At 53.6% G+C, this 138,879-nt stretch overlaps 6 protein-coding genes and 1 long non-coding RNA gene across 13 annotated transcripts in view; 3 read left to right on the top strand and 4 right to left on the bottom strand.

Moving 5' to 3' along the window:
- Nucleotides 1–26,840: 26,840 nt before the first annotated feature.
- SOX10 (SRY-box transcription factor 10) lies at nt 26,841–37,243 on the top strand. Its single transcript, XM_047867746.1, has 4 exons — nt 26,841–27,020; nt 27,523–28,067; nt 32,741–33,009; nt 35,296–37,243. Exons 2-4 carry the CDS (start codon nt 27,601–27,603, stop codon nt 35,997–35,999), a joined length of 1,440 nt encoding a protein of 479 aa, XP_047723702.1. The 5' UTR covers nt 26,841–27,020; nt 27,523–27,600; the 3' UTR covers nt 36,000–37,243.
- A 3,503-nt stretch (nt 37,244–40,746) lies between these two features.
- Nucleotides 40,747–50,611, bottom strand: POLR2F (RNA polymerase II, I and III subunit F). Its single transcript, XM_047867747.1, has 5 exons — nt 50,487–50,611; nt 48,812–48,881; nt 45,509–45,639; nt 41,418–41,489; nt 40,747–40,925 (listed from the first exon to the last, which is right to left on the bottom strand). Exons 1-5 carry the CDS (start codon nt 50,504–50,506, stop codon nt 40,835–40,837), a joined length of 384 nt encoding a protein of 127 aa, XP_047723703.1. The 5' UTR covers nt 50,507–50,611; the 3' UTR covers nt 40,747–40,834.
- Nucleotides 50,612–50,710: 99 nt separating this feature from the next.
- CB4H22orf23 (chromosome B4 C22orf23 homolog) lies at nt 50,711–58,176 on the top strand. 2 transcript variants are annotated; one of them, XM_047865143.1, is made up of 7 exons: nt 50,711–50,854; nt 51,188–51,299; nt 52,373–52,435; nt 56,269–56,451; nt 57,080–57,211; nt 57,428–57,528; nt 57,671–58,176. In XM_047865143.1, the coding sequence occupies exons 2-7, from the start codon at nt 51,197–51,199 to the stop codon at nt 57,740–57,742; spliced, it is 654 nt and encodes a 217-aa protein (XP_047721099.1). In that variant the 5' UTR covers nt 50,711–50,854; nt 51,188–51,196; the 3' UTR covers nt 57,743–58,176. The 2 variants fall into 2 exon arrangements, with proteins under 2 accessions (XP_047721099.1, XP_047721100.1); XM_047865144.1 differs by having other exon boundaries at nt 50,711–50,982.
- Nucleotides 58,177–59,328: 1,152 nt separating this feature from the next.
- On the bottom strand, nt 59,329–86,821 carry MICALL1 (MICAL like 1). 4 transcript variants are annotated; one of them, XM_047865138.1, is made up of 17 exons: nt 85,483–85,769; nt 81,309–81,357; nt 80,685–80,826; nt 76,439–76,527; nt 74,711–74,853; nt 72,693–73,138; nt 72,007–72,064; nt 70,717–71,105; nt 68,876–69,291; nt 66,683–66,817; nt 65,934–66,060; nt 65,704–65,794; nt 65,459–65,532; nt 62,463–62,577; nt 62,213–62,259; nt 61,204–61,262; nt 59,329–60,063 (listed from the first exon to the last, which is right to left on the bottom strand). In XM_047865138.1, the coding sequence occupies exons 1-17, from the start codon at nt 85,626–85,628 to the stop codon at nt 60,058–60,060; spliced, it is 2,532 nt and encodes an 843-aa protein (XP_047721094.1). In that variant the 5' UTR covers nt 85,629–85,769; the 3' UTR covers nt 59,329–60,057. The 4 variants fall into 4 exon arrangements, with proteins under 4 accessions (XP_047721094.1, XP_047721096.1, XP_047721092.1 ...); XM_047865140.1 differs by lacking the exon at nt 85,483–85,769 and adding an exon at nt 86,697–86,821 and having other exon boundaries at nt 59,329–61,262; XM_047865136.1 differs by having other exon boundaries at nt 59,329–61,262.
- Nucleotides 86,822–99,406: 12,585 nt separating this feature from the next.
- EIF3L (eukaryotic translation initiation factor 3 subunit L) lies at nt 99,407–127,642 on the bottom strand. Of its 2 annotated transcripts, XM_047865141.1 has the most exons (13): nt 127,540–127,642; nt 126,940–126,988; nt 125,824–126,034; nt 121,802–121,881; nt 117,418–117,479; nt 113,703–113,772; nt 113,417–113,490; nt 110,222–110,393; nt 107,946–108,100; nt 107,024–107,194; nt 105,745–106,242; nt 100,792–100,872; nt 99,407–99,619 (listed from the first exon to the last, which is right to left on the bottom strand). In XM_047865141.1, the coding sequence occupies exons 1-13, from the start codon at nt 127,570–127,572 to the stop codon at nt 99,581–99,583; spliced, it is 1,695 nt and encodes a 564-aa protein (XP_047721097.1). In that variant the 5' UTR covers nt 127,573–127,642; the 3' UTR covers nt 99,407–99,580. The 2 variants fall into 2 exon arrangements, with proteins under 2 accessions (XP_047721097.1, XP_047721098.1); XM_047865142.1 differs by lacking the exons at nt 121,802–121,881; nt 126,940–126,988; nt 127,540–127,642 and having other exon boundaries at nt 125,824–125,902.
- An 8,237-nt stretch (nt 127,643–135,879) lies between these two features.
- Nucleotides 135,880–138,879, top strand: part of ANKRD54 (ankyrin repeat domain 54) — a 12,093-nt gene continuing 9,093 nt past the window's right edge. The window contains exons 1-2 of one of the 2 annotated variants that reach the window (XM_047867992.1): nt 135,880–136,301; nt 137,256–137,303. In XM_047867992.1, the coding sequence (XP_047723948.1) occupies nt 135,977–136,301; nt 137,256–137,303 (373 nt within the window). In that variant the 5' untranslated portion in view covers nt 135,880–135,976. The remainder of the gene's footprint in view (nt 136,302–137,255; nt 137,304–138,879) is intronic. The other variant, XM_047867993.1, reaches the window with a different exon arrangement.
- The window catches only part of LOC125170980 (uncharacterized), a 4,599-nt gene continuing 3,949 nt past the window's right edge, over nt 138,230–138,879 (bottom strand). The window contains exon 4 of the long non-coding RNA XR_007154149.1: nt 138,230–138,366. This is a non-coding gene — a long non-coding RNA (uncharacterized LOC125170980). The remainder of the gene's footprint in view (nt 138,367–138,879) is intronic.

Raw genomic sequence — 138,879 nt, 5'->3', positions numbered from 1 at the left:
AGGGATTTGTTGCACTTAGAATGGTGGGAACAATGTCAACGTCGCGCGCAGCTGCTTCTAAGCCCCCACCCCACCAAGTCCTGCCAAGCAGCCCCCTCGCCCCCAGCCCCTCTGATTTATGAAAGGTCAGAGGGCATCATGGCTAAAGGGCCCCTTCCTCGCATCCCTCATCCCTTGTTAACCCTTGGGACACAATGGTCCCTTCTCTGGGAGGTGGCGGTGGGGGCGGGTGTCATGCGCAGCACTTCCTGGAGCATCCTGGGGCCGGCTGGTGGTGGTGCAGAGGGAGGAGCCGGCTCCAAGATGCCTTGGGGCCTGGGGCTTCGTCCAGAGTGAAGGCCCCATGGCAGGAGGCCGTCTTAGTGACCCCCAAGGGTGTGGCCAGAGCCCACAATTAAGTCTACAATCTGGCAACACAGGCTGCTGCCCGAGCTGTGTGTTCAGGGCCAGAGATCCGCTGATGCCCTTGCCGAGTCTGAGTCCCTCGCTAGAGGCTGGGTTGTGGGGATGAGTGAGACACGATCCCTGATTGGGGGGAGCACAGGGGATGGGTGAGTGGGAGCCCAGGCTGTGGGCCTGATGTTGCTGGTGCTGGGCAAGTGGACGGAAGGATGATGGGGACAGTTCTGGGGGGGGAGGTGATGCTCCAGCGAAGGGGGCAGCACCAGCAGAGGCAGGATAGATGGTTCCCGCAGAAGTGGGAATCCGACCCCCCCTCTGCCCCTTCACCACCAATTCCTCCTTACTAAAATGAGGATAATAGTAATTTCTACGTCACAGGTACTTGGGAAGATCAAACGCTGCACGTAAGATACGTAGCACAGAGCCTGGCACATGGTTGGGGTCAATAGCATGGCCCCTATTATTACTGTGGTGGTGGTCGTGGTCATGGTGGATGTTCACAACCACGCTGAGGCCCACCTGGGGCAGGGTCTCCTCTCTGGTCACACAGCTGGCATTTACAGAGGCAGGATTCCAACCCAGCCTCCATACTCCCAATCCAGGAATCTTTCTTGCCTACTCAACTGCCCTGGGATGGACACACCCAATACTAGGAATCTGGGATTGAGCGACAGAGGAATGCTAACCCACCTATTTGGGAGCTGATCCCCAAATTGGCTTTAGCCTGTCTTCCCTCCTTAAAAAAAAAAAAAAAAAATCACATGAAATCCTTCACATTGAAGCCCAAACTGGAAGAAGGAGGACACGGAGGAAAACCTCCCGTCACCCACCTCTCACCTCTGCTGAGCAGGGGCCTCCTGACAACAGTCTGACTCTCACCCCCTGCAAACCACCCCCACCATCCCTGCTGAGGCCCCAGGCATCCTGTGTGGGCACCAGCGCTCTCTCCAACAGGGGAAAGTCAGTGTTCATACTAACCACTAAACTCCAATCCTTTAGAAAATCCTGTTAGATTTATTTTCAAAACGCATCCAGGATGCCCAATCTTACTTGTTTCTACACTGTACTGGAAATCCTAGCCAGTGCGATAAGGCAAGAAAATGAAATAAAAGGCATACAGATCGGAAAGGAAGAAGCAACGCGTTGGGCATGGAACCTAGTCACAGATAAGTCATGGGGACAGGCTAGAATAGACACTGGGGAGCTAGAAATGGAACTTCATTGCCCTCTCCTTGACTGTGAGCCGGCCTCCGTGACTCACTTCCAACAGAGTATGAGAAGGGAATATGGTGTCTTTCCGGTGGAGGAATCTGGCAAACACCATCTTCACCAAGTTGAGGTTGATGTCACCGTGAAGGTGTACCCGTGTCCTGTGTACCCCCTAATATGATGCAGCGAGAAGGGCACATCCTCCACGCCCACATGGTGTTCTCCCCCCAGATCCATCCTTTCAGTCGAATGATGAGAAAACACTAGAAAAGCTCAAATTGAGGGGCATTCTAAAAAAATGCCTGACCAGTAAGTACTGTTCAAAAATGTCAAGGTCATGAAACACAAGGAAAGATGACTAAAGAACTGTCACAGATGGGAGGAGACTAAGGATGACAAATTAATGCAATGTGGGAGCCTGGCTTGGCTCCTGGGACAAAAACAGAACATTGGAGGAAGCTGGGTGAAGGGTATACAGGGACTCTTTGTACTGTCTTTACAACTCTTCTGTCAGTCTAAAATTATGTCAAACTAAAAAGTTAAAAAAAAAAAAGCCTATCACTTAATATAGCATAAAAATACAAATGCTTAGGGATAAACTGGACAAAAGATGAAACCCATAAAACATTTTGCTGAGAGAAATGAAGGAAGGCATCAATCAATGGAGAGATGAAGCCCGTTCATTGATGGAAAGACTCAATGTTGTTAAGATATCAGTCCCCCCCCCCCCCCACCAAATTGTTTTATAGATTGCATCGTATCCCAGTAGGAATTCCAGCAAGCTATTTTGGAAAAACTGACAGCTGATTTTATTTCTTTTCTTTTCAATACTTATTTTTTTGATAAGCACAAGTGGAGGAGGGGCGGAGAGAGGGGGACAGAGGATCTGAAGCGGGCTCTGCACTGACAGGCTGACAAGCAGCAAGCTGACGTGGGGCTCGAACTCGTGAACCGTGAGATCGTGACCTGAGCCGAAGTCAGACGCTCAACTGACTGAGCCACCCAGGCGCCCCTGACAAGCTGATTTTAAAACTGACATGGATGGTGAGTGAGCACTGAATAAAGCATGGAATTATATCACGTTGGCCACCTAAGACTAATAGAACATTGTATGTCAACTATGCTTCCATAATAAATTTAAAAATAAAAATGAATAGGGGCGCCTGGGTGGCTCAGTCAGTTAAGCATCTGCCGTCAGCTCAGGTCATGATCTCGTGGTTCATGAGTTCAAGACCCATACTGGGCTCTGTGCCGACAGGGCGCTTCGCATCCTCTGTCCCCCTCGCTCTGCCCCTCCCCTGCACGGGCACAGGGGTGCACTCTCTCTCTCAAAAATAAGAAACGAACATTTAAAAAAATTAAAAATTAATAAAAATCACAGGGAAATGCAAAGGAGCAAGACTAGTCAAAGTCAGAAGAACTATACGACCTGATCTCAAGACTTACTCTAGGGGCGTCTGGGTGGCTCAGTCGGTTAAGCTGCCGACTTCGGCTCAGGTCACGATCTCGCGGTCCGTGAGTTTGAGCCCCGCGTCGGGCTCTGGGCTGATGGCTCAGAGCCTGGAGCCTGTTTCCGATTCTGTGTCTCCCTCTCTCTCTGCCCTTCCCCCATTCATGCTCTGTCTCTCTGTCTCAAAAATAAATAAACGTTAAAAAAAGACTTACTCTAAAGCTATAATAATCAAGACAGTGTGGTATTAGCATACAGACAGACATATAGATCAATGGAAAAATAGAGAGTTCAAGAAGTGACCCACACAGGGGTGTCTGGGTGGCCCAGTCAGTTGAGCGTCCAACTTCAGCTCAAGCCATGATCTTGCGGTTCGTGGGTTCGAGCCCCGCGTCGGGCTCTGTGCCGATGACTCAGAGCCTGGAGCCCGCTTCAGATTCTGTGTCTCCCTCTCTCTGCCCCTCCCCCGCTCATGCTCTGTCTCTGTCTCTGTCTCTGTCTCTCTCAAAAATAAACATTAAAAAATAAAAAACAAAAAATAAGAATACACCACACATGTGATCGACTGATTTTCCACAAAGGTACAAAAGACAAGTCAACGGGGAAAGGAGAGTCTTTTCAACAAATGGGCCTCAAATAACTGAATGGCCACTTGCAAACGAAAACTAAACCAAAACAAAACAAAATGCAGTGTGACCTTTATCTCATGTAATATACCAAAAAAAAAAAAAAAAACCCTCAAAACAGATCACAGACCTAAATGTAAAACCTAAAACTATAAAAGCTCCAGGGGACCCCGGCTGGCTCGATCAGAAGAGCATACAAGTCTCCATCTGGGGTCGTGAGTTCGAGCCTCACGTTGGGTGTAGAGATTACTTAAATAAAACTTAAAAAAATGAAATAAAATAAATCAACAATTTAAAAAATGCATAAACCTCTAGAAGTAAATAGAGGAGAAAATCTTGGGGACCCTAGTTAGGCAAGGATTCTCTAGATACAATTTTTAAAAAATTTTTTTAATGTTTATTCATTTTTGAGAGATTGATCAGGAGCGGGGGAGGGGCAGAGAGAGAAGGAGACACAGAATCTGAAGCAGGCTCCAGGCTCTGAGCCGTCAGCACGGAGCCTGACGTGGGGTTAAGCCATGAACCTTGAGATCACGACCTGAGCAGAAGTCGGACGTTTAACCGACTGAGCCACCCAGGCACCCCTCCCTAAATAGAATATTAGAGGCACAACCCATAAAAGAACAGATTGATAAGTAGGACTTCCTGAGAATTGCAAAAATCTGCACTTCAAAAGACCCAGGTAGTCGGAATACCTGAAGTCTCCATACTCAGCAAGAAAACAATCCAGTTTTTTAAATGGGCAACACATTTGAAGAGGCACTTCGCCAAAGAAGATACGCAGGTGGCTAAGAAGGCCGTGAAAGGATACTCATGGTGGCCGGTCATCAGGGAAATGTCAACTGACCCTACCAAGGGCTGTCCGGTCTCAGGCTGCTGCTGGTGGGAATGCCAAATGGCACAACCCCTTCGGAGAAGAGCCGGATGGTCCCTGGAAAAGTGAAACACACGCCTACCGCGCAGCACAGCCGTTTCGCACCTTAAGCATCGACCTGCTCAAATGAAAGCACCCGTCCACACAACGACAGGCACACAAATGCTCACGGCCACGTTGTGTAGAATCGTCAAAGTCCGGAAAGAGCCCTCCTGTCCATCAACAGGTGAACGGATAAGCAAATCGTGGTCGATCCGTCCCACGGAATATTCTTTGGTAGGAAGAAGGGTACACTGTCGATAACACACGTGAACATGGATGAATCTCAAAACAACTATTGTGAACGAAAGAAGACAAACCAAAAAAGACTCTCTACTGTATGATTCCATCTAGCGACAATTCTAGAAAATGTGACTGAATCTATGGTGACTGAAGGCAGATCCATGGCGGTCTGGGGAAGGCGGCGGGAGCGGGGGGGGCGGGGCACAGGGAGAGACGACCAAGGGGCAGGAGGGATGTTTTGGGGTGACTGCTCCTGTCCCAACTTAGGGCCTATGCCGTGGCTGCTCCCTCTGTCTGGAATGTTCTTTCCCAGGTACCCACACGCTTAATTACCTGAGCAACCTTCACCCCATGCCGCCTTCTCAGTGAGGCCTGCCTTAATCACCGCGCTTGAAACTGCGAGCCATGGGGCGCCTGGGTGGCTCAGTCGGTTAGGCATCTGATGCTTGATTTCGGCTCAGGTTGTGATCTCGAGGTTCGTGAGTTCGAGCCCCGCCTCGGGCTCTGTTCTGACAGCATGGAGCCTGGAGCCTGCTCCAGATTCTGTGCCCCCCTCTCTCTCTGCCCTTACCCACTCACCCTCTGTCTCTCTCAAAAATAAGTAAACATTAAAAAAAAATGTAAAAACAAAACCAAAAAACCCCGTGAGCCATGCTTCTCTCTACTCTAGACACCCTCTTCCCTGCTCAACCTCCTTCCCACCCCATATCATACCATATAAAATTAACTGACTTCGGGTTTGGTTTGTTTCCCTCAACCGGAATTTGTATTTTTGTTATATAAGTCAGTGTTGTAGTCTAGGGGCCCCAGGTAGGTGTTCATAAATGTTTGTTAAAGGAATGGTTTTTTTTTTTTTACTTGTTTTATTTTTTATTTTTTTGGATTTACATCCAAATTAGTTAGCATCTAGGGCAACAATGATTTCAGGAGCAGATTCCTTAGTGCCCCTTCCCCATGGAGCCCCTCCCCCCTCCCACGACCCCTCCAGGAACCCTCAGTTTGTTCTCCGTATTTAGGAGTCTCTTCTGTTTCGTCTCCCCTGTTTTTATATTATTTTTGCTTCCCTTCCCTTATGTTCATCTGTTTTGTCTCTTAAAGTCCTCATAGGAGTGAAGTCATAGGATTTTTGTCTTTCTCTGACTAATTTCACTTCGCATAATACCCTCCCGTTCCATCCACGTAGTTGCAAACAGCAAGATTTCATTCTTTTTGATTGCTAATACTCCATTGTGTGTGTGTGTGTGTGTGTGTGTGTGTGTGTATACACCACATCTTCTTTATCCATTCATCCATCGATGGACATTTGGGCTCTTTCCATACTTTGGCTATTGTCGATAGTGCTGCTAGAAACATGGGGGTGCATGTGTCCCTTCGAAACAGCCCCCCTCTATCCCGTGGATAAATGCCTAGTAGTGCTTTTGCTGGGTCGCAGGGTAGTTCTATTTTTAGTTGTTTGGGGAACCTCCATACTCTTTTCCACAGTGGCTGCACCAGCTTGCATTCCCATGTTAAAGGAATGTTTAATGCGGGGCACCTGGGTGGCTCAGCTGGTTAAACGTCCGACTTCGGCTCAGGTCACGATCTCGTGGTTTGTGAGTTCAAGCCCTGTGTCGGGCCCTTGTGCTGACAGCTCAGAGCCTGGAGCCTGCCTCGGATTCTGTGTCTCCTTCTCTCTCTGCCCCTCCCCGACGTGTGCTCTGTCCCTCCCTGTCTCTCAAAAATAAAGAAATGTAAAAAAAAAAACTAAAAAAAGAAAAAAAAGGAATGTTTAACGCATACCAGGCACTGTTCTGAGTGCTTTTCATAGGTCACAATCATCCCCAGAAGTGGTGCTATAATTCTGCCCATTTTCCAGATGGGGAAACTGAGATGTGGAGAGACTTAAGCACGCTCAAGGTTATTCCAGACCCTGTGCTTTTTTTTTTTTTTTTTTAATTTTTTCTAACGTTTATTTATTTTTGAGACAGAGAGAGACCGAGCATGAACGGGGAGGGTCAGAGAGAGGGAGACACAGAATCTGAAACAGGCTCCAGGCTCTGAGCTGTCAGCACAGAGCCCAACGCGGGGCTCGAACTCACGGACCGCGAGATCATGACCTGAGCCGAAGTCGGCAGCTTAACCGACTGAGCCACCCAGGCGCCCCCCAGACCCTGTGCTTTTAACCAGCATGCTCTGCCGTCTCCCCAGGGCTGGGGTCACCGGATCGGAGGTCCTGATCACCCCTGGCATCTATAACCAGATTTCTCCTGCCAGGCCCCCTCTCCCAATTCCAGAGGTGGAACCGCATCTTACAACGGCAACAGGAATAATAACCCTCCCTAGTTTCCCCTGGGTGTTCTCTCTGCCTTGGCCCAAGAGGGGCGTGAGGAAGAGAAGGTACGTAAAATACAAATGGCTTCATTGAAAAGGGGCAGAGGAGTTACAGGTGGGAAGACGACGGGGAAAGGTGGGCAGGGTCCCAAAGGGCAGCGGGGAATACACAGACCACGCTCCGTGTGGAATTCAAATCCTGCTGGCCCTTTGGGATGGAAATCGGCCGCGGCTAAACTGCTTTTAATTCCCTTCCTCCTTCACGTAGACATTCATTTATTCACTATCCATTACTCAGCATTGTCGCGAGCGGCCCACGCCAGGCACCGCAAGGACAGAGGCCTGCCAGCCTCTCTCCCTTGTCACTGAGATTGCTCCCTTCCCCCACCCACTGCCCTCTCAGGAGGTGCCCCCCTCACAGCCGCCGTCCTGCTGTCAGGAGACCCGCTGAGGAAGGGGCTGAGGGTGCCAGAGACATGGTCCCCACCGTCTGAGTGCTCCCACAGCTCCTCGAGGGCTCCCGGGTGCCCCGCACTGTATGCGCGACCTCAAGTCAGGAATTAGGGTCAAGTTCCACTCTTGGACTTGACCCTGGTCTGGTGACCTCAGACGCACCCCTTGCCCTCTTTGGACCTCTTGCTCTTATTCACTGAGAAACAGAGCACTTATAACTAGTAAAACCCAGTCCTCTCCAGGGGCACCTGGCTGGCTCAGTCAGTAGGGCAGGCACCTCTTGATCTCAGGGTTGTAAGTCCACACCCCATCCTGGGTGTAGAGATTACTTAAAAATAAAATCTTTTTTTTTTTAACGTTTATTTATTTTTGAGAAAGCGCAGGTAGGGGAGGGGAAGAGGGAGAGGGAGAGAATCCCAAGCAGGCTCCACACCGTCAGTGCGGAGCCCGATGTGGGGCTCGAGCCCCCCGAAACCTTGAGATCGTGACCTGAGCCGAAACTAAGAGTCGGACACTCAACCAACTGAGCCACTCAGGCGCCCCCCCAAAAGTACAATGGGGCGTTTGGCTGCCTCCGTCAGAAGAACGTGCCACTCTTGGTCTTGGGGTCGTACGTCCGAGCCCCGTGTCGGGCGAAGAGATTACTTTAAGCCAACTCTAAAAATAAAAAAAAGAGGGGCGCCTGGGTGGCGCAGTCGGTTAAGCGTCCGACTTCAGCCAGGTCACGATCTCGAGGTCCCGGAGTTCGAGCCCCGCGTCAGGCTCTGGGCTGATGGCTCAGAGCCTGGAGCCTGTTTCCGATTCTGTGTCTCCCTCTCTCTCTGCCCCTCCCCCGTTCATGCTCTGTCTCTCTCTGTCCCAAAAATAAATAAACATTGAAAAAAAAAATTTTTTTAAATAAAAAAAAGAAAAGAAAATCTTAAAAAAAAAAAAAGATCCAGGTCCTTCCAGATTGTTGTGAGCCTGCAGCTTCCCAGAACACCTAGAAGACAGGAGAGGCTGCCCCCAAGGAATCCCGACAGCGATCCCAAGTCAGCCTGCTGCCCCCTCCCCTGAGTTGAGAGCTGAGTTGACCCCCCCCCCCATTTAGGACCGGAGAAAGAAGGTATCAGCTCCAACTGGACAAGGACAGATCTGGCTCCCTCTCCTCCGTATTAAAATGTGCTCTGGCACCTGTCCTGTGTTGTACAAATAAATGGCTGTTGAATGAATGACCAAAGAAGTATGGCTGGAAGAAGACGGACCTCACTACGGCATAGGCAGCTGTGGTCAGCTACGGCCGATGACACTGACCCTCTGACCCTGCAAATAATCCCAAGGTCCCTTGGGCGTATGCACAGCCACCCCCACCCCCCCGCTCCCTGCCTTCTCTGACCGGCTCACTACCCTCCCTGGACACCAGCTGCCCATTTGGACCACACGTCTCCAGCTCACTGGAGGGAAGGACAAACTTTTTTTTTTTTTTTTTTCGAAACCCAATGCTTTGTGGACCAATACTTTCATCGATTACAATAAAAATGAATTACTGGGGCGCCTGGGTGGCTCAGTGGATTGGGCGTCTGACTTCAGCGCAGGTCAGGATCTCACGGTTCGTGAGTTCGAGCCCTGCCTCCAGCTCCCTGCTGTCAGCGCAGGGCCTGGATCCTCTGTCCCCCTTCTCTCTCTGCCCCTCGCATGCTTGCTCTCTCTCTCTTTCCCTCGAAAGATAAAAATAAACATTAAAAAAAGTAGGTTTAAAAAAATGAATTCCTAAAATGTCATCCCTCCCTCCCCCACCCCGAAATCATACCTATGTCAGATTGTTCCAGAAATTTCTAAGGTACCAGTCTGTAGACCTCACTTGCAGGGGCGCTACTCTTGGATTCGCTCATTTCGGTGACAGAGTCACCCCTCCCATCCCCACTTTGCCTGACAACCCCTCACCCTGCCACCTACACAGACCCATGGATCACCAACTTGTTTCCATCCTGATGTCTCATTGGCGGGACCCTTCATCCCTGGCACCCCAGCCAGAACCCCGCTTTCCCATCTTTGGCCTTGGCCCCCAACCCCGTCCAGGGTGAGCCCGGCAATGCTCTGAAGTGTGTCCCACAGCCCCCGAACTGAAATCCCTCGTGGTTCCCCTTTAGGGCTTGGGCTCTTGGACCTAACGTTCCTTCCGGAAGCCAGACCTGCAGACTCCCCAGCCCCGTCTCTTCCTCACTCTCCCCACAAACCCGGCATCCACGCGGACCACCGCAGCCACAGGTCTGCACACGCTCTTCACATCAGGACTGCCTCCTGCCGGAAATACTGTGGCCCCAGCTCCTCTCCAGCCAGCCCTGTCCTCCCCACGCTCTCGGTCCCAGGTTCTCCGCACCCCCGCCCCGCTCCCTTCCTGGAAGACCGCTGGGCTTCCTGCCTCTGTCCTCCGAGCTCCAGAAGCCCCCGTCCCGGCCACTTATGAAGAAGTGGATGCCCCAACGGGCACAGTTATCATTTCTGCACATGAACGTGGTCTCCCCCAACAAACCCACTAAGGGACTGCTGAGAAGGCCTCGTCTTCCCCTGCGGACGTGGGCGCCCACTCAGAGCCATCCTTCGTTCGTCACGCAACACTCTCTCTCTCTCAGTCACCAACAACTCTGTCAAGTGGTTATCAGCCTCTTCACCCACAGTGGAGATTCGAAACATTAAGGGACTTGCCCAAGGCCTCACACCCAGCGAGTGCCAGAATCCGGATTCTAGCTCCGTTCTGTTGGCCTCTGGAGTTAAGCATCTACACGGTAGGGGCTCCTGGCTGACTCAGTCGGTAGAACGTATGACTCTTCATCTTGGGGTTGTAAGTTTGAGCCCCACATTGGGCATGGATCCTACTACTGCTAATAATAATAATAATAATAATAATAATAATAATACTATCTACACTGTATATTTGTTTGCTGATGGTAAAGAGACACCAAGCAAACACAGTCAGGGCTTGCAACCCTATGATACAACAAGGTTAAAGTTAGGCCAAGGGCATTAAAAGTGATGGGAATATGGACTTTATAAGGCTAAACACTATAAAGATATTTTTTAATGTCTATTTATTTTTGAGAGAGAGAGAATGAGCAGAGGAGGGGCAGAGAGAGAGGGGGACAGAGCATCTAAAGCAGGCTCCATGGCCCGGACCCTGACGTGGGGCTGGAACCCACGAACCATGAGATCTTGACCTGAGCCGAAGTCGGACATTCAGCCCCCTGGGCCACCCAGGTGCCGTTATAAAGATATTTTTAAATATAAATATTGATGCACCAAATAATAGCATCAACATCCACAAAGCAGAAACCATAAGAGATTCGAGGAGAATCGAAGTACTTTGGGAAGAGGAGACTTGGACCGTCTCTCGCAGCTCCTGATAGATTGAATGAGCAAAAGCGACAATCTAGAACGGTTGGCTGACCGCAGAGTCGATGAAACCCAACATCCAGGCATGCATGTACTCAGACTCACCCCAAACATCTACCCGGTTCTCCGCCTAGAGCCATGCACTTCCCTGCTCAGACACACACATTCGATGCACATGCTTAGAGATAAAAGCCTGGAAAAAGGGATTAGGAGGCTTACTTCCTTGACTTTGTGTCCCTGTATTTTCTAATTTGTCTACAATGGAAGTATATCATTTATATGTTTTCCCACATTGGTTTTAAGTGCAGGGCGTAGAGGGTTCTGGTTAGTTGAAGGTTCAAGGGACGCAGACTTCAGTTCGGCGAAGCCTGCCTCCCGTCTCTGTCTGCATGAGGGAGATGACGAAGGTTCATCCAGAAGATACGTCACAGAACGTCTGGGGCCCGCAGTGAGCACCCAGGGAACTGCGCTGGGTTGGACATTCCCAGCCGCCTTCCGGTCTTTCACTCCAGCCACTGCCTGACTGGTTCTCAAATCTCTCCTCCTCTCTCCCCTCTGACCCTGTCCCAGGCCAGGTCCCACCATCTTTCACCAGGATTCACATCTCAGCCTCCTAACTGGCCTCCCTGTGTCCGGTCTCTTCCAGCACCTCCCTCTTTCCTAGCCCAGCAAGCATCTTCCATCATGCTTTGAGAATGAACTTCAAGAAAAAAAAAAAAAAAGAGAAGTCTAACCAAAAAAGAAAAGTCTAACACTTCCTCCTTCTTAAAGCTTCTCCGTGATTCATTGTCCTCGGGATCGAGCCCCTGCCAACCTTTCTAGGGTCACTCTGGCCCCTCCCCTGTTCTCCATACCCTAAGTCCAAAATATCTTGCATTCATTCCAAATATCTTACACTTCTCCCCAATTCTCCCTATGCTTTCCTCTCCCTGAACTTTTATTCATATATCTCTTTTTTCTTCAGTTACCACTAGGCCACCTTTTCCTCTGTTCAGACCTTACTGTTTAAGGTTTGACCCAAATATCCCCTCCACTGGGAAGCCCTCCTTGATTGCCCCAGCACAGCTCCCTTTGCCGAGCAACCTCAGTCCCTGGTGCACAGGATCATTTCCTAAGAGCCTTGTAGGTGCCAGACTGACCCCACATCACATCAACATATTAAAAAGTACCCCCAAGGGGCAGCTGGGTGGCTCAGTCAGTTAAAACGTCTGACTACAGCTCAGGTCATGATCTCGTGGTTTGTGAGTTCGAGCCCCACATCAGGCTCCGGGCTGTGGAGCCTGCTTCGGATTCTGTGTCTCCCTCTCTCTCTCTGCCCCTTCCCTGCTCTCTCTCTCTCTCTCTCTCTCTCTCTCTTTCTCTCTCTCAGAAAATGAATAAAACATTAAACAACTTAAAAAATAAATAAAATAAAATAAAATGTACCCCCAAGGGGCACCTGGGTGGCTCAGTTGGTTAAGCATCTGACTTCGGCTCAGGTCACGATCTCACAGTTTGTGAGTTCAAGCCCCGCCTCGGGCTCTGTGCTGACACCTTGGAGCCTGGAGCCTGCTTCAGATTCTGTGTCTCCCTCTCTCTTCCTCCCCTGCTTGCACTCTGTCTCTCTCTTTCAAAAATAAACATTAAAAATAAAGTAAATACATAAATAAGCATTTAAAACAAAAAAAATTTTTAGGACCCACATCACATACTAAGAACAATTGTTTGGGTATAAATAAGTTTCAAGAGATTTTTATGATTTTTCGTGTGACATTTTCATTAATTTCTACTGTGCTGTTTTCTTTGTTTATTTTGAAGCCGGTACTTTTTGGCGTTCGTTCTCAAACATTTTTGTGGGGTGATCAAAAGCCTCCGGGCCCTGGGCCCTGAACTCCCCCTGCCAAAGGTTAAGAAGAATGCACCCAGAGCTGGCCACTGTTGGAGCAAGGTAGGTGTTTATCGACCTAGCTCCTCTGGCGGACCAAGGGGCCACAGGAACCAGTTGCCTGACCCCTCTCTGTGTCCCTGGGGGCCAACAGCCAGCCAGCACAGGGCGGTGCTCAGGCACCGTCCATAGGATGAATAAATTCAGGAATTTCCCCTAAAAATCTTTCCTCGTTATGAATCTAACATAATGCAACTTGTATTTATTTCCGTATCTGTCAATTGTGTCCCTATGAAATATTTCTACAATTTATGTCCATCGTCTCCAAAGATCTCTGTTCGCACACACCGTTTTTTGTTTTTTAATGTTGATGTATTTTTCGAGAGAGAGAGAGAGAGAGAGGGACAGCCAGAGAGGGCAAGCATGAGCCGGGGAGGGGCACAGAGAGAGGGAGACCCAGAATCCGAGGCTCCAGGGTCCAGGCTCCGAGCGGTCAGCACAGAGCCCGACGCGGGGCTCGAACCCATGAACCGCGAGATCGTGACCTGAGCCGAAGTCGGATGCTTCACCGACTGAGCCACCCGGGCGCCCCTCATCACACCGTTTAAGTGCTCAATGTGTATGCGGTCAAGAGCCTCCTATGCGCCCATGCGCCACCTCTCCTGAGGCTCAGGACGACTTCGGGAGGTAGATCCTATTGTCGATGTTTCACAGGTCATAAAACTGAGGCGCAGGGCAGGAAACGAGCTGGCAAGTAAGAGGTTGCTGGAGTGAGGAAATGATGAACGATAGCCTGTGTGGTTCCCCATGCTCCTGCCTCCCTCAACATCCCTCCCCTGCCGCTCGCAGATCCCACTGCCAGCCATCACTCCTGGCCTGCTCCCCATCCGTCCCTCTGCTTCCAGGCAAGATGCAGACCCCTCCCCTGCACCAAATGCATCATCGTGCCAGCCGTGGGGCTGCCTGAGCGCTCCGCCCCCTCCCACCAACGCTTCCTGAGCACCTACGACGTGCCAAGCACTGTGCAGAGAACCCGCGCTAAAGTAAAGAATGCCAAGGTCACCTGGCTATGAGCTCCTGAAGGGCAGAGGCTGAGCCCAGAGCAGAGGGACGGCGGGCCCTCACTAGCCCACCCTCTGCTTCGAGGATGTTGGAGGATGTCACTTGCAAACACCGGCCACCTCTCAAGCCAGGCAGGGAGCCCCTGGGCCGCCCCGTCTCTCACCCCTATTGAGTGTGGGTGGGGCAGCCTCTGTGCCGGGGGCACCGGCCACCCTCGACCCCTACACGGCATTTGTCGAAGGACACAGAGACGGGCCTGGTCCACCCGCCACCCTCTTCCTGGAGTCTCTAGGCCAGGGGGGTCCCAAATTGACCCTCCTGAAAAGTCCCCAAATATAGAGCACTTTTCAGTTGGCAGGAGGCGTTACCTCCTTTCTTTCAGCCGATGGGATGTTCCCATCCCAGGTGTGGGTGAGGAATCATTCAGGTCCCCTTGGCTCCTAGAGGCAGAGTTCAGGCCGGGACCCAGGAGTCCCGCAGCATCTCAGAAAGGCCCCTCTCTCTCCGAAAACTCAGCTCCCTGTATGTGCTCTAAGGGGGGTGGACCGGACAACCTCTAAGCCCCCTTCAGGCTTCAACATGGCCCAAAGCCTGCCTGGTGAGGGAGGCTGGCCATGTTACAGAGGAGGAAACTAAGGCCCAGATCTTTCCAGGCCCCCGACGGCACGCTGGTGGTTTTCAGTGCCTGCACCCTGTCCCGGCACCGCTCCGTCGGGGAGAAAGACAGCACAGCCCTCCGGGAAGGGCAGGGCGAGTCACCAGGTGTGGAAGCGAGACCGGCACCAGCGATGGGATTCCTCAAACCCACCCAAGGGGGCACGGGCTGCCAGGCACAGATTCAGACAGCGACACAGCACACACAGGGTGCCTTTCGGCCCGAGGTCAGTGGCAATGCCCACACCTCCAGTAGTAAGGATCAACACAATAAAAACGGCAACATGCTCAGCGGCTTGGCCTTTCAGCTCAGCGGCCTGGAAGGGCCTCGGGGGGCCAGAGTCAGGGCACAGGGCCGAGAGGTGACCCAGAGGGACGCAGGTGCCTGCCAGGGGCCTCAGCCGGCTCGTGTGTAAAACCAGGAATGTGACCGAGAGCTTCACCAAGGCCCTTCCTTAGGCCGTGACATTCAAGATGTCTCCAGAGGCCGGCCGGCCTCGCCCCCAGGCCACTGCTGAGGCTGCCGAGGTGGGGGGCTGTGCCCCTGTGGCTGCTGACATGCCCTAGGGCCTCCCACGTGCAGGCAGCTGAAGGTGCCTGCGGCCCCTTGGCAGGAATGCGTCTGAGCTGAACCTGGAGCCACGCCACGGACCCTGGGACACAGGGTACAGCTCAGGAGTCCAAGCTGGCACTCCACAGGGCCAGCCGCAGGGCTGTTCCTACAGGGAACAGTAAGGACCCCTAGGCAAAGATGGGGACAGACGAGGGGCACCCGGGAGAGCAGGCCTGTCACCCGCCCTGACAGGCCCACAGCCTGGGCTGAGCACCAGGCCTCAGGGGAGACAGTCACATGGGGGCGGAGGGTGTAGCCATCCCGGGAAAGCGGGAAGGCAGAAGGAGACCCTTGGTGAGGGAATGACAGGAGGGGTCCCCATCCCAAGTGGGAACAGGGCTCCATCTGTGATGAAAAGCAGAACTCCTATCTTAGGGCCGCGGGCCCACCCGCCAGGGCGGACCCTGATGTCCTTCCTTTGACATCTCTGCCTCAGGCCTCTCCCCGCACCACCCCCACCAGCAACTCTCTCTCTCTCTCTCTCTCTCTCTCTCTCTCTCTCTCTTGCATTCCTCTGGGAGCTGATCAGGGCTTGAATGACACCCCAGATGACTCTTTGCTATTAATTCCCACACACAGAATGGGCTCCTTGTTCTCCTCTCCCGGAGGAATAGCCGTGGCCAAAGCCATCCCAAGAGTTCCTGACTTAACCCTTCTCCCGGCTGCTCCCCCGCGTGTCCCCACACCCAGGGCCACGGGGCCGGCGGGAGGCGGGATGCAGAGAGGGAGTCTGGGAAAAACAGGGACCCCTCCGGCCCAGAGGTCCTGGAATGAAATCCCCAGAACAGGCCAGCAGGACCACCCAACCTCCCCAGGGATCCTGACCCTAACTCCTCGCCTGAGGCTCTCAGCCAGGCCCTGGTGGCCAGAAGGCCTCACGACCCAAGTGTGGGAGGCCCAGCGCCTTTGGCCTCGTCAGGGCCGGCCTGATGCCTCTGGACCCCAGGGAGGCCCCTTCACGGGGCAGCTGGCAGGCTCAGCCCTCGGCCCTGCCTTGGCCCTGAGGGGGTTAACAGGACTGGAGGCAGGACGCCACCGACCAGGCAGGTCACTGACAGAGACAAGAGGTGCGTGGCCTTTTGAGCCTTTTGAGTCTGGAGACGGAGGAGGAGCTGGTCTGTTGAGTCAAAGTACACCGTCTTCTTCGCCTGTCCCCACCCCTCCAGCGCGGACAATGGGAGCCAGAAGAGCCTCAGAGGTGATCGAGGCCAGTCACTCCCTGCTCAGATGGGGAAACTGAGGCCCAGACCGCGTGGCCTCCGTCCCTCCACAAGGTAGTGGCACTCAAGTCAGGACTCAAGTCCCTAGCTTCTAAATCGAGACCCTTTCTCCTTCTCTATCCCCTCCATTCCCACTTTCCCCCCTCTCCCTGCCACTGACCCCCTTCTGCACGCCTGCTGTGTGACCTCGAGCGCCATCACCTTGGCTCTCTGGGGGGTGGAAAGCTCGTGCGTGACGGGGGCATAAACACCTGCTCTACAGTCAGGTCAGTGCCTCTTGCCCCAGGACAAGGTACAAATCCCTGTCTGCAGCTCAGTGAGGACCACCCCAGAAAGACGTGAACCCATCCGGCCACCTCTGCCTCCTCCCGTCCCCCCCCAGACAGGGCTGCGCGAGGGTGGGGAGGCAGGGAATAGGAAGAGGGGGTCGGGGTGCTGGGCACAGGCCCCAGGGAGCAGCAGGGTGGCCAGTGCATGGAGGTGGCCAGGGCCAGGCGGCCTGGGGAGCGGCAAGCGGAAACGTGGCCTGGAGCCAGGCCGGCAGGACCTAGAAGGTCAGGGCGGGCGGCCCGGGGCCCTGAGACCCAAGGGCCGCCCTGCACTTGTGTGCACACATCTTGGTCCCTCTAAGTTGTCACCTCTGACATCTCCCTCGTTTTCCTGGGGCCCTCCGCCCCCTGGCAGCCTCCCCAGATTTCCAGGTAGATGGGGCCAGGGCAGGTGAAGGATGGCCAGGGGAGTGGGGGGAGGGGGGGGCAGAAAAGAGGAGGAAGAGAAAGCAATGGAGACAGAGGAGGAAATCAAGGCCGAGAATAAGACTAGAGGCAGAGACAGGCGTGGAAAAAAGAGAGCAAGCAAAGTCTGGAGGAAGACGAGGAGAAGGGAGGAGGAAGGGGGCCCTCCCAGGTTCCTCTGAAGCTCCGGCAGGTCTCCGCAACCCCCCCCCCCCCAGCCCCTGCTCCCTGCGAACACCGCGCTCAGCGGAAGGACCACGGGGCTCGGCGCACAGCAGGGAGCAGGGCACCACAGAAGCCCAGAGGGACAGCCTGGCCGGGGGGGTGGGCGTTGTGAGACTGGGGAGGGGGGACCCAGAGACCATCTATTCCCCTAGTTCCCCCACCAGCTGTACCACAATCACATGGGGCTTTTAAACAGAGATTCCCCAGGGTGCCCGGGGGGCTCCATCGGTTAAGCGTCCCACTCTTGGTTTCAGCTCAGGTCATGATCTCACGGTGTCTGTGAGTTCAAGCCCCACGTCGGGCTCTGCGCTGGCAGCTCGAAACCTGCTTGGGATTCTCTCTCTCTCTCTCTCTCTCTCTCTCTCTCTCTCCTCGTCCCCTCCCCCACCTGTGCTGTCTCTGTCGCTCTCTAAATAAACAAATGAACTTAAAAATAAAAACAGAGTCCCACCTAAGACTATGACTTGGAATGGGACCTGGGAATCTGTATTTACAACAAGCTCTCCCATGAGCTGGCAGCGACATGTGGCCCAGATGTGGGCCATGCGGACAGATGAGGGGGACGCTGATGGCCACACAACAATCCCCTACACGGCCAAGCCTCGCGGTGAGGCCCCCCGGGCTGCAGGGTGTGGGTCCCGCAAGGTGCCAGGCACGCGGGAAGGGCTTAAGGGGACAGTGCCCCCTTCCTTTCCCTCTGTCCCTCTAGCCTCAAGGCCAGGGCCCAGCTTTTCAGGGGCTGCCAGGTCAGTCGCCATCCTGAGGCCCAGAAAATGAACGGGGAGGAGGAAGGCGTTGGGCCAGAATAGGATTTCTGTCCCCCCTTCCCCCCCCCGCCCCCTCCCCCGCCCCCGTCCCCCTAGTGCCAAGGCCTGGGGCTGCGAGCTCTAGCCAGAGATGGGGGCGGAGGGCGGGGCAGGAGGGAGGAGGGGAAGACCCCCTTGCTTCCTGCCCCCCCCCCCCCACCTCTTTCCCTTGGCCTCCTCGGACTCAGGGCTGGGTCCCCTGGGGCGATGGTGTCTGAAGCTGACAGATCTGCCCCTGTCCTTCCTGCCTGCTGGGGGAAGGGGTGGAGCTGGCTGAGGAGCTGGCTGAGATCCCCCTTCCCTAGGTCCTCAGGGGCTTGGCGACTCACTGAACCCAGCCCGTCCCTCCAGCGGCCCCAGTTGCCGGAGAAGGAAGAACCCGGCCTGGGAATCAGGCCACCTGCCTCTCCTGCCTCCATCCCGTGAGAGACCTTGGACCAGTCTCCTCCCTCTAACCCTCAGACCCAGCCTCCTTCCTTGCTCTCTTCACCTCTCCAGGCCTCCCACCCCTTCCTCTACCGGTCCTATCCCTTCATTCATTCATTCATTCATTCATTCGCCCATTCGTTCATCGGGCACTCAGCCGATCGCCAGGGATTCCCAGAGGTGACATACTTGTGGGAAGACCATGAATAACTAATCTCACAATAAACACAACATCGTAAATTGCAGGGAGTGCTATAAAGGAAAAGGCCGGACTGTCTGGGAATAACCGACGCTGGAGAATCAGGAGGTGTCTCTAGACCCGGCCTTTAGGCTGAGCCCCCAGGAGGAGCCCAGCGGGGCGACGGTGGACGCGTGTCCACTGGAGGGAGGACATTTGCGGGCGCTCGGCAGCCGCTCTGGCTAGAGTTTCGGGACGAGCGTGGGGCGAGGACACGAGGGCCAGGCTGAAGGTCTGGGATTTGGATCCTAAGAACCGTGAGCAGGAAATACTTACCTGATCCGTCTGTGATCGGAAGTATTACTTCCCTACGTGCACGGGTGTCTGCCCCATCTGTGTGCTTTAGGCCAAATAAGCAAACAGCTGACTGTGGCGTGAACTTGTGGGGCTGATGGGGATGGTGTGACCAGGCCTGGGGAGAGGAGAAGTAGCACAGGGCGTCCGGCGGGTTCTCTGCCTGGTCAGGGGGGGTTCAACAAGCGCTGATGGGGTGCCGGCTGTACGCTCACACGTCCAGGCCCTGAGCAGCTGCCCCCGGGGAGACAAAACCAGATGGGGGCCTTTTCGTATTATAGAACGCCCAACCTCCTGCTAGGAAATCTGAAAGAGCCCCCAGGGATCTGAGGCCAGCTCTCTCACTGGGCAGAGGGAGGGACACGCAGGCCCAGAGAGGGCCGCCGATTGCCCCCAGGTCACACAGCAAGAGTCTGGACCCTCGGCAGGGCTGGGAGCAGCAACTCCCACTGCACCTGCCAAAGCGGAGATTGTTCCACTCCGGGTTCTAGCCCCAAACGGGAGACGTTCAAACTCTCTGACTTCTCAACCTGCCACCCGGTAGGGAGGCAAGACAGACAAAATCCCCACGTCTGGCAGCCTCGCGGATACATTATACTTTCTGCTTGAACCGGAGCTCCTGGACACGTGAGCACACCCCCAGGGTTGTGCCTGAGCCCCTTGCTTTCCTCGCGGTTAAGTACGTCTCCTCCCCCTAGAAAGGGAAGAGGTTTTCCTGAGCGTATTATCTCCAAGGCATTATCATACCCAACACGGTAGCCATCTGACCTGAAAAACGCTGGACACCAACCAGCTGATGAAAGAAGGTCATGACCGTGTCTGCCTTTTGTCTCAGGCACCGTGCAAGGTCTTTGCTATTTCTCATTGGTTTTTTTGTTTGTTTGTTTGTTTTCATCTTTGCGACATTCCCAGGAAGCGAGAATTGGTATCCTCCCCTGACGGAGGAAGACATCGGTTACAGAGATGTGTACGCGGCCCAATCCCACAGCAGATTAGTGGGGCACGACTAGATTTGAACCCTGGCCTCTCCGGCTCCAGATCTCAAGTTCATCACTCAGTTCCCTTGTCATTGTAAAGTGACATCCGCGGGGCGCCTGGGGGGGCTCAGTCGGCTGAGCGTCCGACTTCGGCTCAGGTCATGATCTCGCGGTTCGTGAGTTCGAGCCCCGCGTCGGCTCTGTGCTGACAGCTCAGAGCCTGGAACCTGCTTCGGATTCTGTGTCTCCTTTTCTCTCTGGCCCTCCCCTGCTCGCACACTCTCTCTCTCAAAAATAAACACTGAAATAAGTAAATAAAGTGACAACCTCAAGGGGTAAAGTAACCTTGTGGAGAGGCCCCTTTGGGCTCATGCAAACACTGAAATCCCCCTGGATCACCCTGTTTTCACTTTCAGAGGACAGAGGGGAACTTTGCAAGAGCAGAGACGCGTTCACAATACCAAGCTCAAATGGGTGACCGTGCCTTCCTTCACGCCCAGCCCGGTCCCCTGTCCCTCGGTATCCATAGCCCCGGTCCCTGGTAATGCCCTGGATGACGGAGCGAAACGACAGGGGAGCGGGCGTGGGCAGACAGTCGCCTCCGAAACTGGGCACTCTGGACAAGCCGCTGCCCAAGTGACGGAAGCTCAAAGACCCTCGTTAGCCCACGTGGCCCACCCCGCTCTGACCGTAGCAGCCCCCTCCGGGTCAATCCCAGGGTCCCCGCTGCAAAAAAAGCCACACTCGGCCCTCCCCCACCCTTCCTTTCTTTCCTCCACCTTCCCCACTCCGCTCCCGTCATCCTCACTCGTGTCCGCGCCTTGTTGCCCTAATACGTGCGTGGGAAAGTATGGATGGGTGACCCAACTCCCTGCTCATTGACAAGCTCCCCGATGACAAGCTGAGCATTCACAGACAGCAGAGCCTGGCCTAGGGGGTGGGTGGTCGGGAAACCCCGGGGCACAAAGTCATGGCAGAGAGGTCATGTTCCAAGAGCAAACGGCCACGTGGCCTCAGCCAGTCCCAGCCAGTCCCTTCCTTTTCTGCTCTTGTTCATTGGGATGATGATCCTCCCCGTGTTGCCTCCCGTGGCCAGGGGCTGACGGGAGAATGTCCAGGAACAGCAACAGCACTTGGATGGGAAAAGAAGCAATGACGCCTATCAAACCCAAGGTCAACGGACAGCCACCCTCCCAGGGCGGGTCCCTGGATGCTGATAACAATACCTGCCATTTACCGAGCCCTGTAACGTGCCAGGCACTACCCTAGACGCTTACATACATCATCCGGTTTAGCCCCTCCCCACACCACCGAGACCCAGAGATGTTAACGTCGTCATTTGCCACAGACCACATAGCTAATCAGCGGGGGTGCGGGGATTCAAACCCGGAGCCCGTCTGACTCGAGAGCACCACGTGTGGCTGCCGGGGTTAAGTTCAGCTACCGGGAGTCGTTCATTCATTTGTATCACTGTGCGCCTTCCACGTGCCAGGCATCATGGTCCACACCCCAGCAGGGACAAGTGTCCTGCTGGAAAGGTGAGAGAGGCCGGGGCCAGGCCAACAGGCAAGGTATCCGGAGCAAAGGCTTGGCCTGCTGGGGCCTGGGCCAGGGAGCGGGGGGTGGGGAGAGTGCACACGGCAGAGGGGTCGGGGATAAGTATTTTAAGCAAAGACCCACTTCTTAACTGCAGAACTTAGAGCTCTTGACCCCCCTACTGGGCCCTGCGTCTCTAAAAAGAGGACGTGGAAACCAGTGTTTCCTTAATTTGTTTGCCCACCAAACAGTCCTTTCAAGAAATGCCGATCCGGGTCTGAGGCACACCAAGTCGTGGAAACATTGGGTCACGGGTTGGCCTCTTGTTTTGAAATACAATTCATGGGCTATCAAATCTGGAAACGCCCTCCGCGAAAACCTAGTCTGCCCCTCATTTTATGGATGGGGAAACTGAGGCCAGGAGAGGGCAGAGGTGGCCGAAGCAACAAAGGGCCTCCATAGCCCAACTGGGACTTGAGCCCAGCCCTTGGGGGTCCTCGTCGCCCGCACAGCCGTGGAGGCTCTCGGCTGTGCCAAGGAGCCAGGTTTGCGTGTAGGCCTCTCCCATCAAACTCTGAGCTCCCGTGCCCCCTACAGAGAGTACATTCCCGAAAGTTCACCTTAGCCTGAGAGATTCAGGGCAGACACCAGGAAGGGCTTTCTAGCAGCTAGCTGGGTCTGGAGGACAGGAACAAGCAGTCCCTTTCTTGGAAGGCTACTGAGAAGAGGGCAGAAGCCAGTCGGTCCCCTCCAGCCTATCCTTTCCTCCTCGGAACCCTGACAGCAACTCAACTCAAGAAAGACTCCCTGAGGTCATGCTGGGCCTTGGGGAAGGGGGCGGGCTGCGAGCAGGAGCAGTGACAGGGAGTGCAGAGAAAGTGCGAAGGCCCCTTGGGGCCGGAGGGGGTGGGTGGGAGGAGGCCGGGGAGGCCACAACTGGCCTGTGGCCACACCTGGGGCCTAGTGGCAGGAAGGCAGAGTGGTCAGAGGCCGGGCTCAGGAGGCAAACCGCAGGTGCCAGCATATTCCCTCCCATCACTGGCTGGGTGAGGTCGGGCCTGTCAATGAACCTCCCGTGCCTCAGTTTCCTTCCCCCAAGGAGAATACCAAAAGCGTCTACTCCCCGGGTTGCTGAGACAACAGAAGCGCTCAGAGCTGGCCTGGCCCCAGGGAGGCCCGGGCAGGGTGGGCACAGGGTAGGGGAGGCCCACCCCCCACCCACCCACCCCCACCCCCCGGGGAGCTTACCACGCACCCCCCTGGTCTGACGCTGGGGTTCAAAGGGCAGATTATAAACTCCTAAAGGCAAGTAAGTCCACAGGGGCAGCTCAGCGAACACCCGTGCACTTGAACTGACGCGAGCACGGCTCCCTCCTGCCAGCACCTAAATCGCTACGGCACATCAAACACAAACACTGAGCTAGGCACGCGCGTGCACGTATGTATCGGTATTCAATTCTCCCATCCTCTTGGGGACGCAGTGACGTAGAATACCAGCATTTTGCACAGGCGAAGACCGGGGCCTGAGAAGTCAACTGGCATAAATTGCCCAAGGCCACGTGGATGCCGATGGCAGGACTTCCTGACTCCAAGTCCGGTGTTCCTTCCACGCCACTCCAAACCGAGAACAACACCACCTGTCCAGAGGTGGTGGGTGGGAGCATAAGAAATGCTCGAGGGAGCTTCCATACTCCTCATGCACTCACCCAGACAGAATAAGCTTCTGAACCGATTCGCGGCCATACCCTTGACCCCTGACCTGTGACCCCTGAGCCCTCCCTCTCCCCAGTGCGTAGCTCCTCCCCTGCCACATCCCCCAACTCCCCACCCAGCCCAGTGGGACTGCACTTCTGGCCTCTAGCTCCGGGGTCCAGAGCCCTGGCTCCCTCCCCTCTCCCTGGAGATTTCAGGCTCTGCAGGGGGTCACGTCAGCCTTAGGGTCCCAGAGACCCAGTGAAGGACAGCAAGGGTCAGGGAGTTCGCAAAGCAAACACGCCTGGATTCCCCACCCCTGATTCGGAATTAGCCAGTCTGGGGTGAGATCCAGACTTCTGTATTATTATAATTTTTTTTTTAATTTTTTTTAACGTTTATTTATTTTTGAGACAGAGAGAGACAGAGCATGAAGGGGGGAGGGGCAGAGAGAGAAGGAGACACAGAATCGGAAGCAGGCTCCAGGCTCTGAGCCATCAGCCCAGAGCCTGACGCGGGGGTCGAACTCACGGACCGCGAGATCGTGACCTGAGCTGAAGTCGGACGCTTAACCGACTGCGCCACCCAGGCGCCCCTATTTTTTTTTTTTTTTTTTAATTTCACACATGATTCTAAAGTTCAGCGAGAATTAGGACCAATTCTCTAGACAACTGCCTGGGAGCTGGTCAGAAAGGCAGAGTCTCCGGTCCCATCCCAGACCTGAAGGATGGGAGCCTCCGGACCAAGCAGGTGCCTAAAGGTGGTAAAGTGCTTTCCCCAGTGTCCCCTCTTCTGGTCCTCAGTCAGGAAGGGTCTCATGCCCACCCGGGGAAACTGAGGCTGGAGCAGAGCCTCGACCTGACTGGCACCACCCCTCGCCCCTGCACAGCCCCTGCCCCACCAAAGGGCAGATCTCGCCTGAATCTCCACCATTACACTCGCAGGGCGGGCCCCTCTCTGTTGGGGACAGAGCGCAGGTCACAGAGCCCACCGGCCACCACACCTCAGTGAGGACGAGGACGGGAGGGCTCGATGGGGGTGTGGCTGTTCCGCCAGGGGCAGAGGCCAGGGGTCTTCATCCAGGATCCCTACCCCCTCTCCAAACTCCCTCCTCTCCAGGGATGGCTACGGGGCCTTTGCCCTCTGCTGGGAAAGCTGGGCCCCTGGGGCCTGGGATGGGATGGAGGGGGTCCCAGTTGCCAGCACAGGGGTCGTCACAGCAGGGGGGGGGGTCCCCCCAGGCCCACAGCTCTGGGCACCCTTCCCTGCACCCCTGTAGGCCCACCTGCCTCACCCAGCACCTCTCGGCAGAAAGCCTGAGCACAGCACTCAGGAAACAGGAGGAGAGGGGGAGAGAGACAGAGAGACAGAGAGACAGAGGGAGACAGAGGGAGGGGGAGAGAGAGGCCCCCTCTGTCCAGTGTGGCTCCTCGGTAGACCCAGAGCGCCCACTGCTACCCCACCCCCATCCTGGCACAGATGGGCCACGGAGAGTGAGGGAGGAGGCGGGGAGCCGGAGAGGGGCGCTGTGGGACCCCACACCCGGCTTTCTACCCTGGGCCCTCTCCCGCCACAGCCGCCCCTCCCGCCCCAGGGGGTCTCAGGCCAAATGGCAGACGCGGGAAGCAGGGAAGTCCTTCCCTCTTAGAGGAGGAACCGAGGACGGAAGGATGAGTGGGGACCCACCGGGATCGAGAGATGCCGGGCAGGCGGGCAGCGGGCAGCCAGCAGCGAGTGTCGGAGACTGCTGCGGGCAGCTGGACGCGACCGGCTGGATGAGCGTCCCTCCGTCCCTCTGTCCATCCAGGGCGGCTCCTCTCTGGGCGGTTCTGAGGCCGGGCGGGCGCTGTTAAAAAGCTTTTTATGTGTGTGTGTGTTAATCACATGATTGCCGTTCACCTGTATTTCGAACAAAGACAGCTCACTGTTTCAAGGCCCCGAACAAGAGTCTGGGCACAGGGAAGAGAAGGGAGGCGGGGGGAGGAGGGTTGGCAGCGCTGGGGGTGGCGTCGAGGAAAACTGGGGGGAGATTGTCCAAGGCCGGCAAGCGAGAGAAAGAGAAAACCCTTATCAAACTCCTAATTCACTGGGCTCCGAGGCCCCAGACACACTGGCCCGATTGTCTGGCTGGTTGTGTGTGCGAGCATGTGTGTGTGTGCGTGTGTGTGTGTGTGTGTGCGTGTGTGTGTTCCAATGTCCGCTCCCCCCACCCCCAACATGCCTTTGCCTCGTGTGACTACCTCATTGTGTCCCATTACCCACCCCCCCCCACCCCCTTGGCCTTTCCCAAGCACGAGGCCTTGCCTAGACCCCCTTTGCAGCCCCACTCCAGACAAGACTCCCTTGGGGTGGGCCTCGGGCCTGGCCCAGCCACTGAGCTCAGAACTGCACGTGGCCGCCAGCATGGCCCGGGCTCTATCTGCCGCTCCCTCGACACCCACCCTCTGAGAAGAGAGAGGGGCTGTGGCCTTCGGGGGAGGGACCTAGGAAAGAGGAGAGGAACAGGAGCCTTGGGTGGTGGCCCGGGGAAGTAAAAGGAGAAAGGTCACCCCACTGGGGAGGTGGCTGAGGACAGAAGTGGGCAGAGAGGCGGGAGAGGGAGGCAGGGCACCTCCCCACCCTTCGGGCGTGGGGTTGGAGGGGTGGGAGACTAACGGGGGCCGAGACACCCCCCCCCAAACACACACCAAGAGAGCATGAACTCCAGCGTGGAGGGAGTTGGGGCCCAGGAAGTGGGGCCCCAGACGCCTTTCAGACCTACTTGGAGTGGACCCCCAGCCCAGCCCCCTGGCCAGCCTGCTGGGAACTTGAGTCCTGCCTCTGTACCTGAGCCAGCCCAGCCCTTACATGTGCTGGGTGTCTGGTGAGAAGGGCCCAGGGGTGGAGCAGGGGCCTCTGCACTGGGCAGGGGGTGGGGGTGGGGGGCCCAGCTGCCCTACCTCACCAGGTATGGGCCTGCATGCTCTCTCTCTTGCCATACGAGCTGAGGCAGAGGGCAGCCTGGCGGGGGCGGGAGGCAGGTGAGGCAGGCTGAGAAGCCGCGTCTGGCCACCGTAGGCACTCTGCGTAAGATGTCTTAAAGGAAGCGACACAGGCCAGCCGAGTTCACACGTCGACAGAAAGCTCACCCGCGTTCTCACGCAGCCCCCATCCTTTGCCACCTGCCCATCCCACTGCCTGAGGTGGAGGCTGGGGGTCCCGGTTGGCGGAGGGTAAGGGGTCCTGCAAGCAACCGGTTCTGACCCTGCCCACCTACATCCCTTGGCTTTCCTGGCCTGACCACCCCCGTTCCTCTATCTCCCTAAGTCCAGGCCCCAAGACGGGCCTGGGACAGCAGCGCCTGGAGCTGGGGTGGGGGGGCCTGGCGGAGGAGCCCTGAGTGTTGGGGATGAAGGACAGCGCTGGAGGCTCCACCTTCTGCCCTTCCCTCCCTCCCCTCCCCCTCCCCCTCTCCCCCTCCTTCCTTCCCAGCCCTCCGCAGCAGCTCAGTGCTCAGTCAGTCTCAGGCTGTCCGGCCAGGGTGGTTGGTGGTGAGGATTCAGGCTCCGTCCTGACGAGGCCGCGGCCTGAGGCTCAGGGCCCCCCAGCCCCTCCCTCCCAGCCCACCAGCGTCACCCCCCAGCCCCGAGCTGGACCGCACACCTTGGGACACGGTTTTCCACTTCCTAAGGACGAGCCCCAGACTGGAGGAGAGGTCCGAGGAGGTGAGTGAGTGCACAGCCCGCTCCTCCGCTCCTGCCTTCCTGGGCCCGGGCCTGGGCCCCTGCGGGGCCGGGCTGGGTGGGGAGTGACTGACACCCGTATCTGCCCCCCACCCGGCTCCTCTAGACTCCATCGGGGGGCAGGCAGAAGGGAAGCCGGAAAGGTGAGAGAAAAGGTGGGAAATTCCAGGAGCCAGGATTAGAACAGAATAAAGAGTCCGTTTTTCTTCCTTTCCATCAACAAACCTCCACCCAAAAGGAGGTTTAAAAAAACCCAAACCCACCCACACCAAGAGACGGTTGGGACCAGGTGGTGGGAAGGCGAGGAGGGCGGGCGCTAGGAGGCCGAGCCCGGGGCTGGCATGTGCGCGGGCCCCAGGGGCTCCAGCGGGTGCAGGGGGAGCAGGGCGGGCGCCACCTCGGGGCTGTGCCCGCGTCGCGTCTCGGGGGGCCGCCGTCGGGGCTGCGCGTCCCGCCGCTCCATCGCTCCCTCCTTCCCGTCCAGGTGGGCGTTGGACTCTTCGCCAGGACCCCGGCGGCGGGCCCCGGGGAGGCGGCCGAGGCGGCGGCGGCCGGGGGCGACATGGCGGAGGAGCAGGACCTGTCCGAGGTGGAGCTGAGCCCCGTGGGCTCCGAGGAGCCCCGCTGCCTGTCCCCAGGGAGCGCGCCCTCGCTGGGGCCCGACGGCGGCGGCGGCGGCGGCGGCGGCGGCGGCGGCGGCGGCGGTGGCGGCGGCGGATCGGGCCTGCGAGCCAGCCCGGGGCCCGGCGAGCTGGGCAAGGTCAAGAAGGAGCAGCAGGACGGCGAGGCGGACGATGACAAGTTCCCCGTGTGCATCCGCGAGGCGGTCAGCCAGGTGCTGAGCGGCTACGACTGGACGCTGGTGCCCATGCCCGTGCGCGTCAACGGCGCCAGCAAGAGCAAACCGCACGTCAAGCGGCCCATGAACGCCTTCATGGTGTGGGCGCAGGCGGCGCGCAGGAAGCTGGCCGACCAGTACCCGCACCTGCACAACGCGGAGCTCAGCAAGACGCTGGGCAAGCTGTGGAGGTGAGCGCCCTCGACTCGCCTCCGGGGAGCTCCCGCGGGCCCCCTGGCTGCGGGTGCATTCAGGCTGGACGGGCACTGCCCGGGCCCCGCTCCCGGGGTTGGGGGTGGGGGTGTCGGGGGGGGGGGGCGGGTAGCCACCGCTTTGATGGGCCTGGAAGACCAGGTGTGGGCTTCGGGCCCGCCCTTCCCCCACGAGTACCCCCTTGGGGTGGCGCTGGCTTAGAACTCTTGCGGCCTAGGCACGGCTCCCCACCTGGGGCAGCGGGCTAGAGGGCGCCCCCTCGTGGCTGGAATTCTGTCGGGTGGCGGGCGAAGCGTCTGCGCTTCTTCCTGGGGGAGCGAAGGCCAGGGGGAGGGAAGGATCCCGAGCGGCCCACACCAAAGGCCTTCACTCATGGCTTTCCCGCAGGCACAGCACACTCAGCGGTGCCACGGCCACCAGTCCCAGTGGTCAGGGGGATGCCCGAGGAGTGCTTGGGGAAAGAGCTGAAGGCCTGGCTGGAGAGGCAGGGAAACTGAGGCAGCAGGCTGGAGCATGAGGGGGCAGCTCAAGAAAGCGAGGAATTCGGACAGGAGTCTTTGAAAGAGTGAGGGACGAAGAACCGCCAAGGATCTGTCACTGCAGGATCTCCTCCCGTCCCAGCTACCTTCACGGTGCCTTCCTCATCCTCTCCTCCTTCAGGCTGGGGAGGGGAGGAAGGGAGGGGGCTCTTCATTCCCTAGGAAAGGGGACACACGGAAAGAAGTCTCCCCTCCCACCTTGTCCCAGAGCTGCCAGGCCTGCCTCTCCCTCCCTCCCTCCCCCCTCCCTCTCCCAGTCCAGCCGCCATTTTCTTCTCCAGGGCCCCACCCAGCATTGAGTAACCTCCTACCCCTTCAGCCCCAGAGCTGGCGCTGAGAGCCCTACCCAGGAGGAAACCCTGGCCCCTTCCTACCCAGGGTCCCTCAGAGTCCCAGGTTCCCTGGGGCCAAACCTCTGGGGAAGAACATGCCCCCCAAGGAGGAAGTCGGGGCCCCCCTCAGCTCAGGTCTGGGGCTCAGCCCGGCCCCTTGGGATATGTTGAGCAGGGCAGCAACCCCCGACCTCAGGCATCCTGGGCAGCTCAGAAAAAGAACAGGGGCTCCGGGAGGTACGAGCCCACAGAGGCCACCTGATTCCCCAGGACGCTGCCCGAGAGACAGGCCCACAAAGGCAAAGGGATCGCAAAGGCCGCGTCACAGCTGGTGGCAGAGCAGGGCCAAACCCAGGTCTCCTGATTCTTCATCTGGAGGTCTTCCCCCCACACTGTCCTTGGTGACAGTGGCGGGTTACCCCTTCACTCTAAGGTGTGGTCAGGAGTGAGGCGGACAGGCAGAGATGGGGAGGGCAGGAGCGAGGCGCACCCGAGTTTCAGAAAGTCTGGGCTTCTCAGGGGAGCCTGCCTCCCTCCTGCTGCTGCCGTCCCCATGCTGGCCCCAGCATCATGGAAGGGTCTAGAAGGCCAAAGGTTGAAGAGGGCCCCCAAGAGACCGAGAGGGATTCACATCCAGTCCCATGGCCCTGTCCTTGGCCACGTGTTTGCTGATGGCCTGGTAGTCCTTCACCTCCCCGTCTCCGCCCTCGGCGCTCTGTTCATCCTGGGCAGGCAGGCCCTGGGCTTAGTGGCCAGCCTGCTGTGTGGACCCAGAGGCTCCAGCTCTGCCCAAGGTCCATCCGCACCCAGGTAGGGCTCAGCCCGGGGCCAGTTTGGTACAGAGAAGAGCAAATGAGAGCCAGAGAGCCAGGAGGGAGACAGGCAGGCAGACGGAGCAGGCCCTGGGGATTGTGAACAGCCCACAGCACCGGCCCAGTGATAGCATCAAACCAAGGATGGACCCCCACGTCTCCCTCACCCCTTGCGAAGGATTTAAGACTGGACCTTCCATCGTCCCTGTCCCCGTTCCCCCAGACCAGAGCCCTGGGCTCGGGCTCCCTCAGGAAGACTGGTTTCTGGCCATCATCGATTGGCCTCCAGGGCCACGCTAGAGTTGGGCAATCAGGAAAGCAGACACTGTTTGCCCAGGACCCAGCCCCAGGGGGCAGGACGGTGGCTGGACTCTGACAAGGATCCAAGGCCATGCCCACGCCCAGCGGGCTACCAGGATCCTGGCTGGGGGGTCCTGAGAGGCATCTAAAGATGGGCTGGGCTGGGCTGGGCTGGCCAGTCCCTCCAGGGGCTCCTCCTGAAAGCCCTCCCAGGATCACGACTCCCAGGCCATCAGGAAGGGGGATGGTTAGACAGAACCGGGAAACGGGGGCCCTACACCCGAAAACAGCAAGACATGCAGACTTGCTGCATGTGTGGGGAGCTGGAAGTAAGTTGGGGTCAGACACACCAGCGTCCAGGCCCTGGCTCCTAAGTGGCGACGTGAGCTCCGACAGTCGAGCTAACCTTCCGTGCGCGCCTGGGAAAGGCTCGTTAGATACCGATCGCGTGGTGACGGTTGTATATGGGTTGATTTGTCTGGAGAGAATAGAGTCAGGAGACTAGAAAGGGGGTCACAGGCTGGAGCCTCTCCTGACCCCCAAGCCCACAGGCCCCTTCCCTAACAGGAGAGCAGCAGTGAGTGCCCCACTTTGGGAGCCCCCCCACCCATTGGCCGGGGTTTCCAGTTTTCCCGGGGTGGGGGAGAACCAGTCTACCCTCCATATCCTCTATTCCAAACTTTGAACACGTAGAAGACAGAGGCCGGGTGGCAAATGAGGATCGGGTTTGCAGTTAGAGCTGTGGGCACCCGCTGGGGCCTGGGAGGGGGGCAATGCCCAGTGAGGCTGGTGTTGGGGTCAAGATTAGATCTGAGAGGGTTTGCAAGGTGGGGCCGGATGATGGGCCTGGGGTTAGGAGGGAGTGAATAGAATTGAGGTCAGTGTGAGGTTGGGGCTGGAGCCATCCGCCAACGGCGTGGGGGTGGGGAGGACCGAAAGTGCGGATTCTGTCAAGGTGAGGGTGCTGTTGGGACCCGGCATGGGAGGCGACAGTGAGCCCGGTACTGGAAGCTTCCCTCTCTTCTGGCCTGTGCCCCCCCGCTCCGTGCCCCCTGCCATTTTCTTGCTGAGTCACGCCCAGTTGCCAGCTACACAGAGGGCACAAGGAAGAGTTGGGTGGGACAGGAAGCTCAGGGTCCCCAGCCTTTCCGGAGCCTCCGCGCTGGGGTCTTGGGCCTGCTCTGCGCCCTCTAGTACCTCTGTCTCCCCGCCCCCAACAGGCACACCCCCTTCGGGCCCGCCCCACCCACTCCACCGGCCCAGCCTCCCAGGGGCCCCGGCCTGGGGCTGCAGCCCACTCTCTGACCCCCTGGGGCGCTGGCCTGGGGTCTCCATCCCATCACTCAGTCGCAGGGACCCTTGGCGAAAGCTGGGCTACGCTAGGCTGGGTGCCGGCAGCCTGGGGGGAGGGGGGCAGCCGGGGAAGCTAAGCCGCACAGGAATGCTGCCACCGGCTAGGAGGTGCCTGGTATGACCACCCCCTCCCATCCTGGGCAGGAGGGCTCGGCTTCTGCTGACTGGGGGAAGAGAGCACCCACTGGGGAGGGGGTGGGCAGCTGGAGAGGCCCTTTGGGCAGAGGGACAGAGCCGCGCCCACAAAGTCCCTCCTGTGTAGGACTCAGGAGTCCGTCCTTTCCCCTCCGCTCCCTCTGCAAGGTACCCTGTCCTGCCCTCCTCACCCTGGGGCATCGGAGCCTTAAACATCACCCCCTCCACCGTCCTCCAGCCCGGGGCCCCGAGGCTGGAGCTGGGAGGGCAGGGGCACTGCCTTCAAGGCTTTCCTCCAAGCTTGGTCTCAGACTGGGGTGAGGGTCTGTTTGCCTCTGTCCCAGGGTCTGGGGAGAAAGTCTAGCTTCCTCTACCCTCTGTCACCCCCTGGACAAGGAGATAGGATCTCCCCCAGGATGCAGTGACCCCACAGAGGGAAGGGGGCTCACGCCGTGCCCCTCCAGCCCCACCACACCGGAATTCACAAAATGAGCACTCCAGAGTCGAGAGGGCCTACCGCCAGCACTGGCACGGCACCTGTTCCTCAAGGTGCCCACCCTCCCCGCCCCCAGGCCCAGTGCAGAGTGCTTCACGCACGCTACCTTGGCCAATCCCACACCCAGGGAGGTAGGCTTTATCATCCTCGTTTGATAGGAAGAAACTGAGACTCACAGAAGTGACAGGAAGAAAACTAAGGCTCAGAGAAGTGATTTGTCCACGGTCACACGCTAGCAAGCAGCAGAGACTGGGCTCTTCCCCCGCACTCTGCTGCTTCTCGGCTCGCATACCTCCAGCTCCGGGGAGCTCACCCCCTAAGGAGGCCGCCAGTGTTCTACCGGCGGACAGCTTTGATGCCGAGAAAGTTTTTTCCTTTCCTTGAACTGAGCGAAGCTCTGCGTCCCTCAGCTGCTCTATCCCTACTGCTAACTCCATCATCGGGGGCTGCCAGAAAAAGCAGCCTACCCCCGCTCTCACACCTCTCTCGCACCAAAGCTCCTGAGTTTAGGGACAGAGATCACAGCCTTCTGAGCCTGTGGTTCCTTGGGCCTCACATCTTCCAGACTGTAAATCAAAGAACCGGGCCCTGCCCGCTGGCCTCCCCATCCAGGGACCTCACTTCTTCCAGGGTAGATACTCACTCTGGCCCCTCTGCTGTCTCCCCCCAACTGTACTGCCCCAGGCTGCTGAACGAGAGTGACAAGCGCCCCTTCATCGAAGAAGCCGAGCGGCTCCGAATGCAGCACAAAAGGGACCACCCGGACTACAAGTACCAGCCCCGGAGGCGGAAGAACGGGAAGGCGGCCCAGGGGGAGTCAGAGTGTCCCGGCGGCGAGGCCGAGCAGGGTGGGGCCGCCGCCATCCAGGCCCATTACAAGAGCGCCCACCTGGACCACCGGCACCCCGGAGAGGGCTCCCCCATGTCAGACGGGAACCCTGAACACCCCTCAGGTGAGCGCTGGGCTGATGATGAGCTTTGGGTGGGGACAGCCTGGGCGCTGGGGAGGGGCGAAGGCTGGCCGTCGTGAGACTCCGATGACCCACAACCGCCCTGGGCGCCGGGGAGGCTCGCGGCGCTGTGCCGTTCGTCCGTTGCCCCAGCTGGGGTGCAGGGGCCCAGAGGGACCTCAGTGGGAGCTGAGGCGCCAGAGGAAGTGGCTGGGCACGATGGCTCTGGCTGATGGAAGAGGGCGCCGCTGCTGAGCCAAGAGGCCAGTTAAGGAGGCCGGGGAGGCGCAGGGGTGAGTTACAGCAGGGAAAGCAGAGACCGGATGCTTTTGAGAAATGGGAGGTCAGATGGAGGAGAGACCCCTGCCTCCTTCCCACCTCTCAGTCTGATGGGGGAGCCACGGCATGGGATGTTGAGACCGTGCCACGGAGGAACAGACATAGGGCCATCTTGTTTCATCTCCATTAGCGCAAGTCAGGCTGACATTAACTGAGCACCTGCTCGGGGTGTGCCAGGCACCCTGCTGATTGCCATACTGAGTATTGACTCAGTCACTCCAAACCGTGATTAGGGCAGCCGCGCCGCCTGGGCTCAGAAGCCTGCGTGAGCACAGCTCTACCTTCAGAAGACACACCTGGCGTCCCCCTTTGTGCCCGGCCTGGGAGCAGACACCAGGGGCATCAACAAGAGAAGCCACCACGGTCCCTGGCGGTGGGAGTCCCCACAGTCCAGAGGGAGGGGCAGGGATGGAAACAAATGCATGAAGAAGACACGAGTGTGCGTGAAGCCAGAGCCTCCCAGAAGGAGGCCGCGTCTGAGCCGCCTGCCGTCATCTCTGTTTTACTTGATAAGGCAGTAGGTCAGAGACGGTAGGCATTTCCCCAGAATCACACAGTGACAGAGCCAGGATTCAAACCCAGGCGGTGTCTCAAAATCCAGAGCACTTGGCCGGGGCACGACTTGGCATTGCCTCTGGTCTGAAGTGGTCGGGGGCGGGGGGGGGGGGGGGAGAGACACAGAAATGCCCTCAAGGAGCCCCTGGCCTCGTAGACTGTGGACGTGTTCTCTCTCTGAGGGGATCCCCGGTCCTGCCATCTCTCCCCCACACACGTATGCTTTACTTCAGAGACTCAGGGACACACACACACACACACACACACACACACACACACATCAGAAGACCCCGGACCAGGTACAGAACCGCCACCCCAGGCTCTGACTGTGGGCATGGGCTTTTTTTTCTCCAAGGCCCAGCTCAGCTACCCCTCCTCAGTGAGACCTTCCCCAAGTCCCCAGGGCAGGTGGGGGGTGGGGGTGGCACCTTCCTCTAGTCTCCTGAGCCCTCTGCGTACCCTGTAACTTCTGATGCTGCCCTCCACTACTGTGCGCGTCTCTGGATCTCCCCCAAGACTCTGAGCTTATGAAGAGAGGATCCACTTGATTCACGTTTGTATGCCTGTGCCTGGCACGCTGCCCCCCACCCCCGCCCTAAGCATCGGGTGAATGACAATGTGAGTGAGAAAATAGACGTTGGAAGAGGGGTGGAGCAAGTCAGCTAGATATCTCAGTGTCCTCCTGATCCAGCTGCTGGAGGGCTGGGGGCAGCACAGCTGAGCAAGGAGCGGGGGGACAGAGCGTGGCTGGTGGGGCAGAGTCGGAGGGAAGGCTTCCTGGAGGGAGGGGCACTTGAGCTGGCTTTGGCAGGAGGGATGGGGCCGGAGGGGACACATGGCTGTTTGGGGGCCAGGGGTGGGGGTGGAGGGTGGGGGAGGGGGCCCAGGCAAGCTAGCAAAAGTGAAGCAGTCGAGAGCGATGAGGGCAGGAGAGGTCGGCACCAAGGAGAGCAGCTGGCAGAAGCCAGGCATGCGCAGAAGAGATCAGACAAGTGCAGACCAAGGGCCAGCCCCGTCGGGGTCGACAGCGAAGGGGCAGGGGAGCAGGGCGGGGAGCCGACATCAGCCGATATGAGGAAGAACTCCCCAACAGAGAGGGCTTTTCAAAATGCAGCAAGCCTCTCCAGGACATGGGTGACGGAGGGAGCCCCCGCTCTGGGCGGGAGGCAGGACACGCCCCTAAGAATGGAGAATTTCAGAGACAACTGGAGACCAGCCCTAGACCATTAAATAAGTGAAATGCCAACTCGGGCTGCCCAAACACGCAGAACCCACGAGGTCACGCAGTGATCGGTCCTCGGCCTCCTGGAGGCAGCTTTTCTGAAGGTGAGCCGTCAGGATCCAGAAGTCTCTGACCCGGCTTCCCGCTTGCTTTCTGTCTCCCTTCCCCCCCAGGCCAGAGCCATGGTCCACCTACCCCTCCGACCACCCCAAAGACAGAGCTGCAGTCGGGCAAGGCAGACCCCAAGCGGGATGGGCGCTCCATGGGGGAGGGCGGGAAGCCTCACATCGACTTCGGCAACGTGGACATCGGTGAGATCAGTCACGAGGTAATGTCCAACATGGAGACCTTTGATGTGGCCGAGTTGGACCAGTACCTGCCACCCAACGGGCACCCGGGCCACGTGGGCAGCTACTCGGCAGCCGGCTACGGGCTGGGCAGCGCCCTGGCTGTGGCCAGTGGACATTCCGCCTGGATCTCCAAGCCACCGGGTGTGGCTCTGCCCACGGTCTCGCCACCCGGTGTGGATGCCAAAGCCCAGGTGAAGACGGAGACCGCGGGGCCCCAGGGCCCCCCGCACTACACCGACCAGCCATCCACCTCGCAGATCGCCTACACCTCCCTCAGCCTGCCCCACTACGGCTCTGCCTTCCCCTCCATCTCCCGCCCCCAGTTTGACTACTCTGACCATCAGCCCTCAGGACCCTATTACGGCCATTCAGGCCAGGCCTCTGGCCTCTATTCGGCCTTCTCTTACATGGGGCCCTCGCAGCGGCCCCTCTACACGGCCATCTCTGACCCCAGCCCCTCAGGGCCCCAGTCCCACAGCCCCACGCACTGGGAGCAGCCAGTATACACGACGCTGTCCCGGCCTTAAAGGGGGCCCTGTCGTCACCACCCTGCCCGGCCCCTCTGGGTAGCATGCCCCGTCCCCCAGCCTTTGTGCCCTGTTCCTCGCCCATCTCAGACCTGGTGGTGGGCCGTGGAGGAGGGTGCAGAGGCTGACAGCGGAGAGAAGGCTTTCTGTCTGGCTCACTGCCTTTGATGACCCCACCCCGTCCTACCCAGGCTCCAGCCCAGGCAAAGCCCCGGGCTCCTAGGCTGGGCAGAGGAGAAGGAGGTTGATTGTCGCCCCTAGACTGAACGATGAGGGGCCGCACCTTCCCCCCCCCCCCCGCCCCCCCCCCCCCCCGGAATGACCCTCACCCCAGGACCTGAGAAAGACCCACTCTCACCCTCCTCTGGGGGTGGGGGAGGCAGCCGGGGCTGGGCAGGAACCGGAGGCCTTGCCGTACCTTGTGCCCGTGTTCGCGCTCTCGTGGAGAATGAGGGGTCTGACATAGCCCTTGCCACTGTGCCTAAGATCAAAGCCAGAGACCTGCATGATGCCTGCAGTGGGCTACATCCGCCCTGGGGGGTGGGGAGGACAGCTTTGAAAGCCTGGGAGGGGAGGGGTCTCAGAGGGAGGTCTCCTTATCCCCTCAGCGCCCCCTCCCCTTCCGGACACAGGCAGGAGTTGGTACAGAGGCCTCGAGATGCAATTCTGTGCCCACCAAACCCCCTTCTTCGTCTAACGGAGAAAGAGGCCCCGGTCCTCCTCCTCCTCCTCCTCCTCCTCCTCCTCTGCCACAGCCTCCCAGACCTGGAGGCACAGCCCAGGTGAGGAGGCAGGGCCCCAGGCAAGGGTTCAGAGACAATTCACAGAGCCTTCCTCCCAGGCTCCCCGCCGCCTCGCCCCTCACCAGGCTCTGCGGTCCCTGCTCTGTCAGCCCCAACTCCTCAGGCTTCCCAGAGTGTTGTAGCTGCTCAGGCCCCGACCCTCAGCTCCGGGAGGAGACGCGGGGCCCGGCGCCCAGGTGGCTGGGAGCAGGCCGAGGACACTAAACTCCCGACATGTACATTCTGCCCTGGCCTTTTGCCCTATGCTTCCCAGTGGTATCTGAATAAAGTATGTAGCTCTGTCTGCCCCCATCTTCCTGTTCTGCAGCCCCCACAGTCCACATGTAACTCATGACTGCCCCCTTTTATTTATCTCAGTAGCTCCCTCTCCCCTCGCCCCCGTCCTAGGTACTCCAGCCCCTATTAACTCTGCATTAAGCCTTCCACATAATAAAATTAAAGGTTCCGGTTACCTGCTTGGTGGGCCTGGCCTGGCCTGTCTCTTGGTTTCTTATCCCTCAACTGGGCTCCCTCAAATGCTCTCTGGAAGTGGCCTAGGGGTGGAATTCAAAGGACAGATCACCCAAAGGACTCCTCTCTCCCCTGAGAAGGCGGAGGCCAGGCAGGGTATGGGGACGGCCGGCATCCCCGTAGGCTCAGCGTTGAATTCGGGGTTGAGGCCTCAGCCGGGAGCTCTCCCCCAGCCCAGCTGTGCCCACGCTGCAGGTGGCTCATTTGCCGTCCAGCTGGAACTCAGCAAGAGCACCTTCCAAGGAGTCCCTCTTACTTGCCTGGCAGAGGGGGTGGGAATTTGAAAGAGGGGCGGGGGTCAAACCTGACGTCTGGCTGCCTGCAGCCAGCAGGCCTGTCCTTTAGGATGTGTCGATGGGCCTTCGCTCACTGCGCCCCTCTCTGTGCCCCCTCTCCCCTAACACACACACACACACACACACACACACACACACACACACACCTTGGTCCACTCCAGGATCAAGCCAAGTCTTCGTGGCAGCTGCCTGTGTCTGGGTATAAACCCGGGATGGCAGACACGCGACCTAATCCTCCAGGGCTCATTTCCCAAGAGCTCTCCCCTCGGTGCCATTCCAGACAGTTCTCAGGGACCAGGGAAACCTCTTTACCGCCACGCTCCACCGATGGATGGCTCTGGCGGTTGGAAGTCTTCCTTAGACCCCGCGCGTAGCAACAGCAACAGCTACCACGCACTGAGCGCTCCCTGGCCAAGTGCTCGGCCAAGTGGTTTCTGCCATTCAGGCCTAGGAGAGAGTGGACCCGCTCATTCTCCCTATTTTCCCCGTGGGCAGCTGCGAAACTTCGAGAGGTGGGTGCTGAGAAGGGCTGGTGCCAGAATCTGAAGCCAGGGGACTCCGGAGCTTGTGCTCTGAACCACTGTCACTTTCACCTGCCCATGGCTTGCGGGCCACACTTCTGCTTGTAATCTGGTGATCTTTCTCTTGCTGCTCCAGACCAGCATCCCCAGCCCCCTCATCTGTTTCTTCGATCTGTGGGCTCCAGCCCAAACTATACAGAAGCTATTCTCTGGGGTCTTCGTTTGTTATGTTGTGGGTAAATGCAGGACTTTATGCTGATTTTTAATAGATTTCATCTTGTGGGATCTGACCATTTCCCCACCTCTATTAAGTCTTGGAATTCTGGGTCCAACTTATTAGCGCTCCTTCCGAGCTTTATGGATCTGCAGACTTGAATACCCTAAGTCACTAATTTAAAAAAAAAAAAAAAAAAGGTTGAAATGAACAGGGACAGGCCCGTATACACTACTGAAGATTCTCCATCATCGGTTCTATTATCTGCACTCTTAGGGGAAGACTGTCCGATCGATTTTGAATCTATTTAGAAGTACAAACTTCTCCACTGTGGCTGTATGCAGAGACTGGCCTGATGCCTTGTTAAAATCAAGATTCGCTCTATCCCACCAACCTACCAGACCAGTAACCTTTGAGAAAGGGAAATGTGGCTCATTTGGCGATATTCTTAGAAACCCTGACAGCTCCTGGATCTCCTCTTTATTAGCTATGTGTTTTCAAACATGCAACAACCTGTTCTAGAATTTTGTCAGGGATCAATCAGTACTAACCTTAGGTGCTCGCAGTTTTTACAACCCACCCTTTCCCCTCTATTGAAAAGCAGGTTGTTGGTCCATTTCCAGTCCGTTCACTGCTCCTGCTGTCAGTGAGGTTGTGGACACAAGAGCCAGCAGGGCAGAGGGGAGGGGCCTCATCGAGATGAAACCGCCACCACCAGGACCCTGCCTCTCGTGAGACAGAGATGGACTGGGAAGTCATTGGGGGTACGGGAGGAGGGAAAGTGGCCCCAGAGAGGACAAATGACCCTGGAGAAGTTGGAAGACCTGGCTTGTGCTCACCCCTTAGACCTAAGGTTCTGGATGAGCTTGGGCCTCAGCAAGGCAGTGGCCCCATGTGCATAGAGATGGGGCCACATGTTTCTGGCGAGGACTGAAGAGGCTATGCCCCAGCCTGGCCAGCTGAGCAGCAAGGGACGGACTCCACGGAAGAGGGGAAGGGAGACAGGAGGAAAACCACCCCTTTTTCCATCTCCCTTACACCCTATCCCCTAAGGGTTAACCCCCTACTCCCTCTCCCATCCCCTTCTCTCTTCCCCCGCCCAAACCCCATCTCCCTTTAATCACATCTGATACTGAGCGGCCCAGCAGGAACAAAGAGACCATTTAGAGGATCGGGGCCGAGAAAGTGACCCCGCGCTCTGGGGCGGCCGCCTGGACGCCAGCACAAAGGCGGCATTTCAGAGCTGGAATTTCAGCACCCAACTTGATTAAAGGACTCCACAGGCTTGGAGGAGGGAGGAAGGGGGTGCGAAGTCCACTGCTCCCCGGATTAACCCTTCTTCAGAGTGGCAAGCACCCCTCCCGCCCCCGGGGACGCTCGTTACTCCCACTCTGTCCACAGAGCACCCACCCAGGAGACCCTGCCTCTTGCAGAAGTCAGGCAAGCCTGCCCCTCTTCTTCCTGGAAGGGGAGCTGGCAGCAGAATGGAGGGCAAGGCTGGAATATTCAGGGAGCCAACCGTCCCCTCTCTCTCTGCTGGTATCAAGATACACCCTCTTCCTGTCCCCACAAGGGAGAGGGGAAGCAACGTGATTGGTCTTACTGCAAGCTGGGTAAGCAGGGTGAAGAGAACAGGACCCAGGAGAGCCTAGGGCAGAGGAAGGGGAGCTCCAGTCCCGATTTAATGTCATACCTGGAACCCAGGAGCCCTGCTTCCCTGCCCACCATCATCCCAGTCAAGGTCTGGGAGGAGCACGGGCCCTACACAGAAGGGAAAGGACATCTTCCAGAGGTGGGGAAGGAGAGAGGATGGCGGAGGCGGACCAGAAGGCCACGGGAGGCAGTGTACGGGCGGTGACCTGGGGAGTGGGGACAGGGCTGGGACAGGGGTGGGCAGGTGTTCAGTCCTCGCTCCAGCTGCTGCCTTGCCCAGCAGGGCTCTGCCTGGGGAGGGCGGGAGATCACTGCATCCCCAAGCTTCCTGCTGGGGCACTAGCTCCTGAAAGGGGATCCGAGCCCACGATAAGAGGCTCGAGGCAGGTCCTCAGGAAACAATGGGTGGCTTGATGAGACCTGCTCTGTGATACTCCTGAGAAGGGAGAAGCCCCTGAAGCCAGTCCCCACTGGAAAGGAAATTGGGGGTTTCCGTGGCAACCAGTTCCCTGGGCACAAAGACTCGTCTGTCTGCTGGGAAGGCAGCTGAGGTGTCTCCCTGCAGCAGCCTTTGCGCTGGTGAACAGGGAGATGGAGGGAGGGATGCGGGGGATCCACAAGGAGTAAGGCCCCTGGTGCTTCTTGAGCTGACAGTCACGGGGCCGCAGGAATGGGTGCACCCGCCAGGCAGCAGGGTGCTATCAGGGAAGGAGCGAGGGGGCATCACAGAGAGCTGGAGGCAGAGGGGGATGAAAGGTTGAACGGTTTATTATTTACATGTATAAAGAATGTGAAAATAGAAACTGGGATGAGGCACAGTCAGGAAGATGATTCCAGCTCAGTCGGTGATGATGAGCTCGTCTACCCCCCAGTCTTCATAGCTCCCGTCTGGCAGGTAGCGGCGAATGATGATGGGGATCTTTCGGGCCCTGTGGCAGGGAGAAGTCACAAGTACATGAGGGCTGGTGACCCGAGCTCTATAGCAGAAGGGACACACTGTGTGCAGAATGCAAGGGGAGGGAAGTCGTAGCAGCATCCTCTTAGGACTAGGTGTGGAAAAGAAATTACAATAAAAAGAGAGTTCCTGCGTCCCAGGGACGGTGGCTCTGGAAAGGCTCTGCCATCCGAGGGCTGAAGAGGGGAGGAGGGGAAGTGTGGAGGGATACGGGTAAAGGCCAAGTGCAGCAGGAAGAGGGAGATTCTGACAGACAGGAGAGGACCCTGCCTCGTCAAAGCCCTCCCCCTTTGCCTGCCCCCTCCCACCCCCCTGCCTGGCGGGCTGACTCCAGAACAAACTAAGGACCTAGAGGAACAAGAATCTCACCTCCCAGGCAGGGGTGTGGGGCAGAGGTGTGCAGCAGAGAACCTGGGGGATACCTCGCAGGGCTCAGGAGCAGTGAACCACGATCTGGGCGACTTACTTGAGCTCTTTCATGGCGATGAGCAAGGGATCTGTCTCCCCCTCCAGCTCCACCATCACAGGGGCACACATCCTGTAGGTACAGGGACAGGTGTTGGGGGAGAAGGGCCCAGCAGGAAATCAGGGGGCTCACTTCACAGATAGGATCAGATCAGCATCCCAGTCCTCACCTAGAAAGGTCACCTTCCAGGGAGACAGGCAGGCATGGGAGGGTGGGAACGTGTTCAGGGGCACTGCCACAGTGAGGAGAAGCAAGTGGGAACCAGGAGACTGGATTTAAATTCTGCCTCCAAAGACACACTGAATTTCTCTCCAAATCTCAGTATCCTCATTTGAGAATGGGAGACAGTCCTGCCTCACCTACGACACTAAAACGTTACTAACAAGTTAAGGCTCACTAAGAACCACACGCTGTTCTCAGCTCTTTATGGGGATGACCCCATTCTGAGGTAAGTACTGCTATTATTTCCATGTTACTGATGAGGAAACTGAGGCACAGAGAGATCAGTAATCTGCCAAGATCACACAGCCATCTGAATCCCACTGTGCTGCAGTGCCTCCCACTAATAAGTTCAAGATCCGTAAGTTAAAGATCCATACACTTAAGAAAGGCAGAGCCGACCACAGACTCCTGGGCCCGGCAACCGCGGCAGAGTATTCCAGCACAGAGGAATGGCCAGGCAAAGGCTCGCTCTAACCCAACTCCTCAGGCCTGCCCCAGGGCCCAGCCGGCTCATTTTCCTTCTCTACCTTGGCAACACCCCTCGCCGTCCTACTCTTCCAGCCTCCATACGGGGCCTGCGATCAGGCACGCACCCGCCTACAACCCTCCGTGGCGCCCCACGGCCATCAGCCAGAACCCAGTCTGGCTCCTGCTCCTCCTTCTCGGTGCACCTTCTCGTGCTACTTGCCTGCACTTATCCCACGTTCCCGCCTTACCAGGCCCCCGTGGCTCCCTGTACACACCCTGCTGTTTCCCTTTTGCATCCTCTTGTAAGCGCTCCCTCTCCCTACAAGCCTGGGAGGGGCTCACATGTCTCCACTCTGGAAATCGTCCGCCCTGAAAATGCCCAGCGCCCTGACTCATTTGACACAAGCTTCTCGATCTCACTGTACTGTAGCTGCTTATTTGAAGTTTTCTGCATTAGACCAGAGCACCTTGTGACCCAGGCCACATGCCCTAACAACAACTGCTCTTCAGAAGAGGCTCTAAAAATGAAGAGGAGGAATGCCAACTCTAGGCCTACCTCCTCTAGGAAGCCACCATTCATGATTTCAGCACAAGTTGACACTAACGGATCCCCAACCTAACAATCACCAGAATTACTAGGAGAGCATGCTAAAAACACAGGCTCGCGGCTCCTGCTCCAGACCCCCTGACTAGCAATTCTGGTGAAGGAGCCCGAGAACCTCCATTTGCAAAGCTTCCCAGGTGACAATGATCATCAGCCGGTCTGAGAGCCACCGGTTTACACAATGTAATTGACTAATCTTATTACTATTTTGATTTCTGTCACTTCCAAAAGCCCTGAAAATTTCGCAGGGGCAGGGACCAAATGTTTAACTTTCCCTATATCCCCTCTCAAGTATGTAAGTCCTTCCCTACATTCAAAGCTTTAAAAAAAACGTAGCAAACTGTTTTTCCTAATCTGCCTACACCTTATTTCTTTCAAGATAGGAATAATCCAAGTTCATTCATCCAGCCTTGTGCACACAACGTGCGAATCATGAGTGTGCCCTCAGGTATTATGTCTGCACCAGTGACCCCACAAACTTGGCAACGAGCCTTAGGAAGTGGCTGTGTCAAACATCGGCCACCAGGTGGTGCTAAGAAACCAGAGTGAGACTTCATCCAAAAAATCCAAGAACTATTTGTTCAGCACCAACGAGCTGCAGCATCGCACGCCTGGTACTAGGGGACGAGACCCAGCCCTTGGCTGTCTGAGGGCTCACGGCACGCTGGGAACCACCAGACGGCATCCTAACCCTTAACTGGAAGGGGCACAACAGACCCAACTAAGTTGAACCAAGCTTCTCTCCCAAAGCAAAGCAGGACACGGGTCTTGGCAGCGTGCTGAACGTCCGCCTCCAAACTTTCAAGTGCCCCACCCTGTCCACCAAACGCATGCCGATCCCCTGAACCTGTCATTCAAGGCACCGGTGACATCTTTTCCAGCCCCTTGTGCCCCAGCTACTTGCCATTCCCCCACCACAATCCACGCTTGCCTGTCTTTCCTCGCACTGTCTCTGGCACCTGGGTCACCCTCAAAACCACCTGCCTTTCCCCATCCCTCTTGAATTCTAACCCTTTCATGAGGCTCTCCCAGTCACCCCTACAACTCCTCCCTTCTCTTTCTCGTGCCTTCTGGAAAGCACTGCTCCCGTCTGCCTTGGGTTCTGGTTATTTGTGAGCCATCTCCCCCAAGGCAGCAAACACCTGGAGGACTGGGCGGGGGAGGGGGGGGCGGGGACTGTGGCCATCTGGAATCATCTTTGCATCCCCACCGGGTGCAAGCACACTACCTCAGTCGGCACTGAAAGACTTTAAGCTTGCGTACGATCATTCTGTTTGTTTGAAAGATAATTGAGAAGTTCTTCTTTCTGCTGGATCATTTTTAGCCCAGACAAGCACTGCCCACTGGCAGGTTCTGCAATGATGGAAACGTCCTCTGTCTGCGCTCTCTGCTATGGAGTCCTAGCCACACGTGGCTACTGAGCACCTGAAATGTGGCTAATGAGGCTGAGAACCTGAACTTTTCATTTCACTTCCTCTTACTTAACATAAACGGCCACCTGCGGCAGGCGGCTGCCATAACTGACGGTGCAGACCCACAGGATCCTGACCCAGCGACTATCCCAACTGTCATGCTCAGTGCAGCCCTAATTCCGCCCAGACCAGCCAAGAGTACAAGCAGGCCAGGGAGAGGTTGACTGCTTTAGAGAAGGCGAGGAACAGGGTTACCCACCCATAAAACCCTGTTCGAAGCGCACATGGTGGTCATCTTTACCCCACAGGAGTAAGGGGGATAAAGCCCAGTGCTATTTGAAAACAAATGAGGGAACGCACAGATTAGAATCTCCGTTAGCATCAGCACTCCACACAGCTGACCCCAGCGTTTCTGGCCAATTCTCCACGATTCCCTACCTGATGCGCCCATCCGACCAGACACCCATCTCCCATACCAGCTTGTAAGACGTTGGGGCGGGGGTTCACTTCCTCAGCCTTGTCTCTCCCTGGGGAGGACACTCTGTTAGAGTATGCAGAGCACGTGTGTCCTCCCTCTGTTCCCGGACTCGCTGCTCCGTAGGAAAGAAGAGTCACTCCCAAGAGGGAGTGTGGGAGGAAAAGCGTCCGTGGCCCAGCGTCGACAGTCCCTGCTCTCTCAAAGCCGCCTGCCTACAGAGAGGGTGCTTTCAGGTCTGTTCGCCCACAGCCTTGGCAGGCAGGCTGGCTGGCCCCTGCAGACACAGGCTCCAGATGCCCACAGTGCCTATGGCCGACAGGGTGAATGTGCAGCCATCGGACATTTTCACGTTCAGATGACAGAATCACCTGTCCACTGGCTAGTTCCTGAACCTTCTCATTCTTCTCCTGGGTTCAAACTTAGGAGAAAGGCAAGGCTGCTCTGCGCTTTCGCTCCTCTAGCCTGGCCTCTACACGGGGGGCCCCCCCACTCCTCTGGGCTGGCGACCGTCCACGTCGGGTCAAGAACCACCTTAAGCCAGACAGGTGCTGCCACAGCAGCCCTGATCCACCAGCCCACGATGGTCTATAGCTCCCTGAACTCACACTTTTTTTTCTTTGTTTTGCTTCACTAACCTAATAGGCACCCAAGTTCTGTACTTTCCTTATGTTTCTATTGGACTGTTATTTGGCTCCTCAGATGTTCACGTCCTATTTCTCCTACTGGATCACCAACTCCCTGAGGGCAGGAGTCTAGAACAGTGCCCGGCACACAGAGACAGCACCACCGTTGCTTAGCATGTGAGAGCAGGGAGAGTGTTTTCAGGTGCCCGGTGGGCCACATCAATAGCTCGGAAGCTTACTGTGGCCTGACCGACAGAAAAGATCACGAAAGGGCATATACTCACGCGATCTGGAGGGCTCGGGTGCCCAGCACACGGGCTCGCTCATACTTGGTCATATACGGTGTGGTGATTCGCTTCTGGTTGGCCTGTGGTCGCTCTCCAGAGGGGAGGATCTCGACGTTCTCCTGGCCCTCCTGGACGCCAAGACAGAAAAGAGGGAAAGTCTCAGGTGTATTTTCTGGGTTGAGGGGCAGGACGATAATGACAATGATCACAATCCCCCCTACCATTACTGCTTATCACGTGCCAGCATGCACACCTGCAGTTAGTGACACCTCCTTTAATTCTCACGATAACCTTACGTGGTGGGCATTACAGTGCCTGGCTCAGAGCATTAGCTAACTTGGTCAAAGTCTCAGACCTAGTAAAAAAGAAGAACCACGACTGGGATTCCAGAGCCAACTGCCTCATCCAGAAGAGGGAAGCAGATGGCCTGGAGATGGGGTGGCCCCAGAACATTAGCAATATGCCAAGAAGTCCTTCAGCACAGACAAGTCTCTTTAAGCAGGGGGCAAGGAATAAGCACCCCATCTTTCAGACAGGGTAACTGAATCAACAGGTCAAGTGGCTAAAAAGTCAAAGTGAAGGCAAGGATACACAGGCGCTCACGTGTATTCAACAATTACTTATGAAGGATCTGTCATGTGCCAAACATCATAATGGATGATAAGACAGCAAGTGAAGCATTTCTGCTGTCAAAGAATTCACAGTCAGGAGAGGAGACAAGAGTAAACAAAGCAGCAGGTGCTACAAAGGTCGGCAAGTGGACAATGAAGTTCACGAGAAGGTGGGGGGGACATCAAACTCATGCTGGGGGTTAGGAAGGCTGTCCAGAGACGAAACAAGCAACTCCAGAAGGAGTAGGAGCTGCCAAGCCAACGAGAAAGAGAAGGGCAGTCCAGGTAGGCTGAGTTGCAGGCACAAAAGCACAGCGGTGGGAGACAATGTATGAGTTGTGAAGTATGATTAGAGCAAAAGGTGTGCAAAGGGTTTTAGGCAGGAGAATAAATTCTATAATAAATAAAGAATTAGGGGCGCCTGGCTAGTTCAGTGGATACAGCATGTGAGTCTTGATCTCGAGGTTATGAGCCCGAGCCTCGTGGTGGGTGTAGAGATTACTAAAATAAACATAAAAAAAAGAATTAAGTCAACAAATATTTATTGAGTGCTTACTACGTGTCAGTGTTCTAAGTGCCTGAAATAGAAGAGTAAGACAGATAAAAATTCTTTCCCCTATAGAGCTTGTATTACAAGAGATAACAAAATTAACAAGAAACATACGTGGTATGAAAACTAAAGAGGGGCGCCCGGGTGACTCAGTCAGTTAAGCATCTGACTCTTGATTTCAGCTCAGGTCATGATCTCACGGTTCAGGGGATCGAGCTTTGTGTGAGCTCTGCACTGACAGCATGGAGCCTGCTTGGGATTCTCTCCCCCGCCCCCCCCCCCCCCCCAAGTAGATAAATACACTTAAAAAAAAAAAAAAAAAGTAAAGGTATCCCTACAGATGCTCTGTTGAGCATATCCTGTAGAGGGTGAGGGCAGAAGCAGACCATAGAGGAAGACGAGTAGTGAGCAATCAGGTAGGCAGGTAAGAGAAACTGTGGCAGCAGAATGGCCAATCCAGCAGAGTGGTGGGAGACTGACGTCAGGGAAAGCAGTAACACATTTCCGCAGCAAAGTGAGTGAAGTGGAATAAAGACCTCAGCCAGGCTGAAGCACTGAGAATGGAGAAACAGCAACAGGGCTGGACCATGTGTAGGAGGCAAAATCAACCAAACAGGGATGGTAGGGGACCAGGACAGGGGAGGACGTTTCTGGCTCAGCGAATAGGTAGCCGAGAGTGCCGTGCAGAAGAAAGAGAAAATCCAAAAATGGGGGCTTCAGCTTCCAAGCCTAAAATAATTGAGGGATCACTCCCTTTCCAGGAGCCATAAAGCACTTCCTCCATCAGTCACGGCACAGAAAGCCCAATGTCATTCATGAAATTCGTAACCCATCCACCTGGCGACACAAGTCAGAAACCTGGAGGTCACCCTTGTCACCTCCCACTTTCTTAGTTCCATCTCCAATCCACCAAATAATACCTCTTTTGTCCATTTTCTTATCACTTACATTACCAGCACCCAAGTCCAAGCCACGGGTTTCTCGCCTAGATGGAGAGACCCTCAAGGTCTCTGTCTTTAACTCCCGCTCCTCCCCAACTCACTCGTCACTCTGACGCCAGAATGCCCTTTCTAAAGTGTACACGGGATAGTGCCACTCCCCGGCTCAACACTTGTCGGTGGGAGCGCCTGGCTGGCTCAGTCCGTAGAGTACAACTCTTGATCTCAAGGTTGTGGGTTTGAGCCCCACAGCCCCACACTGGGTGTAGGGATTACTTTAAAAAAATAAATTTAGGGGCGCCTGGGTGGCGCAGTCGGTTGGGCGTCCGACTTCAGCCAGGTCACGATCTCGCGGTCCGTGAGTTCGAGCCCCGCGTCGGGCTCTGGGCTGATGGCTCGGAGCCTGGAGCCTGTTTCCGATTCTGTGTCTCCCTCTCTCTCTGCCCCTCCCCCGTTCATGCTCTGTCTCTCTCTGTCCCCAAAATAAATAAACGTTGAAAAAAAAAAATTAAAAAAAATAAAATAAAATAAAAAAGGCACGATTGGGGTGCCTGGGTGGCTCAGTCGGTTGAGCGGCCGGCTTCGGCTCAGGTCACGATCTCGCGGTCCGGGAGTTCGAGCCCCGCGTCGGGCTCTGGGCTGATGGCTCAGAGCCTGGAGCCTGCTTCCAATTCTGTGTCTCCCTCTCTCTCTACCCCTCCCCCGTTCATGCTCTGTCTCTCTCTGTCCCAAAAATAAATAAAACGTTGAAAAAAAAATAAATAAATAAAAAATAAATTTAAAAATATTTTAAAAAACCACAACACGTGGTGGCTTCTAAGTGCCTTTAGGCTATAAAATCCTGCCTGATGTGGGCCCTTACCTCTCCAGCTTTATCCCAGATCACTCTCCCCAGGGCTCCTTAAGTAAACCCTGCCCATAGGGCACCTAACACATAACAAACAATCAACACACGCTTGCTGAATGAATGAAGGTGATGTTTCACGCATCAGTAAACCGACTGCCCCCAAAGCCACAGGCTATGGCCCACCCTGTAGGACTTTTCCTCCACCCAGGACTGGAACACTGCTCACTCTAACTGGGGGTGCTTGTGGCAGGGGATGTGACCCGCAAGAGGCAGATGCATTCAGGCGATTATCACCTGCCGGGTTATTTGGCAGCTTGGACTGCAGAAAAGGGGAGTCCACAGCTAAATACTGACCTCCTCGGCATTCTCCAAGTCACCTAGCCCTTCATCCTCCTCCACATCATCAAAGTCATCACCATCAAAACTGTACAGGAAGAAGAGGGCAGTTAGTTGGAGCATCACTTACTAGAATCAAAGGCAGCAGAGGGGCGCCTGGGTGGCTCAGTCGGTTAAGCATCCGACTTCGACTCAGGTCATGATCTCACGGCTTGTGAGGTCAAGCCCTGCATCAGGCTCTGTGATGACAGCTCAGACCCTGGAGCCTGCTTCAGATCTTGTTTGTCTGTCTGTCTGTCTGTCTCTCTCCCCCTCCCCCGCTCAGACTCTGTCTCTCAAAAATAAATAAATGTTAAAAAAAAATTTTTTTAAGACAGCAGATACCTGTATCTCACTCAGTACGTAGAATTGACTCAATAAATAACTACTTAATGAGTGAATCAAACTTCTTTTCCATTTTACTTCCATCCTTACCCCCATCAGCCCCCAAATTTTGCTAGGACTCACTCATCATCACTGTTTCTCTACTGGATCATTCCCATCAACATATAAACATGTAGTTAGTTTCCCGTCTTAAAAAATAAACAAAACTTATTTCGCTTGTACCCCCCACCGAGCCCTATGTCCATGCTCCTCTTGGGAGCCAAATTCATGAAAGCTGTCCCTCTTCTGTCTCCAGTTGTGTCATAATCTCACGCCAGCAAGGCTTTCACCTCCACAGTTCTAGCAAAACCAGCCTTCTCAAGTTCATTAATGGCTGCCACGTTGCTAAATCCAATGGACAAGTCTTGTTCTCCTTTAGCTGAATCTCCCAGTTGGCACACCAGACCACCCCCCCACACACACTCCCCAGCTCAATACTCTGCCCTCACTTAACTACAAGGACACCTCTCTCTTGGGGTTCCCCCACCTCACTGGCTGTCCCATCTCAGTCTCCTATGCTGGTTTCCCCCTCTCTTCCCCACAGGCACTCAATGCTGGAATGCCCTAACCGTCCCCAACTATCTCTTCTTCTCTACCGACACTCCCCTGAGGTTTTCACCTGATTCTCAGTTTTGACTAAAACACAGTATACTCTATTTCATATACACACTGCCGATGACTCCACTATTTTCATCTTCATAAGACGCCATCTCCTCCGACCCCACGTATCAGGAAATCTTTGGGCTCTACCTTCAACATCGATCCAGAATTCAACACCACCTGCCGTCACCACCTCTCCTAGTGCCACCCCAGTCCAAGCCACGACCTTCTCACCGAGATTCCTGCAACCCTTCCAGACCTTTACCACCCCCCGAGTCTCGCCAGACTCTCCCCTGGACTCCTTCTCTACTACGTACGGCTACCACGTACTCTCACACGACCCTGCATTATCTGTTTATGGGCCTGTCCCCTCTTCTAGAAAGGGCGCCCCCGGGGACGAGAGACTATGCCTAGTTCACCTCAATACTCTCATTACAAGACACGGAGCCCGGCTCGCTGGAAGTCGGCTGAAAGACCTTTTTCACTGTTCCTCGAGCCGGGCCTCTGGATGGATCTTTCCTCCCGGCCCCCCGCCCTTCTCCCCCGCAGCTCCGCGGGCCCACTCAGCACCCGCAGTCCCCTCAAGACACTGCCCCTCGAGCCTGGCTCCTCGGCCTCCTTCGACCCAGGCTCCCGCTTCACCCGCCCCTTCCCAAGCTCCCGCACTCACTTGTCCTCGTTATCTGACATGACGCCGGCGCCGCAGCGACCCCACTCCGCGCCAGGGACCCGCGCGGAGACCCGAAAACAGCGCGCCTCCGCCTCGAACGGCGCCACGCGTGCTCTGCGCCTGCGCCCTGACCCAGAGGCAAGTACTTCCGGTAGGCAGGCCGAAGCCGTAACTGTGCGCACGCGCCGGGAGGCGTGTGCCCGTTCCCATGGTAGCCGGAGCCGCTGGGGGCGGGCTCTAGTCGCTGAGATCCGGAGGGTTTCGCGCGGGGTCCAGGCGCCGCACAACCGCCGCGGGGCCGTGGTTACGGTCTCCCGAGCCCAGCTGCTCCCTTTGGGGAGGAGGCACCAGCGGGGTCTTACTTTAGGGTGAGGTTTCCATTTTGGTTTGTCCCCCAACGGGCTCTGTCCGGACCACGGCTTATCCTAACCTCCCCTTTCCGCCAGAGAGGGCTTCCCTGCCACAGGCGTCGGGTCAGGATGAGGTCTCCGTTCATGTGTGAGGATCTGCCTGTTTTTCTGTTCGGGAAGGGGGGGGGGGTGGTAAAGGGCACTATCGCGATACTGACGGCAACGAGTCACGTTTTTGCTGAGACTCGACCCCCGCTCCCGGACTTTGGGTGGCGTCGAGGAGGTTGGGGGCGCGGGAGCAGCAGTTGGGCCTGGGAGACAGGGGTTGTCATTGCGTTTTTCCCTCCTCAGGGCCCTTCCATGGCTTCCCAGGAAAGGGTGGAGGCAGTGACCAAAGGAACAGGGTTCTGGCGCTGCTCCAAGCCAGCCACTTACACCCCCGGGACCTGCAAGCTGCTCAGAGGTCAGTGTGTTTAAAGGACCGGAGAAGAGTGGTGGTAGCAGGTACCCTCTGTAACTCAGTTATCCCTTACATGATCTGTGCTTAGCAATTGCTACTTTTATTTTACAGATAAGAAGCCTGGGGTTCAGAAAGGTTTGGGGATCCTACAACTTGCAAGTGGCCAAAAGTCAAAGAAATAAGAATTTTGAAGTGATTAACTCCTGCGCATCCCTTAGATCACGCTTTCAATTTCCCCAGGGCAGCCTGATCTCCTCCCCACCCACCACCACCGTGGAACCAACAGTTCCCTGCTTTCACACTACCAAATACCCTTTCCCTCAACGGACAACACAACCTGGAGTCAGATATTTAGTTGTCTCCCACCGGATTAATATTCATCTACCCCTCTAGATCACGAACTCCATTAGGGCAGGGATTGTGCCTGTTTGGGCTCAGGATTGTAGCTCCAGCACCTGGCACATGCTTAATAAAATACTGTCCATTGGTTCACTCACTCAACAACAAAAAAAATTTTAAACCTGCTTAATGTGCTTTAGACATTGTTCTAAGTGCCAGAGACACAGCAGTTAAAAAGAAAAGAAGAAAAAAATGGAGCGCTTGGGTGGCTCAGTCAGTTAAGCGTCCGACTTCGGCTCAGGTCATGATCTCGCGGTCCGTGAGTTCGAGCCCCGCGTCGGGCTCTGTGCTGACAGCTCGGAGCCTGGAGCCTGTTTCAGAATCTGTGTCTCCCTCTCTCTCTCTGACCCTCCCCCATTCATGCTCTGTCTCTCTCTGTTTCAAAAATAAATGAACGTTAAAACATTTTAAATTAATAATAAAAGAAATGAAAAGAAAAAAAACAGCAAAAAATCTTGCTCTCTCATGAGCTCATATTCTAGTAGGAGTGACAGTAAGTATATAGAATTTCAGTGATAGTAAGTTACAGAAAAAACAATGAAGCAGGAAAGGGAGGGAATGAGTACTGAGGTGCGGAATGGGGTTAGGAGGGGATACAATTTTACACTAGAATAAGGTGAGATGAAGGGCTGTGTCTGCCGTCCGGGAGACCTCATAGCAGTGCTTTACCTTTGCAGTGATGATGAAGGAATCCAAACTGACAAACTTCCAACAGCGACACATCATGGACACCATGAAAAGTTAAGAGTCAATCCACAGAGGCTTCCTGGGCGGAGGGACTCTGGACCACACTTTCAATGCTCCTCCATATTCAGGGGGTTGGGGATCTCGTTTAAAAGGACCAGGGGCACCTGGGTGGCTCAGTGGGTTGAGCGCCTGACTTCGGCTCAGGTCATGATCTCACGGTTCACGAGTTCAAGCCCCACATCAGACTTATTGCCGTCAGCGGAGAGCCCCCTTCAGAGCCTCTGTCCCTGTCTCTCTGCCCCTTCCCTGCTTGGGCTCTCAGAAAGAAAAACAATCTCTTAAAGACCACAAAAAGGGTTACCTGGGTGACTAGGTTGGTTAAGCGACTGACTCTTGGTTTCAGCTCAGGTCCATCAGGCACCACGCTGATAGCCTGGAGTCTGCTTGGGATTCTCTCTCTCCCTCTCTCTCTCTCTGCCCCTCCCTGGCTCGCTTGCTCACTCTCGCTCGCTCTCTCTCTCTCTCTCTCTCTCTCTCAAAATAAATAAATAGGCTTTTAAAAATTCTATTAAAAAAAAAAAAAGGCCAAAAAAATTGAATAGTATTTTTGACCCTCGCTCCTGGGGAATTGATCGTTCAGGGCCTTTGTTTCTTTCTGGGACACGGGTCCTAGCACAACAACAAGCCTCTTGCCATCTGTCTCCAGCCGTCCTTCCAAGAGATCACAGCCCAGCTGAGGCGTCCTGCCCGACCAAAATAGTCTCCACGTGGTCATGTCTGCAGTCTGTTACACACATACCATATGAGCTCTCCAGAGGAAAGGACTGTGTGTCTTACTCCTACTTTTATTCATTCACAGCTTAGCTAGTAGAAGCAAGACAAGTGGCAGGATTCCAACAGAGGAGGAGTATGCAAAGGCCTCCCACCGCTCACCTCTGACTACCCATTGTGTTAGTTATTTTTAAGGAAAAACAACAAAGTGTAAGTACATGGGCACGGTAGCAAGGTGCGCCCTGAGATCTGGAAAACTACCCTGCTTTCTGAGGTCTCACTGAATCAGCATTTAATGGCTGGGAACAGAGACCTGTGAAGTTGCCTCTGAGAGAGAGAACGTCAGAACCTTCTCTGCTGAACCTACCAGAAGTGATTGCCTTACGTACGGAAGAGGGTGCCTGTGGGAGGGCACCCGAGCAGCCACAGAAGCGAAGGGAAGAGAGTGTCAGAGAGGCGAATGTTAGCAGTGCCGGTCCAGCAGTGGCCAGGGGACTTATTGGGGACAAGGACGGCCCAGGCTGTCAGAGCCTGGTGCCTTCACACATCTGCATCGTGTAACTCTATCTCCGCACTCAGCAATCCACTAATAATCTGGTGGCCCCTCTAGCAGGACTGCAAAGAGAATGTGCTAGAAATTCCAATAAATTCCAGGAAACGAAGGACTATGTCCGCCTTGTTCACCGCAGGACCCCCAGCACCTAGGTGCTCGATATTTACTGAAGGACTGATTTCATTAGGCAAGTAACTGGTTTGCCTGACAGTCTTACTCTCCTAAGTTTTCTTTTTTTTTTTTTTAATTTTTTTTTTCAACGTTTATTTATTTTTGGGACAGAGAGAGACAGAGTATGAACGGGGGAGGGGCAAAGAGAGAGGGAGACACAGAATGGGAAACAGGCTCCAGGCTCCGAGCCATCAACCCAGAGCCTGACGCGGGGCTCGAACTCACGGGCCGCGAGATCGTGACCTGGCTGAAGTCGGACGCTTAACCGACTGCGCCACCCAGGCGCCCCCTAAGTTTTCTTTTTAAAAACTTGTCTCCAGACATTCATTTGTGTTGGGTCTGCTTTCTTCTGGAATCCCGTCTCTTTTTCTCCCCTCTTAACCAAATCCTACTTGTGTTGAGGCTTCATTCAAATTCTGTTGCTAGCCACAAATTCCTCTCCTTCACCTGACCTCCCAGAGTTACTCAGGCCATAATCATCTGCTGAGGGTAGGCCGGGGGATGGGACGGCACACCGCACCGGACAGGCGGAAGGAGGGAGTGGAGGCAGCAGGAGGGGCATTCTGGGAAGCACCGCGTCTCTCCAGAGAAGAGCAGGAAGGCCGTGGTGTGGCTCTAGGTAGAGGGTGTGAGAAGAGGCTGGTTTGTGGGGAGAAATGGCAACTCCATCTTCCAGGCCTATGGGACAGACACCTCAGAATCATCCCTGACTCCTCCTCGTCTTCCTCCCCGACCCCACATCCAACCCGTCAGCGTGGGTCTGCTTGACCTTCAAACCGTATCCTGACTCTGACCACCTCTGCCCCGGGCCCCCCCCCCCCCCCCCCCCCCCCCCCCCCCGCACACGGTACTTTCAGCAGCAACCAAAGGGTCATGTGACTCCTCTGCTCCAAACCCTCCGATGGTTTCCCACCTCAAAGCAAAAGCCAGTTGATTTGGGCTCAGGTCACGATCTCACGGTTCGTGAGCTCGAGCCCGGAGGCGGGCTCGGCGCTGACAGCACGGAGCCTGCTTGGGATTCTCTCCCGTCTCCCTTCCTCTCTGCCTCTCCCCTGCTCTCATGTGCTCACTCTCTCTCAAAAAGAAGTAAACATTACAAATAAACAAACATTAAAAAAGAAAAAGTAAAAGCTGGTCTTTCCGGAGGCCTGCAGGTCCCTGAACTTCTCTTGCCCTCCCTGACCTCTGACCTCTGCTCCCACTATACTCCTGCCTCGCTCACTCCATTCCTGGGCCCCTAGCCTCTGGCTGTTGCTCAGACATTCCAGGCGCGTGACCACCTCACGGCCTTTGCTCTGGCTGTTCTTTCTGCCCGAAATGCTCTTCCCCAAAATATCTGCACGACAGAGCAACTCACCATTTTGGGGGCTGACCTCATCATGAGGCCTTCCCTGCCTCCCCTCTTTAAAATTGTAAATTCTGCTCTGACCTCCTCTGTTCCATCCCTGTACCGTCACTAACCAACTATGTATTTTACTTACTCATCATCCACACTCCTCCGACCCCAAATGCAAGTGCCGTGAGGGGACTTTGTCTTACGTACCACTTTACCCCCAGTGTCCTAGGCCTGGCACAGAGCAGATACTCGGTACGTATTTGCTGGGTGGGTGATAGAAGACTGGAAAAGGTGGAAGAGGTAGATGGGGGGGCCAGATCAAAACAATGCAGGGGAGGGGCTGCTCCGAGCTGGGCTTTGGGGCAGTTGAGAGCAGGGGCCAGTCAACCAGGTAGGAGGTGAGACACTTGGTTGGCCTGGAGGGGGATCCCCAGATCTGGGCCGAGACAGCAGGGAAGGACAGTCAGGGGGACTGGTGTGTATCACCATCGAAACCATCCCTCCCTGCCTAGAGACCAAGCAGGTTTTAGGAATCCGCCTATAGAAATAAAAGCAGCAGTCTAGAAGCTTGATGCACAAGAATGTTTATTGCAGCATTGTTTGAAGTAGCAGGAAAAAAAAGAAAAGGAAACAGCCTGAGTTTCTGAAATTAAAAGACTAGCTGAATAAATAATGTATCCATTCTACGAACTAGTATATAGCTATAAAAAATAAGTTCTGTATAAATGAAGTGATCTGGAAAACTGTCCATGATCAATTGTTAAGTGAAGAGCCAATTACTGAATATAATACAGTATGATCCAGTGTTTGAAAAACGAAGCTCATATATGCACACATATCTTTGAACATGTTTGTATTAACATCAAAAAGTTTGGAACGAGACCACCAGATTAGAAGTTGCTCGTTATGGGGTAGGGGTGGGGGACTGGAGGGGAGAAGGGAAGACTTCTATACTGTTTAACTGCTTGTAACAGGCAGGTATGACTTTTATAAATTAAAAAAAAAAAAAAAAAAGCCAGGTGGGTCCCCCTCCACCTCGAACCTTCCTTTCCCAGGAGGAGACACTCTGCCCCTCCAGTGCAGCCCAACATCCAGCCAGAGGGTCTTGCCTCCCAAACAGCCGGCCTCGGCCATGTACCTGCCTCCCATCCTGGTGGCCCGGCCCCACCTCCGGCCTGCCAGTGTGTGCCAAGCCGGCGGGGCCTATAGCCGGGAACCATTCAAGCCTCAAGCCACCCGTAAGTGAGAGGGCCTCGAGAGCCCCTCTTCCACCTCCCTCCCCAAGCGGCCCGTAGGGCAGGACAAGTGTCTAACCAAATTCTCTCACTGTTTGTGCTAATGTACTTGAGCCTGGGCACCTGTTAGCTTGGGGGTGTTCGGGGTGTAGAGGAAACCGGTGAACCGGTCCTTTTTCATTTTTTTTTAGAATTCTGTAATGATTAACTAGAGTCCACCAGTCCCTAACGAGTGTTTGGCTGTCAGATCTCAGGGCCCCTGCTCTCTTAAGATCACACAGTCCCACACAGTAGGCACGCCAACCTACTTCCTGGGGCCTTTTGCCTCGCTCCCTACCTGGCATCCGGTGTAGCTCTTGACCCAGACCTGCCGACAGCTCCACGTGGCCTCTACACGCAGGCCGCCTCCACGGCGACCACAGTTTTCTTAGCCTCGCTCTGCACCAGAGCGTGTGGGTTCCGACCTTAGTTCTTTCGGCCCTTCCCCCTCCCGCCTGTCTGGACAGGACAAACTCAGGGGTTCCCGGGGTTCAAGGTGCCGGGACCCCGGAACAAGCATGCCCAACCAGGAGCTCAGACCACGAGTGGGGTGCCTCGCCTGCCTTAACTAGGCCATTTCTGGGCCCTGTAGGAGATCTGGAGAAAGAGAAGCGAAGACTCCAAAACATTTTTGCCACTGGGAAGGACTCCGAGGAACGGAAAAGGAAGCCCCCTCCGGTGCGACAGGAGGACCCAGCCCCTGAGCTGGACCGGTTTGAAGAATGTAAGCCACCGATGGGCCACCTAGGCCGGGAAGGTGGGCAGAGGGGTCCACAATCAGGGGGGATGGAGAGTAACCCTGAGGGCCAACGAGTGGGGAACACGGACCGCAGAAACGCTTCCTCTCCCCAAGGGAGCAACCCGTTGTCCCTGCCACCCCTCCCGGGAGCCTGGCGGCCCCCGTTGCCCTGTACACTGACGGCCCTTCTCCCCTGTCCAGTGGTAAAGGAAATCCAGGACAGGAAAGAATTCCTGGCTGACATGGAGGCGCTGGGACAGGCCAGACAGTACCGAGGGATCATCCTTTCGGAGATCTCCCAGGTAGAAGCCACAGGGAAGGGGGGGAGAAGGTCTGCCGTGCGTGCGCAGCATGAGACGTGAGTGGACAGGGCACCCGTGGCCCAGGTTTGGGGCTCCTCGGGTCCCGGCCCTGAATCCCAGCTTTCCCCGATGCCCTTTGCAGAAACTGCGTGAAATGGAAGACATTGACCACAAGAGGAGTGAGGAACTTAGGAAGGCTCTTGCCACCCCTTGATCTGCCTCCAGAGACAGGAGCAGAGTAGCCCAACCTGGACCACTGGAGCCCCACCCCATCGCCAAGCAGGCTCCCCCGCCCCCCCCCCCCCATCAGCCCACCTACCCTGGCCTTCAGCCACGTCAAATGGCCACACGGCACTGCCCTGGCCCGGGGAACCCTGGGCACACGCAGCACCCTAGAAAATGGCCCAATCTCCGAGAATGAGCTGATTCTCCTCAAGGCTCTGCCCAGGGAGCCTGGGTCGGCTGAGCCACTGAGACCGACAGTCACAGTCACAGACATGCACGAGTGAAGGCAAGGCCCAATCGCACCCTCTTGGCCACGTGTCAGAGGGCATCCCACGGGCCCCTTCCTCCCCACCGAGCACCCCCTGTGTGCCCTACGCATTTGCTTTTCAGAACCCAGGAATGAATGGAAGCCCTTTCGACCTACCTGTCTTAGGACCTACTTATTTGACTTCTTACAGCCTCGGGCAAATGTTTAACGACTACCATTAACTGGCCAGTAAGACACCTCTGCCCTAGGTCATCACACGCACTGTTTTGTTTTCAGAGGGAAGGCTTATGTGTTCCAGGAGTTGGGACTTTTCAAGCCCGGATGGTTTTTAGCCATTTGCACGTCTCAAGTGGAAATGAGAACCAACCCCTCTTGAACACCCCATGGCCGGGCACCATGGCAGGTGCTGAATTTCACTTGGTCCGTTTGCTCAATAAAGCCCTGGGACGGTTTGCTACCCACTCTGTGAAATCTGAGGCTCCCCGGGACACCGTAACCAAGGTCATTCAACTCAAGTAGCCCACTAAGGGTTAGAAGTTAGTTCTCGGTCTTTCCGCTAAACCCGCGGCCCACCGAGACACAAGGGTGGGAGACAGACCGAAAGAGCCCGGCTTTGGAGCTCCGATCCCAGCCTGTGCTCTGCGAGCCTGGGCAGCACCCCAGACTCCGCTCCGACTGCTCATCGGCGAAGCCCTGCCTCAGAGGGCTACGGAGACCTCCGACCACAAGAACAGCCCCCCAGGCCTGGCACACAGCACACGAACGTCCCCATTTCTCACAGCCACGAGCCCTACATTCTCCGGTATTCTGACACTTTCCTGTCCCCACACGTCAAGATATTTTGGAAATTTAGGCCCCTCTTCCTACCCACGGGTCCCGTCCCCATGCTTTAACAAAATTCCCCTTTTCACCCCCCCAAAATTTTTTTTTTTTGGCAATTTCAACCAACACTCCCACCTGGAGGGATGCACATCATCCTACAGGCCACATGCATGACCCAAGCTTTGGGTTGCAGAACCAACATGGCCCCGTAGCCCCAAACAGGTAAGTAGAAGGGGCCAGATGAAGGGCTGGCTCAGGAACATTTCCATGGGAGGCCTGTGTCCACACACCCTCCAGAACCTGAGGGCAGAGGGTATAATATGACAAGGACAGCTGTCCTCCACCTCAAAGGGCCCCTCACATAGCCCAGAGGCAGCAAACTGGAGAATGCCAGGACAAGTTTGGCCACCCGTGACAATACAGCCTACCCTTGATTGAAATTCAGATCCGTGGCCAACGTTTACAAATCACACGCACACGCAACCTGGATTTCTAGCTTCTTTGGAGAAATGGAAGAGTCTGGCAACACTGGGCCCACGTTCCCACAAACTACAGTTGACTTAAGTAACGAAGAACCTCCCCCTTTTAGTCGGGGGCAGAGACACCCCAGTTCGCCCCAGTCCCCACCACCTGAGTCTCCGGACACCCAGACAGCCTGCCAGAGCCACTCCTCAGGTTATACCCCGCCTGGTCATGCATGTGACCTGCCTGGCCCCTGAAAGCCTTTGTGGAGTTGGTGACCAGCTCCAGGTCAACAGGCACGTCTGGAAGGAGACCGCCAGGGGCTGTGCAGGTGCGGGAGCCACCTCTCCCAGCTGCAGAAGAGTCCTGGCCACTGGCAGGCACTGAGGACCAAGGCTCCCTGGCAGGGACGGCCCCACAGGTCCCGCCCAGGTGACCAGAGATGTCCGGCCACGGCATGCGGCGGACACAGGGAAGTAGGCAGACCTGGCTAAGGGCAAAGCACCCAAGGCTCCAGGGCACCGGCAGCTGAGGTTGTCTCCGTTTATTGTTGGCGAGGAAAATCCTCGTGAGTTAATACAGTGCGTGCTTTCCCCAGAGGTGTGCTGAGGGGGGTGCCCTGGAGCACCCCAGAGATAGCTTATAGCAACAGTGCTTTGACCGAGAGCTGCTGGACACATTCCCTGGGGAAAAGGCCATTGTCCCCCTCGGCTCCTCCTCTCCCCTGGCCATCTCAGTGGGGTCAGTGGCCATCAGTCCTTCGGGGGAACAAGTTAGGAGAGAACGGACAACAGTCGAGTGTGAGTAGACAGACTGGTGACGGCCACACGCAGGAACAGGCCCACCATCCCCAGCCCTGGGGGAGGTGGGGGGAGGTCTAAGTGAGGGGTCAGACTACAATGTGTTAAGGAACCAGGATTAGCACCTCTGTGAAACATCCTCCCTCGGCTGATGATGGGGGAGCGGAACTGCCAGGGGGCCTGCCTCCCAGAGACCCTCATCCACCCGGCGTGGCCGCCCAGCCCCGTGGCTCCGGGGGGTGAGGTTTCCTATGGAACCAGGGGAAATGAGAGAGGCCCCTCCTAGAACTCTGAGGGACAGAGGGAGGGATTTGTCCATCAGGCCCGTTTGTGTCTGAGGACACAGTAATGAGCTCAAACCTAATTAGACTTCATAAATAGAGCTCCTGAGTGAGGAGAAACAGATTCAGGGCCACCTGCACTGGAAAGGAAAACGGGGACGCAGAGCCAGGGCTGGGGCAGGAAGAAGCCAGCGCCACCAAGCCCTGAGTGCTGGCCTGCCAACAGCAGCAGAGGCCTGAAGGCAGGAGACCCCGGCCGGAGGTCCGCCATGGGCGGACCACGCGGGCGGAAGGACCTCCAGGTCAGGACTGTGACAGCTAAGAATCCCATCTGGACACAGTACAGAAGGGAAGAGGAGGGACCAAGGGGCTGCCCGTCACAGCAGGGGCTGGGTGGTGGGCAAGGCGGGTGTGCTGGGCCGCGGCCCCTCCCTGGATCCTGGACCCAGGACCCTCCTCGCTCCGTGGGTCAGTCCCAGCATCTGGAATCACCAGAACCAGACTGGGCAGAGCTGAGCCACAGCTGCCTACGGCTCAGAGAAGGGGGAAGAAAGCTCTTTGGCCCAGACCAGCAACAGGACCCTGAGGAGGGAGAGGCTGTCACCGAGAGGCCCCCTCCCCTTGCATCATCTTTCCTCAGGACTGATCCTGATGGGAAGCAGGGAGCCCCCCACCACCCCCGCCGCCCTCGAGTGGAGCACAGCCCAGGGGCTGAGCCAGGAGGGGTGAAAGTCCCAGCTGGCTGCCCTCGCTGTTAGCTCTTGTCCCCCGGGGACTTGCTCTTGGTATCACGCTTGTTCCCTAGCAGCTTCAGCACCTTCATGGTCTTGAACTTCCCCTTTTTCTTGCCCTCGGGTTCAGCCTCCCTCTGGAACTCTGCAGAAGAGAAAGGGGGAGTACGTCGGGAGAGGCCAGGGGCCGTGACGGAGGCCCAGCTCCGCCCCTCCACCTCGTGTGGAACCTTGGGCAGGTCACTTCACCTTTCTGGGCCTACAGGATGGGGTTTCTGGCAAGGATCCGGAAATGAACGAATGTGAAAACAGTCTGGAACTCTGAAGCATGGCCAAGATTTATCATGAAAAGGCCCGACCCCTAGGCTGGTGCTCAGCTCTGTGGGTTACAACTCAAACACGGACAGAGCTGGAAGGAACCTCAGAAATCATCTGCCTATAGACCACGAGAATGTGGGCCTTTGAAATGAACTAACACCAACAGAGCTCTTTGTAGATGCCAGGCCCGGAGCTAAGTGCTTTGTTTACATGCCTTATCTGAATAGCCCTCCCGTGAAGGGGTGCCCCTATCACCCCCAATCTGCAGACAAGGAGGGGGAGGCCTACAGGGCTGAAACGGCTGGGGCTCCAGGTCACCCAGCTAGTAAGTTCCAGATCTGGGACTGGAACCCAAGCAGCCTGACTAGAGTCCAGACCCAACCACAAAGCCACAGAATGAGTCACTGATGGAACCAAGATTAAACCCGGGTCTCCTGACTCCGCGGCCAGTGCCCTTTCCACCATTCCAGGCACCGTCTCATCTCTGGTAGGCACTGCTGTGTGAGGCCGCCAACTCCTCCGAGATCAGCTCCAGATGTCAAGGAGGAATGCCTGGCTTCAGGCAGCCATCCTAGGAAAGTGCCCCTTGCCCACCACAGCCCTCCCCGTAGCCCCCCACTCCCAGCCCAGGCAATAGCCCTTCTCGCCACACGCGGCCCTCCCGGCAAGAGAGAGGCTGGGAGTGTGCACACAACGTCCCTGTAGCATCCGCTCCGACCCTCTGTTCAACCTGCCCGCCAACCGTTCTGGTGAACCAGAGCCCCAGGAGGGCCTCACCTTTCCTCCTGATCATGGCTTCCAACATCTTGTCTTCCTCTTCCTCCCTGAAACGAGAAAGGGAAGCCGAGGGTCCCACAGGAGGAAGGCCCGGATATTCTCAGTCCCTTCCAGCCTCTGAGTCCCTCCGACAGGGTTGAGCAAGGGTGCGCTGGGATCGCTGGCAGTGAGGACAGGGCTGGCCAGGCCTGCTCCTCCGGACCCCTCCGGCAAGGAACCCCAGGGGGTAGCCCTTCCCCAGCCACGTCACCTCTGCCGGTCCTCATCCAGGCAGTTGACGATGGCGTTGCGCTGCTCGATGAGGGTCACGAGCTCCTGCATCAGCACCTTCTCTCGGCCCCGGTCCTCCTCTGTCCAGTCCTTTTCTGCCCAGGGAGAAAGGTCGGGGGCGTGAGTGGTGGGAGACCCGCCTGCCTTCCCAGGAAGCCAGGAACCAATGCGTAAGTGCTGAGGCGGCTGCGGGCTGCCCCCATGCTGGATCCTATGAGGACAGAAAGGAGGGGCCCAGCTGGGTGGGGATGACAAGTTCTGGGGGAAACGAAGGTGGTCCTGGCAGAGACAAAGCATACTAGGATGCCTACCAAAAAACCTTTCAAGGGGGCTCCAGGAGGGCAAGTACAACACACGTTCTGAGAACAGAGACCAGCTCTTGCCGAAGCATTCCTGCTTCTGTTCAACAGATGTTCACTAGGTGGTTTCTTAGAAGAGGCAGGATTCAGGCTGGGCCTGCTAAGAGTCTCCAAAGGTGGGCTGGCCAGAGTGGGGCGGCGGGGGTGGGGGTGGGGGGAGGACAACAGGGGACTCCTAGGTCCTTGCACAGTAGAAGCAGTGTGTGGCAGTGTGTGGACCCAAGTGACACATCGGGACCTTAACACAATGCCATGAAGGAGGGCAGATTAAGGGACAGGAACTTAGGGGCGGGGAGCCCAGCCAGGAGGTGTCCCTGAGGTCTCACGTACCTACTGCCCCACCAGCCTCCTCCCAAGAACCCGAGCCATCCCACAGGACCACCCAGGGGCCCCCCTGTGCCTTTTTACCTCTCATCCAGCCCATAGCTTCCCCCCAGGGGAAGGGTGCCCACACTTAGCCTTCCCTCCACGACATCTGGCACCACAGGCCTCCCTGTCTCAAAAGAAACATCCTGAGGCCCCCTAGTCCTGTCCCAATGTCCTAACACCTCATCTTGCCAAAGCTCAGGAGCAGGTGGCCCAGCACAGTTCTGGGGACAGCACGGGCTTCTGAGTCACGGCCCAAATCAAATCTTACTCTGACGCTTCCCAAACCTTGGGCCCAGGGAGGTTATGTCCCTAACCTACATGTGGGGACACTGAGGCTCAGGGAAGTTAAGTCCTTGACCAGTATCACACAGCAAGGGAAGAGCCAGGATTGGAGCCCGGGGAACCTGACACCCCCCAAGCCACAGCCCTTATGGTGTTTTGTGGGTCCCTACCCCATCTGGGGCCTTATAAACCAAAGGCAACATCTCTGCAAAGGCAACATCTGGGACAGGATGACAAGCCCAGGACGTGCTGCCATCACACAGAAGGCTGGAGAAGCAACACAATATGCCCAGGCCGGCCTGGGGGTGCAGGTGCTGCGCCCACCCCAGCCACAGAATGCCACTGTGGCTCCCTCTGCATGGTGGGGGGGCGGGGGTGGGGGCTGTGCCCCAGCCTCCAGGAGATTTGGGAATGACTCACAGATGGCAATGGAGTGGCTTCCAGAGACACTCCTGCCTTGGGTCTCACCCAGCCCCCCAAGTTCCTCAGTCAGTGGAGAGGCAGGGCCACCGTCCCAGCAGACAGGAAGGGCTGTGTGTCCAGGAACAGGCCAGGGTCAGAGACCTGGATTAGAAGCCCAGCTCCCCCACCAGTGGGCAAGACTCTCAACCTCCAGCTTTCCATTGCCTCATCTGTGAAATGGGAACAGTGAGGTCCACTGCCTGGACCAAGAAGTGGTCAAGAGCCCTGATGCCTCTGATCTCTCTGCCTAGCTGTGGCTCAACTACACGTCATGGCCAAAGACCCCAACTCGGCCACATATAATAACCATCAACCATCAGCCCCTCAGAGAGCACGGAGTGTTTCCCTACCCACTGTCTCCTGGTCCCAGAATATCCTACAAGGTGGGTACCTTCATCCTGTCTTACACTTGAAGCTACTAAGACTCAGAGAGACTAAGAAACCTGCCTTGGGGCACCTGGGTGGCGCAGTCGGTTAAGCGTCCGACTTCAGCCAGGTCGCGATCTCGCGGTCTGTGAGTTCGAGCCCCGCGTCGGGCTCTGGGCTGATGGCTCAGAGCCTGGAGCCTGTTTCCGACTCTGTGTCTCCCTCTCTCTCTGCCCCTCCCCCGTTCATGCTCTGTCTCTCTCTGTCCCAAAAATAAAAATAAACGTTGAAAAAAAAAAGAAACCTGCCTAACCAGCGCCCCCCCCCCACACCCCCCATCCTCTGCTTCCAGCATGTTTTTTTAAATTTTTTTAAATGTTTATATTTGAGAGAGAGAGAGAGAAAGCGCACAAGCAGAGGAGGGACAGAGAGTTGGAGATGGAATCCGAAGCAGGCTCCAAGCTCTGAGCTATAGCACAGAGCCCGATACAGGGCTCGAACCCACGAGCCGTGAGATCATGACCTGAGCCCAAGTGGGACTGCCCCCAGCCTGTTAGTGGCAGAACACAGGACCATGTGACTCCACACACACCCGATCCCTCCCGCTGCCCTTCCACCATTCTAGGCCCTTCCTGCCTCTCCCAGAGCCACTCCCAGGGTCCCGCTGAGCCACACTGTGCAGGGGACCCACCTTCCCTCCCACCGCTGGTGCAATCTTGCCATGCTCCAGCCCGATGGCCAGGCATCTGCTGTCACCCACTCACCTGGGGCAGCCCCGGGCCCTGGAGCCTGAAGGCCCTCCCCAGTGGGTGCCGCTCTACCCACAAGTTCCAGGAGAGGGAGCAGCCCAAACAGGCCAGTCTGCTCCCAGGCCTGGTGCTGCCCGAGAGCCTTGTCACCCCTGATGCCACACGAGTCCACAACCCCACACCGGCCATGCTGTTCCCTCTCCTGCCATCGCTGGAGCCCGTGTACCACCTGTTACGTGACCCAGACGACACCCCCCCGGCACTCTCCTCCTCTGGCCCTGCTCCCGGTGTCTGCCTATCCCCAGTCTGGAGGGTCAGCACCCAGCCCACTCCTAAATGTCGCCAGGCCCCCGGGCGGGTGCCAGAGGAGCACGTGTGCCTATACCCACCGGGCTTGTTGAGAAGGCACCGCAGCTCGAACTCCACATCCGCCTGGCGCTGCTCCAGGTTCTGCTGCTTGAAACTAGAAGGCAGGAACACTGACTGTTAACCCTGCCCCTTGCATGGCTGCCCTGCCCTGCGCTGTCAGCGACGAGGGAACATAGGGAAGATTCTCCGTTGTAAACTCTGCGGATTCTGGGAACCGGAGCAGGGGGCCAAGTGGGGGGGGGGGGGGGGGGCGGGGGGTACTCACACATAGATGAGCTCAGACTCCCGCCGCACCAGCAGGTGCTTCTCATGGATGAGCTTGAACCAGTCCACCAGCATGTCGTCCTCACGGCCCTCTGGAAGCCAGATGCCCACTGAGGCCAGCGCTGGCGGCGCTTCCAGCCCCCAAAGAAGCCATCGGGGCTTGCCCCCAGGGAGAGAGGCTCCCGTCACCCCTAAGTCCCACCCGCCAGGCCCTCCCAGCAGCCCCCGCACCATTTACTCCGCCACGAAGCTTCTCCTCCAGCAGGACCCCACGGTGTTCCAGGGCATCCAGCTGGCGCTCAATAGTGTCCATCTCTCCGTGGATGTCCTCCTCGGGGATGTACTGGTCAGCCTGGACCTGCCCGACAATGCCCCGGTGACCTGAAGGACAGCCCATTCCTCCCACCTGCCCGCTTCCAGGAGCTTTAGCCATTTCTGGCCAGCATTGGCCACCACAGACCCGGGCCCTAGGCTGTGTCCCACCCCCCAGCGTGGCCGGGTACAGGATCCCGGTGCAGGGAAGGCTGGCAGTGGGGACAGCCACAGCCCCTTGATGCCCCTGGCCCCAGCCAGGGCCAACAGGCACACCCAGAGGGAGGCACAACTTCCTGCCTCTCGTGGCAACCCTCCCCCCGCTTCTCTGCCCTTCCAGAAATGATACCACAATGTGAGAGAGTGACCCTAGTGGACAGATAAACTCGAGAACGCTCTAATCTGTTTAACTAGAAGTATATCATGTGAGGGCTTTGATCCTTGAACTATTATTAGTAACAAGTTAAATGCACCATTCATTGTGCCCGGTTGAGAACAGCTGGTCTGCTCAAAATCCCCCTGGCTGCAAGCTAAACCTCCCGACCAGGCCACCCTCGGGCATCCGAGGGCAGCTGCCCAGACAGCCCATCCTCTGGGAGAGCCCCAGGGGATGCCTGAGGCGGCCAAGGGAGGGGTCCCCAGGGCTCAGGCAGCCGAGTGGCTGGTACCTTGCGCTTGATGAGTGGGAAGCCGTGTCCTGGGGCAGGTGGCCTGGCTGGCTTGGATCCCTTGGTGGCCTTCTTTGTGGTTGGGGATGCTGTGGGTGATGCCTTCCGGTTAAAGGGATTCTCCTTGCAGGAAGACTAAAGGCAGGGAGAATGGCAGAGGATAAGTCTGGGGAAGAGGCAGTAAGACAAGCCCTGCCCCCCTCTGCCGCCCCCTGCTGTAGCCTGATCACTACGGGACTACGGGACCACCGCCTGGAGCCTGGGAGGCGGCAGCCCGGGCAGAGAGAGATTCCCAGCATTCAGTCTCGGATGCACGGAGGCATTCAACAAACATTTCCACTTCCAAGCACCTGCCACACGTAGTTGCTGCCCTGGATGCCTTTCTACGCTCTTGTTCTCACAACCTCTCTGCGAAATGGGTATTGGAAGGCCGATTTTATAGCGGAGGACGCTCAAATTCAGAGAGGTTAATTAATTGGCTCAAGGTCATGCACTTCCCAAGGGCCCAAGCTAGGGCCAGGGCAGCTGTCGAGCACCGGGGCAGTGGTCAGGACATGGAACATAGGGCCAGACAGCTCACTCAGGCCTCACAACCACCCTTTTCTAGCAGGCACTCGGGCTCAGAGAGGTAAACGAAGCTCCTTGCCCAGAACCGCCCGGCCAGGAAGTGTGAAAGCAGAGATCCCACCTTCCATCTGGCCAGTAGATGGAGGAAAAGAGTGGCTTCCTCCCTGTCCAGGAAAGACCCCTACCCTCTCTCTGCTGCACTCCCCTCCACGTATCCACAGCCCTGCATCTGTCTGACCCTCTGCGGAGACCCCTGCCCCCTCCGAGGCCAGCACAGCCAGGCCGCCCCAGCATTGGGACAGGGCCTCGCCTGCCAATACGAGCGGCACCAGCGTCTTCCAACTGCTCTCCCCAGCTCATCGGAAACAGAGGGGTCATCGTGGGCCCCACGGAAAGGTCTCACTTGAGGCCTGCAGTGCTCCCAGGAGTGTTTACCCAACTTTCTCCAAGCAGCTCAGGGAGGCTGGAGGGAGCCCTGTTCCCCTCACTTGTGCCGGCCCAGGGATTCGTTTGGACTGGCAGTCGCCCTGGGATTTCTACAGCAGGGAAAGTACCAGGGCCTGAGTCCAGGCACGGCAAGGAGACAGGGTTTGGTTCCCACAGGGCAGCGCCCGCAGGGGCCCAGCAGGACCAAACAGCCCGAGGCCCCCAAGCTCCTCAGGGTTCTCAGCCTTTCAGCACCAACTGTCAAGCCAACCTTACACACACCCCAGGATGGGAAGAAGACGTTTCAAAGGAGCTGCCTGAAGGGGGAGGTGTCCAAAGTTGACCTCTTCCCCTACCTGCCCCTCCTAAGGAACCCTGGGCCTCCCCAGAGCAGTCCGAGGCCCACAGAAGGGGCAGGGCCTTCTCAAGGTCACACAGCAGGCGGGTGGCAGAGCTGGCTAGGACGCCGTTGCCCAGGCCGGGGCAGGTTAAATTGTCTGGACCGAAAGCTCAGCCCTCTCCCCCGACTTATCCTCTGTCAGGTCCGTCAGACCATGACGACGGCCACCACCCCCCACCCCCATGAGCTGTCCTGCCACCCTGCCCCCGAGGCTGCACGAGCCTTGGGCCCCAGCGGGCTACAGAGAGTGTGCAGATGTGGACCAGCAGAACCTGGTGGCCCAAAAGGACTGTGGCTACAAGAGAGGTGCCCTCAGGGACTAGCCGCCTAGAGGAAATGTCCTGATCCCTAACGACCCCCAGTCCTTGGCACGGGACTGAGAAACAGTTACACAAACAGGCACAAAGGTCACCTGGAAAACGAGCCCCCTGCCCACTCTACCCCCAAGAGGAGACAGAGCCTGGGGTGAGCCTGGGAGGGGGACTCTGGCAGAAGCAGGGCCTCAGAGAATGGAGAGGTGCACAGAAGGATGTGAAGACAGACGGTGGCTGGGTGAAGGGGTCCCGATGGGACAAGTACATGAGACAGGCAAGTAAACAGGGGCCCGGACGCATCACTACGTGAAGGGCCAGGCATGGGGACAGGGGAATGGACACACGGGTGGACGGGTGGATGAATCAGTGCCTCCGCAAATACAGTCGTGAATGGGCCGAGGGACACATCCGGGTCCGTAAATAAGTCAGACCACCGACAGATCCACCGGACAGGACAGCAGCTCTTAGCAGGCGGGGAGAACTCACCTTTACCTGGAGCTGCGGGGATGAGGTTCCAGGAGAAGGCACGGGGCTCTTGTCTCCAACCAGCAAGAGAGGCGTGGGGGCAGCGCCACCGCAGGGCTTGGCTGGCTGGGGCCCCGGGCTGCCCCTAGTGTCGGGAGCGAGGCCAGAGCCGGCTTGGGGTGTCCGGTCTGTGCTGGGCTGCACCAGTTCCCCAGAGGAGGAGAGGGAGGAGTTGGCGAAGAGGCTGGCAGAGGTCGCGGGGGTGTCAGGGGCATGGACTGCAGGCTCTGAGGAGCTCTTGGGCACGACCGGTGGCTCCAGAAGCTCCCCAGGCGGGGTCTGGCCGGGGCCCTCGGACGACAGGCTCTCCACGCTGAGGGCTGGCGACGGGGTAGCCGAGGGAGGCTCCGAGTGTGAGAGGCGGGCGGTGTGGAGAGCTGGGCAAACAAATCAGCGCGTGAGCGCCACACGAGGAGGTACAGCCTCACCTCACGCCCCCCCACTCTCCACAGGGCTGGGGGTGGCCCTGGAAACCCAAGTCCTCCCGCGTCCAGTCGAGGCCGGGGCCCAGAGAACAGCAACGTGCTAGGACCCAGGTCAGGAGGGGCCAAATCATCCGCGTTCATCCCCCACACTCTGGGATGCGCTGTGCCACCTCGTGGCACACCTGTCGTCCCGGGTTTCCTCATTGTTCCCCACTTCCTCGTGCACATGGTGCCTGCCCCTACTTCCCCGCCCACGTCCGATCTGACCCAGGGCAAAGCCCAATGGAAGGGGCAGATCTGCCAGAGGAGGGGAGGGCAGACGGAATCAAGGCTGGCCTCTCCTCTGCCCCGACCAGCAGGAGAGGGAAGGAGCCAGCAGCCCTCGCAGCGGCCGGCCCTGGCCAGGCACCGCCCCGTGTCGCGCTAGTCCTCACGTGGATGATGGACACCGTGCTTCGAAGTACCACCATCTGTGTTTTCCAGATGAGGCCACAGACCCAGAGAGAAGGCACTTGCCCGGGAAGGGCTGGGATTGACACAGCTATGTGGGACTCAGCACTCATCCCGCCCGAAGCATCCGGAAGCTGCCAGCCACCCTTAATTCCAGGGTCCCAGGGCTCCAGCAGGGGCCGGAGCAGGGAACTGAGCACGTGCTCTCAGTCCCACCGTCCAAGGGGCTCCCGCTGAGGTCCTGAGGGCCACCCCCCAGCCGCGGTGGGAGGCGACCAGGCCCACGGCCCGAGAAAACCGCAAGACAGCGAGCGACAAAAACTACGACGTGCCTGGACGCGAGAGGGCGCAATGGGCGGAGGGGGCACAGCGCCCTGGAGCCGGCCCGCCACCTCCATCTTCCAGACGGGGAGACTGAAGACGGACACAGGGAAGGAGCCGCTCAAGGTCATTACTCGTGTGTGCACAGCCAGGTCAGAGTCCCAGGTGCCCGGCAACTGGAGGGTGGTGACTAGACAGGCGGACTCAAGCCAACCCCTGCCGTACGCTCTCCGCGAGCCGGGCTGCGCTGAACCCCTGGCTGGGGCGCACATATAACCCTCACAACACCTCACCTGCGGGCGCACTACGAAGGGTCAGGAGTATAGAGTCTGGAGCCTCCTGCCTGACACATCCTGTCTCTACTGCTCATGTGCTATGAGGCCTTGGGTAAATCACTTACCCTCTCTGTGCCCCAGCTCCCTCACCTGCAAAATGGGAGTGTGACCACCCACCTCACCGGTTTGCTCTCGAATTAAATGAGAGGACACACGTGGCCCCTGGCCCGGCGGGGATCCCACCGCACCACACACCCTCCCCCAGCCCTGGGCTGACCCAGGCAGCCGAGCCCCGAGTTTTGTCCGGGGGGCTCCCAGAGATGGCACTCACCGAGTGGGGAGGCGCTGGGCGCTCGGGGGGCAGGGCGCTTCTTTGTCTTGGGGCTGCTGGTAGGGGTGATGCCATACCAGGGGTGCAGCGACTTGGGTGTGGACTCCGAGTGGGCCAGGGCGGGGCCTGGGGTCAGGCCGGGTGCATTTGGGGATGCCTCCTGCTCCTCTTCCTCCTCCTCCTCCTCGAAGGGGTTGTAGGGCTTGGGCTCCAGGCCAGCTGTCACCTGGCTCTGCTGGGCCACCTCCGCCACGCCTCCGTTCTCCACCCGCCTGCTGTCCCGGCTTGGAGGTCCAGGGCTGCTGCTCGGGGGGAGGGGGGCTGGCTTCTTCTTTGGCTCGACCTGCACCAGTGTGATCCATGGGGGATCCTTCCTGGGGGCTGGTGTCCTGGACGGAGGTGGGGAAGAGGCAGAAACCATTAGGGGGAGGGGGGACAGCAGCCTCCTCTCTCTTGACAGTTCCTTCCAAGGAGGTAGATGAGAAACTGCACCCTTCTCTCCCAGCCCAGGCGGGGCCAGTCTGGGTCCAAGGCCGAAATGCACTGTTACAGTCACACATCGGCTGGGCCCCTTAAGGCCCAGAGAGCGTGAACCCTCACATCACACAGCCTCCATGAGCCGAGCCCAGCCCAGGAAAGGACCCACAGCGGCTCTCTGCATGAGGCTGAGAAAATCACCCCGTCTCTCTCCACAGTTGCCCACCTATGAAAGGGGGACAATAGTCTTCACTTCACAAGGTTATTATAAGGATCCAATGGGCAGAGTGCCTTGTATACAGCAAGCGCTCACTGAGTGCACTCCCATTTCAGCTGGGGCCCACCCTCTCCCTCACAGACCACACAGGGGAAGCACAGCTCCAAAGAACAGTTGGAAATAGATGCCCGCACGCAGGACGCAGGGTCCCGGGGTGGAGGGCCTGAGCCGGGGACAGAGCTGAGCTCTTCTGGGTCTTTCTATACTCAGCTGCCAATTCTCACAACAGCTCTCTGAGTGAGGCCTCGCTCTCCCATGTTCACAGGGCAGCAGAGGCTTGGAGAGGTAAAGGGGCCCCGGGGGCACTGTCTCCACCAGACTACTGCCCCAAAGTGGGGACCCCGGGGGGAGCCTCAGGGAAGGAGAGGCGGGCACAGCGCTCCTACCCCACCCAGAGTGAGCCTTGCGCGTCCTCGGGAGGGTGTGCTGGTGAGTCATGTGCCCACGGGAGGCCTCGCCCCCCCCAGGCCCCAGGAACACCCCCATTCCCACCACCAGGGCCTCCGATGCAGGAAAGCCTCTCAGAGCCAGCGTACCTCTCAGACAGCTTGGGGGTCCCTCTCGGCTTGGGGACGGGGGGTTCGTGCGGCCTTCCTAGATGGGAAAGGAGAGTGAGACAGGCCTCCACGGGCGGCTGTGGGCAAGGCGGCAGAGTCGGGCACTGGGGAACCTGGGGCGCCCTCCCTTTCTAGCTGGCAGATCCGGGACTCCAGGTAGCCGTGGCGACCTCACCTGCAACCTTGCACCTCCAAGGCCCGGCACTCAGGGACATTAGATAAGCACCGAAGGTGACGGGTAAAGAATGGTCATAGGGGCCAGGCCAGGGTACCCGGAAACCCCATCTGCATTTCAGCTGAGAAGGGGGAACGCGAGTGGCCCGCGGACACGTCCCCAGTGCGGACAGGAAACACTGCCTCAACTCAGGCCCAGCATCACCTTCTCCTCAAAGCTCCCCCTGACCCCCAAGGGGCCTCCATGCAACCCACAACAGCCCCCCCTCCCCCGTCGTGACAGGCTCCCACATTCTCCGGAAACCCCTCCATCTGTGCCCATCTCCCCCTTGACACTGGCGGTGCCTCGAAGGCATAGATCGGCCTCAGCAGGACGTCCGGCCCCAGGGCCCAGCTCAGGCCTCCACGAGTGCTCCCAGTGCACACGCACAGTCAAACCCCGGACACACCCCTGCAAGCGCCCGCCCCCCCGCCCCCGAACCCTCGCTCACCATTTACTAAGCCGCTGCCACCACCCGGCTCCCCCGGGGTCTCATGCTGCAGACTGGACCGGGGCCGGGGCGTGGGGGGCGTCGGGGCCGTGTTCTCAGACGCCTTCCTCGGGGCAGGCGTGGGGCGGCCGGCCGGAGAGCTGCCCAGCTCCTGCGGTTTGCTTGGAACCCGGGGCTTGGTGGGGATCTGGGGCCGGGCCTCGGGGCCGGCCTTGGGCACATCCACCTCAGCCCCGACAGGTGCAGCAGGGCCGGGGCCGCCTCCGTCCACATCCTCGGCTTCTTCTGCAAGTTGCCGCTGCTTCGGCTGCAGAGGCGGCCCGGCCTTGGTCCCCGACCGCCCACCCGGGCCCAGCCTGGCACAGTGCTCCGCACACACGAAGGTGCCTTCCTCGGGCCCACTTCGGTAAGCTCCAGGGAGCAGCGTGCTGGAGCACCGCCGACACCTGCCGGGGAGAAGGTGGGGTGGGCGCGTCGACTTAGCCGGGCACCCGGGCCGGGACCCCGGCTACTCCTCCCCCAGTAGCCAAGGCCGTTCCCTCCCTCCCCTCCTCCCACCTGCCAGCCTGGATTCGGTCTCGATACGCTGGACTTCCAGGCAACGTGGGTTTTGTTGCCGGTGTTGTTTTATGAAACAGAATGAAATACGACACATCAGAGTGTATCGCACAAGCGAGACTATATCGTTTTAGGGAACTCTAATGCCAGCTGCGCACCTGATTACACAGGTTTTTATTCAGGCACGTGTCAGAACTCTCACAGTGTCGAACGTGTTTTCCACTGGAAGACACTGTGAAAAGTCTTTAAAACACCGCGCTCGTGGCCAAAGGTGATTGTGCTGGTGTAACAATGGGCCTGCTTGAGACTTTTCCCTCGTGACACCTCAGTTCTGCCATCAGGCCCCTGGGGTTCCAGGCCCGGCCATCATGCGACCACACACACGCGCGCACACACACACACGCGCGCGCGCACACACACACAGACTCACATAGACACAAACTAACCTAGAGTCGAATGCATGTTGTGTAACTCAGTCACTGGCTTCTCGACTATTTTCTAATTGCTTTTTCGCAACATATAAAATGTTTTCCCGGGGCGACTGGTGGCTCAGTCAGTTAAGTATCTGACTTTGGCTCAGGTCATGATCTCGTGGTTCATGGGTTCGAGCCCCGCATCAGGCTCTGTGCTGACAGCTCGGAGCCTGGAGCCTGCTTTGGATTCTGCGTCTCCCTCTCTCCTCTCTCTCTCTCTCTCTGCCCCTCCCCTGTCCACACTCTGTCTCTCTCTCTCTCTCTTTCTTTCTCTCAAAAAATAAATAAGCATTAAAAAAATTAAAAATAAATAAACTGTTCTACATTTTCTAAGTTATCTGGCTTTTCCTTGTCTCTTATTCCATTTTCTTTAAACTTGACTTCCCCTGGGAGTCACACATTGAAAACAAGTCGTGATTTTTTTTTTTAATTTTTTTTTTCAACGTTTTTATTTATTTTGGGGACAGAGAGAGACAGAGCATGAACGGGGGAGGGGCAGAGAGCGAGGGAGACACAGAATCGGAAACAGGCTCCAGGCTCTGAGCCGTCAGCCCAGAGCCCGACGCGGGGCTCGAACTCCCGGACCGCGAGACCGTGACCTGGCTGAAGTCGGACGCTCAACCGACTGCGCCACCCAGGCGCCCCACAAGTCGTGATTTTTTAAAAACCCTTTTTGTTTTTCTCAAGGGCGTTTAAGGCAGCTCCTGAATTGTCAGTAGGTCGTTAGCCTCAGAGAGCTTTGGCGCCGGAGGCAGAACCCCTGAGCTCAGCTCCTTCCCTGACTCCTTGACGGCGCAAGTCTTTTCCCCTCACTAAGCCTCAGTGTGCTCATCGGTAAAATGAGGATAAGGAAGATGTTCCGGCACGAAGAGCCCCACAATGTGCCTGGCCCCCTGAGGTGCTGAATCCATGGAATCTCCCTCCCTGGAAATGGGGTGCCGGGGGGGAGTGAAGCCCGCTGCCCCCCAGGCTCCCCCCGCCACTCACCGGAAGCAGTGCCTGTGGTAGAGTTTGCCCTCGGCCAAGTAACGCTGCACCAGATGCACGTGCTGTTGGCAGGCCGCGCACGTGCTGCTGGGGGTCCGGTGGGCGCCCTGTTCTGACAGACTGCCGGAGGAGAGCTCCTCACCCTGCAGGGACAGGGTGGGCCGATGGGGGGGCGGGGGGGGGGGGTAGAGGTGTGGTCACCAGCCAGCCTGTTTCAGAAAAGCCCCCTTCCGGAGCGCCGGGGGGCTCAGTCGGTTGAGCGTCTGCCTTCGGCCCAGGTCATGATCTCACGGTTCGTGGGTTCAAACCCCGCATCGGGCTCTGGGCTGACAGCTCAGAGCCTGGAGCCTGCTTCGGATTCTGTGTCTCCCTCTCTCTCTCTCTCTCTCTCTATCTCTGCACCTCCCCTGCTCGCACTCTGTCTCTTTCTCTCTCTCTCTCTCAAAAAAAATTTTTTTAAAGAATACTCCCCCTCCCCTCCAAAAGCCACTGCTCCCCCCACGTCCGCATCAGCTTTGCAGTAGTAATGTACTTCATCAGAGCCCCGGAGGAGCAGAGGGAGACAGTCACCACTTTGCAGATGAGGAAACTGAAGCCCCGACAGGGGGAGAGACTGGCTCAAGGTCACTGGGTCAGAATGGAGACAAAAATCCTGACTTCCGGTTTCTGGGGCCCTCCCGGCCAGAAAGACGGCTCCTGGCTGTATTACCCCTTCCCCTCTCTCATCCCTGCAGGTTGGCCCCTGACGGGACTGTCCTCGTGAGCCCACCTCGTCTGCCTTCTCTGCCTCCCCTCCTGGGGCTGCAGATTTAAATCCCGGTTTCTCCACTTCCAAGCACTGTGACCTTGAGGTTGCTTCTCATACCCTCTGTGCCTTGGGTTCCCTCCTGCAGACGGAATCCTAGAACCCCTGACTGTCTCAGCCCCAGCTCACCGGGCACCCACACTGCACCAGCTCCCCGCCCCTCAGGAGCCCCTCCAGCAAGGGGAAGCTGGGAAGGGGGAAAAGCCCTTTGCACACCGGGAAGAGCTATCCACATTTGAAGTGTGGCTCCTCGGGGCGCCTGGGTGGCGCAGTCGGTTAAGCGTCCGACTTCAGCCAGGTCACGATCTCACAGTCCGTGGGTTCGAGCCCCGCGTCGGGCTCTGGGCTGATGGCTCAGAGCCTGGAGCCTGTTTCCGATCTTGTCTCCCTCTCTCTCTGCCCCTCCCTGTTCATGCTCTGTCTCTCTCTGTCCCAAAAATAAATAAATGTTGAAAAAAAAAAAATTTTGAAGTGTGGCTCCTCTAAACATCTGGGAGCAGGGGACCGGCCTTGGACAGGTGACGAAACCTCTCGGAGCCTCAGTTTTCTCGACACATAATGCCGACGGCCCAGAGGTGTGGAGAGGATACAATGCAATCATGCTGGGAAGCTAAAACCCTGTCTCAACAGGAACCTGGGGAGTATCTGCTCTATGATAACGTGTACATCCTGCCAGCGCCACGAGGGCAAAGTCAGTGTTGCAGACTGTCCCATGCCCCCTTCCCAGGCCTGGCAGCTCCTGATTCTACCCCAAGCCCTGGAGAAAGAGAAGGAGCTCCCTGCCCACAGAACGGGACTGGAATCTGACCCATGCCCCCTCACCCACCCTGGCCAATGAGGCTCTACGGCCAAAGCCAATGGGACAAGCACCAAGAATGAACCCCGCAGTGGCCCCAGCCCGCCCACCCCAGGCATCTGCCTACCTGAGCCCTGTCTCCTGGTTGTGCTGGAGTAGGTGCTCCGGATGGCGGGGAGGAGGGTGCCTGGGCCTTTCTAGGTGATGAGACACTAGCTGCCAAGAGACAGGAGGGAGACCCTGAGGCAGGTAGAGACCCTGAAGTCCTAGGAGGCCCCCACCTGGCCTACAACTTGAGCTCCACAGCTATCGCCTTTGGGCAGACCACCCAACACAGCTGGACCAGAGCAGGCCCCGACTTCACACTGGCCAGCGGACACCTCCTCTTCCGAGCCAAGGGCAAGGGCAAGCTAGTTAACCTCCCTGAGCCTCCACTAAGTGGGACAGTGACTCCTACCGCTCAGGGGCAGCGTAAACGCTAAGGCAGCAGTAGGATCACAGAATTAGCAGCACCCAGTATGCGGCAGGACCAGTGGCTTCCTTCCCACCGGGGGAAGGGGGTTGGAGGGAAGGAAAAGGGAGGAGCCACGTGGCGCTGGTCTGAAGATTCAGGAAAATGGGCTGGTGTGGCCCAGAACCCTGCTTGCACTCCCTCAAGCAAAAAAAAAAAAAAAAAAAAAAAAAAAGACCCACCGTACCCCACCAGCCCCCTCTGAGACTCCACTCCTTTACGATTTCAGCAAATATCCACTGAGCGCCTACTCTGTACCCCATGATTCAAATAAAAACCTGGGGCACCTGGGTGGCTCAGTGGGTCAAGCGTCTGACTCTTGATTTCAGCGCAGGTCACGATCTCAGGTTTGTGAGATCGAGCCCCATGTCGGGCTCTGTGCTGACAGCACAGACCCTACTTGAGATTCTCTCTCTCTTTCCCTCTCTCTCTCTCTGCCCCTCTCCCTGCTCATGCTGTGCACAAGCTCGCTCTCGCTCTCTCTCTCAAAATAAATAAATAAACATGTAAAAATAAAATAAAATAAAAATCTAAAATTCACAAAATCATATACCCCAACAAGTCAATTTCACGGTTTGATAATTTTAAGAATAAAACCCAAGTTCCTTACTGTAGCCTAAAATATCACTTGACTGGGGCGCCTGGGTGGCGCAGTCGGTTAAGCGTCCGACTTCAGCCAGGTCACGATCTCGCGGTCCGGGAGTTCGAGTCCCGAGTCGGGCTCTGGGCTGATGGCTCAGAGCCTGGAGCCTGTTTCCGATTCTGTGTCTCCCTCTCTCTCTGCCCCTCCCCCGTTCATGCTCTGCCTCTCTCTGTCCCAAAAATAAATAAACGTTGAAAAAAAAATTTTTTTTTAAATATCACTTGACAAACTTTATTTTTTTTTTTTTAAGAATTATTTTAGGTTTATTTATTTATTTGGAGAGAGACAGAGAGAGGGAATCCCAAGCGGCCTCCACACCATCAACACAGAGCCCGACACGGGGCTCAAACTCACAAACTCTGAGGTCATGACCTGAGCTGAAATCAAGAGCTGGACGCTCAACTGACTGAGCCGCCCCGGCGCCACGGCCGTGGTAGTGTTTTTTAAGTACTCTCCACGTCCATCGTGGGGCTTGAACTGACAACTCTACCACGTGCTCTACCTAATGAGCCAGCCAGGCGCCCCTGCGTGTATCACATGTCACTAAGGGGAAGAATCGTTTCCTGAAACTTGGTTCAGTGACACACACATGCGTGAACTTGGACTGTGATGGGAACGTGTGTGATGAGTCACCGTCAGAGATTCTGGAAGCGGGGCAGCCTAATCGAGGAGCACCCTCCATCATCCCCCTCTGTCCTCATCCCCTCTGTCCTGCCCATTCCCCGCTGAAGCACACAGACCCCTGTGCTGCCCCTTGCCTGGAACATTCCTCCCCAGATCTTCAAATGCCCTCCCTCTTCTCTCTGTCCAACGCTCAGCTCAGATGTCAGCTCCTCAGGGAGACCCTCCATGACCACTCGTCCAGTAGCCTCTTCATCCTCCCACTGGTTTCTACCCCAGTTCCGTGATTTGTCTCCTTCATCAGACTTCTTTGCAGTTATACTAACCTGTGCTCTCTCTCCCTCCCTCCTGTTCTCGGCTCTCTCCCCAGCGCCTGGCACACCCCCTAGGGGGCTCGGTAAATATTTGTTAAATGAATGATCAAGTGCCAGGTGTTGGGGCTACGTAGCCGTGAACCGGACAGAGATGGTCTGCAGGGGAAGAGGGAGGAGTGATCAAAATATTATGAACAGAGTCTGATGTGTTCACCACAGGGCAGGGAGCCACAAGAGCACCGGGGCGGGGGGGGCGGGGGGAGGCGGTAAATCAGGGCAGGCTGCTTAGAGGAGGCAAAATGTGAAGATGGGAAGGTGGGTAGGAAAGAACGTTGTGGGTGGGAAAAATGGAACAGAAGATGACGTTTGGGGCTGGGGGATCACCACGAAGAAAGGCTTAGCAGAGAAGGGATGTGACGGACTCAAAACACAAAACAATTCACTACGACTATGGCTGGGGCAGCGAGCGGCTCAAACTGAGCTACGGGAGAGACCCTCGGGGGCCCCACTAAGAAGGATGACCCTCACCCGTGCCACCCTGTGACTGCCCATTTCGCACAGCCACCGGGCTTCCTTCACTCACACTCTGGTTCCAGACCACGCCGTGGTTGCTGGAGGGCAGCGGTCAGCTGCCGTGCCCAGGGTCACGGGCACCACGGAGCCTGGTGCAGGGGGGACATTCGGCACGGTGCTGTGGTGTCCTAGCCAGGGCCAGGTTCCAAAGCTACCCAGTCCAGCGAAAGTCACGTCTAGTCAAAATCGCCCTTGAAAACCTCCTACTTGCCCAGAAAGTACAGTACAGGACCATCTGGGGAAGTCTGACAGCCAGCTTTGCCCCCGGGGTGGGGACACATTGCTGTTGTTTCCGTGGGTTGAGCATCAGGTGGGATGCAAATGGTTTGCATTTAGGGGCCAAGTTGTATGAAAGGCACCAACTGTGCCTTTAGCAAGAAGAACGGGGGTGATCCCACCCAGACTCAGCGAGGGGAGCTGGGCCCACCAGGGTCGCCCGGTGAGGACCCAAGAATACAGCGGGCACGAGCAACAGTATTGTGGAGGGCCCTTCCCCGCCCCTCCCGCCTCACAGGTCCTCGGAAGGGTGGCCGTCCAGAAAAGAGCTCAGTTGAAAGAGATGAGGGTTTGGGAACAAGGGACCTTCCAGAAGGTAAGACTGAATTGTAATTCTAGGTAAACAGGCTAAAACTCTAGCCAACGAAATAAAGAAGTCATAGTATCAACCTTGAGTCCTAAATAAGGACCAGACAGGTTCACAGGTCCTCGCTCCTCACATCAATCCTAAGAGACGGGTGCTACCCTTATCCCCATCGCAAAGGAGAAACTGAGGCAGGCAGAGGGCCATGGTGGCCCACTGTCATCCAGAGAGTCAATGGCAAAGCTAAAGTTCTAAGTCCGTGCTCTTAATTCCCACCCTACTGCCTCTCACCAAGGATTCAGTGCTCAGGAAATACTTTCATTTTGATTTCTACCAAAACCAAAGTATGTTTTACTCTTAGTAAGAAAAAAAAAAAAAATCTGTCTTTATAGAACACTTTTTTTTTTTTTTAAGAGGTTGTCTGGGATGGTCCACATGGAGAGCGGAGGCAAGGCCCCCGGGGACCCAGCACAGGTGTCAGGACAGCTGGATTCTTGTCCAGCCATTCAGCTCTCCTGTTATGTGACTTTGAGCTCCTCGCTTCCCCTCTGGGCCCCTGGGCCCATTTCTTCTCAGCAGAAGGAGAGGCCCAGCTGTCCTCAAGGGAGGTTTCTGCAGGAGGATGCCCCGGGGCAGGGGGCTCAGCAGCCAGTAACCTCAGGGCAGAGAAGTACCCTGTAGCTCCCCCAAGTTCCCCAGCCCCACCCCCAGTTCCCCAGCCTCTCAGCGTTCAGACCTTGAAGGTCTCGCTGGCTTGGGAGGAAAAACCCCAGGGAAGTATCAGCAAACAGGAAGTGAGGGCGAGTGCCAGGGAGGTGAACTCATAGGCAGCGAACGAACTCGCCCTGCTTTGTCTCTCTACCTTCATTTTGTTCGGCGATTGGTTTGGGTGTTTTTTGCCCAGGAGACTTGTGAGCTGCACAAGGGCAGTGATCGTGAACGGCTGCACCCCCGGGGCCCAGCGCGGTGCTGTTGTACTCGGTCCGTATGTCAGTGCCTCAATGAATCATCTGGTGAATAAATGATGTGCTGCCTCCCCGGCTGCCCCTTTGAACGCTCAGAAAAACAGTCCTGCACATCCCCGGCCCCACCCCCAGGACCAGCCTCCCTGTAGGGCTGGTCCCCTCTCACCTTGGCCCGGGCTGGAGAAGTGGTTGTAATACTGGGACACGTAGGTCATGATGCTGAGGCAGTCAGGGACACTCATGGAGACCATGTCATTGGGGTCCAGGAGAGCAGGGATCCCCAGCTCCTTCTCGGCCACTTCAAAGGCCTGGGGTGAGGGCAGGTGTGGAGTGGGGGGTAGAGGGGAGGGTGCAAGGGTAGGAGTGGGGGCGGGGGTGGGGGAAGGCGGAGTGGTAGAGGCAGTGGGGGGAGCGGGGGCAGGTACACAAGTGGGTATGAAAGCAGCCACAACAGGAAGAGGAGGAGGAGGCAGGGTTAGTGGGTGCCCTTCAGCCTAGGCCCAGCTCCCCTCAGTGGGATGAAGGGTCCGAGACTATAGGCTTCCCTCTGGCCCCACATGATGGCCTGGAGGAGGGCCGGCTGGTAATCCAGACACAGGGGGGCCAGAAGGAAGAAGGGGGTGGGGAGAGGAGCAGGCAGGGCCCCAGTGCAAAGCAGCTTCTCAGGGAGCTGGTCCAGGATCCCCTTGCCTCAGCTCCTGCCCTGCAACACCCCTGCCCACTCCCACCCCGCTCCACGCGCCCACAGCCTCCACAAGCCCACGGAGCTTCCACCCGCTTGGGGACTCACCAAACGGTTGTTCTCGAAGACATTGTCCTTGGAAAGCGCATCAAAATCTCTGTAAAAGGTAAAGGGGAGGAGGAGCGTTGAGGAGGTGACTGGGGCAGGGGTATGGAGTCTGGAAGGAACAGTGGCCCCGACCTCATCCCACCCAGTGTGGGCCTCAGCAGGGTTGAGGGAGGGGTCTGTGGACAGTCAAGGAGGAAACCAAGGCAACGAGCACACGCTCACAAAGCCAGGTCTGCCAGGAGGGGGCAGAGGATGAGCTCATAGCCCCCTCCGGCATCCAAGCAGAGGCTGGAAATCACTCTGAAGGGGCGGGGCTCAAGTCCAAGCTTTCAAGTTTAAGATCCCTCCTCTCACTGTACCAGAAAGCCGAGTCCTGAGTCAGTGGCAAAGACAAAAAACTAAGGGGCGCCTGGGTGGCTCAGTCTGTTAAGCGTCTGACTCTTGATCTCCACTCAGGTCATGATCTCATGGCTCATGAGATCGAGCCCCGAGTTGGGCTGTGGACTGACAGTGCTGTGCCTGCTTGAGATTCTCTCTCTCTCTCTCTCTCTCTCTCTCTCTCTCTCTCTCTCCCCTTCCCTCTCCCTTTCTCAAAACAAATAAGCTTTAAAAAAAAAAAAAAGACAACACTAAGACCAGGACTAATGTTTGTAACGACAGGAACAGCCACAGATGGCTGACCTGTGCCGAGTTCCTGTCTGGAATTTATTTTTGTAGCAACTCTATTTGGCAGGTATTTATCCCATTTTACGGATGAGGACCCTGAGACCCAGAGAGGGGAAGCCACTCGGCCTCGAGAAGCCACATTTCTGGACTTTTCCTCTGCATATCACAAACCCAGAGAGGCCACACCAACTCGCACAGCCTTCCTGCGCGTCAGCCTCCCGGGTGCCCCCGCCAAAAGCCTTGCCCTTCTGTGGATGAAAAGCGCCGCCTTGACTCTCCCAGACGGTGGGCCCAAAGGCCAGAGCAGGCAACACCACCTCCAAGCTCAGAGTCCCAGGCTCTGCTCTTCCGGTCCTGGCTGTGTGGCCTTGGGCAGGTCACCAGTCGTCTCGGCCTCCCTTTTCCCATCTGTATGTTGGGGGAGCTCTAAGACCACCTCCCAGGTTGGTGGGGAGGGTTAGGGTTGAGTCTGGGCGGGGTGAAGGGCGGGCCTCGGTGATACAAGGGAGCGGGCAAGCATGCCTTTCTCCTCCAGCCCCAGAGGCAGGAAAGGGAGCCTGAGAACCCCAGAGGGAGGTGCCCCAAGGCTGGGTGGACTAGGACAGGGGAGCTGACTACGTATGAGCCTCAGCCCTTTTGCCACACCTGGCTGGGTCGCTTCCCTCTCCCCCGACCCCAAAGCCGGGTCCCTAAGTCCTCTTGCTTTGCCACTGCCTAAGAGTCTGGCCATAAGCAAGCTATTTCACATCCCTAAACCTCAGCCTCCTGCTCTGTGAATAGGTGAGCAGTCGCCAGCCCAGCCCCAGCAAAGGCTTGTTCAGAGACCCAATGAGACAAAGGCAACTAGTCTTGGCAGTTTATTTCAGCCTCCCTGGCAGTGTTCCTAGAAGGCTGGGGTCACATTTTGTTCACCCTGTGCCCTCAATGCCCTGTGCCATTCCCGGTACTTCATAAGTGCTCGATAAATGTTCACTGAATGAATAAATTCCGGAAACAGTGTGAAAACTATAAGGGCCTCTGAGATACTAGTTTTTCCTCCAGCTTCTTCCCCCACCCCCATCTCTGTCCCTCATCAACATCTGGACTTTAGTAACACAGATATTCTCTAAAACCCTGGGAAGTTCTATTTGGCTCTGGGGGAGACGAAGGACCGAAAAATGAAACCCACATGGTCTCTGTCCTCAAGGGAGGGGGGCAGGGGTGGGGAACAATGAACCAGCCCCTTCAGGAGGGCAAACCCCACCCCCTAGCGGAGGCAGGGCCCACAGCTCCAAGGGCTTGAACCTTTCAGATGATTCTTGCCCTCGGCCCTTACCCTGCCCCTACTCTCACAGAGATCCTCCTTACGCCTCATGTGGCAGCTGGGCCTCAGTTTCTCTGCTGTGCAATGGGCTGGTAGCCCCGGCACTGGCCTGCTCTACAAATGAATGTTTAGACAGGATTCCGGATCTCTTCTCTGAATCCCTTTAGACAGGATTCCGGATCCCTTTAAGAAGGGGAGCTGCCCTCCCCTGCTTAAGACCCACAAAGCTCCCCGTGGCTCCATCCCCCCTCCTGAGCCAGCAAGCCTGGCGCTCCGGGCCAGCTGTATCTCCGGGTTCCCCCCTGCCACGCGTTACAGGCCCCAGCAGTGCTCCCTCCCCCGGTCTCTGCTCAGGTGGCCCCCTCTGGCTGGCACCTGCCATCACCTGGCTCCTGCCGTCTCCGCCACCAGGCAGGGCCCAGCACAGAGTGGTGACTCTGTAACACTGTCGAGTAAAGGAAGGAATAACACACACTCATCATACTCGACTCTCTAATCACACAACTTACAATAACTACTGCTAATTGCACACGTTCGTTGCCTCACACCAATCCTGTGACGTCGGTCCTATCATCAACCCCACTTTACAGACGAGGGAACTGATGCCCGGAGGGGGGGGTCTAGTGATTTACCCAAGGTCACACACTTAGAACACGTGGGAGCTGAACAAAACCCAACAGCCTACACTTTGATACTGGTAAGCTCAGGCCCAACAAGCTTAGCTTGACTCTCAGGTCCCTTCACACACTGGCCCTGTCCCCTGCCTCCCGCCTCGCGCGCGGCCCGCCCCCAGCCCAAACAGAAGATCCCGTGAGCCCTCTTTTCCAACACACGGGTCCAATGTGGGTGCCCCTCTCCTCCCTCCTTCCAAGCCCCACTCCTGAGCTCACCCACCCTGTGTCTGTGTTACTGCAGCTGTCACCTGTCCCACGGCAGGCAGGAGCCCGTGTGCGTCTCCACCTCAACCGCTTCGCTTCCGCGTCCACGTCCCCCCAAACCCTCTGCTCCAGGGTCCAACACAGGGCCCCACGGCATGCAGACGTTGTACCCCCCGGTACAGAGTGAACCAAGCGCATCGGCACCATGGAATCCTTGTGGCAATCCTCTCCTCCCTTCTCTCCCTCATCAGAGCCCCCCCAGACGCTCCCAGGGGGAGCACAGGTCTGCAGTGGAACAGACACGGAAAGACCGCAGAGCCCGCCTGGCTCGGGGAGCCCTGTCGGGGGCGCCGTCCACAAGAGAGGCAAGGACCTCTTGGTCTCAAGTTGCAGATGAGACAGGAAGCCCAAGGAGTGGCGGGCCCCAGCTTAATTTTCACTTGGTGTCTTATGAATGAGTGAATGAATGAATGAATGGAAGAGGTTCCAGGGCCCAAGGCAGGACCAGCTGAGGTCAAAGCCCCAAGTTGCCAACTGCTGGGGGGGGGGGGGGGGATCGGAATAAATTTTTCCATGAGAACCCCACTGGGCAGCTGGGGGTAAGAAGGGGCCATTTCCCACCCTGGAGCAGCCCCGTGGTGGCTGTCAGACAGACCTTATGAGCCTTCACTCAGCCACCCTGCCCCACGGAGGACAGCAGGGCTGTGGGGCACACACTTGGGAGGCAGATGTGTGTCCTAACTGCGGTGGGAGGTAGGGGGTGTATATCCACCCGTCCAACCACTCTTAACGGGGGTCTCCTCTGTGCCGGGCTGGAGACAAGACGGCCTGGGGGAACCACAGAAGTGAGCAAGGGGAACCCCTCACAGAGGGGACGGGCCTCGATGCCTCCCTCTCCGGGAGGGAGGTGCTCAGTGCGCCTGTTTGAGAGCACTGTGGTGCGGGGAAAGGCCCAGGGTCCCCAGGGAGAGCTCGGTTCCCCTTCAGAGAGTCAAGGCCTACGGGGGCTCAGCGTCCCTTTGGCGGAAATCAGTGCCCTATGGGCGGGGTCGGTGCCCCTAGGCCACGGACCAGTATGGGGGACAGGTTCGGTGTCCCAGTGGGCGGGGCGGGGCCTCGTGGGGAAGGGGGGGCCCCCCCTGGGTGGCGGGTGCTCAGTGCCTCCAAAGTCTTTCGGGGCCGTCGGCAGGGTCGGCGTCTCGGTCTCCGGGGGGCGGCGCCTGCCACCGCCCGGGCTCCGCGTCACTGAGGGGGGCGGGGGTCCCCAGCTCGGGCCCGCGCCGCCCTACTCCTCGGCCCGCCCGCCTCCCCCCACCCCGGCACTCACAGCAGGTCGGGCCGGTGCCGGTGCAGGATGGCGCAGAAGGCCAGGCCGTCCCGGAAGGAGCTGCTCAGGTCGCGGATGTCCACGCCGCGGTAGCCCTCGCACTGGCGGCGGCACCAGGCCAGCAGCGCGCCCCGCGGCCCCGCCATGAGCTCCGGGCGCCGCCGGGATCAGGCTTCACCCCCGGGCCCCGCTCGGGCCGGTTTCCGGCGGCGGCTCCAGCTCCGGCTCCGGCGCCGCTCCGAGCTGCGGGCGCCGACCGGCGGGCGGCGGGCGCAGGGCGGGGAGGAGGCGGGGCCGCGGCCTGGGTGACCGCGCTCCGGCTCCGGCTCCGGCTCCGGCTCCGGCTCCGGCGCGGGGTCCCGGCTCGGCTCGCTGCTCCCCGCCCGGCCCTGCCCGGACCTGCCCGAGCAGCCGCCGCCCGCGTGGCCCGGCCCGGCCGGCCGCCGCCTACTCACCGCCGCCCGCCCCCCTCGCTGTGGGCCGGGCGCGGGCGTCCCGCTGGCCTCGGTCCCCGCCCGCGGCCGCCGGGAGCGGGGGGCCTGGCGCCCCACCCAGCGGCGGCTCCGCCCCCAGACGCGCCCCCGCCCGCCCGCCCGAGGGCCCGACTGCCCACAGCCCCCCTCGGCTTCGCGGTCCCGGCCACCGCTTCCCCTCGGGAAGTCCTCAAGACAACTCCGGGACAGCCCCGTCACCTCCTGGAGACTCGCCCGGCCCACAATGACTTCTTCCATCCCACTACCTCCACCACGATGCCCCCCTGGAATTCTCCTTTCTGCTCTCTTCCCACGCTTTGGCCTAAGGACCTGCGTGCAGATCCCCTACACTGATTTCCCTCAACCCGCTCAGCTCTCCTGGCCCGAAACTTTGCGCCGGCATTACCCCCACGTCAGGTCCGTCGGGTCGTTCCCCTGCTGACCGCAAAGCGCCCCCCAGATGGCCACCAGCTTCCCCGACCCTGTCCCACCACTCCCAAACACCCCTGACCTCCACAGCCCTGTCTGCCACCGTCCCCTCCCCCCATTGCTTGCCCGCGAGCCTCCATGCCCCCCCACCCCTCCTCCCACACCCCCCCCATCAGCCTAGGTGTCCACTCAGCGATGTTTTGAGCCTAGCCACGGGTCCTCCAGGGTTCTCTCCCCCTGTGTAGGCTCGGGGATCTCCTCCTTGCCAGGCTGGATTACAGTGGTGGCGGGTGGGGCCCCCGTGGGCCAGACCTGTGGGAAGCAGGCCCTTGTCAAGCGGGGCTCTGGGCCTCAGCCCCAAGCCATATTCTGCTCCCCTCTCCAAGACCCGGGTCAGGGACTCCTCCCCAGAGGCCCATCCAGACCTCAGATGAATCAGCCTCCCACTCAGCTGCCATGGTGGTGACGTCACCCTGACCAATGTAATTGTTAGCTGGGATGGGTCTGTCGCTCCACCACCCAAGGGAAGGGGCAGGGTCTTAGTCACCTCTGCCACCCCTCAGTCCTTGGAGGTTGGAAAGAAGGGGCCTTTGGGGGTCCTATCCCCCCGGGCTTAGAATCCTGGCTTTCCCCCCACTCACTCAGCCCAGTGATGGGCCTCCCTGAACTTCAGTTTCCACATCTTAAAAACAGGGACAGGGGCACCTGGGTGGCTCAGTCCATTAAGCAGCGACTCTTGATTTCGCCTCAGGTCCTGAGCTCACAGTTGGTGAGTTTGAGCCCCGAGTCAGGCCATTCGCTGATAGCATGGAGCCTGCTTGGGATTCTCCCTCTCCCTCAAATAAAAAAACATTAAAAATTTTTTTAGGGGCTCCTGGGTGGCTCAGTCGGTTAAGCGGCCGACTGCGGCTCAGGTCACGATCTCGCAGTCCGTGAGTTCGAGCCCCACGTCGGGCTCTGGGCTGATGGCTCAGAGCCTAGAGCCTGCTTCCGATTCTGTGTCTCCCTCTCTCTCTGCCCCTCCCCCATTCATGCTCTGTCTCTCTCTGTCTCACAAATAAATGTTAAAAAACATTTTTTTTTTAAATAAGGATAATTCCTGAGTAATGTACAGAATTGTCGAATCATTATATCGTGCGCCCGAAACTAATGTAACACCGCGTGTTAATTATTCTCCAATGGAAAAAAAACATAGGGATAATTCTTGCTTTACAAAGTGGCTGAGAGGATTAAGACATAATGTGCCAGACCTTTCGGTCATCACTCATAAATTCTAATTATTGTTATCTGGTACGTGGTAAACATGAGGTAAAATGGATTAGAAACAGTTTGTATCCAGTTTCTTACCTGGGCCTTTTGGTAAATCGTGGAGGAGAGAAGCCCACTTGGGGATTCCCACCTCCTCAAGGACTTTCGGAGCCCCAGCCCAGAATGCCACCATGACCCCAACCGGGGCCAGCCTCACATCTTAGATCTGTTCAAGGCCGGAAGGCACATTCTTGGCCCAGAATGGGGACTCTCAGGCCACGTAGGAAGTGGCTGCCATGGGCCAGCCTGCCTAGCCAGACCTCTTGGCCCCTCACCAGCCCTGAGCTCCGTACATCCTGCCCTTTCCCCTGTGGGAAAGCAACTTCAGGAAAGGAAGGTTCCTTCCCTAAATCAGAGACTTGGCCTCAGGACCCACCCTGGCCCTCAAAGGCCGCCAGGACTCTGTCTTTAATACCCAAGAGGGTGCTTTTTTTTTTAACGTTTATTTATTTTTGAGACAGAGAGAGATAGAGCATGAATGGGGGAGGGTCAGAGAGAGAGGGAGACACAGAATCCGAAACAGGCTCCACGCTCTGAGCCGTCAGCACAGAGCCCGATGCGGGGCTCGAACCCACGAACTGCGAGATCGTGACCTGAGCTGAAGTCGGACGCTTAGCCGACTGAGCCACCTAGGCGCCCCCCAAGAGGGCTTATATCCCTGTACTCACCAGCCTGAGGGGCTCCCTTCAAGTCCCTGAAGACAGCCCCAGATCAGACCTTGATCCGGTTGCCATAATAATAACTTATACGGCACAGCCCTCTGGGCCCCCATTAGTCCAACTGTGGGTAGCCCATTTATAAGCTCGTTATCTGAGTCAGCTCACCACGATAGGAATAAGGACCTGCATGACCACTGCTGTGTGACGCAGCCCAGACGACTCACCCGCACGAGCCCCAGTTTCCTACCCTGTAACATAGGGATAATAAACTTTGCCTTCCCTGAATCCCAGGGTGGTGGGTAATCAGGTGAGATAATGGATAAAAACCTGCTGTGCATGGGGTGCCTGGCTGGCTCAGTCAGTGGAGTATACGACACTTGATCTTCAGGGTTGTGAGTTCAAGCCCCCTGTTGGGGGTAGAGCTTGCTTAAAAAAAACGAAGAAAGAGGGGCGGGGCACCTGGGTGGCTCGGTGGGCTGAGCCTCTGACTTCAGCTCAGGTCACGATCTCACAGTTTGTGGGTTCAAGCCCCGCGTCGGGCTCTGTGCTGACAGCTCAGAGCCTGGAGACTGCTCTGGATTCTGTGTCCCCTTCTCTCAGACCCTCCCCTGCTCACGCTCTGTCTCTCAAAAAATACAAACATTACAAAAAACTTTTTTATTTAAAAATAAAAGCTAACGTTCCTATTTGTCTCCCTCAATCCTGGCCCCAGTTGTCAGTTTGAAACGGACCCTTTCAGACCTTATACATGCATTTGTATGCAAACATGGACTCAAGGAACACCTGGGTGGTTCAGTCAGTTAAGCATCTGACGTCGGCTCAGGTCATGATCTCACAGTCCGTGGGTTCGAACCCCACAACAGACTCTCTGCTCCAGCTCAGAGCCTGGAGCCTGCTTCAGATTTTGTGTGTGTCTTTCTCTCTGCTCCTCCCCTGCTCACGCTCTGTCTCTCTCTCAAAATAATAAACATTTTTAAAAAACTAAAAAAAAAAACAAAACTGAAAGCGTTCTACTTCTAAAACCCCATTAAAAAAAACAAAAACAAAAACCCACCCATGGTTTCGACAAATATTTACTGAGCACCTGCTTCCCAGCTTGAGCGCTCAAGGGGAGATAGGAGTAACAAGACAGGATTCCTGCCTTGATGGAGCTAACTTTCTAGCAGGGAAGGCAGGCAGGGGACAAGAAAACAAATCAACAAAGATAATTTCAGATGGTGAGTGGTGCTGGGAAAAAAAAAAATACGGCCAGACACCGTGATAGAGCCATGGAGACAGATGGGGCAGCCAGGGAAGGCATCTTTGAGCTGGGGATGCCAGCTGAATGACACCCATCCCCCCAGAAAGCAAGGTGCATACAAGCCAGTGAGAGAGGTCATGGCAGGTAGAGTTGGAAACTTTTTTAGTTTATTCCAGAGCAACAGCTGCAGGGGTCCCAGGAGCGGGGCAGGGGCTGGCTAGTCTGGTGCATGAGACAGACTCCTGGATAATCTTTGTCTAGCATGATAAAGGGCAGGGGAAGGGAAGCCCGGTGTCCAGAGGAGCTCCCAGACCACTTTGGGAATGGCCACGCCATTCCCACTGGCCACGCCATTCCCACGGGCCATTCTTCCTGCCAACACGTTTTGCAGAAGGGCCGCGGAGGAGGCAGAGGCAAAGACAGGATGCCAAAAACAGAACCAGGTTAGGTAGAAGAAGCTAACATAGGGGCGCCTGGATGGCTCAGTCGGTCGAGTGGTCATGATTTCAGGTCATGATTTCAGGTCATGGATTTGAGTCCCGCATCGGACTCTGTGCTGACAGCTGAGCCTGGAGCCTGTTTTGGATTCTGTGTCTCCCTCTCCCCTGCTCACTCTCTTTCTCTCTCTCTCTCTCTCTCTCTCTCAAAAATAAACAAACATTAAAAGAAGCTAAGATAGAATGAACACTGGTGGGAATGAAAGAGTGAATGACCAGGACCTCGTTTAGATTTGCTTTCCCACACAGATCACAAGGTACCTTTTGGAAAGATAAAAAGGGAGAGGGCTTGGAGGCACCCGGCTGGTTTAGACTCTTGATCTCCAGGTCAAGAGTTGAGCCCCACGCTGGGTGCAGAGATTAAGAAAAGGGGAAGGGGGAGGGGCGCCTGAGTGGCTCAGTAGGTTAAGCATCAGGCTCTGGTCATAATCTCATAGTTTGTGAGTTGGAGCCCCGCATGGGGCTCTGTGCTGACAGCTCAGAGCCTGCTTCTGATCCTGTCTCCCTCTCTCTCTCTCCAAAATAAACATAAAAAAAAACCAAACAGGTTGGGGGGGGGGCAAGGATTGCCCTGGAGGGGACGTGGAGAAGCTATGGGGAGAAAGAATTTCATCATTGCCCCCGGGCACCTCTGCCTATTGAGTTCACCTGATTCTGCGTCGGTTTGGAGGCTGGTGGATTGCTTCTAAAAGCCAGTGGTCCAAGGTGTGTGTATGTATGTGCGTTCCTGGCTGTGGGAGGGGATGCCTGCTGGCCCCGTTTCACCCACCACCTCTCTCCCCTGCAGCCTTGCCAGAAGACCCTGGACAAAGATGTCATCTAAGGTTCAATGTCAACACCTATAACACGTGGAGAGGATTCTGTCCTCCAAAATACTATCCCCGCGGCCCTGGGATGCACATACAAATATGTTCTTTGCTGACAGCAAAGCACTGGCAACAACCTAAACGCTCATTAGGAAGGGACTGGGTAATTACGTTTCAGCACAGCTTAAACAACAGAAAACCACACAACTGTTGACAAGAATGTCATGGAAATACATCTTCAAATGAAGTGAACAAAGCAAACTGCTCGAGGTATATAATAGGATCCCATTTTTGCAAAACAAAATGTATATGTATCTGATAGATCTAGCACATACATTTCTGCATCTAAACATTTACATGAGCCTACATATGGAATGTCTTTTTTCATAGGGAATTTTTAAACATCAGGAAGAAAGGATGCCTGCCCAAATGCTGTGGGTGGTTAATTTGGGGAGTAAGCCTGGGGACGTGGCAAGACTCACTTTTTAGAAGTCATTATGGTTTGAATTTGTAACAGCAGGTATAGTTTTTTAAAATAACAGCTTTGAGGGGCGCCTGGGTGGCGCAGTCGGTTAAGCGTCCGACTTCAGCCAGGTCACGATCTCGCGGTCCATGAGTTCGAGCCCCGCGTCAGGCTCTGGGCTGATGGCTCAGAGCCTGGAGCCTGCTTCCGATTCTGTGTCTCCCTTTCTCTCTGCCCCTCCCCCATTCATGCTCTGTCTCTCTCTGTCCCAGAAATAAATAAATGTTGAAAAAAAAATAAAATAACAGCTTTGAGAGAGAATTCACATATCGTGAAGTCCACTCTGTTAAAGGGTACAGTGGTTTTTAATATATTCACAGAGTTGTGCAGCCCTCACCGCTACTTAGTTTGGAACGTTTTCATCCATCCCCAAAACTCTGTACCCATTGGCACTCACTGCCAACTTCCTCTCCTGCTCCTCCCAGCCCCAGGCAGTCACATTTTACTTTCTGACCCTCATATAAGTGGAATCACACAGCATTTAAGTGCTAAACTCTTCTTCTGCTCATAGTATTAACCAGTCATCGAAAAACAATCACTTTAACTTTCTCCCACCAACACAACCTTGTTTACAACGTAATCGGCATTGCTACAAGAAAATCGGGCTCTCGTTCGAAAACAAAACTGGCCTCGGGGCACCCGCGTGGCTCAGTTGGTTGGCTCAGGTTCTGATCTCATGGTTCACGAGTTCCAGCCCTCAGACGGCCTCTGTGCTGACAGCTCAGAGCCTGGAGCCTGCTTCAGATTCTGTGTCTCCCTCTCTCTCTGCCCCTCTCCCGCGCGTGCTCTCTCAAAAATAAATTTAAAAAACACTAAAAGAAACTTACAATTTTTTTTTTTAAATAAGACAAAATTGGCCCCAAGGGAAGAAATTCGTCCACAAGGCACCAGGGGAACAAGGCGGATCGCTGGAAAGATGAGAAATCTGGGTAGATCTGGGGAAGCAAGTACAACTCTATAATGAAAAAATTGAAATAAGCCAAGGGAGCGGGATGTTGGAGCTGGGCCATCCCTCCCGTCTGCACCGCCTGGAGCCTCAGTACCCGTGGTTTTCTCATCGTACGCTTTCCTCCTTCTAAGCTTCTCTGCGTGCCGGATTCTACGGTTCTCCAAGTTCCATGGAGGTCTGATGGCTGTGCTTTTCTGCCCAGGCTGTGCCCCCAGGAATCAGGGCCCTGCCCGGGCCCTTGGCTCGGAGCTGCTCCCTGGGGGAGCCTGGCAGAGGTGGGGACAATAGGAGCATTGTGGGACCTCAGAGCTGGGGCCGGGGTGAGCTCGGGGGCCCTGGAATCCCAGCGATCCCAAGCCTTTCTTCAAAGGCCATGCTGCTCCCCACATATACACATTCAGGGAAAGCCCTCTGGGACTAGGCATGAGGGCTTGTATCTTTACCCTGAAACCAAACAACCTTCCAACTAAACTCTCCAGAACAGAGAAGACCACGTGCTGCCTGTCATTGGGAGGGTGCTCTCTGAGCCAGAAAATACTCCTACTTTGCCATCAAAGTAGGAGGCGAGGCGGGTCATTAAACATCCAAGCTGGCAAGGACCATCAGGACTAAATATCCACCTAGCAAAAGCCCCCTCCTAATACTGACGGGAAACTAGAGCCCAGGGAGGGGACGTGCTTGCCCAGAGTGGTGGAGGCACTTAGAGGGGACGCTGGGACTGTGCCCCATCCCCCTGACCCTCGCTCTCTGTGCTACAGGCTGCTACCGTGCCCCTCACCCCTTCTGGCTGCCCCTGAAACGCCTGTGGCTGCTGTTCTAAACCTGCACAGGCTTCGAGGCCCAGCTCTGACATCACCTCCTCCCTGAAGCCACAACTCCAGGCCATCTCACAGAATCTCACCCTTAGAATTAGATGGAACCTAGAGGGGACACGCTTGCTGATTTCAGTGACGAATTTCCACACGCCTCCCCTGGAGGCGCTGACAGACCAGTGTGGAAGACAGGTATGTAAACAATTGCAATAAACATTCACAGAAAGACAAGGGATAAGAAATAAGAAACAAGCAAAGGGCAACAGGGCTTCCAGAAGGAGCCTCTCATCTCCTGCCTGGGGACTGAGGGTATATCCCGGACGGCTGCATGGAGAAGGCGGTATTTGGATGGTTGTTCACACTGTGTGGCATTTATTTGTGCATATATGTCTCTTCCCAGTAAAATGTGAGATCCTCAGTAATACTGACAGCTCACCTTTACTCAGCACACATCACATATGGCAGACATTGTGTGTGTGTTGTTTTTGTTGTTAAAGTGCATTACCTCTTTGATTCCCCGAGACAACTCTGTAGGCTTGGGACTATCACATGATCCCCATTTACTGATTAAAAGGATAAGGTTTTGAGAGTTTAGAGCCTATTTGAAGCCACACTGCCTGGCTCTAACTCCACAAAGAACTTTCACCACGAAGATGTGTCACTGGTGTACTGGGGCAGGCAATGTGTCCAGTTCACCACGGCACAACTAAGTTTGCGCCTCAATTCACTCCTTGTTACCTACCCATGGGCTTGGTGAGCAAGAACCCTTCCCAGATCCCCAGCTCCAAGCCTCCAGAGGCCCTGTCCACAATGCCAGAGGCCAACCCTGGACAGGGAGCCCCCAAGGCCTCCAGCCCAGGCGTTTTTGCGACTTTCCATCTCGCCTCTGACTGCAATAAACATGATTCTTCTAGCAGGGTTCCTGCTCGGATGCTGACCTAGCATTCAAGACCCTAACAGCTGGGCTCCTGCTGCTCCCCAGGAGGGACTCTGGGGCAGAAATTTGACAGGAAGGAGCAGCAGGGAGACTGGAAGGCCTGACTTAGAGCGGAGTCGGTCAGCAAAGTGGCCCTGCTAATGCTTGGGCTCTTCGGCAGCAACCAAGGGGTTATGGTGGAGATTGGGAAGGCTGCAGCCCTCCTGGCTGCACCTCGTTACCCACCTGGCCAGCTCTGCGGGTGAAAAGCAATGCAAGCAGAATAGAAAATGGTTTTGGAGCCTTTCTGACACAGGAAGGCCACCTCTCCCCCAAGGACCAGTTGACAGGGAAGGGGACTGTCAGAGCCTGGAAAAGGACTGTCTCCCACTTACCTGACTATCTACACAGAACTGCAAGCAAGGCAGCTCTTCCTGTCTGAAACAGAAAGTGACACTTTTCTGTGGAAGCTCTGAAAGTTGCTTCTTCCTCTAAACAGAGGTTAGAGAGGGTACGCCTCACCTCCAGGCGACACAGTACAATGCAGCTGGGGACAGATGTGACACTAGACACCCTCCAGCTTTATATGCTAAGCCCGAGAGGGCCCGGGGAGGCAGGTGGGGGAGAATTACTCTGAGGACAGAATTACTCCCCACTTCTGAGGACAGAAGCAGAGGCTCGGAGAAGTTGAGCAACGCACCGGAAATGTCCTTGCTTACCAGGCGGGCGGTGTCAGGACTGGAACCGAGGCTCCCTGCCCCATCCTAACCAAGACTGACTAGAGAGGAGTCCACTGGCCCCCGGGGGACATAAGGGGTGGGGGTGAGGGCAGAAGGGAAGTACCTTGATCTTGATCAAGCTGCTGCATAAGGGATGGGTGGGGCCAGAAGTAAGGAAAAGCTGGGAATTTCAGCTGCAGGCTTGACAGGAATGTGGAGCCACAGGAACCAGGATCATTTGCAGCTTCCCATAGCCCCTTCCCTCCGGAAAACATCAGGAAATTGCTGGTCAGGCTATGGACCTTCAGGTTGCCACCCCCCTCCCCCGCCCCAGCCTTTTCCTGATGCCCTTCCCCCACAGTGAAGGCTGGCTCCCGGCTCCCAACCAGAGCAACAGCTCCCTCCAGCCCATCCCCAGCCTGCAGGGCAGGCTGGGGGTGGGGATGAAAGGCCACTGTCAGGAGCCAGTGCAGGCACAGCCACAACTTCCATTGGCCAAAGACTGCTGGATAGTACAGACATTCATCCTTTATTCATTCTATGCCTCTGCGTTCTAGAAAGGATTTAAGGCACACTCCATCACTTATTCATACTTGCGTTATTTCATTCAATCCCCTCACTCCCTCAGGCACTCGCCGTTCATTCAACGAATTCTCATTATGCAAAGGCCACTGCTAAGCCCTGTCTTTCCTCATGTGTTCTTGGGACTCCTGGCCCATCCGAATCCTAGTATGTTACCCAGAATGCTGCAGCCCTCGGGACAATAGCTGGTCTCACTGCCTCATTTTGCAGATGAGGAGGCGACCGGTGGCCACCCAAGGTCAAGGCCGTATTGGGAAGAGAAGCCCCATCTTGGGCTCGCGGCCCAGTGTATGAGGAAGCCAGAGACACCGTAGAAAGGAAGCCAGGGCCTCCAGAGGCTGGTCTATGTACTGAGAAACGAGCTCTAGCGTCGGGGCCTGAAGAACGGGGTTCCAGCCCCAGCTCTTCACTGCCCAAATCCTTACACCCTGGTCATCTCCACCTGGATGCCCCACAGGGCCCTCGAACTCGTGTCCAAACCCAGGTCTCCACCCATGCCTCCTGCTCCTAACCTGCTCCTCCTACCCCCCACCTGAGTCCACGATCGTCCCAGCTGCAAAAGCCAGAGGACTGGGCATCTGTCTCCCCTCCACATCCACCCATCTACCGAGTCCTGTCCTCTGTAACCTCCCCAGATCGCTCCTGAATTCTTCCACTTCCCCCCATGCCTGCTGCTGCCACTACACGAGGCCCAGCTCCTCTGTGGCTGGGCTACTCTAGACAAGTGTCTCAGCCTTTCTGTGAACTGGTCTCTTCAGCGTCTCTACACACACCTGCTTTCGGGGCACGGAGAACAAGGAACGGAGGAAGCCCCTGGGTGAACCTGGAGGCCGGGGGTCCCAGCTCCACCATGAACTAGCCATGTTGATCCACACGTGACTTCCAAGGTCGCAGCCAGCTAATAATGGCCTTCACTGCCTAATCACACAATGGCCAGGCGCTAAGAGCTTTGTGTAACTTAACCAACAAACAATCCTGAGGTAGGTGCGTGAGATAGTGAGGCGCTAAGTAACTTGGCCCACGATTACAGTTTGGGGAGTCGGGATTCAAACCCAGATCTGACCGAACCCAAGCCCACACACTTTGCCATGCTGCCTTCTCTCGCCGGCGCACAACTTTGGTAACTGGCACCACCCAGCGCTCTCCGTTGCCTACCAAAACCTGTGCTCCCCTTATGTGTGGGAGGATTATAACCCTGCTTCTTCCATTCTGGGCAAGCTGGAATAAAACTCCTGCAAGTTGGCTCCAGCTGCCGAATGCCCTGCATTCCTCGCGCGGTACCAGGCGGAGTTCAGCTGTGCCTGCCCCCTCCCGAGGGCTGCTGGCCGTCCAGCACGGCTGCTGGGCCTGGACCAAGCTACTGGGAAGTGGCCCCGCGCCAGGCGCTCACACTGGGTCTGTGTGACCTTGAGCTCCTGAAATGGCCCGTCTCCTGGCACAGTAAGAAGAGTGCCGACAGGCTGTGTCAGGCACAGCACACCTTGACCTGGCACCACTTTAATGACGGAGACCGGAGACTCTGACATGAGCTACAAGGGACTCTGGAGTTGAATCCAAAACAAGTTAGCCCCGGGGGCGGGGAGGCGGCTCGGGTGGGTCTAAACTCCTGAGCCACCACAGCCGAATGTCAGGACTGGCGGTGGGGGAACGGCCTCAGAGGCGGTGCTGGGCCAGGGCACCAGAGGCAGGCACCGCAGTGGGGGGAAAGGCCTGGCTGGCACCGGCCTGGCAATCATGACGCGCGGCAGGATCCTGACTCTGCCACTTGTTAGGATCCAGCAAGGTTAACAGATGAAGAAGTGCTTGCAAAGCAAGCAGGAGGTCCGTGAATGTCTGGACTTATTACATATTAACAGAGAGGCGGCTTTGGGTTTTTTTCCCCTCTTTGGGAGTGGGGCCAAGTTGTCGGCTGGCTGTCCCAGAGACAGTGCAGGCTGTAGAACTGGGCTGACCCGGGTTCAATCCTTGGCTCCACTCTAGCTCCGGCCTGATGAAAACATTCCCCTCTCACTCACTCTCAGTCACTGTCCTCGTAGCCTATACCTGACCGAGAGACTCAGCCGCCTCCGGCCTCCCTTCCTCCGGCCCCCTGGCTCACCCTGCTCCAACTGGCCTTTTCACAGTCTCTCAACACACAAAACACGCTCTGGCCTCGTGGCCTGTGTGCTCGCAGCTTCCTCTTCCTGGTACACTGCTCCCACAGGTGGCTCAACGTTTGCCTCCTCGCCCCCTTCAGGTCTCTGCCCAAATGACACCCGGCAGCGGGATCTTTTCTATCGAATCCTATTCAAAACGCCAACTCCTATCTTTGACTCTCAAGGAGGGGCTTCCGCCCTGAAGGCCATACTGGTGCCCACCTCAGGGTGACCTGGCACTCCCACAGCCGTTCCATCGCACGACCCGGGAAGACAGCTTCATTTCCAGACAAGGCTACCGGCCCAGAGGGGTCACAGAGCATACCAAGGACACAATTCACACTTGAACCCAGGTGTCAATGGCTCTTTCCATGTTAAGCTCCCTCACCATCTGAAAACTCAAACAGAACCAATCACACACCAGGTGAGTGCAGTCTAGCTCGAGAATTCCTAGCAACCCAGTCACCAGACACACGGAGCAGCCTCACTATTTGTGTCCTTCCAAGTTCCAGGAAATACGCCTTCACTTTAGGGCTTATGCGCCATGTAGATTTTTATGGCTGGTCTATTGCTGTTTCAGACCTCTCCCTGCCGGCCTCAGGGTAGGACTTTCTAAAGTCAAAGTAGGTGTGCGACACAAAAGATCTGTTTTCACTACCCAAACTATTTAGTTTGGACAAACTATCTTAGACATACTATTTAGTTTGGACTGATCTTGGACAAACTATTTAGTTACCCCAAGTCTCTTTCCTCAACAATAAAATCAAGATACCTGGCTCCGGAAAAAGATAATGCATAAATTTTATACAGACCTGAGGATTTACTCATGAATACAAAGTTTCTGCAGCAACAAGAACCCCTGATCTTTTGGGGCGCCTGGGTGGCTCAGTCGGTTAAGTGTCTGACTCTTGATTTAGGCTCAGGTCATGATCTCATGGTCCTAAGATCAAGCCGCGTGTAAAGCTCTGCACAAGTCTGCTTGGGATTCCCTCTCCCTCTCTCTCTGCTTCTCCCCAACGCGTGCGTGCTCTCTCTCTCAAAATAAATAAACATTTTTTTAAAAAAAAGACTTAAAGAAAGCACATCTGATCTTTGACGACTAGGTCAGGTGAGATGCCAGAGATAACCATCTTCAGTGAAATTTTCAATAATCCTAGATCTGTATTATCTGTGCTGTTAGAAGATTAGAAATTGGTTCTGAAAACAGTGTAGACTGCTAGGTTTGGAGGTAGCTCTTCTCAGAGAAGCCCCCAAGATGGCAGATCCCACGTGGGCGTGTAAGGAGGAAATGGCAGAGAGAGTGAAAAACAGACCCTACTCAGTCGTGACTGGCCATAAAGGTGCTGACAGGCAGCCGTTTCAAACTCACGGAGGGTAGGAGAGGCTGCACACAACACAGGTCAAGGTTTTCAGTGGGAGGAATCAAAGACATGGCAGAAGATGGCAGAAAAAAGTAGTCTGGAGCCGAGTCTTGGCTTTTTTATAACTATATGACCTTGATCAAGGCACTTTACAACCCGAGTCTGTTTCCTCACCAGCGAAGTGAGGCTACTATTGCTGAACCCGCGCTGCAAGGCGTGAGCAGCATACACAGCTTCCTCCTAGCACGGTTCAGGTTCAGGACAGTAGGAGGGGTCCAAGTTTCTCCCCAAGACGCAGCACTTCAGCTTTCATGCATGCGAATTGTGACAGGTCACTAATGCTCCCAGGATTCTTGAGAGGGGTCAATCAGATACCAACCGTGAAAATGTCCCACAAACTGTGAGTTCAATTTAAACACCAGTAACCGACGCATCAGGAGAAAATCAGAGGAAATCACATACCGTTGCCCTCAACCACAGATTCCCCCCAACAATGATTAGATGACAAATCTGGCTCCAAAGAAGATCGTTTACTGAGGCCTATTTAAAACATTTCAGTCCTGAATTCAAATAAACTTCAACTCAGCTGAACAGCTGATGGCCGATCCAGGTAAAGGCTTCACGGTGACAAAAATACACCCCACCTACAAAGACATCAGAGTAGGTTCCTAAGAACAGTGTGAAAATACTCAGGGTCTCTGTCCCATCTTCTTCAGAGTTCGATTGAGCTAGAAGAAAGAGAAAAGCAAAGTTAGCTATGGAGATTTCACCAACCCTGTTCCTGCAGGGCACACGATCACCAGGCCCAGCCCCTGGGCCGCCCTTCTGAAGTCAGGGAGGGCGTCTCTGATGCGGGCGTAGGTGTCCGCTGTGTGTGTATACAGCCTCAGTTAGGGGCTCCAATCCTGACACCTGTGGCCGTGCGCAATTAATTCATGCAGACTGGGGGCTCCTGGGTGGTTCAGCCGGTCCAGCGTCCGGCTCGCTTTCAGCTCAGGTCATATCTCATGTTTCGTGAGTTCGAGTCCCACATCAGGCTCTAAGCTGACAGCACGGAGACTGCTTGGGTTTCTCTCTCCCTCTCTCTCTGCCCCTCCCCTGCTTGTGCTGTCTCTCAAAATAAGTAAATAAACTTAAAAAAATTTCATGCAGACTGTTCTTCTACCTGTCCTTCACAAAGAATGTGTGCGCGCGCGCGCGCGCGCACACACACGCACACACACGCACACACACACACACACACACACACACACACACACACACCCCTACATGGCTTGGCCCATTTTCTAGGCCTCAGAGAGGCTAAGCCTGCCAGGGCCTCCTGCAGGAGGAGCCAGGTGACAGGGACCAGAGCGTTTAACAGTGACCTCTGCTGGAGGACTCAGAACACCAGGACGAAGTGGCTCCAGCTATGGCCACAGAGACCCCCACGCCGCCGTTGCACCCTGCACCCTCCTAGTGTTTGGCCTGTCCCACAAGACCTCGCCCAGGGCAAGATGTGGAATGCACCCAGTCTGTCAAAACACAGCTTCCTGTCCCCTGCCTGCAGAAACCGGCCAGACCTGTCTAAGAGAGTTACTGCCACATGGGGAGGGATGGGTAAGAGCAGGCAGTGAATCCGCCCATATTAGGAAATACCAGGGAGGCAGAGAGAGAGGAGAGCCGGCCACCCGCAGAGAGGGATCTTGGAAAGAGATGCTCTGGAGAAGGCTGACACAGCAACTGCTACAGGCCCAGCCCCACTCCCCAAACCCCAAGCAGCCAGCCAGTCTAGCTCAGAAACTTCAAGGGCCAACTTGGGGCTTTGTTGAAATGAAAATTTTAAAAACTTCCTAACTCCCCGACCAAGGTCCTAACCTCGGTCCCCAGCCCACACACCACACTCTCTCAGATTTCTCACCTCCTCAAATTTGTGAATCTGCCGGATGAAGAAATCCCCATAGCGCCTGGCAACCTTGGTGTCTGCGATGTGGATCATGTCCTGCGGAAAAAGTAGAATCAGAGAGGGGCAGTGAGGTAGAGCCACTAATGGACTTGCAAGTAACCATGCTGCTAAATAACCCCCTACCGTGCTTTTCAAAAGCAAATAGGTGTGTGTTTTGGGGGGGGGGGGAGCCTATAGGGGAGCGTAACCAATTGATAGCAGCTTTCTTTCTTTCTAAACGGTTGATTTTTATTTTCTTCCTGTTAATTCATTTATTTTTATTTTCTCCTTTTTAATTTTTTTTTATTTCAGAGAGAGAGAGAGAGAGAGAGAGTGTGAGAGAGGGCCTGCGCGCCCATGAGCTGGGGGTGGGATGGGGAGGGGAGAGGGAAAGGAGAGCAAGAGCCAGAGAGGGAGACCGACAGGGACAGAATTCCAAGCGGGCTCCATACTCAGCACGCAGGGCTCAATCCCACAACGCTAGGATCATGACCTGAGCCAAAATCAAGAGTTGGACACTCAAATGACTGAGCCACCCAGGCACCCCATTTATTTTTACTTTCAAGGTTTTTTAAATTTCATTTTTATTTATTGTTTTTATTTTTTTAATGAATAGGACTCTTTCGGCAATAAAAACATTTAAGACAGTATTTTATTCTTTTTTTTTTTTTTTTTTTTTTTTTTTAAGATTTGTTATTTTAGTAATCTCTATACTCAACAAGGGCTTGAACCTACAAGCCTGATATGAAGAGTCCCATGCTCCACTGACTGACCCAGCCAGGCATCCTCAACATTTTATTCTCAACACTGTTTGGGAGTGTAATGTTTCAAATTAGTCCAGATTTTAAATTGTGTGTTTTAGCTCAAATGTGGTTGAACACCAATTTACTTGTAAATTCCTACATAATCTAAGGTTAAGACCCAAGAAACTTCTGAATCTCTTTGAGAGGACTTTTTCAAGTCAAGGATGAAAAAAGAAAAGCCAGAAAAACAGAAAGCAGGGGTGCCTCACTGGTTCAGTCAGTGGAACATGCAACTCTTGATCCTGGGTTATGAGTTCGGGCCCCAGGCTGGGTGTAGAGATTACTCAAAAATAAAATCTTTACTGAGAACAAAACAAAACAGAAAGCAGTATTTTGCCAAAGATGAACCTGAACCAGTAAGAGGAACAATAATAAAAGAAAAATATCCCCCAAATTTTTTTCACATATGGACTTATTAATCAGTATTAACTTACAATATGAATATAACAAATCATGACAAAATTTTATCTGTAATAACTAAACGGCTAATTCTTGGGAGAAGCGTTTACTTGTATCTGTGTATGTATATATATACATTACCATATATATCTACATACAAATATTTCTTTACACACACACACATTTATATAAAGGAAAGAAATCTCCATGCCCTACGTGGAACTTGAACTCACAACCCTGAGCCCAAGAGTTGTATATTCTACTGAGCCAGCCAGACGGCCCGGGAGAAGTATTTTATTAAAGACCATCCAGATAGTTGGGACTAGTTCAGCTGGGTCACAAAGAGACGACAGAGGGATGGACCAGGTTACTGACATTGCCAAAGAATGTGTATATGTCAGGTACTGGGAATAAACTCAAAAAGGACTTTAGGTAGTTGATGTAATGCTGCAAGGGACAGTTCTGACTTTTAAAAGCATGAATAAAACACTGGAAAACTTCCACTTCCGATGTTTCTACTTTTGGTTCACGTCAGAGATAGCTAAGTTCTGCCAAACATTAAGTCTTCCAAAAGTCATAAACTCCGAATGACACGGTTTGTTTAGCAAGATGAGCTTTCAAAACAAACTACCCAAACTGACCCAGCAATTCCACAAGTAGGTATACACCCAAGAGATTATGTGCACACAAAAATTCACAGCAGTGCTATATCCACAATACCCAAAAGGCGAAAACGATTCAATGTCCATCAACTGATGAGTGGATGAATAAAGCGGTATATCCATACGGTAGAGTATTTTTCGGCCTTAAAAAGGAATAAAGTACTAATACATGCTACAACTTGATGCAACTTGAAAACACATCCAACGAAACAAGGCAAACACAAAAGGCCACATATTTTATGATTCCATGTATAGGAAATGTCAAAAAATAGACAAATCCAGGGGCACCTGGGGGGCTCGGTTGGTTGGGCACCCGTGATTCTCTCTCCCTCTCTTTGACCCTCCCTTGTTCGCATGCGTGCTCTCTCACGCTCAAATAAACTTTAAAAAAAAAAAGTGAGAGAGAGATAAATCCACAGAGACAGAAAGCAGACTACTGGTTTCCCAGGGACTAGGGTACAAGGGGAACTGGGAATGACCACTGATGAGTAGGAGCTTCTTTCGGGGATGTGGGAAATGTTGCAGAATTAGACAGTGGAAATGGTCGTGTGACACTATGAATATACTAATAACCATGGAATTATACCCTTTTTTAAAAAAAAGTTAATTTATTTGAGAGAGAGAGAGAGAGAGAGAGAGAGCGAGCGAGCACCAAGCTCATACACATGAACAAATGGAAGGACAGAGACAGAGGGAGAGAGAATCCCAGGCAGACTCCATGCTGTCAGTGCAGAGCCAGACACGGGACTCGAGCTCAAAGTTCCAAACTGTGAGATCGTGGCCTGAACCAAAATCAAGAGCCACGCAGGCACCCCTGGGATTATACCCTTTAAAACAGGGAAGTTTGGGGCGCCTGGGTGGCTCAGTCGGTTAAGCGTCCGACTTCGGCTCAGGTCATGATCTCTCCGTTTGTGAGTTCGAGCCCCGTGTCAGGCTCTGTGCTGACAGCTCAGAGCCTGGAGCCTGCTTTGGATTCTGTGTCTCCCTCTCTCTCTGCCCTTCCCCTGTTCGTGCTCTGTCTCTGTCTCAAAAATAAATAAAACACTTAAAAAAAAAAACAGTGAAGTCTGTTATACAAATTACACCTTAAAAAAACTCCCCCAAAAACAGTATGTTTAGACCAGCACACTTTCTTAAAACAACCAAAATACAGAATGATTTTTAAAAACCTCCTCATAACATCAGGGCGCCTGGGTGGCTCAGTCGGTTAAGCGTCTGACTTCGGCTCGGGTCATGATCTCACGGTTCGTGAGTTCCAGTGCCACGTCGGGCTCTGTGCTGACAGCTCAGAACCTGGAGCCTGCTTCTGATTCTGTGTCTCCCTCTCTCTCTGCCCCAACCCGCTTGCGTGCTCTCAAAAATGAGTAAATGTTAAACAAAACAATTTTTTTAAACCTCCTCATAACATCAAAGAGCTGACAAGAGAATACAGAGCTACTTAAGAGAAAATAAACCATCGTAAGTAAAACACAGAAGCCCCCTCTGCACTGAAGACATTCGCTAATCAATCCTAGAAGACCTGCACAGAGGGGACAAACCAAGGCTGGGGCGTCTTACAGAAACCCCTCCCTGCACTGCTGGGACCCTGAAGGGCTACACCCTGAAGCTAAAGGCGGACACGGACAGAACTGCCTGCTCCAGACATCAAGCAAGGCTCACCAAATTGGCCAAGGAGCGTAACAGAAAGAGACCCATCCCCAACATACTATAAACACGAGGTGATTCTTCTGACAATCTGCAGCTGCAGCCTGGGCTTGCTACCTGGTCCCACCCAGAAAACCTGAGGCTTTGGTCTATGGTGGTCCCGGACCAGTAATCTCCCTAGGCACCTTGAAGAGGCAAAAGCAAATCCCCTCTAGGAGAATGAACGGTCGTCCTAGGTTTAAAAAACAAAAAAGGCATCTAAGGAAACACTGAACCGTGAAAAAAAAAAATCAGAGAAAGCAAAAGCAGAGCTGAAGACACGAACAGGGACAGAACAATATATCCAAAGGAAATTAAGAACAGAGGGGAAAAAAAAGATGGAAGATGTGACACAGCACCCACCCTCTTCCCTCTCCAGCCTTCCCTCGGCCACAGCCTCCTCTCACGGGCCGCTCCAGCCACACCGAAGCTGTCCCCTCGCTCCTGCCCAGGGCCTCTGCTCCCTCTACGTGGACGGCTGTTCCCCCAGATGTGCGTTTGGCTAATGTCTTTACCTTCCTCAAGTCTTAGCTTCGATTTCCCTTCCTCAGCACAGGCTGTCCCGAGCACCTTATTCAGTCCTGCGACCCCTGCCTCCCACCACCACTACCGGTAACTGTGTAGCACTCGATGATTCTAACCTACCACAAAATAAAGGAAAAATTTCACCTCTCCTGTTTGTGGGCCCTGCTCCTGGGCTCTCAGGGAAGCTATACTTTAACCCTTACCTAAGGTCAAAATGACCTGGCAAAACCTCAAAGCACGGGTTCTATTTCTGCCCCAAGCAAACTCTGTACATCTACTTCATTTAAAAAAAAAAGAGAGAGAGAGAGAGAAGCATTCCAAACATAAAGATAAGAAATAGAAAAAAAATAGTTAAAAAAAAAAAAAAAAAAAAAAGAATGTGGGCTGAAGAAATAGAAAAAAAACCTCCCGGATTCCCGTAAGATTAAAGTCATACAGCCCTGCAAGTAACATAAAGTCTGTAACTCTCTGGAAGGTCATTCACTGCGACTTGTAACTCAACAAAACAAAACCATATAGAACTCTCACACCAAACGTTCATTCCCTGGAGCATCCTCTACGTTGTGGAGACTGTGCATCTCAGGCAGCTGTCTTAACGCGGACTCGAACAGAACTTTTTTTCTTAAAAAATTAAGTGGGTTTGCTCATTTCGCATCGACACCTACTACCTGATTCGCTGCATCAGAACGCTTAGTGTCTATTTTCTTACATTAGTACATCAGCACTAGGGCAGAAATCTTTGTGGATTTTGTTCACCGCCAAGTCCCAAATGCTCGGCGCGGTGGGCGCCCGGTCAGTGTTTATCGCGGGGTGCGTGAACACAGGGCCCCAGAGACCCAGGCCGGGGGCAGCCGTACCTTATCAATGTAGAAGTCCACCTCAGAGGCCGACTGAAACTCGCCGTCCAGGGCAGAGATGCCACTGGTCCACACCAGGTTCTTCATCTTGTGTTTGAAGACGAGGAGCTGGATGCGGAACTCCTGTTCCGTGAGGTCCAGGAAGCCAGCCAGCTTGGCCACAGGCATGGTGGTGTAGAGCTTGAGGAAGCTGCGGATGGTTGAGAGCTGGGCCTGCTGCTGCACTTCATCGGCGAACACCTTCAGCTGCTGCAGGAAGGGCTCCTTGTGGTAGTTCGGGTGCACGTTGTCGTAGTTGGGCACCACAGGCGACAGGAATTTGGGGCACGAGTAGCTGAAGAGCTCCTCATAGACCTGTGGGTCACCTTTCTGCATGCGCAGCATCTTGTCCCCGTATTTCTCCCGCAGCTGGAGGTGAATGCTCTCGTCAATTCTCATGGGGTACATGGTGAGCGCGATGGCCAGCAGCGCGTGCATCTGCTCGTTCTGCTTGTTAATCTGGGGGTGGGAGAGAAATCGCCGCAGGGTCAAATGCCACGGACTTTCGGAAGTCCCTGCCGCCGTAGCCCCAACACCCTCCCGGGTCCGTTCGCTTTCCCACAGTCTCTCCCAGTGTGCCCTCTAGCTCCAGTGAACCTCCCCAGCCCACTTCCAGGTCCTCCTTAGCTGGCTCCTGCATTCTCTCCTGGGGCCTCCTTCTCCCTGGATCACCCCACACTCCACCAGATCAATCCTCCCACACCACTTACGACCGAGTCACCCAGAAACTTGGCTGGCGCCGTAATGCCTGTAACGATCAAACAGCTTAGCTGGGTGGTGAAGGCCACTCCGGAACCTGACACCCCAATCTGACTACTCTCCTGCCCCCCCCGCCCCGACAAGAGAGTCCATCGTGGTGCCACATCACCATACTTCTGTCTCGACACCTTTTCTCTGCCTAGAAACCTCAATGCTGTGCACGTCTTGGACCCACCCTCCTCCACGGCAAACTGCGTGAGGGCGGTACCCACATCTAACTCCTTTTTAAATACCGACAGCCCAGTGAACTCTCAGCAAACGGCTTTTGAATACGTGTAGGCACTGTCGCGGGACAAAAGTAAAATGGAAGATATCGTCCCTATTGTTAAGGAGTTGATGATCTGAGATAAGAGACACAAAGAAAAGAAACTTAGAGCATGCCAGCTTGAAAAGGCATACAAAGAGCAACACTTTGGATGGCGTTTCCCCAAAACTGCTGGCATAGGTGCCAAGGGGTCAGGCCGGTCGGAGGCTTCCTCACCATCTCATACTTGTATGTGGTCCTCTGGAACATGCTCTTGGTCCTCTGGATGTAGAGGAGGATGTTGGCAAAGACCCGGATGGCATCCTGGTAGCGACGCATCATCAGATAGGCAAAACCGACGTAGTAGTAAGTGGTCACCTGGCACTCGGGCACGCGAGAGTACATGCTCTGCGGAATTAGGGAGAAGCACCCATGAGTCCCAGAACCGATCCACCCCAGAGAGAGTCTGGAGGTTGGCAGGGCCCAGTGTCAGCTGAGGCAGAAGCCCTGGACCACCCAGGGGAAGCCCCGGCTCGAGTCAGAGGTTCTGAGTACAGACCATACCATTCACCGATTAAGTTCTAGGACCTGAGAACTTCATTTTGTTAGATATTTTAAGGGGGGGGGGGGGGGGGGCCCTGAATCAGGTAACCTTAAAATTTCTTTCAGATCCAAATCCCTCTATACCTCAGTCACATATTCCTCCTTGCTTTCTACTCCTTGCTTTTCCAGATAAACTTGATAAAGGAACAGATAAACAAAGACTGGAAGATACACACATGTCAAAAAGGCACCAGTTTTTCTGTGGCTAAGAAAAACCACCACAGCTAATAACCATTATCTAACCATCTTAGAACTAAATCTTCTGTTAATTCCTTAACAAGTGAAACCTGAATGGTAAAAATCTGCCATTGTTACTCTGTTTTGAAAACAGAATCAAAGACTGCTGAATAGTTCAAGTGTTACTAACACAGAGAAAGCACCTTGCCCAGGCTCAGATTTTCAGTACAGTGGTTCCCCCAGTTCTCAATTTTCAACTGGCCTGGGGATGAATCCTTTCTTCTCCCTGAAATGTATCCTAATAGATCAGAGTGTCTCTTGAAGCAGACCCTCTGGCTCGGGAAGGCAGTGGGGAGGGGAGGGAGGTGCAGGTAATCACCTTCTTATTCAGTTCGATATTCTCCAGCACCTTGATGGCCTGGTAGTAATCCCCCAACAGGGAGTGCAGACGCAGGAGCCCCACCAGGCTGAAATACCCAAGCATCTTGTAAAGGGAGTGCCGTCCATACTCCCCGGCCACACTCTCGGGGTCACCTGAGAGAAACAGATACCGTGAACACTTCCGCAGGGGCGGGTGAAAGAAGGTAAGCCTGAGCCCTGAACGTCACTCGGTGACCTCTTCACCTACCAGCGGCCTCTAAAGCTTCCCGCAACAGAGATTCACTGCCCTCAAAGAAATACCAAAAAGCAGCACACTTGACCTGATGCTAACCTTTTCTTTTTTAAAGTAATCCCTATGCCCAACGTGGGCTCGAACTCATGACTTTGAGATCAAGAATCACATGATCCACCGAATGAGCCAGCTAGGCCTCCCTGGCCTTAAACTAATCTTAAATTTACCAACAAGAGTTGCCTGAGTGGGGTGACAGTTTTTTGGTTTTTTTTTTTTTTTTGGTCCCAAGACACCTGAGAATAACTGAGATGGCCCTTTTTATCAGGAGCAGTTTACTCACCAAGGCCACTGCTTTCAGGAAGTTCTTGAGGTCAAAGCTATTTTCCTAACAACACTAAGATGCGATTTGTCTTTCTCACTGAACTGACACTTACACCGAATACCCGAGAACATAGGTAAAACTACCAACAACTCAGCATAAATCAGGCAGTGGCACTGCAATTACTGTATTCTTTCCCACCACATGCAGTAAAAGAACCAGCCACTTTTTTCACAAAATACTATTTTTACTTGAAAGAATGGCCCATAAATTCAGATTGGGGTGTTTAGCAGAAACGTTGCAAAACTGAACGAAGTGAACCTGTTACATTTCAACAACAAAATGGACAGTGCTCACTTCACTGCCAATGAAAATGTGAGCTTTTAAGCAAAAACTGTAGTCTTAAAGAACTTGAATCTGCCACTATGAGTTCAATGCCTTCCATATAAAGCCTTGTCTGATGGGACTGTGACAAAAGTAACAGATGTGGTCTTTAAAAACTGTCTAATAGGGGCGCCTGGGTGGCTCAGTCCGTTAAGCATCTGACTTCAGCTCAGATCATGATCTCACGGTTTGTTGAGTTCGAGTCCCGCACTGGGCTCTGTGCTGACAGCTCAGAGCCTGGAGCCCGCTTCGGATTCTGTGTCTCCCTCTCTCTCTGCCCCTCCCCAGCTTGCACTCTGTCTCCTTCTTTCTCAAAAATAAACATTTAGGGGCGCCTGGGTGGCGCAGTCGGTTAAGCGTCCGACTTCAGCCAGGTCACGATCTCGCGGTCCGGGAGTTCGAGCCCCGCATCAGGCTCTGGGCTGATGGCTCAGAGCCTGGAGCCTGTTTCCGATTCTGTGTCTCCCTCTCTCTCTGCCCCTCCCCCGTTCATGCTCTGTCTCTCTCTGTCCCAAAAATAAATAAACGTTGAAAAAAAAAAATTAAAAAAAAAAAAAAATAAAAAAAAAAAAAAATAAACATTTAAAAATATTTTTTTAATTATATAATAAAATATTTCTACAGAAAATCTTTATAACTCCATGAACCAGTATTCTACAAAACCATGCAGCAGTAAAAAAAAAAAAAAAAAAAAAAAAAAAAAAAATCCATTCAAGCTGCAGGATAAACCTATAAACTTTAAGAAAGTAAAAGTTCACTGCTAACGTTTTCAGAATCCTCATCCAATTAACGGGCATGAACCCCTCGCTGTCAAGTTTTGATGTGGCAGCAAAGAACGCAAAGACTGAAAAGGCTGCTGAGATACTCCTCCCTTTCCCGACTCCGTGTCTGCATGAGGCCCGGTCTCCCTCATCTACTGCAACTAAAACAGACTGTGACTGCAACAGACAGAAGGCAGAAGCACACGGAGCTCTCTTCCATGAAACCCGGTGCCAAAGTGATTTGAGAAAATGATACTCTTCTCACAGGGGCAAAATTTATACAGCTCAACTTGCTGATTCTCAATCTTTAAAGACTGCAAAGTGGTCCCGACACCAAAAACTTGGGAGAATCGCTGATCTAAACAAAGGCCCTGGAGACAGTACAAGTGCCTGCAAATGCTGGTCTCACGAGTGCCGGTTCAGTCTGTCGGCGACAGGCTGCCAAGCCGCACAGCCCCCAACATCAGCACTTGGCTACTGCCCACGTCCAACACCAAACGGGAGCAGCCGGTTCCCTAAGCCGCAGCGACCCCTCTGTGGCCTCTCTTCCCCGGGAACAGATGGCAAGCAGCACTCACCTCCGCTCGTGTACACCTCCAGCTGCCGGTTAATGTTCGACTTGTCTACTAGGGAGTGAAGGACATTGAGGACGCTGTGAACGTTCCAGATTTTGGGATTGGAACGAAGGAAGTCAATCTCCTCCTCTGACTTCTTGGCGGTCTTACAGCGGTACTGACTGAACGACTGAAACTGTCGGGAAGAAGGGAGAGAGACAGAGTGGCGCCCGGTGCAGAACATGAGGCCGTGGGGGGGGGGGTGGGGGGGGGGCTCTGGACAGGGAGGGGAGGGCCGGGGCTACTGCTGCTCATGCCAAACTGTTCTGTGCACTACCTGTTTTTGCAAAGCCATCTTGGTTTAAATTGAACTTTGTTCGTTACTGAGCACCCTCGGCTAGCTAAAGATCTCTAAGACGAAAGTTAGTGTGTAAAACAAAAAAACACATTCAGTTTGGTATTTGACTCCAGACTTAAGTGTAAAGTCTATGAGCTTTGCAATGCAGTCAACCTGGCTATCAGAACCAGGTGGCTTGTAACAGATCTACTCTTAGACGGCTGTGCCATGCCCGAGTCAGGATTATGAATGCGGTGGAGACAGGGCAGGTGTCTATAGGTGTCTTCCCTACTGGAGTTCACCATCAATTCACCTAGGACAGGAACCCACTCTGAGTCGCCTCTGTACCAACCACAGACCCTAACCACCCAGCGTAGGGCACATATAGGGCCCATACCACAGGTATTTTTTGAGGCAGTGGTTCCATCTGGGACCAGCAATGGGCTGGGGCTCCATCAGTCACCCAGAAAATAGCACAAGAGACCTACGCAGTCAATTAGTTTTTAAAAGCTCCTTGGTTGATTCTGGTGCACACCAAGTTTGGAAACCAGTGACCTAGAATCTAGGTCCTAGATGACCCAAGAATGTTCTTCAACTCCAAAATATCGTCTTCCTCTAAGAATGTAGGAAAATGTTTCCAGATTTACAGTTAACAGAAGAGTATCCAGAATACTGAACAGATTCTATGTCAGTAAGAACAAGATAATCCAATGGAAAAATGGACAAAGGACACTGATGATCACTTCAAAGAAAAATAAGATTGGTCAATTAACAGGGAAAACGCTTGATCTCTTCAGGTATCAGAGAAATGCAAATTAAAATGAGATCACCATTTCTTTCCCATCAAACAGACAAAAATTAGACCAGTAACATCCACAGCATAGAAATTCTCAAATACTGCTGACAGCAGTGTAATTTGACACAGCCCTCGGGGAGGGCAAGATGTTACTATTTCTTAAAATCCAAAGGGATTGCATGTTCTAGATCTCTACAGTGGCGGTGTACACATTTGTCAAATCTCATCAACAGTGCACTGAAAATTGGTATTTTACTGTATGCAAATTTTGACTCAATAAAGCTGATTTAAAAAAACGTAAAAAGCAAATATCCTTCAACCAACAATTCTACCTCTAGTGATCTCTAGAGATGAACCTATGTGTAACATAAATGAGGATATTTACTAACTCACTGTTTGTAGCAGTAGAAACTGAAAACCTAAATGTCCATCACCAAAAAGGTAGTTTACACAGATCTTGTAGTAAGCAGAAAAAAACAAAGCTGTCTCTATGTAGACATGTTAAGTGTTCCATATCATAACAAATGACATAAATGTATTAAACCATTTCTAAATGGAGTTATTTTTGTATGTATGTAACCCTGAGAAACATTAACATGGTGTCTATCTTTCCAGACAATAACTGATGCCTCCACAAAGCCGAGGAAGACACTTTATCTGCAATCTGAAACAGACAAAGTTTTTAAACAGTAATGATATATAGATGTATTACTTGTACTGATAAAAGTAAATGAAAGCAGAGTGGCGGGAAAAAGCCACTTACCCGTGTGACATCTACCTGGCCAGGCAGAATCCCACCTGGCCCTCACTGGCCAGTCTTTGTTACCGGTGAGAGCACTTTAAGCTCCTTAAGAGAGCACCAGCTAAGCCCAAGGGATTACGATAATCTTAAGAAGGATGAAGAACCTTAGCACAGATGATCCTCCTTGACCTGTGAGTCAACAGGACCGCCAACCTTCTAAAATATGCCAAAGAAGGGGCTGACACAAGCCAAGAAGCCAGAAAGGGCAAACCAGGCCAGTGTGGTTTGTGGCCCTCACTGCACAAAAGGCACCAAAGCCTCATCTTAAGCAGAAAGCCTCTCCCAAAGGGCCCTGGGAGGGCTTTCTCAGCCCACCAATCACAACTTGCCAGCACTTTCTAAGTGTCTGGTCTGTGCAGCTCAAATAACAGCTTTATTAAGAATCTGATTTCTCCGGAAATTCCCAGTGAGAGTTATCCAGTCCTCATAAAACTCACAGGCAACAAGTATCTCCAAATTCAATTATTCTGTGTTTTTTAAGTCTATATTCTATTTTTAAAGAATAAAACTGACCTAAAAGAACGTGGAAAAGAATAATGGTAATATTGACCATCACAACAACCAGGCAACATCTACTGAGTAATTCTTCTGTGACAGGCACTGCACTAAGCTCTTTAGATGTCATTTCCAGTAATCACCTCCCAAATCCCGCTTTTACAGAAACCAAGGCAATGTGGTTAAGTAATTTGCCCAAGGTCCCAGGTTAGTGAACAGCAAGACTTGAAAAGTGTACCCCTGGGCTACACAGCTGCTGTACTTGACATCTGACCCAGTTCTTGGTGGAGCCTCCATAGGAGCACTCCAAGACAGGCAATGTTTCCGCCTTGATGCTAATGTTCTGCTTTATTCTTATCTAGCATATAACCACTATCACAGTCAAGGCATACAACATTTCTGTTTCCTAGGAGAGGAAAGTAAAACTTGGGAGAGCTTAAACAACATGTCCACGTTACACACTACCAGGTGGGAGCCCCCACACCAGCACCCACTCACTTCTACCTGACTCCAAAGCCTAGGAAGCCTTTATTCTCCCTATCAGACCAACTCTCAAGGTCAGGTAAGAGCTTGGTGAAAGTCAGCTCAACTACCAAATTGATACCCAGAGCTCTTATGCGTCACTGACTCTTCAGAAAACCATGACACTGAGGACCGCCACCAGGGGATATCCCCAACCATGATGGGGACATTTTTATCCCAAGCATCTTTTTAACAATGCAAAGAATGGTAACTGCTGCTCCTTTGTTGGACTAGTTATTTCAAATGAGATCACGGCTGGCCAGATACCTGATAGATGAACTCATCAATGATATCCCAGAGCCACTGGTTGGGTAGTTCAAGGGGAGCAGGACCATCGGCATCTGCGTGGGAGATCACAGCAAAGTCAGATGCAAACTATGCCCACTTGGTAAGGCTATATATAGAATACATTTTCTACTTTTTCTCTTAAAAAGACCATGAATAACAGGACATCCCCCCTTCCACTTGCATATTAAAATTCTGCTAACAAAAAGCTAGAGGCCAGCACTGGGCCTCATCACAGCCTCATACCCTTAGCCAAACTCAAACTCACTAAGAATGTAGTTGAAGAGATTGCAGTAGTTGTAGTAGGATTCAAATCTCTGCTCCAAGGAGGGCCCTCCCTGTAAAAAAAAAAGGAGACATCAGCACAGATGTTTAATTTAAATGTGTTTTACTCAGGGCCCCTGGGTGGCTCAGTTGCTTTAGCATCAGACTCTTGATTTCAGCTCAGGTCATGATCTCACGGTGAGTTTGAGCCCTACACTGGGCTCAGTGTTGACAGCATGGAACCTACTTGGGATTCCCTCCCTCCCTCCCTCCCTTTCTCTGTGCTCCTCTGCCTCCCTTGCATGAGTGCTTTCTCTCAAAATAAATATTAAGAAATAAAATATATGTATTTTACTCATGGTCTACCATGACGGCTAAAGACCCATGAGAACTGACGGTGACTCTCTCCTTCTGAGGATGCAAAGAGCACTCAAGTCAGAGGGAAGACCGTAAGAGCTAGAGCAGTTCAAAGGGGCACTGAATATCAGACCGTAATGTTCAGGTTTTACGGCAACAACCCCAACTGACCATTAAAGAACAAGCATGCAGATCTAGTGAAGCAGAAAGACAGAAGTACTGGGGCGCCTGGGTGGCTCAGTTGGTTAAACGTCCCAACTTTGGCTCAGGTCATGATCTCACAGTTCATGAGTTTGAGCCCAGCGTCAGGCTCTGTGCTGGTAGCTCAGAGCCTAGATAAAGCCTGCTACAGGTTCTGTGTCTCCCTCTCTCCCTCTCAAAAACAAACATTAAAAAAAAAAGAAGGAAAGAAAGACAGAAGTACTAACAAAAGCAAAAAGGTAAGGTCACAGTGCTCAAAGAATGGTGAGAGCAGATAACGCTACACTAGGCTACACGAGACTAGAAGAGGCCAGGAATGTAGAGGTCTTTCAGGTCAACAGAAATCTAGGCCAGAGGGGTCAGTAAATCCACCATCACCTTTTTTGTCAATAAAAAGTTCAACTGGAACAGAGCCCTGCACTCACTGTCTACGGCTGTTACAAAGGCAGTGCTGAACACATTCAACAGAGACCATGATGGCCTCAAAGCCAAAAAAAACCTATCTGGCCCTTTATAGTGAAGGCTGCTGACCCCCAATCTAGACTTCATGTTGCTGGCAACAGAGAACCACTGAAGGCTTCTGAGCTGGGGAATAACACGATGCTATCTGTAACGGGGGAGAAAGAACAGAGCCCTGGAGTTTTAGCCCCACTGCTTACTGAGCTTCTGACAAGGTACTCAATGTCTCTGTAGAATGAGACTATGTCGTAAAAGTGCCCAATATGGTTAAGTGTTCTTTCAATGAAACGCCCCCACAAGATTTAACACTGGCCATATATATGAATGTACCCCATGTGGTACCTAATGAAGAGGTTACAAGATCAATAAGCTTCTGCTGAATCTTTATTACAGACCAAAGGTAAGACTGGACGTGGTAGAACCACTTGTACTATGGGTTCTGATGCCATGGTCTTCCCAAGAAAGCCGTGTTATATAGGCTAGCTAGATTCAGCATGGCTCACATAGTACCTGAGCCAAAGCATCAAGTGTAGGAGAGAATCTTCACTTTCTCTCACATAAAGTAGTGAGAGCTCTCACTGGGATGCCAGAAAAGCACAGCCCCTGCCGTACTCTGACAACGGGAACGCCTCCAGCCGGCACTCCCGGTGGCTCCCACGGCAAAGCAAGAGCTCGCTAGTCAGGTCAAGCTGACCCCTCAGGGGGACGAGAACTGAGTTAACTGTGAGCAGGCAGAAATACTCTAAGGACAGATCATGGTGCCAGTTTCCTTCATTTACACGTGCACACGCATGCTCCAACAATCAGCCTGTCACCATCAGTGACGAGGCACGGGATTACAGCCGTGAACAAGATCAAGTCCATGCCCTGGTGGAGTTTTACCCTCTAGCGGGGGTAGCAAACAAAAACCTAGTAAACAAATAATACGATGTCAGCTAGTGATGTACATATGCTCTGAAGTGTGGCCAGCAGGATGGCCCGAGGATGGCCAGGAGCCCAGGAAAGGAGGGGAAGCCAGATCAAGCAGAACTATGACTGAGACTTGGGATTTTATTCTAAGTATGATAGCAAGTCACGGTAGGATTGGGAGGCAGGGTGTGACTTGGTGAGACTATGTTTCAAAAGGATCGTGCTGGTTACCAGGCTGAGAATAAACTCTAGTAGAAGAGTGGAAATGGACACCAGGTAAGCAGCTACACAGTCCAGGCAAGAGACGATAATGCGTTGAACTAGGATAGCAGCAGTGATGGCGGTGATAAGTGGGTGGTTTCAGGAAGTATGTTGAAGATAGAGCTGAACAGGATTTGCTGCAAGGCTAGAAGTCAAGTGAGACAGAAGTCAAGAAAGAGGCCAAGGTTTTCAGTCCAAGTCACCTGGGTGCACGGTGGTATTATTTGCGAGTTGGCTGACATGGGAAGAACAGGTTTAAAGGGAAAAGAAAACTTCAGTTTGGGGTACATTACACTTGAGATGAGATGACCAGAAAGACAACCAACTGGAGACGTGGAATAGGTAGCTAGATATCCAAGTATGGATTTAGAGACACTGGGGCTAATAATAGAGATTTTTAGTCATCATGTGTATAAATAGTACAGATCGTATTTTAAGAGACTTAGGTCATTCTAAAATTCAGAAATCAGAGAAGAATCAAACAGGTGCCCAAAGTAGGGGGAGTGTGGCAGAAAGAACACTGGTACTCCAATAAGACAGGCCTGAGTTCAAGGAGTCTGGCCACTTACTAGTTGTATGAATTTCAGAAAAACCACCTCAATTTGCCTGCTCTGCAGGATTACGGTGAGGATTAGAATACAGATGCGTGTCAAGTGCCAAGCATTATGCTTGACACACGGTGACAATTTCATGTATGTTTCAGAGTCGAAGACTCCACGGCAATGCACTGGAGTTAAAAAAGCAAGGACATCACAGGCAGAGACAGAAGAAGGTGCTCAGGGGGCCCCAGGGTGGCTCAGTCGGTTAAGCATCCAACTTCAGCTCAGGTCATGATCTCAAAGTTCATAAGTTTCAGCCCCGTGTCAGGCTCTGTGCTGACAGCTCAGAGCCTGGAACCTGCTTCAGCTTCTGTGTCTCCCTCTCTCTCTGCCCCTCCCCTGCTTGTGCTCTCTCTCTCTCTCTCTCTCTCAAAAATAAACAAACATAAAAAAAAAAATTAAGAAGGCTTTCAGGAACACACTATTAGGATGGCATCCTACAACCCAATCAATGTGATGAGTGCAAGTCAGAAACTGTGGGGATGGAGACATTAAAACGGACAGCAAAGCTATCACCTATTACGGTTTGTCTGGAATAGATACCCAGCTTGCTAGATTCAATCATTCCCTCTGTTATTATTATTACTATTTTTTTAGTGTTTATTTTTTTTGAGAGACAGAGAGAGACAGAGCGTGAACAAGGGGAAGGGCAAAGGGAGAGGGAGACAGAATCCGAAGCAGGCTCCAGACTGTGACGCAGGGCTCGAACCCACGTACTGTGAGATCAGGACCTAAGCCGAAGTCAGACGTTTAACTTAATCAACCACCTAGGCGCCACCCCCCCCCCACCCCACCCCCGTTATGTCTTAAAAGAACGCTGAGAACACATGCCAACCACTCTTGGACACCGAACCAATATAAACCAGTGGTTGTGTTCCAAACGCAAAAACGACACACAGTTTAAAACAACGCCAACAACACTTAGATACTCACACTGACTTTGGCATATATGTGCCTGTAGTATAATTCTTTGTACAAAATCAGGAAGACAGCATCTGAAAGAGATGGCAAAGGGGTGCTTTAGTAATCCACAAACAACCAGGGTCCTCAGGCAGTTCTAGCCCCTTTGAAGGGAGTAAAGGGATAAACAGGATTTAAAAGACTAAACGACATCTACATTTTAAATTTTAACACTTACACCCCAAGAATACGTGCAACAAGAAAATTCACCTTGTTTTATCTTTCAATCTCATCTTCATCTCATTCAGACTCATTTCCCGTCATCATTTAAGATATTTTGCCATCCGGTTGTTTAATAAACCAACACATAAATAAATAGTAACAGCTCCCAAGAAAGCAATGTCACATTATCAAAATCAGAAATATATGGGTATCTTTTATTTAGAAATCCTATTTAATTTTTTTATATTTATTTTTTTTGAAAGAAAGAGAACACATGGGGAGGGGGGAGGAGAAGGAGATGAAGAAAAAGGGGGCAGGGGGAAATCCCAAGCAGGCTCCACGCCCAGTGCAGAGCCTGACTCAGGGCTCAATCCCATGACCGAGAGATTGTGACCTGAGCCAAAATCAAGAGTTGGATGCTTAACTGACTGAGCCACAAATCCTATTTTAAAGAATTTATCCTATTAATATGATACAACCACTAGAAAGAAAAAAAGAAAGAAAGAAAGAAAGAAAGAAAGAAAGAAAGAAAGAAAAGAGAGAGAGAGAGAGAGAGAGAGAGAGAGGGTGGGTTGGTTCTTTGGATACTGACACTGAGCAGAAAAGAGCTAACAAAGCAGGTGTGAGACTTCTATCCTTTGGTTAGTAAAGTTGGTCCTTGGCTGGCATCCAGGAACCTGGATTTCAGGAAGGTCCTCACCACGCGGATAAGAGTGGTCTGCTATGCCTAAACTGTGCAACAGTGGTTCATGCTGAACTCCTGCTTTCCTTCTGGGGGTCTGGAATTTTGGTACGTGCTAGGTAGAGGATGTGCCCACATAACCAACACCCAATAAAATTGTTGGACACCAAGTCTGTAAGTAGTCTCTCTGACAGACAACTTTTCACACGTCACAATTCCCTGCTTGCTCGAGGAACAGCACATCCCATGTGACTCCACGGGAAGGGACTGCTGGTAACATGCACCTGGTTTCCGTTAGATTCCTGTCTATGTCTTCTTTCCCCTCGCTGATTTTGCTCTGTATCCATTTGCTGTAAACCTTCATAGCTGTGGACACAACTATACCAACCACCAAACCTGGGGGTGGTCTTATAAATCCTGGAGCTACAGGGGCACCTGGGTAGCTCAGTCGGTTAAGCGTCCGACTTCAGCTCAGGTCATGATCTCGTGGTCTGTGAGTTCGAGCCCCGTGTCGGGCTCTGTACTGACAGCTCAGAGCCTGGAACCTGCTTTGGATTCTGTGTCTCCCTCTCTCTCTGCCCCTCTCAAAAATAAACATTAAAAAAAAAAATTAAAGGAAAAAAAGAAAAGAAATCCTGGAGATACAGAATACGCTCCAAAAATATAATTAACTTTAAAAAGGAAAAAAGGGGCCCCTGGGTGGCTCAGGCAGTTAAGCATCCAACTTCAGCTCAGGTCACAGATCTCGTGGTTCATGAGTTCAAGCCCTGCACTGGGCTCTCTGCTATCAGCACAGAGCCTGCTTCTGATCCTCTGTCTACACCTCTCTCTGCCCCTGCCCCACTCACACACACACTCTCTCTCAAAAATAAATAAACATTTAAAAAAAAAGGGGAGGGGCACCTGGGTGGTTTAGTGAGTTAAGCATCTGACTCTTGGTTTCGGCTCAGGTCATGATCTCACGGTTTGTGAGTTCAAGCCCCATGTCGGGCTCCAAACTAACAGTGCAGAGCCTGCTTGGGATTCTCTCTTTCCTTCCCTCTGCACTTCCCCCACTCATTCTCATTCTCTCTCAAAAAAAAAAAAACAAAAAAAACAAAAAAAAACAACTAAAAAAATGATTTAAAAAATTTTTTTCGGGGAGCCTGAGTGGCTCAGTCAGTTAAGCAGCTGATGTCGGCTCAGGTCATGATCTCACGATCCGTGAGTTCGAGCCCCACGTTGGGCTCTGTGCTGACAGCTCCGAGCCTGGAGCCTGTTTCAGATTCTGTGTCTCCCTCTCTCTGACCCTCCCCCATTCATGCTCTGTCTCTCTCTGTCTCAAAAATAAATAAACGTTAAAAAAAAAATTAAAAAAAAATTTTTTTTCAAGGGAAAGAAATGGCATTTAGTCTATGTAAAAAAGAAACAAAAGAGGTATTCCTATTTGCTTATGTATGCATAGACCATCATGGGAAGGATAAGAAAAGAAAGTGGTAGCACTCGACAGCTCTAGAGAAACTGAAGACTTGAGGATGGAAGGGGAGGGGGGTGACTTTTATACCAAATCTCTTTTTTCACTATTAGGTCCTGTGATTACTTTCCTATAAAATTATACACAGCTGAGCTTTGAACAATGTAGGGGTTAGGGGCAAGAACCGCCCCCTGCACAGTCAAAAGCCCACACAAATAACTTCTGACTCCTCAGATATCTGACTGCTGAACCTTAATAACCTACTGCTGACTGGGAGCCTTACCAATAACACAAACTGTCAATGAACACATATTTTGTATGCTATGTGTATTAGATACTGTATTCTTATAATAAAGTAAGCTGTAGAGGAGAAAACATTAAGAAAATTTTAAGAGAAAATACATTTACAGTACTGTATGGGAGCGAAAATAATCCACGTATAAGTAGACTCACCCAGTACAAACCCATGTTGTTCAAGGGTCAACTGTATTACAGGACTTTGTGGTTAATACACACAATGTTACATTCTTATAGGCAGTATATTAAACAAAGAAAAAGGTCTGAGCACCACAGAAAATAAACTCTCCGAGAGCGACTTCTAAACAGAGCTAAGTAAATGAAAAGACACTACATGTCCATAAATTAGAAGACTTAAATATAAAAGCAACATACCCCTAATTCTATTTTCAGAGTCAACACCATCCTTATCAAAATCCCAGCTGGCTTTTTGCCAAAACTGACCGGCTGATCCTAAAACTCATATGGAAATCCAAGGGACTCAGAAGAACCAAAACAATCTTGAAAAAGAACATAGTTGAAGGACTTACACTTCTGGTTTCAAAACTTACCACAACGCTACAATAATCAAGACAGTGTGGCCCAAGCATAAGGAAAGACATATAGATCAATGGAGTTAAAATGAGAGTCTAGGGGCGCCGGGGTGGCTCAGTTGGTTAAGTGTCCAACTCCCGATTTCGGCTCAGGTCATGATCTCACGGTTCATGAATTTGAGCCCCGCGTCGGGCTCTGCACTGACAGTGTGGAGCCTGCTTGGGATTCCCTCCCCCAACCCTCAAAATAAATAAACCAAAAAAAAAAAAAAAAAAAAGGCTGAGAAGGGCACCTGGGTGGCTCAGTGGGTTAAGCATCCAAGTTCGGCTCAGTTCATGGGTTCTAGCCCCACATCAGGCTCTATGCTGACAGCTTAAGAGACTGGAGCCTGTTTCAGATTCTTTCTCTCTCTCTCTCCCCCTCTCTCTCTGTCCCTTCCTTGCTCGTGCTCACTCGCTCTCTCAAAAAATAAAACATTAAAAAAAAAACAAAAAGCCTGAGAGTCCAGACATAAACCCTTACATTTACATGATAACCAATTTCAACAAAGGTGCCAAGACAACTTAATGGAAAAACAGTCTTTTCGAAAACTAGTGCTAGGACAGCTAGTTATCCACATGTAAAAATGTGGAGATGGATCTTCCTACATCACACCATATATAAAAAAACCATCATAGGGGCGCCTGGGTGGCTCAGTCGGTTAAGCATCTGACTTCGGCTCAGGTCATGATCTCGCGGTCCGTGAGTTCAAGCCCCGCGTCAGGCTCTGTGCTGACTGCTCAGAGCCTGAAGCCTGTTTCAGATTCTGTGTCTCCCTCTCTCTCTGACCCTCCCCCATTCATGCTCTGTCTCTCTCTGTCTGAAAAATAAATAAACGTTAAAAAAAAAAAAAATTAAAAAAAAAAAAAACCATCATAAAGTGAAAGGTGGAAGGAAGCTGCCAGAGAGCCCATTCCCAAGCGACTATAATGACCTCCAAAATTACAGAGGGAAATGGAAACAAGTCAGGACGAAGATCTCAATTTCAGCTTCACCACATTTGAGAGGTCTCTGTCCCCTCTTTGTTTATTCAGCCTTCACTCAACAAGTTCTTTACTAAGTGTCTAAGGTGTACGAAGTCCTGGGGAAACAAAACAGTGAGTGAAAGGCACAGATCATTTGAGCCTCCTAGTGACCCCTGAGTCGCGGGATCCCACCCAGCGCGCAGAACACAAAGAGCTCATACCTACCGTTTCCAACCTGTGGAGCAATGGCTTCAGCCTCAGGCCAGGGTGTATTCTTGAAGAATCTTTCAGTCAACTTGGTCCAGCTGAAAACCAAGCACAAAAATTCTACAAGTCCAAAACAGGAAGGACCTGAGAAGAAGAAACCTTCACATTTTACAGATAAGGACCCAGGCTCACAAAGGGGAAGGCGTCACAGAAACGAAGCCAGGGCCAAAGCCCTCCACGTCTACAACTTTCCTATACCCAACTCTGCACCTCAACTTTTCTCAATACGGTAAACACTCCTTTTTATCACTTATGGGGCAGCTGGGTGGCTCAGTTAGTGGGGCTCCAACTTCGGATCAGGTCACGATCTCACAGTACACGCGTTTGGGTCCCGCACTGGGTTCTGCGCTGACAGCTCAGAGCCTGAAGCCTGCTTCAGATTCTGTGTCTCCCTCCCTCTCTGCCCCTTCCCCACTCACGCTCTCTCTTTCAGAAATAAACGCTAAAAAAAATTATCAGTTAGGCAACCACCGTGCTCTTCAGGATCATTTCCGGCCTCCGTGTCATGAACTCCAGTCTTACTTAACAGCTTGCTGTTCCCTGATCTGATACCTGTTTTAGATACTCCCACCCTTCTCCCTTAGCAATATTTTTCCTACTCTCCTGGAGCGCCGTGTCTCCTCCTCCTTTCCAAACTTGGAAGCAAATCTGTCTGTTTGTTGTGGTCTGATGCCATCACAGACCTGCAGCATCCCATGCAAACACCGCTGCCCACGATGCTTCACAGCCCTACAAGAGGTTTCCGTTCAATTTCCCTCCTGATCCCCTTAGGAGCTACTTCCATCCACTTTCTCCCACTCTCCTCAACTCCCACCTCTCTCTCTTCTCCAGATCTTTCCGTTCAGCACAGAAATATGCTCAAGTTCCTGCTTCAAGACATGCGACAAAACACAAAGCATCTCCACAACACTTACGTCCTCTACACTTGCTACCTCTCCTTTGTCATCCTCCATTTCTCACCCTCTGCCATCTGGCTCCTGCCTCCGCCACTCCACTGAAACGGACCTGGCTGGTGATCACAGGACTTCTCAATTGCCAAAATCAACCGGCTCCTTCCTTGACTCAATCTCACCAGAACACCTAACGTTTGTTGACCCTTCCCTTCTTCAAAGTCTCTTTGGTTTCCTGTGCCACTTCTCTCTGCTGACTTACTACCTATTTTCCTGACACTACTCTCTACGCCTATACTATCTAGATTTTCTTTCTGCCCCGTCTCCTTTACCATTTCCTCCCTTTGCCCACTCATCTGCAAAGGAACATACTTTCCAAGGCGCCAGATATTCTCCTCACCACACATTCTCCTATGGAAATGTGTACCACACGCTTGGCTCCAGCTCTGTTTGCCACATGTGATTATTGTGCTAAAGAAATGAATGTCAAATTTTAATTTTAATTAAAAAAACCAATATCTAACTCAGTTTCTGGAAAACTTTCAAGTATATTTAGAATTATTTAAGTATGTGAATCTGATTTTTCAACTGTAAATGTTATGAAATCTAAATAGAAGGAAACCTGGGTGGCTCAGTTAAACATCCAACTTCGGCTCAGGTCATCATCTTGCGGTCTGTGAGTTCCAGCCCTGCGTCGGGCTCTGTGCTGACAGCTCAGAGCCTGAAGCCTATTTCAGATTCTGTGTCTCCCTCTCCCTCTGCTCTTCCCCAACTCATACCTGATCTCTCTCAAAAATAAACATTAAAAAAAGAAAATTTAAACAGAGATCAAGTATTTCCAACATATACAAATTGAGTTGTGCTATAAATACAAAATATAGGATTTAAAATGTGTAATATTAAAAAAAGTAAAATAACTCATTAACGGTTTAATTCTGATTATGAGTGGTAATATTTTAGATGTTGAAATAAATTAAAATTATTCCCCTTGTACTCTTTTTACTTATTTTTTAAGTCTTATTTATTATTATTATTTTTTTTATATATTTTTATTCATTTTGAGAGACGAGAGAGAGAGAGAGAGAGAGAGGGAGGGAGGAATGGAGGGAGGGAGACAGACAGACAGACAGACACAGATTCCGAAGCAGGCTCCAGGCTCTGAGTTGTCAGCACACAGCCCATCGCGGGGCTCGAACCCACACACCATGAAATCACAACCTGAGCCGAAGTCAGACACTTAACTGACTGAGCCACCCAGGTGCCTCTAAAGTTTTATTTTTTTTTTTATTTTTTTTTTTTTAAATGTTTTTTTTTTTATTTATTTTTGAGACAGAGAGAGACAGAGCATGAGCAGGGGAGGGGCAGAGAGAGAGGGAGACACAGAATCTGAAACGGGCTCCAGGCTCTGAGCTGTCAGCACAGAGCCCGACGCGGGGCTCGAACTCACAGACCGTGAGATCGTGACCTGAGCCGAAGTCGGACGCTCAACCGACTGAGCCACCCAGGTGCCCCTAAAGTTTTATTTTTAAGTGATCTCTACACCCAACGTGGGGCTCAAGCTCACAACCCTGAGACCAAGAGTCATAAGCTCCACCAACTGAGGCAGCCAGATGCCCCTCTTTTTATATTTTTTAAACATAGCTGATGAAAAAAATTGTTACACATGTGGCTAGCATTATTATTTCTATGGGACAGTACCAAGCTACACACTTTTAACTAGGAAGATGTGAGGAGAAAGGAAAAAACAGTTCAGGGATTAATTCTATTCACTGATCCAATAAGCCTCTGGCTATCAGTTTTGTCCATCCCTCCTCTCAGTAATGGTTTAAATTCTGCTTCCTGGGTGAAGTCATTCCTGACTATCCTGACCCTGACTGACCTGTCTCATCTCTAATGCCAATTACACAAGGGCAATCCCCTGAAAACCAGTCAAAGCGTGGCTCACCCTGTTATGCATTAAGTTGTGCAGTAATGTGGGGCATCTTGGGGGGCTCAGCTGGGTGAGTGTCCAATTCATGATTTCCGCTCAGGTCACGATCTCTCAATTCGTGAGACAGAGCCCCATGTCAGGCTTCACGCCGACAGCGCAGAGCCTGCCTGGGATTCTCTATCTCCCTCCCAAGCTTGCGTGTTGCACACGCGCACTCTCACTCTCTCGGTAAATACACATTAGGAAAAAAAGTCGTGCAGTAATTTAAAAATTGGGCTCTGCTGTCAGAAATGTGCAGGTTCAAAACTCAAGTAGCCATGTGACTTATCCTTTCTGTGCTTTGTTTCCCTCATCCGTAAGATGAGGAAAACAATACTACCTACTTCATGGGGTTACTTACTGAGAAGCGTAATGAGTAAAACACAGGAAAAGCATTCTGTACGTTGCCTGATTTACACTGGTCGCACGTACTACTGTAACAGCTGCTATAATTACTGATCACGGTGTTATTATTTTAGACCCTGTATGAGTTTGGGTTTTTTTTAATTTTTTTTTTTTAATTTAATGTTTTTATTTATTTTTGAGACAGAGAGAGACAGAGCATGAACAGGGGAGGGTCAGAGAGAGGGAGACACAGAATCTGAAACAGGCTCCAGGCTCTGAGCTGTCAGCACAGAGCCCGATGTGGGGCTCGAACCCACGGACCGCGAGATCATGACCTGAGCCGAAGCCGGACGCTTAACGTACTGAGCCACCCAGGTACCCGTTTTTTTTAATGTTTATTTATTTTTGAGAGAGAGAGTAGACAGGGTGAGTGGGGGAGGGGAGGGGCAGAGGGAGAGAGAGACACAGAAACTGAAACAGGCTCCAGGCTCTGAGCTGTCAGCACAGAGCCCGATGCAGGGCTCGAACCCACAAGCTGTGAGATCATGACCTGAGCCGAAGTCAGAGGCTTAACTGACTGAGCCACCCAGGCGCCCCAGACCCTGTATGAGTTTTGACAATACAGTCCAACAAAGTAACATGTCTCCCCCAAGGAATCACAGAAACCCCTTGGGCTCTCTCTTTACAGAGAAGTGATTAGACAGCACCCTTTTCAGGGGCTGCATCACTAAACCAGTCCACCTAGAAAGAGGGTCATTTCAGCCAGCAGTCTGTACCTGTTCTCATAGATGTCTTGGATCTCATACACCTTCTGGTCAATGACGTCGCTGGACACGCGACTGGCCTGCAGCTCATACACCTTCTGGTCAATCAAATCTGAGACGGTTTTGTGGAAATACTGGATGAAGTTTTTGATCACTTCAGGGATCACCTGATAGGTCTGCTGTTCATACTGACGTTCATAAGCCAGATCCTGCTTTGGATCTCCTAAAGGTTGGACAGAACAAATACTTTACCAAGTGCTTTCAAACCCACATACATTACAAAACAAAAGGGCAAGACCATCCTCTAAATTAAACTGAAGTCTACAAATCAGGTATAATTCCCTTTTAAGCACTCAGAAATATAACTGTCCCCAACTCACTCTCAATCCCGGTACGCGGTTTCTTCAAAAAACGCACCACTACTTAAAATTATATGTTTGTTCATAATCTCTTTCCTCCACTAGAACCTGAAGCCTAAGAGGGCAAGAACCTTGTACTCAGTGTACCCATGTGGTTATATGTGTGTTAGAAGAGAGAAGATGACTGTGGGAAGGGAAAGTTAGTAGGCACTTAATATTTTTTGGATGAATGAATGAATGACTGCCATTTTCTACCAATACAACAGTGCAAGTTACCAAACTTCTCTGCTCTGTTTTCTCATCTGCCAAAGGGAGACAACTTTAATTTAGGTACTTTATAGAACTGTTTTAAGGACTAAATGAAACACCTTGGACAAAGTACCTCCAACAATGCACGGCACTGACTAAGTCAAACCAACTCACTACATTTCAGGAAACCCCAACCCCAAAACCTTCCAAAAATACTTCACTTGGGCTTGGTTTGAATTTCTTTAATTTTTCACAAGATTTTCTTCTTCAGCGAATAGTCTGACAAGGAAACCACATCCAGGATAGTAAGCTTTCTCTTCTGAGACGCGGAGGTGGAACATGAAAAAGACCTGGTTTATTAGGCTCTATACCACCCTTCTTCTGAGAACTAATAACTGACTCCACACCAGGACCACGAAGAAAGAGCGTTTAACAGATGCCCGTCAAAGCTGTTCTGAGACCTTCAAAAGGTGCCAAACCCTAGAAGTGCCTAGCTAGCCAGACAAGTCCATGGTCTCACCTGTGTGCATGTCATAGTCGCCTGGGTAAGCATAGGGATCATAAGCAGCCTATTAAGGAAAGAGACGGAAACGGTCACCAATTCGTGAACCCAAAACGTTCGTTCGACAATGTTTAGGATAAGCAGGGTACTAAGTGGATAAAACACAGTCCCTGCCTTGGAGAAACTCACACGCTTGTGAGAGAAGGGAGAATAAACAAGACAGCGATACAACGTTACGGATGCAAATAAGGTAGAGCAAAGCACAAGAGGCCGCGGGAACCAACGGAGTTTTACAAGGGGCAGCCCAAACCGTAAGAGCTAAGTTACAGACACACAGAATCCTTATGGGATTCCATAAGCAGCCTCCGTCTCCGGTCTCGCAAAAGGAGAGAACGAGGAGACCGGACATGCGAAGTGGGCGGGCCGAGACGGGGCTGGTGAGTAGCAGCAAGCAGTGGGAACAGCATGAGGGCCGCGCCCGCAGGGAGGCAGGCCGGAGGCGGTCGCGGCCCGCAAGGGCTCCCAGAGAGGCCCGGACGCCGTCTCGCCGCGGGGCCCAACATCCAAAGAACTCTGCCTCCTTCGCGGAGCTCAGTTCACGCGCAGGGCCAGCCTTACCTCGGACTCGTAATCATCAGCGGGATAAGACATGGCTGCGGCACTCACGAACACAGCCAGAGAGAGCGAAAACTGCGGCCCGCGCCTGCGTCGTGAGGCCGGAAGTTCAGCCCCTACCGGGCCTGCCGGGAAACCGGAAGTCTTCAGGGAGCCGCCACGTCAAGAAGGGCGGAAGCGGCAAACACTTGAATTTTTCTTCCTTCTTCAACTAGAGGCTGTATAAGGAAGGGGGAGTCTGTAGTGCTTGCGCAAATTCAGAAGAAAGAGTGAACTGCTTCGGCATGACAAAGAATGGGCAAAGAGAAACCAGAAATGATGCCACACAAAAGATGGCTGACAGCTTCCTCTGGCGACTTCCCGCAAGAAAGGAAGTTCGGGTATGGGGGCCTGATGTTGGATTTAGGTGTAAGCAGTTTGCCTGCAGCAAGGAATGTTTTCAAATGTTTGGCTTCGAAAGACTAAACTTACTGGTTTAGAAGTTGAGACTTGGTCCCATGCAGCCAGAGGTCATTGACACAAGGCGCCTGCCAACTTTGGACAATAAGGTTGGAGCAGGCAAGGGGAGGCCCACTGTGATGTGGGGCCCTAGAGGCGGCCCTGCGACCCACGCCGGCAGCTTCCAAGCTCGGGCTGTGGTCTTTTTCCAATCGGGAGGTAGGGTGGGTGCGCCTCCTGGAGAAGTCCTCCAGTTAGAGATGGGGTTCTAAAACAAACCAGCGAAAACCGGCGTGTGGGCCAAGGGCCTTAGTGTGGTCATCTACCCAGCCACGACACCAAACAGAAATCTGGATTCCAGTCCCTGCTCAACTGCGGATATGCTGTGTGACTAGGAGTGTTCCTCACCCTCCTTAGGCCCCAGCCTCTGCTTCCTCTTTTAAAACAGCTACTCCAGCTTTTTCCCTGCCAGGCACAGTCCACCTCGGGTTTTTCGCATTCACATTTAACCTGGTGTCGCTTATAGAATGCAGTCCTCCCAGATAGGTGCAAGTTTCGCTCTGGTTCTATCTTCCGTTCTATGAGCATCCTATTTAGAATGGCGATGCCCTGCCCCATCCCAGCTCTTTGTGTCAGGTTTTTGCTTTGCCTTCCCTTGGAACTATCACCAAGAGGTGATAACCATCACGGTGAGACAGGGAAACTGAAGGGACCCCATTTTTAGAAAGACTGCTTCTCTGCTGTTTTTCTGCTAGGCCACATTTACTTTTGTTTGTATCGCACCTTGCGTCTCAATAAACCAAAGAAGCTGTGTTCCCACTCCAAGGGGAAAGCAAGAAAGTTAATCATTCTCTGAGTTTCTTCTTAGGCCCCCACACACCTGATAACATCTAAGAAGATGAGGATCCCAAACATGTTCCAGAACATCAGCTTCAAACAAACCCCAGCCAAAGCTGGCATCAGTCCCTCCTACCTAAAGTGATTTATGAAATAACACCTGTTGTTCACCTGTCACTCGCCTTTGTCATCCTTTTCCTGGGCCCTTTTCTGATATAATAAACAGATAACCCCAAGCAACAGAGACTCTCTCTCCTTTCCTTTCCACTCTCCCAGATACTCCATCTACTATACTCTATCTCGTACACTTTCCAGTGAACTGTTTTCATTTCCTCCTTGCTCATGTTTCATGTTTCCTCCTGGCTCTTGGTTTCATGTTTGGATCATGCCCCAAGCCAAGAACCCTCTTGGCTGGTCCTGGAGGGCCCCATCTGGGTCCTCAGACCCAGCCGGCCAACATCAGTAGAATTAAAGCTTAAAATTTAGGGACCTTTGGTTCCCCAAGACTCTTCTGTGGCTTGAGGAGGGTCTCAGCAATGTGCTCATATGGTCCTTTGCTTCTGTAGATTTTCTTTTTTTAAAAAATTATTTATTTAAGTTGTCTCTACACCCAACGTGGGGCTCGAACTCACAACTCCGAGATCAAGAGCCACGTGCTCTACCAACTGAGCCAGTTAGACACCCCTGTTTCTGTAAAATTTGCAAAAGTACTGTTTTTACAGCAATTGCTTAAAACTCTCCGTCTAATCTGATTTCTCCTGTGTCATACTTCCCTGTGTCATATTTAGTGGCGTTTGGGACTCAGCTAGAGGAAATCCAGCTGGGAATCTCTGAGTTTCGTAGAATATATTTATGTGATCCTCTTCTGTGTGTGAAGTTTTTGCTGGCCTTCCAGTGTGTAAGATATACCCACCACTCACTGTAATCGATGAGCGTCTTCAATGAAAGGATTATTTAAGGTTAATCAGGGCACTAGGAAGCTTGAAATTACCTGAAAAATTACATTTCATATGACAAAAATTTGATACAGCTTGCCCCCAACTTTGACAATTCTCAAAATGTTCATGACATTACTGAAAAGGAATTGTGGCATTGGAAGAGGTTTTCCTAAATTATCAATAATAAACATGTTTACACCTGAAACTAATGTAACACTGCATGTTAACTATACTGGAACTTAAAATGAAAATAAAAAGTAATTAAAAATTTTTCGATCTAACATGCTAGAGGAAAAAATAAATTACTTTTCCATTCTCATTATCGAAAGTGACCATACAAAATCGTTGTTATCTAAAGAGGTGATCAAAGCATATTCAGCTTAAAAAGGAAAAAGAAAACTAACAAATATGTTTCTTTTCTGGATTTTGTGATGTTTGTGTTGTTTGTCAGATTTAAAAAATGTGTTTATTTTGAGAGAGACAGAGAAAGTGCGAGCAGAGAAGGGGCAGACAAAGAGAGAGAATCCCAAGCAGGCTCCACCCAGGCGCCCCTATTTGTCAGGTTTTTAAGGTCACAAATTGCAATCTATAATGGCATGATTTCTTGCACAATTTGTGTTGTGATTTCTCGTTCTAAATAAATAGTTCCAGGGTGCTTGGGTGGCTCAGTGGGTTGAGCATCCAACTCTTGGTTTCGGCTCAGATCATGAACTCAGGGTTTGGAGTTTGAGCCCCGGTGGGACTCTCCCAGTGTGGAACCTGCTTGAGATGATCTCGCTCCCCTCCCCCACTCATGCTCTCTCTTTCTCCCTCAAAATAAAAATGAACTTAAAAAAATAAAATAGGTCTCTTTCCTACCTAGTTTTGTTTTTGTAATTTCCTATTATTTTTAAATTTATTTATTTATTTATTTATTTATCTTAAGTAGGCTCCACGCCCAGTATGGGGCTTGAACTCACAACCATGAAATCAAGAGTCACACACTCTACGGGTTCTCTATCTATATCTCTCTATATATAGTGTATATCTTAACATGTCCCAATGGAGCTTCTGACTTTCTGCCTCAACCTTGTTCCTCCCTCAGTATTTCCCATCTTGGTTAGGGGCAACTTTAATTTGTTCGTATGCTGAGGCCAAAGTCTTCAGAATCACCCTTGACTTGACTCTTGTAACACACGTTCAGTGCATCTGCATTTTGGTGGCTCTACCTCCAAAATGTTCCCTCTCAATTCTTACCACCTTGTTTCTATCATCCTTGTCCAAGCCACTATCATCTCACTTGTATTGTGATAACTAGCTTACCCTTCCCACTTGCACTTCTCGGCCCATATTTGTAGAACTGCATTTGAGTTGAAACGTAGACCATTGCCTGGCAGAATCTTAAGCTGGCTTAGAAACACAACTTTGAAAAAATAATAAATAAATATGGAACCCCATTACAGACTATGAAATGTCTGATCACACGGTATTTGATTTTGCAAGGCTCCCCTGTTAATGGAAAATCAGTACTCCAAAGCCAAAGAAACTGTGGACAGACCAAATCTCCTGGAACAATTTTGCCCGGGGGAGTCGTCGAGAGGGTTCAGCCACTGAAAAGCTGCCCTGATTCTCTTGATCTTCTTTTGCCTGGGATTTGACACCGGAAATTCTCTGACTCGGAAGAGCCATGACTTATATTTTGCAGTTGGCCTGGTCTCTTCGACAGGATTCCTTTCGAGCGCCACTCCCCGAGAACCCCGCATTTGTCTGTAGATCACTCACTGTTTCATTCTCCGGGGCATGGTCTCACAAGCCCCTGTCACCCACGTTTACTGCAGTGATATGTGGGCCCTGGGAGAGCAGTAGCTCTCAGAACTAGAGGCTCCTTAGTACATGGAGTCCGCTAGACAGAACAACACAACACAAAACAAAACAGTGAAGCATCAGGCTGTTTCCTGACACGTTAAGTTGTATCCCTTCTATCACCATGAACATCAAGACAATCGTTCTTGCCCACTGTTCCCAACAAAAATTGACCTGAGTAAATTTAAAGATCAAATTGACTTTATTCAACAATTCATCAATGGGGCGGTAGCCCATCTAGCAATAGAAAAGAGCTTCGCTGGGCTGCAGACAAGGAAAGGTTTTAAAAGGTGGAGAGGAAATCATTAGCAAAGAATGCACACTTTGGGGGCACCTGGGTGGTTCAGTCGATCGAGCATCCGACTCTTGGCTTCAGCTCCGTTCATGATCTCACAGTTTGTGGGTTCGAGCCCCGCATCAGGCTCTGCTCTGACAGCGTGGAGCCGGCTTGGGATTGTCTCTCTTCCCTCTCTCTGTGCCCCTCCCCTGCACTCTCTCTCTCAAAATAAATAAGTAAACTTAAAAAAAAGAAAGAATGCACACTTCGGGCAAGGTCTCCTTGTTAAGGGGAGCGGCAGATTATCTCACTAGTCCTGACCAGGTAACTGGTTAAAGGCTACATTCCTGGGGCAGGGAGTGGGGGTTGAAGCTGCAGTTAGCTTGGGTGTTGAGTCTTGGTTTGCCAATGTAGGGCTTAGCACAAGTGACTCCCTTTGGGGTCTGTCGTCTCTTTTTTAACACCAGAAATAAATAACCACGTTTCTGAAAACACAGGGCCCCCTCTCTGCAGCCTAAAAGAAAAATTCTCAAATTGTTGAAAATATCATTGTCACGTCTCCATCTTGATTGGGGTGGTTGTTACATGAGTATACGCACTTGTCAAAAATCATCAGCCTTGTACACTTCATATGTGGGAATTCTACTGTAGGCCATTCATACCTCAAAATGTTTGATTTTTATATTATAAGTAACATTAGTAACAAATAGCTAACCAAACAATTTTGGGACTTATGTGATGACAAAACGTTAGCACCTTTAAGAAATTAAAAATACGATTCTCCAAACTTTGTAATAAATTATCAGTTGTTAAAAAAATGATTATAATACCCATAAAGAGTAAGCTTACTTAATCGTTAATGAAGGAACCAACACTATGACAGAGCTGGTTTGGAAAGAGTTTGAGAAGAGTTAACGGAATATTGGATTATGATTGCCAATCATATTCCATACCCTATAGGATAATAAAACTGTAACCTTTGGGATTATTGTCTCCATCAGGTATGCAAAAATGATTGCATCTTATCTGTTTCCTCCAAGGGAACTTCTAACTTTACAGAGTTGGAAAACATCACTGGATCCTCATCAATTTTTAGGGTTAAATTTCCCCAGAGTCAGATGGCCCTTCTGTGGGTTTGCGAGCAATTCTCTAGCATGATATTGAAAAGGCACACAATCACCATATGACGTATTTCCAGGTACAGAGGACGGCTTGAACTCATGACTGTGAAATCGAGACCCGAGTTGAGATCAAAAGTTGGAGGCTTAACCGACTGAGCCACCCAGGCACCCCCTATCTTCCCATGTTTTAAAAACTCTGGAAATTAAAAACGTTATGTGAAACTTTCAATTTTTAAATGTTGGCAATCAGTTCAAATGGCTCTAAGATACTGTGAAGGCCAGCAGGGTGAGAGAAAGAATGAAAGGAAAATCCTGCTGAATCTGGCCTGAGCTAGTGTCAGTATCTGACCTATAACAATACCTTCTTGTGGAAAGACTGAGGCCCAAAGAAAGGAGATACTTAACCCCACATCACAAGGTGAGTTTGGGCCAGACGGGACTTAGAGCCCAAGTCCCTGGATTCCCAGGTAGAAGCTTTTCCCACAAGGCAAACACTATAGGTATTTTCTTTGTCTCCCACCAAGTGTTTCGTATTTTTGTTTGCTGATTAAGCAAATAAAAACGACTAGTGTGAATGCTTGCAGTACCCTTAGGTTAAGTTCAAGCCAGTGTGATGGCCCACTGTTGCACAGGATTCGTATGGCCCTAGCCTGCATCCTACCCGTATTTATTATAATAGCAATACCTACCATTTTTTTGAGCATTAACTCTGTGCCAAGCTCTGTGCTTTACTCACATTATATCATTTAGTCTTGTGATAACCACATGCTGTAGGTACTACTATTACCTTCACTTTATAGGTGGGAAACTGAGGCTCAGAAAGGTAAAGTCATTTGCTCAAAGCCATGGCCCCACATATTCATGGCTCCAGAGTTGATGGTTTCAACCACTGGGCTATACTATCTATATTCATTCATTTATTCATTCATTCAGTCAGTCAGTCAGTCAGTCAGTCAGTCAAATAGCTACAATGTGGTGTTGCCAGTTGCTAAGCCAGGCAGCATGGGAGAATACAGCTCAAGTTCAAGTGTAAAGCCCTGAGGCTATGGCTAACTGGATCCACATTCAACCCACATCCTATTGTTCTAATCCAAAAGAACAAGTGGCTTTCAAACACACAGAAGGGTGGGCTATGTAATTTATACTTCAACAACGTTGATTTAGAAAGGAGAAGTAACAATCGCCTCTAAATGTGTAGAGATCCTGCTCAAATTAAAAGATTGTGACAGTGCACACATATTTAGTGGACTAGATTGCTTGAGGACCAGACCCGCTCGTAGGAGGAAGACAATGGCTGTCTGCTAGGACAAAGGGTTTGCACTTTAGTCTGAACTCAGTGGGTAGGCAGATCCTACAGACAAGAAAAGAATTGTGTGTGAGCCAGCATGTGCACCTTGAATTCTACAAAGAGAGACTAGAGGGAAGGAGACTACCTTGGAGGTTATTACATGGAAAAAGAGGAGGAATGAATAGTAAAGTTATTTCCAGATACATTCAGCAGGAGTGAGATATAAATACCCAGATGTCACTTAAACTCTCTGGAGCCAGGTTTCCAGCAGGTTCTTCATTACAGAAAACTGTGTGATAGAGAGGGCTGCTCTGGCCTCAAATCCTAGTTCTTCAACTTTCTAACCCAGTACCCTTGGATAATTCATATAACACCTCAGGACTTCAATTTCCTGGTCTGCAAAGTGGGTGTAACATTATCTACCTGCTAAGACTCTTGTAGGGGAGAAATAAATGGTGCAATATATATCAAGCACTTAGTAAATGGCACATGTTCAGTGTTTATCTCTTTTCTAGGTTTCCTTCTAGCTACAAGTGGATTTGGCATATATGTACTTATCAGCTAAGGGGCAGAGGAGAGCAAACAAACAGTATTTTTCTCCATTACAGTACCATGAGAAACCTCACAATGCTGTTCTGAGAGCACTACAAATTCTGAAAGTGCTTTTCAACTGTCAGAGAAAGGTTACATTCAGTGAGAAGGAAGAACTTTTGTCTGGACCAAAGCCCTTGTCCAAAGACAGCTGGGCATCCATAAACAAGTCCCTTGTCTCTCTGGCTTCAACTCCTCGTTTGTGAAATAGGGATGGTCCTCCTCGTCCACCTTATAGGAGTGTCTATGGGATAGTGGGTTGTGCGAGGGGGTTGCCAAGCTCATTTCACTGCGCGCGGAGCCCGTCTGTTTCCGGCTCCATCCACCCCCACAGGGCTGTGAGCATCTCATCCAGCAGCGACTCTGATCTTGGGTCCGAAACTGAACACAGAGTTACCTGGCTCCTAGCGACTGGCTCTCGGACTGCAGTGTCGCTGTGGGGCAATTACGTTAAATTACAATTCTTTGTAAATCAGTGATCAACGCCGGGCTTACGAGAGAACCCAAACTAAAGGGATCTTTCGCATTTAGAAGCTATTACTCCTCGGTTTGCGGTAATAGCCCCCAATTTTAACACATTCTCATTTTCCTACTTAACACTAGGCACTTCCCACCAGGAAGTCCTTTTTTTTTTTTTTTTTTAAACTTCATTGCTTTGAAATGCAACCGTATGCATCCCCATAGTTCGGCTTCTTAATTTTCCTTAGAGAGCGGTTGCAGATCATCTTAACGGGATCGGTTAAAGCTTCTGCCCGTTATCTTCCCCTCACCCGATGGGGGTAACGGAGGGGGGAAAAATAAGGGTGTCTTACACTTAGCTGTTTTACTGGCTCCGGCGGCGACGTACGGCGAGGCCGTAGGCCGTTCAAATTTGTGATTGGTTATTATGTCCGTCAATCGCGCTGCCGGAAACCAATTCTATTGCCCCGACCGTGCCCGGTTGGCTGCTCGCGACAGGAGTCCGCCCCCCCCCCCCTTCGGTTGCCGTGGTTGCAGGCCGGACCCGCCCGCTCGCCCGCTGACAGCGAGGCTTAGGGCGGAGGAAGCGGGTCGGTTGGTGGGTCGGGAACGAGGCTCCGGCGGCCAGGCCCCGCGCAGAGCCGTTGCCATGGCAGCCGCCGCCGGGGGCGCGGACGACGAGCCGCGCTCCGGCCGCTCGAGCTCGGATGGGGAGTGCGCCGTGGCCCCGGAGCCGCTGACGGGCCCCGAGGGCCTCTTCTCCTTCGCGGACTTCGGGTCTGCTTTGGGCGGCGGCGCGGGCCTCCCCGGCCGGGCGTCTGGCGGGGCCCAGTCCCCGCTGCGCTACCTGCACGTCCTGTGGCAGCAGGACGCGGAGCCCCGCGATGAGCTGCGCTGTAAGATCCCTGCCGGCCGGCTGAGACGCGCCGCCAGGCCCCACCGCCGGCTCGGGCCCACTGGCAAGGAGGTGCACGGTGAGGAGCGCGGACACCCCGGGGCCCTGACCTCCCCCGACCCCTCCGGACGGGGTCCTCGGACGGCTGAGCCCAGGGCCCCGAGCGACCCCTCCCGAGTCGAGTCTCCTTTCAGTAGGAATCAGGATGTTAGCGCGGCTAAGGACCGTGAAGGTGAAAGAGACTGTCTTTAAGCGCCTGGTAATTCCTGAACGGAAACTTTTCATGACTCCAGGCGGTTATCAGTAAGTAGGTAATAAAATGGAGCACTGGAGACTACTTTTAGTATCGGAGAGGGGAGGCAAGTTTTACCAACTCGTTTAAACGCACAGACCGGGTGTGGACCCCTGTGCCTCGTTTAAGCCTTAGGCGAACTATAGAAGCTTTAACAGCCTTAGTTTTCTCGTCTGTAAAGTGAGTACAGTACTTGCTTTATGGGGATGTTTGGTGCATTGAGGAAGGTGATGAACATGCGGCGATCACTCCGCTTTTGTTGTGTGCCAGAGCCTGTGGGGCGGTATGTGATCATTTCTGATCCTCACAATGACTCCAAGCCATGCAGAGACCATTCCCATTATGTGGAAGAGGAAACTGAGGCTCAGGGAGATTGCCTTGCTCCAAGTCACATACCTTTCAGAAAGTGGCCGTGTTGGAATGAGAACCCATGTCTGCCAGACTCAAACTCCTACTCTGATACGTCCATTGTATTTTTTACATTGTGTGGGTGACATGGAGAGCCAGGCGCTGACTCCAGAGGCCTTGAAGGATTTGCGACACAGCGTGCCTTTCGCATCTGCCGTGCCGCATTTCAAGTTTTTTCCTTGTTCCCAGGGTAGTGTCTCTTGTATCCTGGTGCCTTTCTGTCCCTTTAGATGCTATCGTGGGTGAATGGTGGATTAGCTAGGAAGCCATCCACTTTCGGCTTCATCATGACTTGTTTTGTTTTGAACTGGAACTCTCTTACTCTCTTCACAGCTCTGAAGAGGCTGAGGGACTCGGCCAATGCCAACGACGTGGAAACAGGTGAGTGTGCAAAGCAGGGCTAGCTCTCTGGGCTAGGGGAAGAAAACTCGAGGCAACCAGTTCCTGGGAAGACAGTGCTTGAATTCAGTATGCCAGCTCACCCCTTGGACCAAGCTCATAGTATATATCGTATAACTGTAATTCACTTGCAAGAGACAAGTCTGGCTTACATGCTTCCTCTTCCCATGCATCCCTGTCACCCTGAACTTCCCGATGTCCTAGGGTTCATCGCTCTGTGGGCTCCCTGAGGTTGGGACCAGGTCTGCTTTTGTATCCTTGGCACCTGGCAACAAGGGTAGGAGCTTGTTAGAATTTCTGGCTAACGGGAACAAACAGTCAGCTTTAACTGCCAGGAGAGCCACCGTCTGAACAGAGCTGAGGCTTTGCGGTAGTTGGGTCAGTGGTTCTCAGACTTGTTTCGTTGACAGGACATGTGAAGGGAGTGGGAGGGGCTCCCCAGGACACCCAAAACCCAGGACACCACTCTGGGTTTTTTTTTTTTCCTTTTTTTTTATTAAAAAAATGTTTTTTTAATGTTTATTTACTTTTTAGACAGAGAGAGACAGAGCATGAATGGGGGAGGGTCAGAGAGAGGGAGACACAGAATCTGAAACAGGCTCCAGACTCTGAGCTGTCAGCACAGAGCCTGACGTGGGACTTGAACCCACGAACTGTGAGATCGTGACCTGAGCCGAAGTCAGACGGTTAACCGACTGAGCCACCCAGGGGCCCCACCATTCTGGTTTTTTTTTTTGTTTTTTTTTTAATTTTTTTTTTCAACCTTTATTTATTTTGGGGACAGAGAGAGACAGAGCATGAACGGGGGAGGGGCAGAGAGAGAGGGAGACACAGAATCGGAAACAGGCTCCAGGCTCTGAGCCATCAGCCCAGAGCCTGACGCGGGGCTCGAACCCACGGACCGCGAGATCGTGACCTGGCTGAAGTCGGACGCTTAACCGACTGCGCCACCCAGGCGCCCCATCCACTCTGGTTTTTTATTGTTGCTGTCTAGCGTTCATTGGCCGACAGGGCAGTGGCAGCATCAGAGGTAGAAGAGCAAGTTCTAGAGGAAAAAAAATCAAAGTTTATCCATATATTCGTTGTCCACGGCTGCTGCAACAAATTACCACAAACATAGTGATTTAAAACAACACAAATTTCCTTTTTTTTTTTTTTAAGTTATTTTACTTGGGGAGGGGAGGGGCAGAGAGTGAGGGAGAGAGGATCCCAGCACAGAGCCCGACGTTGGGGGGGGGGGGGGGGTCGAACTCAGAAACTGCAAGACCCTGACCTGAGCGGAAGTCGACTGAGCCCCCCAGGCGCCCCAACCCAAGTTCCTTTCGCATACAATCCTGGGGGTCAGAAATCCAACACAGATCTCGCCGTGCTGAAAGCAGGATATCTGCAGGGCTACATTTCTTTCTGGAGGCTCCAGAGGAAACTCGGTCTCCCTCTGCCTTTTCTCCCTCTGCCTGCACCCACATCCCTTGGCCTGGAGTCTTCTCCCTCTAACTTCAAGGTCAGCGACAGTAGACGGAACCCTCACGCTGTTGTCTCTCTGTGCTGACAGCTCGGA

Source organism: Prionailurus viverrinus, chromosome B4 (genome assembly GCF_022837055.1).
Source record: "Prionailurus viverrinus isolate Anna chromosome B4, UM_Priviv_1.0, whole genome shotgun sequence".
NCBI classification, from domain to species: Eukaryota; Metazoa; Chordata; class Mammalia; order Carnivora; family Felidae; genus Prionailurus; species Prionailurus viverrinus.
This window is presented reverse-complemented; position numbering and strand designations above follow the sequence as displayed.

Bases quoted from the DNA above. Each gene is read 5' to 3' on its own strand.
- EIF3L (XM_047865141.1), bottom strand. From the start codon at position 127,572: ATGTCTTATCCCGCTGATGATTACGAGTCCGAG. The intron at 126,989-127,539 runs GTAAGGCTGGCC...TTTCCTTAATAG, and splicing joins CTGATGATTACGAGTCCGAG to GCTGCTTATGATCCCTATGC. The intron at 99,620-100,791 runs GTGAGAAATCTG...TCTTTCTTCTAG, and splicing joins AGATTCACAAATTTGAGGAG to CTCAATCGAACTCTGAAGAA.
- SOX10 (XM_047867746.1), top strand. From the start codon at position 27,601: ATGGCGGAGGAGCAGGACCTGTCCGAGGTGGAGCTGAGCCCCGTGGGC. The intron at 28,068-32,740 runs GTGAGCGCCCTC...GTACTGCCCCAG, and splicing joins ACGCTGGGCAAGCTGTGGAG to GCTGCTGAACGAGAGTGACA. The intron at 33,010-35,295 runs GTGAGCGCTGGG...CTTCCCCCCCAG, and splicing joins GAACCCTGAACACCCCTCAG to GCCAGAGCCATGGTCCACCT.
- CB4H22orf23 (XM_047865143.1), top strand. From the start codon at position 51,197: ATGGCTTCCCAGGAAAGGGTGGAGGCAGTGACCAAAGGAACAGGGTTC. The intron at 51,300-52,372 runs GTCAGTGTGTTT...TTACCTTTGCAG, and splicing joins GACCTGCAAGCTGCTCAGAG to TGATGATGAAGGAATCCAAA. The intron at 57,212-57,427 runs GTAAGCCACCGA...TCCCCTGTCCAG, and splicing joins GCTGGACCGGTTTGAAGAAT to TGGTAAAGGAAATCCAGGAC.
- POLR2F (XM_047867747.1), bottom strand. From the start codon at position 50,506: ATGTCAGATAACGAGGACAA. The intron at 48,882-50,486 runs GTGAGTGCGGGA...CTTCCTGTACAG, and splicing joins ATGTCAGATAACGAGGACAA to TTTTGATGGTGATGACTTTG. The intron at 45,640-48,811 runs GTCAGTATTTAG...CTTGGCGTCCAG, and splicing joins ACTTGGAGAATGCCGAGGAG to GAGGGCCAGGAGAACGTCGA.
- MICALL1 (XM_047865136.1), bottom strand. From the start codon at position 85,628: ATGGCGGGGCCGCGGGGCGCGCTGCTGGCCTGGTGCCGCCGCCAGTGC. The intron at 73,139-74,710 runs GTGAGTGGCGGG...TCTCCCCGGCAG, and splicing joins TACCACAGGCACTGCTTCCG to GTGTCGGCGGTGCTCCAGCA. The intron at 72,065-72,692 runs GTGAGCGAGGGT...TTTCCCATCTAG, and splicing joins TGGCAGCGGCTTAGTAAATG to GAAGGCCGCACGAACCCCCC.